The 144,179-nt window shown below is 48.7% G+C and overlaps 4 protein-coding genes across 4 annotated transcripts; 1 reads left to right on the top strand and 3 right to left on the bottom strand.

The window, feature by feature from the left end:
* Window positions 1-1,359: 1,359 nt before the first annotated feature.
* On the bottom strand, window positions 1,360-2,634 carry nkx2.9 (NK2 transcription factor related, locus 9 (Drosophila)). Its single transcript, XM_053844248.1, has 2 exons — window positions 2,435-2,634; window positions 1,360-2,360 (listed from the first exon to the last, which is right to left on the bottom strand). The coding sequence occupies exons 1-2, from the start codon at window positions 2,559-2,561 to the stop codon at window positions 1,810-1,812; spliced, it is 678 nt and encodes a 225-aa protein (XP_053700223.1). The 5' UTR covers window positions 2,562-2,634; the 3' UTR covers window positions 1,360-1,809.
* A 13,259-nt stretch (window positions 2,635-15,893) lies between these two features.
* pax9 (paired box 9) lies at window positions 15,894-22,021 on the top strand. The gene is made up of 3 exons (XM_053844869.1): window positions 15,894-16,043; window positions 16,278-16,892; window positions 21,693-22,021. Exons 1-3 carry the CDS (start codon window positions 16,040-16,042, stop codon window positions 21,866-21,868), a joined length of 795 nt encoding a protein of 264 aa, XP_053700844.1. The 5' UTR covers window positions 15,894-16,039; the 3' UTR covers window positions 21,869-22,021.
* A 3,663-nt stretch (window positions 22,022-25,684) lies between these two features.
* On the bottom strand, window positions 25,685-107,576 carry slc25a21 (solute carrier family 25 member 21). The gene is made up of 11 exons (XM_053844868.1): window positions 107,409-107,576; window positions 107,257-107,336; window positions 53,134-53,182; window positions 42,397-42,480; window positions 36,343-36,409; window positions 35,885-35,944; window positions 32,573-32,680; window positions 32,338-32,502; window positions 30,334-30,515; window positions 26,522-26,574; window positions 25,685-26,174 (listed from the first exon to the last, which is right to left on the bottom strand). The coding sequence occupies exons 2-11, from the start codon at window positions 107,324-107,326 to the stop codon at window positions 26,113-26,115; spliced, it is 900 nt and encodes a 299-aa protein (XP_053700843.1). The 5' UTR covers window positions 107,327-107,336; window positions 107,409-107,576; the 3' UTR covers window positions 25,685-26,112.
* Window positions 107,577-109,436: 1,860 nt separating this feature from the next.
* plekhh1 (pleckstrin homology domain containing, family H (with MyTH4 domain) member 1) lies at window positions 109,437-137,283 on the bottom strand. Its single transcript, XM_053845829.1, has 30 exons — window positions 137,038-137,283; window positions 130,013-130,187; window positions 123,484-123,546; window positions 123,226-123,375; window positions 123,080-123,163; window positions 122,897-122,978; window positions 122,615-122,797; window positions 121,886-122,550; window positions 121,445-121,523; window positions 120,237-120,328; window positions 120,020-120,167; window positions 119,262-119,398; window positions 119,046-119,156; window positions 118,893-118,979; window positions 117,785-117,943; window positions 116,089-116,169; window positions 115,715-115,894; window positions 115,546-115,657; window positions 114,793-114,905; window positions 114,141-114,317; window positions 113,987-114,084; window positions 113,736-113,913; window positions 113,500-113,658; window positions 113,338-113,435; window positions 112,912-113,053; window positions 112,670-112,812; window positions 111,442-111,571; window positions 111,303-111,371; window positions 111,065-111,211; window positions 109,437-110,144 (listed from the first exon to the last, which is right to left on the bottom strand). The coding sequence occupies exons 2-30, from the start codon at window positions 130,154-130,156 to the stop codon at window positions 109,992-109,994; spliced, it is 4,164 nt and encodes a 1,387-aa protein (XP_053701804.1). The 5' UTR covers window positions 130,157-130,187; window positions 137,038-137,283; the 3' UTR covers window positions 109,437-109,991.
* Between the last annotated feature and the right edge of the window lie 6,896 nt (window positions 137,284-144,179).

Genomic DNA, 144,179 nt, shown 5'->3' with positions numbered 1-144,179 from the left:
AACCTAAAACACCAATGGCAACCTCCGAAAGCCCCTCTTTGTCACCCTTAAACCCCGAGATGCTCTAAAAAACGCCATTGTGCAGTTAAACCTCATAAATTTGTCGCAGGCACTGATTAAACATCACGGGAATTGAAACACTAAAGATTTTGTCTCAGTCCCTTTGGGGCGGGGGACAATGGAGCATTCAGGGGGAGAGGCGCAGACAAAAAGGGTGTTTAAGGAGGGATGCGGCGAGCTGAGGGGTCCGGCCAGTCCCCTCCATATGTGATACAAGGTGGCCCCAGCAGAGGGGACAAAGGACCAGGTGACAGGGACGATGGGCTGCGGGGTCACAGGACGAGCAAACAACATTATTGGGGGCGTGAAAACAGAAGACCCCCCTCCACTGGGATGAAAAACTGACATGAGTTTAAAGACGGGGGCGATCCTCCGAGCCGGGCCGTGAAAGTGATTTACCTCTGCGAGGTCCGGTCGCCACATAGGGCTCAGAACCCCGGGAGCAGCCGAGGACAGACAGGCGAGTGAAAGTGGGAGAGCAGGCCCTGACAACAGGGGGCTGCCGGGAGAAAGAGGCCGCCGTGTTGACTCGGTATTCTCATGCTGAAGCAAATCCACTCCCTTTATCCAGCGTGTTTGCTCAGCTTTAAGGTGCATAATTAGTTTTTTACCATCTGAAAAGCTCCAGCGCTCAAACTATAACCAGCCATGAGTGAGAAATCTGCACATGTGCTGCCCAATACTACTGAGTCCAGACAGAGCCCCCATCAATACTTTTGTCCTCCACGTTGCTTAAAAACTTTCATTTAATACAGATGCTGTTGGTAATAACACATCAGCAGAAGGTCGTCACATGTCGCAGTTCCATCCTGATGTGGGTGTTTAAAGCGATAATAACCCAGTTATGATGAATTTTTATATGCCTTGAAAACGACACCGGTTCATGCAAGTATTTCACGACACAGAGTACTAGTTAAAATATAGATTTATTACACATTGAGATCAAAATGTACTCCATTTTGTCCAGTCGTAACACAGTCATTACAGAGCTCAAAACAACGAGTGTTTCATGACTTTCACTACGCCTCTCCATGACTGAAGGGTTTTCACGTGGAGGCCCTTTCCTGCCGCGTAAAGTCTCAAAATTAAGGGGAAATGCATCTTAAATTTGATCTAAACTTTGAAATAAAAAGTCAAAATTAGAAGATAGACATTTACTCTTTCAGATTATAGTGTAAAGTATGAAACTAATTCACTATTCGTGATAAAGAGATAAAGTTAAATAACTTTAAATGTAAGACACAAAAAAAAGTTTGAGAGAAAATGTAATTAAAAAGTCATAATGTTTCAGATTTAAACTTTAACAATTAACAAACTTAAAAAGTATAATTACTAACAAAAAAAGCCTCTAAAAATGACCTGTTTAAACTGAAATGCCAATGATTTATTACGCCCACATTGATGCTCTGTAAGGCGGAATTTGGGAGGAAAATACAAATCAGGAAAGTAAACATGTTAAAATGAGAGAATAAAGTCTAAATTATGCCATAGAAAATCCAAACGATTATTAATGAAGTGTAACATTTTACACGGCAGGAACGGTCTTCCGAAATTATCTACGTTACATGCATCCACAAAATATTCAAAACAAAGAGAGCCTTAAAAAAAAAATCACAGAATTGAACAAAAAAAATGTGCAAAATATTTCATCTTCGTGTTTAAGTTGCTTTTCAAAAAATAAGTATATTTTCAGAAAATAGAGTTCAAATTGAAGTGAGTTTGTGCGTTTGTTTTCCTCCAGGTTCTTCTTCATTTGAAGGCGCTGGCGTGGACCGGCTCGCTCCAAACGTCCGTCCAGGCCAGTCTGGAGGCCGCGGGGCTCTGAAAGTGCTGGTACCGGTGATGGAGCGACAGGTGGGGAGGATGTTGCAGAGCCGGGTAGACAAAGTGGATGGGAACCGGTGGGTGATGCGGTGTTTTCTCCGAGTCAAGGCTGTGGAAGGGCTTCCCATCTCGAACCAGGATCGGAACCACCACTCTGCGCAGCATCGGCGGAGGATGCTGCAGCTCCAAGTCCTGCAGCAGCGCGCCATCCGCCCGGCCTCGCTTCATTTTGTAGCGGTGGTTCTGGAACCAGATCTTGACTTGGGTCGGGGTGAGGCTGAGGATCCGAGCCAGCTGCTCTCTCTCCGGACCGGACAGGTACCGCTGCTGGCGGAAGCGCCGCTCCAGCTCCAGAGTTTGCGCTTTGGAGAAGAGAACCCGCCGCTTCTTGTTCTTCTTGTCTCCCTCCGAGTCCAGGGAGGACTCGTCCATCTTGGTGGAGTCCGGGGACGCTTCCAGGCTTCCTTCGTCAGACGCTGTGAGGGAACACCGAGGCTCAGTCCAACATCCAACGTCTGCGTACAGGTACATTCAAGCGCGTGACACTTACACAGGCAGGGGCTCCGCTCGCCGTCCATCCAGGGAGAGTAGGGCGAGCGCGTCGCCGCCTGCGCCTCCTGCTCCGGCAAATTGAGGATACTCCTGACGGAGAAGCTGAACTTGGAGGACGCGGCCATCTCGCTCCTGAAACGCGTCCACGGACGGATCCTTCGCGGTGTTGACGCAAACACACCGACGGCTCCTCCTCGCGCCTTATAAAGCCGCCCCCGCCCCCGAGCGCGTAACACCTGAATGAGCGGAGTGCTGTCATCCAATGGTGGCGGGACGTGGAGGAAGAGAGGAGGAAAAAGCGCGTCGACAATGCGGGAAGGAAGCACTCGTCACCATTACACATTCGTCTCGAACCGTCCCAGAGATAATGGGGATTGTTGGAGCTGAATCACGTCTTGGGTGGCAAGTGACAACAGAGTCCGTCCCATTATGACCGACCCCCCGCCCCCCCGCGCCGCTCTCACCAAACACCGCGTCCAATATTGACACGCAAAGTGAGCAATTAGCGAGGAGTTGCTTTAACTAATGCGCCAATTAAAGACGCGTTTGTCGCGGCAGGAGTGCACGGACAGCGTTGTCGCAGTCACGTGACGCCACGCAAAACGGGCTGGTTATGAATATATTGGACACATTAGACGCGCTGACTCGCAGCTTTGCAACCAGTTTATAGTTCAAGCTTCAAGCAACAAATGAATACAATGAACAACGCGGGTTGTCGCCATACATCAGATGCAACGCAAGCGCAAATAATAATAATTAAAAAAAACAACAACTCAAGACTATGCAACTTTACATGGACGCACATCGAAGCGTCGGGTCTCTATAGCACACGACTAAACACACAACAATGGAAGAGACTCGCTTCCATACATTCATGTTGCCGGCACACAAAACACGAGTACACACCACTAAAGGACACATTCTACACGGACACACACAACTTTGTTGTACCAATACTTCCATCCAAACACACGCACAAAGCCGTGTGAAGATATCGGGTAAACAAAAACACACACAAAGACCGCAGCTCTCGAGTCGCACAAACACACCGAGTGCAACATCAACAAAATCATCTGAGAACACAAGACGCGTTTTCACAGTGTTTAGTAACAATAGACTTGTTTAAACTGACAAACACACGAGAGGAAACGAATATAAACGCACTCCAGTCAAACCTATTTACGGCTAATGCGATTGATAAGGTCGTCTGCATCAGCTAAAAACTCTGGTTTGGTCACTTCCTAACGTTATACGAAGCTGTTTTTGAAATACAATAATAATAATAATGCATATAAATGAAATATTACTGGCAGGGAAGAATCTAAATGTATATATATTTAGAAATGTATAATATATAAATATATATACATTTAGATTCTGTGAAGCTATTACAAATATTATCTTTCGCTATATGATAAAAAGGATCAACAGGTGTTTGTTTGTATCAAACCATGTCACCATTAGCCACATCAGTGGAGACGACATGAGTCATGACTTGTACGTTTCTCCTCGTTATTCACGCACAGCCAGTCGCGAATAACGCGCCGAGACGATTCCCCTCTCACATTCCGATAACAAATATTGATGGAATCGGATCAAGAAGAGCCGTCCGACCGCGCGGCTTCTGTTTGTGCGTCTGGACGCGGAGGCGGCCGTCTGTGTGGGCCGCAGCCTCCAGCGCCGTCCCTGCGCCGCTCCAGTGCGGGAGCGCGGTGCGCGGGGCTCGTCCTGGGTGGTCGGACCAAGCGGAGCGGGGGGACAAAGAGGGAGATGTCGCCCCGCGCCCAGACCCGTTGGAAGCATTTGTTCCAGTCAAGATTTTGCATTTGTTCAGTGCCGCAATATAATGGCTGATTGACGCCGCGACACAATGCGCTTTAACTTCGCGGGATAAATCCGAGCTTGTTCCGTGTTGTCATGGTTCTGAATGGCGCTGGATGCAACGTGGGGCAGCCTGGATTGGTACCACTGAAATATCCCTTCGATGCTGTTTACATTCGCAGACATCGATCCCGACGACGATCCTCCCCACCCCCCCACCCCCATCTTCCTCCTCCTCCTCCTCCTCCTCCTGCTGCGGGTCTGAGATTAATCCGCCTCCAGAGGTGGACAAACACGGGATTACAGTACAGTTTACCGACACCACTCGAATCGAGAGGCAAAAACACACCGGCAGCAAAGAGAAGTCATGTCCACAGAGCGACGCCTCCGCGTCCACAATGGCCCTTTAATCTGTTTACTGGAGCCCGGAGAGGCTCCTCGGCAGCAGAGAGCCCTCCAGCGCCAAATATTTGCTCTGGTGTTGAGACCTCAGGCCGCAACACTCGAGAGCTTTGCCTCAGGAGAGCGGCGGAGGAAGAGCAGACCCTGGTTCAAACCCAAGTCCGACAGTTCAGTTCGGTGGACTTTTGACTTCTGCTCCAGAACCATGGCGAGCGATCAAACATCCAGCTGGAAATCGGCTTCAACAACATGTGCTCAGCCAACAGAACACAGTATACAACCAAAGAACACATTAGAAAAACTGGCCGACTCCAGCTGACCTGGGAATAACGGTGAGCATAGACGTTCCTAAAAGTAAAAATAATTAAAATAATAACGTGGCAGGACGCATCACTAGTGAGGAAAAAAATAAATATTTAGAATATTCTAAAATGTCTAGAATGAGCTGGCGTGGATTCAGCTGTTGGTGCTGCTTTATAGTCCTCACCAACATGCTCGGATTAAAGACGGCCCTGGAGAAGTTACATCTTTTACTAAAATACAACTTTGTTGTCAGTGGCTCGCTCTGAGAACAATTCATCGCAACATTACGATTAATCCAAATTCAATACAAAACAAGATTCAATATTTTAATCTCATTTAATTGCACACCAGAGATAAATTAATACCTTTTCCTTTGCTTTTTAAACGGGTTCTAAATGTCATTTAATGTGGTAGAAGTTTATTTCCATCCCTCATCGACACACGTCAAACATACAGCAATAACTGGATCTGAGGCAGCCGAGAGAATGAACGGTGAAAGTGCTGTGTCATGCTATTGTTGCTGAAGTGCATGATTTGAAACACATTTAAGTATTCAAAATATCTAAAAATATGTAAGTATGAAAGAAAATATAATTGTATAACTATAACTAGTGTAAAATAGCTGAAAGTATAAAAAATATTTTCATTGTTAAATCTGTGGGTCAAAACATGTTCATAAAAATAAGAATTTAAGAGTCGAATTTGCAATTATTCGTGAGTTAACGCTGCTTTAATGGGATTAGATAAGACAATATATGTATAGACACTGAATTAAAAAAATTTAATCCAGAAGCACCAGTAACGCTGAGACAGTGGCAGTGATGGAGGAATAAACCAGACCAAACCAGAGCTGTGTTTCACTTCTAAACATGAGAAAAGACACGGAGCGATTTCTGCCACAGAAGTTCAGAGTCTCCACGTTGAGTTTGGGCACAAACCCCAGAGAAAGTGGAGAATCAAAGCGAAGGATCGTGGAGCCCGAGTCAAACCAAACGTGTCCGGCCATTGTGAGCCTGATGTTGACCAGACTCATCACCTCGGCTGCAACAAAGAGGCTGTGTGGCGTCACGCGACTCGGCCTCGCCGGCTGCTGCACCTGTCGCAGAGACCCTGCGGCTCCCCTCCTGTACACAGCATTAGCATGTGAGAGGAGGCGGCAGCTTGACCCTCCTGCAGCTGCCGGGGGAAGTGGGAGCTCCAGTCTGTTTACTTGCTGCTTTAGGAGACAAAACCAGAGTGTGTGCCCAAGAGCTTTGGCCCAGAGAACGTTGGAGAACTCTGGAGGAAGTGAGGAAACCCCTCAGCATCGGCACATGAGCAGAGCAGAGAGCAGCGTAAGCAGCAGATGGAGGTCATGATGGGATCAAGGACGTGCTCAGGACTGTGTGAAGCTGGTGGACATCATTTAACCAGACACCAACATCTTCATGGTTAGTCTTGAATAAACATGAGGCCGGTGGGCTTCATAGCTGGACACACACCTGAGAAGTAGACAACTTTATATGCAGGTCAGCTCGTAAGTTGCCAATGTTTAGGACGGACGGACGGACGGACGGACGGACGGACGGACGGAGGTTGTCAGTCAGTCACAGGACATGGCCACAGTAGACTCAACCAGCTGAGTCATCAGTTTTAGGATCAAACCGGAGTGAGATTCTTCTCAGAATCAGCTTCATTGCCGTGGTCAGTGGAGATCCCACCAACTAGGAAAGTGCAGTCCTAAAATCAAATCAGATCAAAAAGCCTACAAGATGGCAGCCTCTGGAGAGCGCCACCTACTGAGGGCTGAAAATGAGGCGAGCCTCTCACTAGCGCTGACGTCCCTCCCAGACGTCCTGGGGCAGGATTCTCCAGCGCCGCACCTCACTTCAGGACAAGTTTGAAACCTGATCATAGCCACCACAGTATTGACCTTCAGGTTAAGAACTGGAGCTCCCCGGTCAGAAATAATGCCCAGAATTGATATGAATAGTTTTCTCACACTGAATTCTGTTTGACGTTAATATTATTGAAGTTATATCACATCTGGTACGGTACATCGGCCTCCTCCACTTAGAGAGTGAAAAGGAGCACAGTGAAGAACAGTGCTCACAATTTCATTGTTTTATATATATAGATATATTAGTGGTGGGACTCTAATGAGTGAATCATGATGAATTAATAGCAATTGACTCATTAAAATATTTTAATCGCATTTCATCGTTTTATTTGATTTTAATTTAAATGAACCGTGTGCTCTCCAGACAACAGGAACCTTTGTCAGTGCAGCAGTTCCTGCTCCACTGATGCAGCAGACACGTGGCAGCTAGGATGAGAACAACAACAACAACCATGGAGGAATCCTCCCTGAACCAAAGCAAACAAAAGCTTCTGTTGGCTTTGGTTCAGGGAGGTTTCTCACTCCACAATGACCAGGGTTTCCACCACTCTGGATGGACTTGACATTCTTATACAAATATTTTCAAGACATTAAAAGAGCTTTAGCTTAAAAGAGGTGATTTAAACACTTGAACAAAGACACTATGGTGGTTTATTGTGCTGTTGTCAAACTGATGCAAAATAAACAATGTTTTCTTGTTTAACGTGTGGCTCCATCATTTGATTCAGTCATGCACCAAATTCATTCACAGTGAAAGATGTGGCTTCTTGTGGCTAATATTATTATACAATTAAACTGTGATTAATTGAGATTAATTCATCACAAATTCTCTCATTAGATTTTTTTATTAAATCGAATGTGTGTGTGTGTGAGTGTGTGTGTGTGTGTGTGTGTGTGTGTGTGTGTGTGTGTGTGTGTGTGTGTGTGTGTTTTTAACCAACAGAGCGAGGGCATGTTTTGGTCGGTCCTCTCTTTGTGAAGCCTCATTCTGAGGGTTAAAACTACAAAACAGCTGGGTTGTTTTTAGGTTACTCTTGTTCAGAGTAGAGGTGCAGTTTAGCCATGTGTGTGTTTTTAGATGGGGAGGTTCAGGGGGAGAGGCGGGGAAAGGGTGACAATATATTGTGACCCACATTTCAGACGGAAAACGAATAAATGCAGCATCACATCGGTCTTAGAGGCTGAGACTTCTGGGATTCAACCATGGAATTATTATCGTATTTTGAACACGTCAGCACAAATCACGCGCTTCAGTGCTCGTGCTCAAGCACGAACAGCAGGAGACTCACTTAACACTCAGATTTGGACTAAGACTCGAGTGTCTGCACCTCGTGTTTGTACTTTGAAGCAACCGTTTAAACAGTGTATTCTGTGTGTGTGTTTCTTCTGTTGAGACAGAACCACCGTCTCCTCGCACTCGGCGGCTCAGCGGCTCGTGTCTCACCTGCGTCTGTCGCTGCATGTGTGGTAGTCTGCCGCCCCCTGCTGGATGCTCTTTGACACTGACAAAAAAACCCTAATTTAATTCACTCTTTGATAAACAAAAAAGAAGGTAGGTGTTTTGTCAGTGGAAGAATTATAGTCACCGTTTCTCACTGGACTTCTGCGCGGTATGATCCGACATTTGACGTCACGCCGGCCGCAGAACACACATGCAGTTTACACAACTCCCACCAGATGGCGCCGCAGCACATGTAACGACCAGCCTGTCTCCGGTCCAAGACTCGGTCCAGCTGCTCCAGTGATCCGGGACTGAGCAGCCAATTAACAGGCAACAAAACACAGCGCCAGAACCGAACTTCGATATTAAACCGCCATTGTTGGATGAGTCGCGCGCCCGCTGCTGCCAGATGCTTCAGCCCCGTGACGTCACCCGCTGCGCCATGACGCACTGACGGTTCGCTTCGCATCTTCACCTGCACGTCAGCGGGTCATTAAAGACTCGCGCGTCTTCACCGCCCCGCAGCCCACCTGTCTGCCCATGACGTCACTGAGCGGGACTCACGGATGGAGCGCGCGCGCGCCTGGAAGGGCTTTAATGGAGGAGGAAATGTGATGTCATTTGAAATCTCGGGTCCGGTCCAGGTATGAGTCACTGGCAGGGGATACCGCGCCGTGCACCCCATGTGCAGCTTTTTCAGCTGGAAGAACAGGCGCAGCAAAGGCGGCCTTTTCATCTTGGGGAGGACGAGGAAGGAGCGCAACATGAAATATGGAATCCCTGATGGGAGCCAGGTGCCCGGCGGACAGATGTCAGCGTGATGGACGCGCAGACGTGTCGTAAATATCGCGTCTCTGCTGAGACCGAGCCGCGGCCCCGCAACACGACTCGTTAAGCCGCGCTCGTCCTCATTAAGGAGCCACTAAAGCGCGCGAGAACGCGCCGCCTGCACCGAGAGTTCATGGTGTCACCGGCTCACGTCACCAGGCTGGGGACGGAGAATGAGGTCCCGCCGCCAAGAGAAACGAGCGCGGCCTTCCACGGCGCCTATAACGCTCGGAAACTGAAACTGCTTTGTTTTGTTGTGTATTAAAAAAAAAAAAAAAATTTATATATATATATATATATATATATATATATATATATATATATATATATATATATATATATATATATATATATATATATATATATATATATATATATATGTCAGAAGGGTCACATTTCAAATAGTCAACCAGACCAATGTTGAAGTTCCCCCACTAAACGGCACACGCATCTATGAAGCGTTCAGACCTTTCGATGAAACTTGCACATGTTTATATGCTGGTGCCATGTTCACTGCAGATGAAAGAACAATACGGACAAAGAAAGACGGTGATTCTAGGATGCTGACATATTTATCCATGTCACTTGACACCGCGTGTTTTCCTAGATGAGGAAAGCAAACATCGGCCACATCGACTGTGCGCTCGCTATTCATAACAGCCCCCGCGCGCGCGCGCGCGCGTGTTTGGAGGCGACAGGCCTGTAAATCACTGCACGCAGACGCGTCATGTTTCACTCTGGATCTGAGCGTAAATGTTCCACCAGTCACTGAAAGACCAGAGCGACACATTACTCCGCCATTCTGCAAACAATAATGGCGAGAATCACAGACTGAAAACAACAGTTCTATTTTGCGGAGTTCAACTTCCAAAGCGAATTGTGTTGCAGCCCAGTCCGGAGGAACTGACCGGTGACCAATCACACGGGCCTCTGCCATGAAAGCATCCTCACCATTAAACACACATCAGAGCATCACGTTTAACTGGTCGCTGTCCAACACACTGTTAGTTATGTAAAGCCGCATTTTTTCTTCAGGTTATTTCACTAAATTAATCGATAGAAAATTGAACGCCTGTCTTGAAATAAAATAACCTCAATCATAAATATGAGGTTTCCTGCGCAAAAACACAGCATGTACAAGAATGAACGCAGTTTGACGGGAAAGAAGGCGTTGGCTGAATATTTGATCATCTACTGATATTTACTGTCACCACATGAACAAACATGGGGCAGTAGAAAAAAACACGGTACCTACTGGATTTCCTTATTAGTACATTGAAGCATTAACAATGTATGTATTTACTTTTCGACGTCGCATGTTAAAATAAAAACAAACGTTATTTAAATTAGACCAAATAATGACGAAAACGATTGAATAATATAACATTTTGATGACATCGAAATTAACCAATCACTGAAAACTACGACTTTTAGATTGAATTATTTTCGCTCGAGCCATATAATTACACGTAAATTAAAATAAGAGTATTTCTGTCAAAAATATGAACGTGTTTATTAATGGGAGCCGGCTCCGTCGTTTGTCGTGACTGTAAACTACATTTACGCCAAAAGACAGCGTGGCGTTCATGTTCATATAGAATAACACAAACAAAACACTAATAATAAAATGTGTCTCATTTAGAAATGTGAACAAATACGAATGAATAAACTCACGCCGTTTTCGTTTCTGCAGCGTGATTATTTTTAAAAGAGGAAGAAAACCGCGATAAAACATCGTTGCGCGTTCTGGGCTCCCGGCGCGGACGGTGACCGAGTCGAGCTGACGGCACCTGCACACGCGTCAGAGCTGAGCCAACTGCCCGCCACCGAACACGCACGGCACCAACACAAACATCCAGCCGCCGCTCTCTGGCGGGTGGATGTAATTAAAGCAAACAGTGTGACAGGAGCGCGCGCGCGCGTGCGCGTGTTTGCTGAGATGAAGCCAGCGGAGTCAACAAACACCAGCGCTCGTGTAATTAGCGCGAGGCGGATTACACTGTTGTATGAAGACAAACATCATTTGGTTTAAATGTGCGGTGATGCGTCGCGTGTCCGCGGCATAATTGGACGCCCATAACTCTGACGAAGAAGGACGAAATAGCAGGAGCCGACTGAGGGCCTCCCGGACCACGAGTCCCGCCACGGCCTCCACGTTCCGACCACAGCGTGTCGCGCCTCTTCCTGCGGTACCGCCATGTGCTGAGACTCAGAGCGGCGTTTCAGCGCCAGCTCGTCGCCATGGCAACAGCTCCTCTGCTGACTGACTCATCACCAGTTTCAGCACAACTGCCCCAGTACTTCTTCATGTACTGGTGTCGCTGCAACTGCACTGCAGCCTGGCGTCATGACTGCCGTCAGATTTACCAGATGAAATGGACACCACTGGTGGCACCACTGCAGCCAGCAGTACTACTACTACTACTGCTACTACTACTGCTACTACTGCTACTACTGCTACTACTGCTACTACTACTGCTACTACTGCTACTACTGCTGCTGCTACTGCTCCTGAAATACTGCTGCAAACAAGATCAACCACTGCAATACCTTCAACATTAAGGACTCCAGATTCACTTCTCCCAGCGTGACTAAATGATCAACCATTGCAAAATAGAAAAAGATCCTTTGGTGAAAACCTTGGTATATTTGTACATATTTTTATTTTTCCTCACTTGCAATTTAATTCCTTCCTTTATAGTGAATACGCTTTCATCTTACTTTATCCAGCCACATTAAAAAGTGTTTATTTTGTGTCGTACAGTGTCAACTGTCAAAAATACATGTCATGCAATATTCATATTTCAGATCCGGTAAATGTGTCCCCCCCCCCCTCTCTTTAAATGTGCAGATGATGAGGCCAAGCCAGCAGATCCAATGACTATATAGATGTGAGCTACTTTGCCAAAGTACAGTTTTCATCAAGGAGACGCTGGCTGGTTTGACTACCTGGTTAGCTTCTCAGTGTTGGTGCTCGTGTTCCAGCTAAAGCTTTGTCCACCGTCTGTGTGAACTCGGTGTCTGAGGTGCAGTGTAGCAGTTCTATTAGCGGTTTGTGATCGCAGTAGTAGAGTTAACAAAGAGAGAGCAGCCACTGTAGTGGGTGGAATCACAGTAGAAGAATCTCTGGTTGTTGTAGAGGTAGCCGTAGACTAGATAACCAAGTGGTAGAGGTGGTACTGGCTGAAGATGTGTCATCAGTAGCAGGTGAGGTAAAAGTACCAATGGATTTTGTAGCAGAGACAATAGCAGTAAAAACTGTAGTGCAGTAGCAGTACTGGATGGTACATTTTAAGAGGTAGAAGTAGTACGTACTGTAGAAGCAGTAGCAATGGTTAGTAGTAATGGCAGTAGTAGATATACACGTTATAGTATATTATAGGTAGCAGTATTAGCAGAAGATGTAGTAGTGGTGGTGGTGGCAGTAGAGACTTCAGAGCAGTGTAGTACTATCGAGCAGTAGTTTTATCTGAGGTGATGAGGCTCATGAGACTGGAGGCGCTGCTTGGTGAAGCCTCCTCAGAAGCGGCCGGGAGTCGGACCGCAGCGTCGGCCAGAGCCTGCAGAGCCGCCAGCAGTTTGGCCCGTCCACTCACGAAGGACAAGCTGCTGGAGGAGGATGATGATGATGGAGATAAGACGACGAAGAGCCGCGGTGCAGGGCTCTGCCACCATAAACAAGGTGCTGGGGTTCTCTTCCCACTAGTCTCTCATTAGACGGCTTTTTTAATCCCGTGCGGTTCTCTCCTCTGCATATAATACCAGAGTGGTGCAGAAATGTCAACAGTGTCGGAGGCAACACGGGTCACAGGCTGTTTGGGTCGCCATAAATCAGCAGGAATATTGAACAGCACTCGCACCAAGGGCTCTGCGCCACTTCTCCAGACCCCTTTCATATCAAAACCAGAAGACATCTAAAACCTAATGTCATTTCCCCCAAATACTCCAAGTATGTGAGTCACTATTGTTTTCTCACGTCACTTTTGCTAATGAGAGGCAGTGTTTTGGCAGTTCTGAAACTTCATGGCAAATAACTGAGCGCCCTTTAAAGTGGTCTGACGGACGTGGACTTCAAACGGACGACCTTTCTTTCGCGGCAAAATCCCGCCGTGTTTCACCAGGTAAACGTCCACCTCAGAAGTCGGCCAGAGACTGATACTTCATGAGGACAAAGGACATGGTCAGAGCCTGTGAGCCTCATCACTATCATCCATCAAAACCTTTGTCTTGTCACGTGTTTTCCCAACACTTTAACTTCATCATCATCCACCGCAAAGATTTAGAATTCAATTTAACTCGGAACAAAACTATTAAGCTCCTCGTTCTAATGTATTTTTAAAGATGAAACTATATTATCAAAGTCAGAAATCCACCCTGCTGTACCAGTGTTTTAATCGAGTACAAGCAGCAAAGATACAGGTCACATACTCTTTATTTCATTATCTTTATGTATCTATATATATTTGTTATCTGAAGTAAACGCCAGATTTAATAGTGTTTCGCGTGTAATCCACACTGTTTTTGAGTGAACGTTTCACACAGCAGGGTTTTAAAATAACAACACTTTAGGCAGAGCTAATCTAAAATAATCTACTGTAATATTTGTGCACCATTTTTAAAAACTCGCCTCTCGGTTCATCGTGACCCAACTTTGTCAGATAAGTGAAGCGGCGCCTCGACAGGCGGTTCCTGCAGCTCAGTTGGACGCGCGTGTGACGCGCACGGACGCGCGTCTGACAGCCGTGGAAGGGCAGCAAACCACGCGTGGAAGCCGCGTTCACTCGAGGCCCCCCGAAACACGCGCGGAGGCGGCCCAACCGGGCTGCAGCGGCAATAACGCAACAATCATAAACAACCGCCGCTGAGCTCGCGCTAATGGGACAATTGAGCTGAAGTATGATTTGAAGAAGCAGAGACGCTCCACGAGTTTGTTGGAGAGCACGGACACGCGGGAGGCTCCGCAGGTGCGATGAACCAACCTGGCGACACGCGGCAACACGACCGCTGGGCGGGAAAGTCTCACACACACACTAATAATATATATATATATATATATATAATTAAGATGTGATTTCATGGAAAATATAAACATTAAAAACCTCTGCAGGTGAAGGTGCGTGTAAATATGTCAGACAGCTTTCTGCTATACACAATGAGATGACATTTATTTTAAAACGGCGAAATAGAAATAATAATAAAAATAAAAACAAGTATAAATAATAATAATAATAGACATTACACATACACATGAAATGGTCTGATGAAAATAAGCAAATATAAATAAAGCAAAATAAATGACGCAAAACAGTGAACATACTGAATTACCAACGACAACGATCTTTGTTTACCCGAGAGCTAAATATTTTGGCAGCCACCGGTTTCCAGCACTAAAATACCTAAATCAATAATTGTTTAGAGGCAAGAATGATCAACGCGATTGTGATTTCTAAAAACCAACCGTCTGACGCGAGCGACGACAGCGGAGCGCAGCAGAGGAAGAGGAGCGGTTCCTGCAGAAATGTCCTGGAACCAGGCGCTGCTCCTGCTGGGAGCCGAAACAGCCTTCACACCCGCGACGAGTCCGGCGTCAAGCCGCAGGTGCGGGTCCTGCGTGAGTTAGGCTCAGGAGCGCTCGGTGACCTCCGGAGCGCGCCGTGCATCCGATGAGTTAAAGTTAAAAACAAAAACAGACGAGCAGATGCGGGGGTCGGGGAGGGGAGAGTGCGCGGGTCCCGGGGTCATTACCGAGGCCATTATTCTGCGGAGCTGACACGCGCGTGCAGCCAGGGGGAAACTTAATATCGGAGATATTTCCTGGGGATTAAATAGCTAAACAGAGGGAACAGACACAGGCCTGGCGCGTTTGTTTTGACCCGCACGCTCGGCGCGCTGTCTCCCAACAATGTGCCTAATTGAGCGGCTGCGCAGTGGAGCCGTTTGATGTCGTGATCCCTCCGAGATGAAGGTCAGTCATGCACAAAGGCCTTTTCACAACACGACACGAGAGCACCCCGCGCACGTGTCGGCTGCAGGCAGGGGTGACGGTGAGGGTCCCGGGTCGGCGCGGACGGAGGCGCTTCTCCGGCCCAGGTCGATGTTTCACGCGCGGACCGCGATATTGAGCGGTGCGTGCGTCACTGGCGCAGGGTTCGATCAACCACGCGACTTCATTTGGCTAAAATATCTTCTCATATTGACAAAAAAAAGGTTTCAACATTTGATGCCTCCAGGAGCCGCGCGCGCGCTACATTTGAATGGTGCTGTTGCACTACATATCAGTCCTCAGCACTAGAAACCCTCACTGGGTTATACGGTGTGTCTCTATGTGTAAGGTAGATGTGCGTGTACATGACGTGATAAAGCATGCGATGGCTCTTTTACTCAGAGTTTTAAGGAGTTCAGGAGAAGAGTTTGGACCAAGGGGAAGGTGTCAGGTCGAGCCAACTTTGGCGCTCACACCATCCAGGCTTTTTCTTCACTCACGGTTAAAAAAGAAAAAAAAAACGATGGTAATGGTGATAAACGTATCTGAATCAGCGACACACACCTCCACAAGTGTGTGTGTCCGCGCTGGTGGGCGAGGGGAGGGAGGTCGGGGATGACATGGGGTGGGCTCTTTGAAAACTGTCATGTCAAAGTGCTCAGCCAATCCGCGCGCAGATCCGGACCCTCCATCACCGAGCCCCGCCAATCAGAGAGCAGGACGCGCGCGCAGGTCCGGCCTCCCGAGTCGGACAGATTGAAATGTAAGACTGTCTGCAGCAGCGTCAGGAAACAGACCGACAATTTTGGTCGCCTTGTTCCCCCTCGCAGGCACCGATTTCTCCACGGGAGGCGGCTTTTGGACGGCGGTCACGCTGGACGCGGAGCAGGACCCACGAAGGAGGCACGACCCGGACACCCTTCTCTTCTTCTGCGGCTTTAACGCGATGGGTGAGTGGAGTTTCTGGAGGTTCTGACGCGCGTTGAACGAGGTTTCTCCGCCGTGCTTGTTGTCGTTTCCTTCACATGGAGACTGGCTCATTTCACTGTTGCTTTGCTAGGAACGATCATAACAGTTGTCAATCAACTCGTCAGATATTTAAGCAAATGTGGGTCAGATCGCGTGGGCATCTGATTTCTCTGGCCTTCTATTGATGCGGCGCTTGTGTTTGTGTTTGGGCTCAGAACCAGCCTTCGGCGAGGTGAACCAGCTCGGTGGGGTTTTCGTCAACGGCAGGCCGCTCCCCAACGCCATCCGGCTCCGGATCGTGGAGCTGGCGCAGCTCGGAATCCGACCCTGCGACATCAGCCGACAGCTGCGAGTCTCTCACGGCTGCGTCAGTAAGATCCTGGCCCGCTACAACGAGACCGGCTCCATCCTCCCGGGAGCCATCGGAGGCAGCAAGCCGCGCGTCACGACGCCCACCGTGGTCAAACACATACGGACATACAAGCAGCGGGACCCCGGGATTTTTGCGTGGGAGATCCGGGACAGGCTACTCGCCGACGGGGTCTGCGACAAGTTCAACCTGCCCTCGGTCAGTTCCATCAGCAGGATCCTGCGCAACAAGATCGGGAACCTGTCGCAGCAGAGCCAGTACGAGTCCGGGAAGCAGGGCCCTCACCCGCCGCCGCAGCCCACCATACCATACAACCACTTGTACTCCTACCCGGGCTCCAAGGTGCCCACTCCCCCGGGCATGCCCACGCTACCTGGACACATGGCCATGCACAGGATATGGCCCTCCTCGCACTCCGTCACAGATATTCTGGGGATTCGATCCATCACAGAGCAACAAAGTAAGCACCGGGGCGCTTGTTCCTGACGGCTGAAGCCGCGGCTTTTATTGAATCTCGCACGCCAGACTGGAGCTGTGTGTAAAGGGCACAGCCTCCCTCTTTACTCACTATGTACGACGCACGCTCCTATTTCTCTAGTATTGCTGTCGCACACGGCTCAAACCTAGCGATATTTCCAAATGTATTACACAGTTGTTACAATGTAGTATACACATGCGTGAGTTTATTAGTATTTTACGCGGAAAACAGTTTTTTAAAAATCGTAAAATATATGTAGATTAAGATACATGATATGCATATTGAAACAAGTGGTTTTAAAAGGATTTACGAATGAATGTGATCATATTTCGAGGGCACGTATTTGCCACTTCAAACCCGGATCCAGCGGTTAAGGCCCACTGGTGTTGTTGGGTAAAACCTCCACCGCCGAAACACAACTCCAAACAACGGGATTCCATTAGCACGCAGAAGGTCCAGACAGGGTGTGTAACATTTGCAATGGCTGTTTTGAGTTTGCTCCACTTTTATCCAAATGATTCCGCCCCGCAAACGCGGTTCGACACCATCGATGTTGACGCGGCACACAGGGCAGTTGACGTTGGTTTTCTAGCGCCTTCACGCGCGAGGCTGGGTGGTTGACCTGGGAGTGAGGTTTTGTGTCCTGATGTCCAGAGAGCAGAGTGAGGCAGACGGCTCCAGAAAGTAACGACCGCAGTGCGCTGAAGGCCTCTGGAGAGCAGGAGCTTAAATGGCAGTTGACCTGCGCGCTCAGGCTGATTTCTTAGTGGAGAACCAGATGGCCCGGCTTCCACTCACAATTAAGAGGCGGATGTGGAATATTAGAGGTGAAGTGCATCAAAACGAGGTGTGCTAAATGCTGGCCGGACATACCTGAGCGGAAGACGGTGCCGTGCAGCGAGGGGCGCAGGTTGGGGCTCGGACCCGTGTGTGCGCGCTGCAGCTCACACACGCGAAACAGGATCCGGTATAAATCAGTGTTAATGGTCGGCTTTGTTGTTGCGAAAATGGGGCTTTTTACGGTGGACTCTTGGGGGGAAATAGCTGCTCGTCTTGCTGTCGACTCCATTCTAAAATTATACACATTTAAAAACGAGAAACCGAGACAGAAAAATAAATACGTGCGGATATTTGATGTATCACGCATTTCGTTAGAGACGATCGGAACTGTTCTACTTTAATTGTTCTGGCTATGTTTTGATTTGATGGGTCACAATGGCATATAGAAAGTAAAGTAAAATATGACAGGGGAAAAATGCGTTTAAGATCAGGTCGGATTTGATTTGATCTTGAAACGCTTCCAAGTGCAGTGTATCTTTTAAAGCAATCACCAAACATAATATGTCTGCTAAACTAAATATACACACAGAACTGAAAAAAAAACCCAAACGAAAATATACTTTCAAACCGTAGTGACTTCTCCAGGGCCTCTGGGTGTTCTCCGTCCCCTCTGACCTCCATTTCCTCTCCAGTGTGTCTTCTGCCCCAGTTAGTGACAGTCCATCATATTCCAGCGCCAAACTAGAGGAACGGAGCGCATTAAACAGGACTCCTGTCCCAGCAGCGAGCTCTCCGCTGGTCAGTGGCGTGGATAAAGCGCATTTAGAACCTGACGCAAAATTCACACAGGTAAACGTCGAACTCACCGGCGTGCGCTCATTTGGCACAGACAAATTCTAAATCATGCTGAAAACGGACGCCTTGCATTTTGGTATTTTTAAACGACATTTTGCGACAGTCCATTTGGTCAGAATACATCGCTCGCATCACTCGCGCAAACGGCTGGGACACGCGTGAGAAATGCATGGCCTGGTGCGCGCGCTTCAGCGCACGGAGAACTGGCGCTGGACACTGAAACAAACGGCGCCGCGCGTCTCGTAGAGCGGAGAAAACACGTGTCACGCGTAACGCCGTCCAAAAGCAGATATTTACTGCTCAAACTGACTTGAATTATTATGACTATTATTATAGCTAATTTAAGCAGACCTTGTGATAACAGCCAGCAATAGAAACACAACTTCTTTTACATCTACACATCAGCTAAAATAAAAACATTTCATTTCTAATTAATTTTTTTTCCACAAAGAACGACGTCCATACTTTGTATTTACTTAACAAATATCAGCAGTAAACGTCATGTTTAAATGCAATGTTTTTCTTCATGACAAATAAATTCGATGCATATATATATATATATATATATATATATATATATATATATATATATATATGAAGCACAAACACAAGAGCTGAACAGCAACAAGTCTGTAAATCGGGTTCGAGAACAAAGAATGCTCGAGAAGACGAACGTCTATCGGAAGCTATCGAGCACTTTCGCAGAGGTGCTGTTGCGGGTCAACGGCGGTGCCCTGGAAAATCATTGCTGCTTTTGTTCTCCACCTAAACTCTGCTAAATCACCTAAAACACGCACCGGAGGAACACAATTTGAAAAGTACATTTAAATCAAATTTGTGACGAAAGTGCGTGACTCAAAACAGCCAGATTCATTAATTGAACAGCGAAGAAGAAAGGGCCACTTTGCGGCCAGTCGGACAAATGACTTTGCCAAGACTGATAAAATGATTTAGAGCACCATAAAACTGCATGTACGACACACACACACACACACCGAGACGCTTACGCAGTTGTTCAAACGAGCGCGACACTCGCTGACCAAAATACCAAACTCATTCTTGAACTTAATTCTTTCCCGCAGCAGTGATGCGTTCACTTGTATTCTCTACTGCAGCGAGGTTTGACCGGTAACTGACAGCAAGGTTAAACATAAACACTGTTCTAAACGTCTAAAGTTTACACCCTGACGCGTGAACGACCACTACGATGCGCCGGTTTCGATCGGTGAGTGAAAGCGAACCTTACCGTTTGGTGTGTCGCTGGTCCGGCGGAGCTCCGTCCGTGCGGCCGGTGTGTGCAGGTACCCTCGCACTTCCGGTTCCCTCCCCAATATAGAAACGTTAATCGATCATTTCACGTAAATAGTTTCAAGAAATATATTCCGCTTAAAATCTCAATACCGTATGCTGTGTGTGAATGAATCTGATTTATAATTCCTTTATTGCTGAAACGTATCCAGTCAAGAGTAAAATAACCTGAAGAGTTAAAATAACTTTTTTTTTTTTTTTTTTAATTATTTTGTAAAATTAAACATTCAAGTACAAATATTCTGTGGCATCCAGTGATAAAACTAGAAAATAAAAACAAATGTGAGGTGATACATTTAAATCATGATACTAACTGAAATTGTATTTAAACATTAAAAATGTTTTCATGCAAATAAAGACAGGAATAAAAGTGTTTCAGCCATACACGTTTTTAAGTTGCATTTAAAAATACGGTATTCATATTTAACCCTTGGCGTTTGATTTAGTTGGAGCTCAAAATATACATGTGAATTTACCATTAAAAACAACTAGTAGCCGACAATTGAAAAGTAAGAAGAGGGTGAAAACAAAAAGATTCTCTGGACGAGCTAAAACTAAACCCGTGGCAGCCCATGGAACACACCACATACATTTCACATGACACACTTTAAAGTATTTCTCACGTTGGGGCTCCAGTTCAGGACTGTTGATTGCAAAATAGCAGAAGATGTTTGTGACTATTATGTATGTAAACACGTGTTCAACAGTGTGTGTGCTTTTGCTGTGATTGTCTGGACACAGTTGGTGTTGCTATGCAAAGTATGCTCCACACTTTGATGCAAAACACGTGTTGGACTTTTTAAGCTGCCATTTGTTTGGTTGGGCTGAAATAATGGAGGAAATTTGAATGAAGCCAAGTGAGCGTGAAGCCACGTCCCCCTGCTGCTGAAAACGCAGCGCATCGACGACGATCGATGACTTTATGAAAATGTGTGGCAACAAGTCAGCGGCACTGAGACGGAAGGCAGCGTCTCAGCGGGCTGCTGGGACCACCCAGCGACCAGAAACGCTCTGGTGAAAGTGGAGTCCTGTGGATGTGCCAGCAAACACGGGCCCAGTCATGCTCGTCTCTGTCGCGCGCGCTCACTCCCGGTCGCTGGTGACATCTGTTTTGTGGCCCCGCCGCCGCCGCCGCCGCCGTCCGGAGGGCTCCCCTCTCTCCCACACATGCTTCTCATACAGCTCTAATGCGCTCTAGGGCCATGACGACGCCTAATTGATCATTTAGATTTTCATCGAAGTCTTTCTTCATGTGGTGACTGCTGAGACGTCGCAGTTGAAGTGGCTGCTGTGTGATTCGTGAGACCTCAGCAGAATCGCAGGCTGCTGAAGCTCTGTTTACACGAGGGCCCCCACGTGTGGCGCGTCAGCAGGTGACTCAGCATCACAGTTGGGACGTGCCCTTGTGTCCATATTGGGGGAGCGCTCCTCTGGATTGGAGGAGCAGCTTGGCGTCTGTGTTGATGAATTTCTGGCTCCAAATGAATTGTTCTTCCTGGAACATTCTTCAGCGCGTAACTGGAGAACGGAATTTCAGCTGAAATTAAAATCAATTAGCAACAGATTTGGTCCGCTCTCCAAAAGCTGCGGCTGAATTTTCCATGAACGCAGAGGCAGGTATCGGTCGTACCTTGAAATATTCACGTTTTAAAGTGGTAAACACACATGAAACCATGTGTGTGACTGTAGCAAACGCGACGTCGCTTGGTGAGAATAAAGCCATGGGGTCAGCCAGGAAAACACATAAGAAAACAGAAAATAAGTAGTCGTGGGTGAAAGGCTTTAACACCATCATCATCATCACTGTTCAGCCTCTAACCTGCCGCCTCTGCTCCCCAGACGCCGAGTGGCTTGCCCACAGTGAGCAGCTCTGCCACAGCGCCCAGCATGCCTCGCTGCCCCCCTCCCACCCCAGTGTCACCCTACACGGCGTGCAGCGCCACCACGTCGGCCTGTGTGACCGGAGCCACATGGCCGCCGGCCAGTGGCAGTGCTCCATCTCCCCGCAGCTGTGACACCCGCCGGCCTTCAGGAGCATGACGGCCACCCGGGACTCCATTCGCTGCTGGCCTCGGCGCTGTGATCTGCCGAGCGAGCGGATGGAGGAGGAGGTTAGTGACAGACAGCGAGGACGGGAGACACCAAGTCTGTCTCCTGCTGCTTTTACTGTCGCACCTCTCGAGGCCTCAGAGCCGGAGACACGGACGTGTTGGGAATGAGTTCATGAAGCTGTATCTCCTGCTGCCTCATGTCCAGAGAAGCTGAGGTGTTGAGATGTTTATCCAGAGAAACAATGGTGATGCAGTTCGGCAAGAAAGTCATTGCACCAAAACCGTTGTCTCGATATTAACCTTTGACCTTCAAAAAGAAAAAAGAGGAAAGACGAATCCGTAGGTCTAAAGCTATGCACTTGTTCCAGGCCCTGTGAGCTTCATTAACAGGACGTGTCTCGTCAACACTGACATCAGACATTTTTCACCCAATAAAAGACACGTCTCCTGGCAAAGCTCATGTCACGCGCAGTGTGGAAACTCTCTCCTCACGCCCGAGCCAGCGCTGCGGCCGGGTGAGGCGATGGATATGGCCGACTGCTGTCGTCCCGCAGCGGAGAGAGGACGGCTCTCCTCGCTGCTCCTCAGGTTCAGATGTGCCAGTCGTGTCAGTGACAGGGGACGTGTTCTGATGCCGAGACGCAGGCCTGGTTCTGCTGTGTTGCAGGAACGGTGGTGCCACACATCCGCGTCTGTCCCAGAACCAGCACCTCCGTCTGGACACTTGTCTGACCTTGGTGGCCACTTGGATGTTGTTTCGACGGGTGTGGGTCCACTTGCCAACACATGAGCTGAATACACTGTTCCTTGGTGTCCAGGAAGGTGTATTACATTTACAGTATGAAGCCATAAAACTCCACGTTTTCCTATAGATTCTTAAAGATGATATTTTTTCATCTCAGATTACTCGAGTCAAATCCAACTCCATGTATTTATACACATTTTAAGCTGGTCTGTCGACGGTGTTCCTCCTTGTAAAGGTAACACTGACGCTTCCATCTCTCCTTTGTGCGAGGGAAAAACACCAGCCACAACTGAAGAGAGCTTAGATTTGGTGTCACCTTCTCAACAGAAAAACCTGTCTTTCTTTACCTTGGGAAGGTGGGGACAGCTGCTGTCGCCGTGAACCTTTGTTTCTGATATTTCACTCAACAATATCTACTGGAACTGTGCTGTCAAACAACCTCTCAAGTATTTGAAAAAACAATTGGCTGAATCAGAAAACTTCAACCAGATATTTATTTTAAAAGCTTCCAAAACTGCGTGAATGCTCAGTCGTGTTGTTAAGTTTTTTCCCATTGGGAATAAATTCACTCTAATAAAGAAATGTAAACAATAAAATAAAGCAAGAAAATTGTTTGGAATTTCCAGCAGTTGAGCGACATATGAATTCTTATTTTTAGGTTTTAGTTTTTTTACAGGACCAAAAACATTTTTTTTGCCTGAAAAAAAGCGTCTGAATGCAGACACCAGATACGATTGGCTGTGTGTCTGCTGGGGAAGTGACTGTTGTACGCCAGCAAACCTTCCACCTTCCTGCCGCTGGCCTGACTGAAAGTGCGGTCAAGCTTTGGTAACTTCTGGTCCTCGGTGGCGGGAGCCCCACCTGCTCTGCAGGGGCCCCTCATTTGCACGGCCGACGAGGACCCGGCTAATGGCTGGTGTAATGGAAACCAGCAGTGATGTTAGTGAGCAGCAGCTCGGTGAGACGCCTCACCTGCTGGTTTACATAGGCCAGCGACAACATCAACAGCCTGCCGGGGCCCGAGTGTCAACAGTCCTCCCACACGGCGCTGATTTGACTTGGAAAGTGCTCCTCCCGCATCCAGTGGTCACGGACCGTTGCTCAGGGATGCCAGTTTTGCTTTGACCGTACGTGAACCACATCACAGCGCCGTGATGGTCGCAGCCTGCCCTCGCCGCCGCCGCCTCCTCTCCGCCACGTACGCCAACCGGCAGCCAGCAACGGGCCGCCGTGGCAGACGGCGCCGTCTGCCGTGGCCGGAACACTTTCCTTAAACCTGGGAGTCCTCAGGCGTCCCACGCAGAAGACTGCTTCCCAGCTAGCACGGGTGCATCAGTGGTGGACCTGAACTCCAGCACAAAACTAGTCTCCTCAGTTGTCACGCATCAGACACACGAGCCAGATGGTCGTAATGTTACGGTACTTCACAGCGAGGAGTCGTTTTGTGATGTATGAAGCTAATACTTTAGCATAGTGTAGCGTCAACATGCAAATCCATCACGTCTGCCTTGTCCACCTCCAGCTAGTCATCACTCTCTCCAGTCACACGGGAGACAACACACACTTCTTCTGCGTTTGAAACTTTAACCATGATAATCCTCCACTTGCCTGGTCGAAGGCTGGAATTACTGACATTCCTCAGCTCTACTTTCCACCTGTGACGCTAACAGGATTTTCCTTGCAGATATTCATATTTTCATGACTCAGCGGCTCGAAGGAACGATGTTTGTTTCCTCAGTTTCACAGCAGTGACCAGTCCACGGCGCAGTGTTTGCTTGTCACCTTTGGATTTAATGCAGTTTGGATATATGGTTTAAGCATATGTTTCTTTCATTCTGATTTCAATAAGAAAAAATCTGGTCAGCAGGAAAAAGAAATCATTGGAACTTTTCAATTTGAAAACTGCATCATAATAATAATAATAATACAATTATATAATGAAAACAATTATAATATGAAAATGAACGTGATTTAATACCCAACAGGCAAAGGGCCACATTCTCCCCTGTGACTCATGCTAGGGGCCGTCAAGGCAAAAGACGAAGAAAAAAATCATCTTAAATGAAACTCAAATTTTGTGAGTGAAATAATTTGGCCCTGACATATGGTTAAAATGTGTTATTGGACAAAATCTTATTTTGTTTTACTTAAAGATTATCTGTCTTTTTATGTGGTGAATATTGGATAACAGAAAATAAGATTTTTAAAAAGGCATGTTATTACAGGCTTTTTTCTACAGTATTTTTATGTATTTATTTTTGAGAAATAAATTTGAGAAAAATACTGTGAAAATAAGCATTTGACATACAAGGAATCTAATTCAAACAAACTTCTGAAGAACCTATTTAGAGTTCAAACCGTAACTGTGTGTTTTAACCTTTGCCAGAGGAACACAATCAAAGGGCCACCAGTGGCCCCCATGCCGCAGCTTTGGTTTAATTATATGACAGAGGTGATGACATTGTCGTCATGCTGACAGTTTGTATGGATAGAAAGGCGTATGTAGAATGCAGCTAACAGTTGACAGACAGACGCCATCTTTGTTTTGCTGCACGAGCCAGACTTCTTCTGCAGCTGTAGAAGAGACTGTGCTCTCTACCACCACCCACAGGTGACATGCCACCCATCTTCCGACAGAATAGAAATGTCAGTGGCAACAGGAGGAGAGAAGACGAGAGGTGTGGAGAGTTTTACGAGCCTCGTCGTGTGTGGGGAATTCAGATGATGGCGAGTGGCGCGCGCCGCGACCTCGCCGCCGCCGCCGCCATCCATCCGCAGGCCGTCACCGTTAGTCCGTCAGCAAGCGCCTCCAGGAGGAGACGCCGCCTCTGCTCACTCCCACATGAGAGGATGAGCGCTTCAGCCGGGTCAAGATGAGTGGATGCAGCGCAGCCACTGCGCCTCAGGGCTGCACAACAGGTGTGTGTGTGTGTGTGTGTGTGTGTGCGTGTGTGTGAGGCTGCATACTTGTGGGGAACGCCCCTCTCCACCGACAGGTCTGGCAGAAGGGGGCAAGTCAAACATGCAGCGACGGATCCGTCTTCCACTTTCTTTTAATATTCACCACACACTTCTACATGTCTTTAAAAAACCAATACAAATGTGGAACCGTTAAAAGACTTCACAGTCGAGGATGAGCACTGGGACGTGGGCACCGGCATCAGCGGCGCACGGGATCAAGGTTCACGTCGCGCGGCGCAGACGACACCCTGCTGAGAGTGTGTGTGTGTGTGTGTGTGTGTGTGTGTGTGTGTGTGTGTGTGTGTGTGTGTGTGTGTGTGTGTGTGTGTGTGTGTGTGTGTGTGTGTGTCATGAGGACTTCATCCAGAGGCTCTTCTCCAGAAAACAACACATGGCTGACAGGAATGACTGAAGTCTGTTTACAGGATTAATACTGGGATTTATGAAGGCGTAGAAAGGTTTTCAAGGCACTGCACCGGCTCCACTCCACGGACCACTGCTCTTACCAGTTCTTCTGGAGCCACTTAGACACGTATTCATAGACCAGCAGCATCACGGCTCCTCCTAAAACCACAGACAGCAAAGTAAGTACAAGTGAAGTTGTAAAAAAAAGACATAAAAACAAAGGAAAAATAAAGGATAAATGAAAAGATTTGTTTGAAAGTCAGTGTTTGTGTGTCAAAGAACATGATCATTCTCATGTTTATTTTTAAATATTATCTTTCAAAATATTGTGTGAATAACAAAGGTGACATATACCTCTATTCGTATTTGAAAATTAAAAAACGTTTTAATGTTTTTTGTTTTATTTGTTTTGGCATTTGGGTTTTGAATTGATTATATTTGCAGCCTCTGTGTGGACATGTACACTGGATGATCACAGCAAGGTCAAAGGTCAGACGATCCATTACCTGGTCCAAGCCTCATGATTTTGGGGACCAGACCTTTGTACAGCGCCAGGTACCTGCAACAGTGGACGACAGAAGTCATGACCAGAGAAATCCTTCACCACATCAGAGCGTCTTGCAACTCAAGCTCTCACCGACGGAGCGCTTGGTTCCGTGTTCACGTGTTACTGATGCGTCTGTGTCTTTATGTGTGTTGTGAGTAAACATGTCAGGAGCGAGGCGCTGAAGCGTATACTTGTGTGTTTGTGTGTGGCTTCTCACCTCAGCCAGGGAGGTAGTTATGTTGGTGTGTTTGTTTGTCAACAGCATAGAAAATTGTATTGGTCATGTCCAGGATGGTGTTGTGGTTCTACCACGATGAACTGAGGAGCACCTGCAGCTGTGGCTGGAGCACGATAGAGATGGTGGACAAGCTCTCAGCGGCACAGCTGACCCCACGTGAGCACCGGCCCCCTGGTGTCACGTTTCGGTTTCCTCTTTGATTTTGTTATTTCCGGTGCCAGATGGTTACTTCCCTTCTGACTCTGCTCTCTCGTGCTCCAGAGCCTGACGTTCTTTCTGCCGCCTCCTTAGTTTGCACACCTCGCCTCGACTTCAGTTTCTCGTGATAATATCGTGTGTGAGTGTTTGTATAACTCACCTTTTGTTTTCTCCTGATAGATTTATTCCTCGTGTGTGTGTGTGTGTCTAATTCCACCACCGAGTGCTTTCTGTTATTTGGGCCAGGTGAGTTTATTTCCAATGTGTTTGTGTTGTCCCCCTTAGTCAGGCGTGAGTTTTGATTCACCTGGTTTCAGGTTTCACCCCTCTCCCTTCGTGTTTGTCTCCTTCGCTATGATGCCATGAAATCCTGACAGTGGGAAGGTGTTGAGGAGCAACCAAGGTGAGGAGATGATCCCATGGACTGGCTGCCACTCTACTCTCCACTCTACTGTAGAGCTCCAGTGTATTGATGCGCTGATCCCTCCCTCAGTCAAAGCAGCGCTGCTGTGGTATGCGTTGCTCCTGGCTCCTGGCCGTCAAACCTGCGCCTGCCACTGAGCCACTTGGCTGGTGGTCTGGACACTTGAATCCCACCTGGACACTTGAAACCTTGGACATTTGAAACCTCTCCGGCTGAAACATTGAACCAGGGACGGTGCTTCCAGAGGAGCTGCTTGGCGGAGGTCCGTCCTCTCCGGCTGAAACCTTGAACCAGGGACGGTGCTTCCAGAGGAGCTGCTTGGCGGAGGTCTGTCCTCTCCGGCTGAAACCTTGAACCAGGGACGGTGTTTCTACAGGAGCTGCTTGGCAGAGGTCCGTCCTCTCCGGCTGAAACCTTGAACCAGGGACGGTGCTTCTAGAGGAGCTGCTTGGCGGAGGTCCGTCCTCTCCGGCTGAAACCTTGAACCAGGGACGGTGCTTCTAGAGGAGCTGCTTGGCGGAGGTCCGTCCTCTCCGGCTGAAACCTTGAACCAGGGACGGTGCTTCTAGAGGAGCCGCTTGGCGGAGGTCCGTCCTCTCCGGCTGAAACCTTGAACCAGGGACGGTGCTTCCAGAGGAGCTGCTTGGCGGAGGTCCGTCCTCTCCGGCTGAAACCTTGAACCAGGGACGGTGCTTCCAGAGGAGCTGCTTGGCGGAGGTCCGTCCTCTCCGGCTGAAACCTTGAACCAGGGACGGTGCTTCCAGAGGAGCTGCTTGGCGGAGGTCCGTCCTCTCCGGCTGAAACCTTGAACCAGGGACGGTGCTTCTAGAGGAGCTGCTTGGCGGAGGTCCGTCCTCTCCGGCTGAAACCTTGAACCAGGGACGGTGCTTCCAGAGGAGCTGCTTGGCGGAGGTCCGTCCTCTTCAGCCGTGGTGCGAGCTGCTCTCCTCGCCGCCTGTGTGAACGTGACCCGGCGTCCAGCTAATGACCGGGCCCGGCGCTCCCGCCGCTGCTGAGAGCGTTAATAAGGCTGGAGCCACTTCCTCCGTGCCCCTCTGTCTGATTAGATTGACCCGAGGAGCGCCGCGCAGCTCGTTAGGGGCTGCTTAACGACGTCTCCCATGGGGACCACTAATTAGCCGGGACTGTGTTGTGTTAGAGCGGCTCTGGCGGCGGCCCCTGCCACGCCGCCGCCCGCGGGGCTCCAGCCTGCGCTAACTACAAACATGTCGGCTGGCGGAGCGGGAGGCCCCGGGGCCGGCGGCCGACGCGACGTCCATCTCGCCTCGCCGCCTCCACTTGGCCGCGTCGCTCTCTCTCACCATGAAAACATGTCGGCAGTCGCCGTGGCCCTGACAGACTGGGCTCACGCACGCGAGCCCAGCGCCGCGTCAGCGCTCCGTTTCCGTTCCTTGACTCATGACTGTGCAACAAGCTGTTCATCTGCAGTCAGAGGCGCCGCGTTGAGATCACGCTCCATGAAGCGCTGACGCAGCAGAGTGGCCGCGGCCGCCACTGACGCCGCTTGTCAGGGGTGAAAGTGAGCACGCACCTGAGTTTCAGCGGGCAGTTGAGTGCGAGGGAAGTTAGATAAATATGTTCCTGACTGTAGAGCACAAACAGGCGACGCTCTCACCGCCGCGTCCAGCGGCGCGCAAGACAGCCAACATTATCAGAGGAAAACTGCACCACTGGAGGAGGCTGCTCTCTCACTTCCTGCCAGACAGGAAGCAGCAGGATCACAGGGGCTCTGACACACCTCCCATCGAACCACGGTCCAGAAACAACCCCCAAACATGAGGTCAAGTGCTCAGTGTCACCATTGTTTCCAGCCCGTCACTACATCGTTTTTCGGGTGATGGGGAGCCATTCACGACGGAGGTGGGGACACCTGTCTGGTGTAGGTACCAAATGTGTCCGACCCGCCGCGGGACGATGACCTCACATCCGCCCTGTACGAGATCTTTTTTTAAATGTTTTAATGAGCCAGAGGAAATTGAAATAAAGGATTTCATGCCGCGTTCTACCACATGTGTAACATTTATTTCCACAGAATACAACGGTTGTCATCGGATTGTTTGCGAAGATCATGTCCGCTCTTCTCCACAGTCTGCGGAGCAAGGCGTCGTGTTTGGCTGACATGTACGCCGCTTTGTTTTTATTTGAGATCGCACAAAAACCACAGCAGATAATGATGTACATGTGAAGGTATTTTCAGTCGTCTGCCAGTCGAAAGGGAGCGAGAGTTTCACAGAACAGTCATATCATTGTCTAGATCTATACTGATGCATCACAGTAGATAGTTGCATGAGATATTTCATATTTGCATCTCATTTATGTTAATGCCCTGAGAAACGCAGCTGGCCACACCTTGAATTGAAATTCACTGCTGAAGAGCAGCCAACCGCGACGCCTTGTTCCGCAGACTGCGGAGATGAACTGACATAAACTTTGCAAACGATCCGACGACAAACATCGTATTTTGTGGAAATAAATGTCACGCACGTGGTAGAAAGCGCTATGAAGGCCTTTATTTCAATTCCCTCTGGCTCATTAAAACATTAAATTATACTGTATATATCGTGTATGCTGCATGTGACGTCATCATCCCGCGGCAGGAAGAACACATTTGGTACCCACACCGGCACACCACCAAGGCACCAGGAGAGAAAAACGACGGTGTGACGCGGCTGCGAGGAGAGTGTTGGAAACTGTGATCAGAGAGCCAGGATCCTACCGAACAGAAGATGTGCTCGTCACAATGGTGCCAGGCCACGCCCCATTCTTGGGCAGGGGAACACATGCTCCTGCCTGAGAAGCTAAAAGTTTGCTTCCTCAGATCAGAACTGCCAAGACAGAGTTTCACCCCGCGTGTCTGGTGTTGGACTCAGAAGAAGCCCATGGTACGCACCCTTCCTCCCGGTACACCAGTGCCATGGTCTGGAAGCAGGTGCGGTACTTGATCTCCCCGGGCACGGGCTGGGGTCCCTGGATTCGGCTCTTGGCCACGTCGAACGGGATGTTGACGCAGGAGGAGATGGTCCCGGACACCAGGCCGATGGTGAACTTTCTTAAAAACTCCAGAGTTGGATCCTGCCGGAGAGAGAGAGGGAGATAAGTGGGCGGTGCTACGTGTGCACGAGCTTGTGCCGATGGCTGCAAAGCCGGCATGAAAGCCGCCCTCATTTCATGGTAGCGGGGGGCAGATTAGTGCTTCCTGACTGTGGCGCAGCGCTGTGATTGGCTGAACAGAAGCACATGTTCTTCCCAGGATTCATAAGGAGGGTTGATGCAGGCAGACTGCGAGGCATATGGGGACAATTTAGTTAATTGGCCGGTGACTCGGCACAGGGCTCTTACTGTAGCAGAGCAGCCCAGACTCGCAGAGCTCGGACAGCTAATTGGCCAGGAGATTCTTACAAATGACAGCAGCCTCTTTGGTCCGGGACGCTCTCCGGCGGCCGGACACCCGGAGAGTCCGGCGAACTCAACGGCTAATCCCCCCACGCCTTCATTGAAGCGGGGGCCGGAGTCAAATACCTGTGCCACGCCCACTGGTCACAAGGTGGACTGACACGTGCCGTAAACCTCCAGCCGCTACTGACCCTCCGTGTCGGTCATCTAGACCGCTGATTCTCAACCACAGGGCCGGGGCCCATGACTGGCCGCGAGCCCCTCTAGAGGGCCGCCACACCTGTGGGCCGTGAGACGCTGAGTTTTAATACAGAAGCCACATATGATGGGTGCAGTGAGTGACTGGATTGACTTGACAACTGTAAATCTGTGATAGTTACCAACTATGGAGAAGTTCTTGAGAAGAAACAATGATAAAGTAAAAAAACTGTTCACCTGAGCATTTTTAAACATTTTATGGCGATACTTTAACTTACACTTTACTTATCTTCTTTAGAGTTTATTTACGAAAATATAACATATATAATAATGTATATATATATTATGATATTTAGAAGTTTTATGACATTTACATGATATATTTTATTATTATTATATATTATTCAGAGTTGTATTCATGACCTTTTCCAGTTTTCTCAACAGTTCTCAAGTGTATATATATTTTTTGTATTGTTGATTTGTATTGTCTCTGTATTGTCTGTTTACATTTGATGAACATGACTTGCATCTTTCATGTCATTTCACAAGGCTTTGGTTTGTTTACATGTGTGGTTATTGAGCACCAATAAAATCAGTAATTCTGTTTGTTTTGGAGAAGGTGGGCCCCGAGGTCAGAAAGGTGAAGAACCTCTGATCTAGTCAGTGAAAAAAGTGTGGTTCGAGGGCCACATCCGGACCGTTGCTTGTGGCAGTCCGGCCGCCATGAGGTCAACAAAAAATACGCTAACCTGTGGTCTTTTCAGTGAGAACGAGAGCGATGCAACATTTATTTTTCTTGGTAAATCGAAGCACGTAAAATAAACCTCAAAAGAGATATAAAAACTCCTGAACCTGTAAAACTCGTCCGACTATAAACATTCAATCGTAGCTCGCAAAATCTTTGATTGTTTGCCAAAGCAAATATGAGGTTGCTGGATCAACAAGGACTCAAACATCGCTACACAGAGCCAGAGAGAAGCTGTCCCAGTCATCCAGCCGCAGAGGACCCAACGCAGCAGCGGCAACTGTACCTCTGCCCCTCCAAACCTCGTGCCCTTGTCTGCTTCCAATTAGCTCATTGGCGTATGGTAACGTTTCTATTCAGCAGAATGAGCTTTTGTTTGGGCGTCAGGCCCTGGCGGATGTGCAACCTGAACCTTTGAGGATGTGAGGAAGAGCAAACAGGCGAGGTATTAGCTGAGCAGATGACAAGCTCTCCTCTGATTCGTGCTTTGCTTCGCTCCGCGGCGCCGACACGCACCGACCATCCTGTCAAACTCTCAGACAAACAGTGGGGTCTTACTGGGCTGCTGGGGATGGCGTCCTTCACGTTGAAGTAGAAGCCAAAGTAGATCATGTTGAAGACGCCGTGGCGCCCCAGCGTCGAGGTCAGTCCTTTGTTCAGGCCGCGCCGTCCGAACCCGTCTGTCTTGATGATGCGTCGGGCTTGAGCGAACGACGAGGGTTGCTGCGGAACCAAAGACGTCGGCACTTGAAATGGCTCGCTGTGTGAGGGGAGACTCACGTCTGCTTCAAACCTCTTTGAAGGAGTCCCTGTTGGCCTGCAGGCTGACTTTGACCACCTCGAAGGGATTGACCACCACGGCCTCGGTCAGGCCGGCGCCCAGTCCAGCCGCAGACAGAGCCTGGAGCAGACAAGGACGAGCGCCCATGAGAAGGTGAGGCCCCCAGCCCGGCCCTTCAACACGGAGCCTGAACACTGAAGGGAACAACACCAACCAGCATCCTGCACCAGCAGCTGGACTCCCCTTTCAGACTGGGCCCTGGTGGTGCACCAGCACCAGCATCTGTTCCCTTCTGTGCCCGGTTGTTTCCTCATTCTTGAGGAAAGAAAAACTACTTTCTCAATTCCACCCAAATCACACTGGTGGAAGAACTGGTTTGGTGTTGCAACATCATGGAAACACAAGGAAGTGGGTGGCATCATGACGACACCGTCTTACAGGCTCACGCTGCTACTCGGCGCTCGTGCTTCCTGGCCTGAAGAGCCTGACTCCGCCCCCTTCTTGTCTCCTATCTTCAACGACACACTTCCTTCCTACGGCTCCGAACCTAACCCTGTGACCTTCATAACTTTCCAACCATCAACCTCTTCAGTTCATGCCTCCGCCTCAGCGTGACGCAGCGCCACCTAGTGCCCGCAACCCATCGCTGTCGTTTCTGAAACGCCTTCTCCGAGCCCCGTCTTCTCCTGCCGACGCTTCATAAATCATCTTTTAATAATTGAAGCCAATAAATCCAGCATGTGAGGCATCAGCAGCCAATGGCATAACAGATCTATAAATCTGTGTTACAGACGGCGCTGCTCCAGGTGGAGGAGTGTGTGGGCTGGCGCTCGCACAGGAGCGTACTGGGGACATGTCAAGAACGTGTCGGTGGCTCATTACTCTTGCTGCGTCTTTATCCTGCTGTCAGCCTCGGGTCCATCCTCCCAGACATGCCTCGCCGTATTGACTCAGTCAGGCGGCCACATTCGACGTGTCTGTTTGTGTTACGAGCGAGTCGGTCCTCGCCGATCGGGCCGCGACGGCGAGAGGCCGAGCGCGGAGCGTGTGATGGATGGGCCCGAAGGATAAATGACAACCTCGGGTTGCAGGTGAGCCATCCATCACGGCCCACGCTGAATAGGTGGCGTGTGTGTGTGTGTGTGTGTGTGATGGCCACACCCCAGCGACGTCAGCCCGGCTTGCTCAACAGTCGCGGGAAGAGGTGAGCTACGATTAATGCAGCTGAACCTACCAGGGATTATACATCTGTTTGGAGAAGAGCTGCTGCGAGGAAGACCTCAGTGAACCTGGAGGCTCCTGAAGAAGACAGTCGGGTGTGTCTTGTTCAAATGGAGAGCATTGGAAAAGCTTTTCTACTATATAGGGGAAAATAAAAACAAAACATAGGGGCAGGTTTTTCGTGAAGGAAATCAAATTCCATGTGTGAGCACATTATATGAGCATTTTTTATATATCAAACAACATTATGGATGAAGAAAATAAAAATAGTGGACAAGTAAACCAATATTTTGAGGGAAATATTAATGGATATTTGAGTCGTAAAAAAAAATGTATGTGATGAACCAAGCTGGCCCAAAATAGTAAATAAATAAAACAACAAATAATAACATCCTATATTATGATGCCAAATCTAAATTTAAAATAAATGTAAAAAAGTTACTTGATATGCAAAAATAATTCAATGCAGTTACAAATGGTATTGAACCATAAGAATGATAATATATAGTTATGATAAACCAAAAATGATCAGTCTTAACAAATATTAGACGAGTTGTTGAATTTAACAGCACATACTTAAAAAATTAAGGAATATACTTTATCTTATAAAATCAGGAAAAAACTACTTAAGTTCTTATTACTTAAACAATTAAATAATAATAATGATAATTACAATTATAATTAATAATTCATTCTAATCTATAGACAGACAGACAGACAGACAGACAGACAGACAGACAGCTAGCAAGCCTATTGTCCAGTCTGAGGTCTGGGCTCAGGAGCTCTGGAAGCCGACGTCCCTGGCTGTGAATGAGCTCAGTGTTTCGGGGCAACAGCTTCAACATGGCAGCGTGAACCAACACTGAAGCTGGTGGACGTCTTCAGCAACTATTTAGCCATGCAGAATCTTCATTCTTCGCCAGCCTCGAGACTTTTGTTGGCACTTATAAAAAGGCAGGGAGCAGTAAAATTAAAACAAAATGATGCTCGCGAAACTATAAAAAAGGCTCCTGACAAGCTACTCTGGATTTATAGAGGAGCAGCAGGGAAAGGTCTGCCCACGTCTGCGCTCCGTGCTGCCGTGACTGAAGCTCATATAATGTGGTTTCACTCAGACGCGCACAGTCATTAGTGCCACAGTGATCAGCTGACGAACAGCTACGCAGCTATAAACATTGGGATTCCGACGACTCATTAGCCCAAAAGGCCAATTTTGACGTGTGCGTGCGTGTGTGTGTGTGTGTGTGTAATTCCAGATCGCATGCTGTTGTATTTATAGCAGTGGGGAAGATAGGGCCCATTTCTTGTGTCATTTCTTTCAGAGCTGAGGCCGACAGACGTGTTGAGGTTGAACCTTCTGGAGCTGAGGAGGAAACCTCGCTCCGCACTTAAAATCCGTCAGCTCACATGTCTCAGACATGTCTCAGGAGCAAGAGAACTCACCGGCTGACACCGATTAGCATTAGATAGAGAGTAGCGCAACTGAGGCGGTAGCTCCAGTCCCACTGCCTCATGTTCTCCTGGTTCCTCTGAGCGTAGAGGAAGAGCAATGGAGCAAGGAGCCGCTTCAGACTCTTCTACTGAGCTGTGGAGACAGTGATGGTGCTGAGTGATGCACTAGTTTCACTGCAGAGCTCCAGGATCAGGGAGTGATGGTTCAACGCTGTGATCATCACCGTCATGGGGCCATCACCATCCTCAACATGCTTCCTTCCAAAGGTTTTGGGATGAAACTTCTGAATGTCCATGTATCACAAGGATGATAGATGTGGAGTAACTAAAGTAGAGTCGCGCATTTCATCACCATCGTGACTCGACTAGCTTAGCAGCCATGCCAACGGTTGCTAACATGGAGCTCATGTCGTCTCCTTTAACCAAAAAATCACGTCTCCTTGTGAGAACGAAGGATCCAAAGCACCTGAGTGAAGGAAGGTGAAGACACATCTGCAGATCATGGTGGTGACCAGGTCCAAAACACAGCTGGTATCAGGTGAGTCATGTGACCACCAGAGACACGTTCTTTAACCAGTGGGCTTCTGTTTGTGCTCCAGGTCTCCAGGCGGTCATAAAGTTTGAATGACTCTGTAGCGTGTGCTCACTCACCAGTCCCGGGGACAGAGGTGTCAGGTTCAACAACTTCTTGTACTGCTCAAAGGTGAAAAACTGCAAGAGAAACAGAGACAGGAAGTTGAACTTGAGAGCGAGAGGAGGCTGCAGCGCCGTTCACCGCTCTGTCTATCAGGGCAAGAGGCGACATGCCAGAGCGGGCGGTTTAGTGGTGGCTTCCATTTGCTCTACTTCATGGCTCTAGACGCTGGTGTGAGCCATGACTCCATCTTCTCAGTGTGAACGCTTGTTTGTACAGCACAGTCCACACCACGTCTTGGTCTCCAGCATCTCGTTCCAGGGCAGCGAGCGCCGGAGCGCAGATCACAGGCAGGTTTGCTCGGCTGTCACACGCAGCTCACAAGTCAATATTTGTGCAACAAATAAGAGCGGAGAGCGTGGTGTCTAATCATGGTGGCGTGGTCAGCGCGAGGCTCCTGCTCCAAACTTCTCACCTTGACTGCTCTCTTTGGTGTCTCGGCCAGAATGGGAGGCAAAATTCCCTTGTAGAAGCCAAAGATCCTGAAAAACAAAACATGGCTCACTGTGTGGGAGCTGAGCATGAGGCATGCAGTCAGCACACAGTCAACCATCACACCACGCCAGCTCGATGCTAGCGAAAGAGCAAAGTGCCTTTTGGCTCAGCTCAGGCATCACATTTTTTATCAAATTTAGCTGAGGCTAGCTTCCATTAGCTTACGTTTAGCTTGACTGCTAGGGTGTCACGTGAACAGTGGAGTGGTGGTTTCTCAACTGAATGAGGTCTGTTGAACTCATCCCTGCGATCCACGTCCTCTTCATTTTGGAATGGAAAGTGCGACTGACATGCGTGAATGCGTGAGCCGCAGATGACGTAGCGACATGCCACGACTTTTGTGGAGGCACATGAGGTTTCACGTTAAAGTCAGCTCCTTGCTAGCTGTGCTAACCAACCTCTCCATGTTTATTTTTCCCGACGATGCCCAACACAATATGTCGCCACTCTACTTTTTCTAAAAACAAACTGGAATAGCAGAATAATTCCGCGTTGTTTTCCCCTCCAGAACAGCTGCGACGTGTATCGATGTCCCTGGTCTGAAAATATCTGTCAAACTAGAAGCAGGAAGCAGGGGATCCCTGACCAGGGAGCTGCAGCCATGGTCAGAAGTTCACCCACAACCTCTGCAGAACGTGCTCCGGAGGAGAGTGATTTAAGAGTCTGAGATGTTGCACCAGCTTGTAGCCGTGTAATTTAGGTCAATTTGGAGGTCTGGTTTCCCCCAAAACACAAGTCCAGCCAAGAGTTTAAGTACATGAATACTAAAAATAATGTAATGCATCACTTAAAAAAAAAATACATTTGTGTTCAGTGAGCAGGTAGTGTTGCGAAGCCAGGACAGAGGGACGGTGTGACATCACATCGGTGGGTTTTTTATGGAGCCACACAGTCATGGAAGGAGCGACGCAGTCAGCTGTTCAGGCCTTGGACGTCAAGAGGAAGTCATTTGGAGGGTTCTTGAGGAAGGAAACTGTAACAAAGCCTGACTCCCTGATGTTAGTGACTGATGCTACTTATTGCCACTTATTTTAAAAGGCAAGGTCAGACAGCAGTCCCCAAAGTCTTAAAAAGCCAACGCAAAAACAAAAGCAAAGAACTGCATCCATCCATCCGTCCAGAGCAGCAAAGGAATACGAAGGTTTCCCATACACCAACGTGAGACCTTCACCAAGGAGGAGTCCTGGAAGCGTCGGAAAAAGCTTCCCACACCAACTCAACTTGCTTGCCTTGAGGCAGAAGCGCTCTACAGCTCTACTTTGAGTCTCTCCCACATGGCTTAGCTCTCCAACAGAAAGCCCTGACACAGGCCACATCAAATGATGGTGGACCCAAGTCCATACGTTTGACCCTGGAAGAGAAACACAGGTCCGTGAACCACCACATCCGACCCTTGCTTTTGAGGTTTTGTCCTGAGGGTTTGTGCTCAGTTCCTGTCAGTTCAAACTTCACCCGACGTCAGTTGGTCAACGCTGGATCCGTCGCTCTCAGGCTCAGCTGTGCTCGCGTGCTTTCTCCCGCTGAGCTGTAGTGTAGCAGATCGGCCGTCATAAATTCAGGTAGCTGTCAGTCACCGACAGCGACACAGGTGCAGGACTGAATTTCAAATATTTATTCTAAACTGTCTCTACATGGAACCCCACCTAGGTACATGAAGATTCTGCCAATGCAAACACAGCGTGCGACTCACGCAGCTTGTCAGAAACAAGTGATTGATATTTCTGTGTTGAGAGCAAACTGTCACAGGAGGCAGCAGACCACATCTCTCTCTCTCTCACACACTCTCTCTCTCTCTCCGTTTGTCAGGCCAACACACTCAACTGCTCCAAGACAAAAGCAGCAACGTAACGGTGGAGACGCGCAGTGATTAATTACCCAGTAATACACTGCATATAATGTGTTTTTTCACGCACTTGGGATGCGAGTCCCTGCATGAGTTTGTTCAAACAATTTTAAGAAGGATCATGTTTTTCATTAAAAAAATAAATAAATAAATAAGGAGAACAACATGTACGCGGCTAACTGTCAGCACAACATGAAGTCAAATCTCATGTATTTGTCAATCTTTCCAGGAGGGCCTGTTGGAGTGCAGGGGCTTTGTTGTTCTTCTTCTGTCTCCATGGTAACAGGACTCAACGACCACCTGTTGATCTACTTGTTCTGCAGGACTGCAGGTTGAGTTGAGTAAAGTAATGTTGACACTACTTTACTGCAGCAATGCGTTTGGGGGGGGCTGGTGCTCAGGCCAGAGGAGAGGGAACCCTTCGCAAAAATATTATCTTCGTTGGGACGGATCGTAAACATTTCAAAATTAGAGGCAGTGAAACACAAAATGCCTTTTAATGTGTCTATTGTGAGACAAAGAAGCTTAATAATTCTATTTAACATCACTTCAGTGGAATTTCTGAGGTGGTTTTCTTGGAATTTAAACAGTGGCATGGGGGTCACAGCACATGCTAATAAACGTAGCAACACTGGGGTTTGAAAGAGTCTGAGTAAACTTTGTGTTGACCTGTCTGAGGAGCCGCTGGACCACTGCTCACATGGCTTGAGGAGAGGAGTGGGAGGGGCCACGGCAGTGCAGGTCGCGATACGGTTCTCACAAGAACTCAAATAAATGCCACGTCAAATACCAAAAATATATTTGGGTGGAACTTGAATAAGGGCTCCAGAAGGGGCACATGTGATCTCCACAGAGAGAGAGCTCGAGCACCACTAGGAGTCTATCTGTCCCTGTGACATGCATGATGTAAACGCCGATATTTGCCGATATTGAAGCTCAATTTAGAGTAAAATGACTTAAAATAGCGAAAACATTTTTAAAAATCCCAGAGCAAATCCCAGAGACATATTTTAGCGTCGTCACTAGGCGAAACAAAGTATGAATAAACATAGTAATGACATACAATAAAGTGCTTCATACTCGTCGAGGAGATCTAGTCCAGCAAGTGAACCGAGTCAGGTTCATCACGTACTGTCTTGCTTGTGCGTAGTACTACCGTCCCTCCTCCACTTTTCTATTGACTTCAGTTGTTTTAAAGTGATGGACCAATCCAGTGTCAGTCCCGGTGAAGTGATCACATGTGCGTCACCCTGACCTGTGAACTGTCAGCAGCGGCGGCGGCCGGAGCGAGTGTTGATATTGAACACAGGTCTGTGGACAAGAGGGACACGGTGGCGTGACCGAGTGCATCCTGCGAGCGGTGGCACCAGCTCTGTTGTCACAACAGTCGGCAGATGATCCTCGCTGATATGGAGTCCAGAGTTCTGCTGCCGGGAAGCTCGGCCCATTGCATCCAAAAATACCAGTGAACCGAAGCCTGCGATCAAAACACCTGTCAGCAGGTGACACGGCAACACCTGAAGTTGCCAAGTGGCTTTTCATGTTGCGAGGAAAGTCCTCACAAAATCAGTCCATTGTAACGTGTCGCAAGTTGGGCGGAAGCCCCCCCTCCCCGCCACCATGGCCTCTCTTTGCTCATGCAAATGTCCACCACAGACATCCGGGTGTGGTCAGGCCGGGGAGCCACCAGGTGATGATGGAGGGCTGGAATTTGTTACAGCATCTGCCGAGTCTCAGCATTTGAATCCCCATTTGCTTCCCGATGTAAAGTCTCTCCTAAACAAATGGCGTCCTGCGACTGGACCTCCTCTCCGCCAGTCAGCGTCTGTGCGCATCATTTGTCTGGTATTTTCATAGACATTTCCTTCTTTGACAGCCTGCATCGGACGCAGAGCAGAGCCCATCCACCAAGCCAGTGGTGTTGTTGACTCACAACATCCATGAGAACACGACCTGGACGGGGAGGTTTCCCAACAACAGACATGCTTCATCTGCTAATATTTGGACCTGATCAGTATCAGCGCTCACCTTGACATTGTCACGGCCTTCTATTGCTCCAGCGCCACCTAGCCTCAGCATCAACGCGTGTTGGGACAGACCCGAATGGACCTTGGTTCACCGAAACCCTGACTTGAATTAAGGTTAAAAACCAAACATTTTGGAGCTGAAAAACAACTTTTTTTCTCGGTAGCAACTGATGTTAGCAATTAGCATCCATCGTGTGTATTATTGTAATTGGAGGATTGTTTACATGAATGCAATCTTAATTTGGAGAAGGAAAGCAGGGCTCTTGTGCTGGAGTTCACCGTGTGGGTGGTCTGCGTCGCAGCCTCACCGTAGAGCACGGACCCTTTTGCTGGGTCTCGACCCGGGAGCTGAGGAACACGCGGCGCGGCAGGATCTTTGTGTTGTCGCCTGCAGACGGAAACACTTAGCGTGTGTAGCGGCGGCTGGAGACACAGCCGGGGAAAACAAAAAACACTTCTGTCTCAACAGCAGGAACATCTGAACTGCGCAATTCGTCGCTTCAGTCGTCCAGCGAGGGTCAGGTTTCCTCTGTCATGGGCTGAAAGAGCCGACGGGATCTGTTTATTTGGAATAATAATTCTACACCAGCTGCTCCAGTCTCTATTTGGATAAGTTCTAGCTAAAGGGTTTGACCTGGATGTAATTCATGATGTGCTACAGGGGAGCGATTACAGCCCCGGCTCGGACGCCTCGCTGACACCACTGCCAGGAGCCAGGCCTTAAATTTAATGTGCGTGTGGGCTGCAGAGGCGGCGGCGGCTGCTGCGTCACGATGCCCAGCGAGGATTTCCAACTGTCACCAGGCGACCTCGCTCCGGCCCTCGCTCGCACCTCGCAGCAGATCAGCTTTATATCCGCTGTAAAGCTGTCGTCTCGCCGTAAACAGAGCAAGTGGCAAGCACTTTCCCCGACGCCTGCGCTGCCTCACAGGCCTGTCACCAGGAGGAGGAGGAGGAGGAGGAGCCCTGCTGCCGAACACTGTCAGTCATCTTGAGTTTTCACACCGAGAAATGCATGGAAGAAACTCAAGTGAACACCAGATTTGGTCAGCAAGTAAAGTGTTCAGTACCACTGCACGCAGTTCTCTGTTAAAGCAGCTGGTGACAAAAACATCCCTTCACTTTTCATCCTTTACTGGCTCATTGTATTCATGTGGCCCACGTGAGTTCAGTGAGAAGTGATCATGTCCAAACGTGTCTGGACAACTACCTGGCATTTCAACAATTATTTCAAGTTAAAAATGACAAAAAAGAAATGTAAAAGGTATTTTTAAATAAAGTGCCCTCACATCTTACTTAGATTTAACTTTTTCTGTCATTCATATTTAAATAAAATGCAATTGAATATTTTTACATGATTTAAATATATAGAAATATTTGTACTATAATTTTAAAATGGTTACTTGAATAGACCGAGTCATAAGCAGCGCCGTAAGCTGTGGGAGGAAACTTGAGTGTCTAGAGGAGAAAACATTCTTTGATCTTCAGCCAAATACAGTTCATCTTTAATCCTACATAATTTGTCATTTGATGAAAGCAATGAGCTTATCATTAATAGGTTTGATCATTAATTGCAATTAATCTCATTTTAATATTTGACAGCAGAACGAGTTTTTTGTAAACACAAGCTTGAATATCAGGCGAGAGCGTTGCTTCATCGTCCGTCAGTGGACACTCTCCAGCTGCCTGGAAGTTTTATGACTGTAGAGCGCAGCATGATTCATTGAAGCAGATCTGTCTGTCAATAACATCAGGTGTTTATCAGCCCAATAAAGGCCAAAACACCTGAGTTATCAAACACACATCACCAGTCCTGGACCACTGCGCTGCGCTCCTGTTCCCCAGCACCAGTCTCCTGCAGTTGAGGCTGCTCAACTCAGTGTTCTGGGAGTTTGAGGCGTTGTTTTTGGACCATGTTGTGCGGCCAGACAGCCATCAGACCCTTTACTGCCCGGCATCTATCATGTTGGTGTGGAGTCGCACTGGACACCTAGAAGGAGAAACTCACCCCTGGAGGAGAGCGTCCCGAGACACGTTGCAGCTCTCCAGCCAGGATCAAGTCCGGCGCCAGAACCCGACTGGCTTGTGTTCAGCCACCACTCACCCCTCTCTGCGGAAGATGGTTCTGAAGCAGTCGGCCAGACTCTTGTAGCTGTTGGGGTCGCTGCTGCCCCTCTGGATCTGGAACCTGCAATTACAAGCCGATGATGAAAGCCTGTTCTGATATTAAACGTGGATCTAATTCTGCATCATTTCATCTAATGACTCCATGGTGCGGCTCCCATTATCGTCATCATTCAGAGAGAACAAGCAGATTGTGGTCATTAAACAGCTCATTTCCTCCCCTGTATCCCGTCTGTCCTGAGCCCAGATGAGAGAGCCCCAACTCCAACGTTTACTTAAGCCAACCCTTCCAAATACACGCCGCCTCCGCGTGACCAGCGTCCGGGGAGACAAGTGTCACAGCTCTTCAGTTACATTTCCAATAAGAAGGAGGCCGTGTCAGTTGCACAGCAAACATGGCGCTGCAGAGCGCTGGAACCAAGCCCACAGAGCCGGGTGTGAACCTCAGCCAGGTGTGGAAGAACAAACTAAAGGGGCCTGTTACAGATGAAAGGTTTGGACAGAACTTTCTCATAGTGGAGCACAGGGGCGTCCAGGTCCGGGTTTGAGGGACTCGTCCCAGTCAAGCATGAATACATCCAAACATACAGTCAATAAAAAGAAGAAGAAGAAGAAAAGTCCTAACTCAGTTACGTTCCTCATGAGACATCACGTCTTCTGAGCAGATTTTGAAAAAACACTTTTGCCTTTGTCTTGCAATGTTTACTCTCTCATTAGTGGCGGGACTTTAACAAGTAAATTACAATTAATTACAACAAAAAAACAGGTTAAAATATTAAATTAAATTAAATTTAATGGAACAGTGTGCTCTCCAGACAACAGTGAACCTTCGTCAGTGCAGGAGTTCCTGCTCCACTGATGCAGCAGACACATGGCAGCTAGGATGAGAACAACAACAACAAACATGGAGGAATCCTCCCTGAACCAAAGCAAACTAAAGTTTGCTTTGGTTCAGTGACCAGGGTTTCCACCACACTCTGAATGGACTTCGAATTCTTATAAAATTGAAATTATTATTCATATATATATATAGATATATATATATATATATATGTGTGTGTGTGTGTCAACAGTATCGAGGCTTCAGAGCACAGTTCTGTAAACAACTACAGTATGAAGTTGTTGTGTGTTTTGTGTCACCGAAGAGCGTGATGTCTGACGTGTCATGAATGGCTCAATAAACCAGTATTATTACGACGATGTCTCTCATCATGAATGGAGCACGCGAGCAACAAAAATATCAATATTTCTTGGTGAAAACTGACCGGTTATTTCCTGTAAATGAGCTGGAATGCGTTGCGATTGGGATGGCACCATTCCAACAGTCAAAAAGGAAACATTCCCCGACGGGAAGGTGAAGCTGAGACAGAAACATCATGTGTCGTCAACAGCCAGGTCGCAGGGTCAGCAGTAAGTCGTCCATGCGGGTGCCTGATGGGGCCATAAAGAGAGGCCGGGCCCCCCCCGGGGGGGGGACGGGGGAGTCCGGCAGCCTTTCATATAGCCAGCAGCTCAGCATCATGGAGGGGCGTCTCTCCCAGCCTCTCGCTGGACTCCCTGATAGCTTGTAACCCTTTCTGAAACCCAGTTAAAACAGCATAATAAATGGATGTCTGACACCGTATTAAAAGGAAGAAGAAAAGAGGGACGGGATGGTGGAGCGAGGGGCGCTGAGGGGACCAGGAGATTTAAGACTTCTGGGGCTTGTAAACAAATTCAAATCAGCCTTAATGAAAGGCACATGACGGTCAGGTCAGGTCCGGTCTGCTATCGGCCCCGGTCCTGAGAGAGCAGCTCTGCGGTCCGGCTCCAGTCCCATAACTGACCCCGGGGTCACCTCATTTCCTCACGGCCCTCTTGGACCCCGCCATAAACGGCAGGGACCGAGGGGTGAGGCGCAGGGAGCGGGAGATCATAGGGGAAGCAGAGGAGCTGGTGGCGCTGCCAGGCCCCGAGCGAGGAAGCGGCTAATGGCACCGCGCTGAAGAAGGCAGCAGCCTGGACGACGGCATGTTCACACCAGACCGGAAGTTTGAAAGGAGTGAAAAACACAGGAGGAGGAGGAGGAGGAGGCCGAGCGACGGGTCTCCTCTGACTGACAGACCATGACAACAGTCCCTCTGCTTTCCCACCATACCCCCATCACACTTTCCCTGTGTTTATGTTTTACAGGCCCCGAGCTGCCGAGGTGAGGGTGAGGAGGAGGGCAGGCCGGTGCTGCCGTCAGACCCGCTCCGTCCCACCTCCCACACCAGTAAAAGGCAATCTGAAGCCCGCCAGAGAGCTAAATGAGGGAGAGGTGCGAGGAAAAAGGCAGCCTTTTCTTTACCTTTTTATAGGAAAGCTTGGGGTAATGAGCCCCCTCCCCCCGGCACCCGCACAAAACGGTGGGCTGAAACATGTCACCTGAAGACGTGAGGCTTCAAACCACTGCGGTAGTCAGGGTTACATGGTTACAGGTTTTGAGGCCACAGCACCTCACATGAAGTGAGCCCCGAGTTGGTCCCAACACCAGGTACTGGAACAGATGGATCGGGTCGCAGCTACACCTGAACAGCTCGACAGCCAAGCCTGCTCGATCAGATCGGATCAAGCAACTGCCCTGCGAACCGTGGGGTCTCAGGTCACATGCTTGCCTGCAGTTCCAGCACCTCCACAGAGGACTCAGTGAAGTATGAGTAAGACTTCTTCATACATCTCGCAGCGCTTCCCAAGGCGAGAAAATACGCTGAGTAAGAGCAGTGCTTTGACTAAACAACAGGAACCTACATGTCTACAGGGGCCAGAAGTTCAACTCTCCTCATGGAAAGAAGTGGGTCTCATACTACTGTTTGGACTACAAACACTCAGCGCAGTATTCCGACTATCACGTGTGGGCGACTCTTTCTAAAGGGGGCACTATATACTGTGTATACTGGATCTATGGCGACGGCCATCACTGTCACCAGAGCAGCTCGTATGTGGAAATAATAATGTGAAAAGAGGACTGTTTGGAGAGGGAATAATAGAAGAAAAGTATCAAGAAAATGGCCTGTACATGACTGAATGAAGGGCATTGAAAGATGCTGAAATTCTGATTCTAAATACTTGGAAGAGAAAAGGTTTAAAATAATAAAAAATATCAAACAATTGAGAGTACTGTACAGAGGGCAATATAAAGAGTAATGATGTTGTTGTCAGAGCAGCTGAAAACACAAAACAATGGAAGACTTCTGCGTGATAGGTCACATGCCTTCCACGTCTGAGCACAGGTGAGAGCTGAACATCAAAAACACACCACAGTCTTGTGTTTGCTAACACGGTTAACACTCAGCCATGTTTGCTCCGGTCCCAGTCCGCCTCGGTCCTCATGTGAGCAGCGCTGCCAGCAGCTGGGTACTTTCAGTTCACTTCCAGAAGCGGAAGACGATGAAGCGTGTGATGGAGAGACAGAAAGTGAAAGCCCATCTCTGACATGTCCAAAGAGTCGATGCTTTGACGTGGCTGCTTCCCAAATGTGAAGTGGACCAGGCTCAGCAGCACCACAGCCAGAGTGGACCTGCGAGATGATCCCGGTCATGAGGGAGGCTGTGAAAGTGTCTCAAGGCAGCGACAACCTCGCAGCAATGGAGTCTGACGGAGAGAGATAAAACTGTGGGGATGCTGGGAGGAGTTCACCTCTCCAGATGTCTGCTCATATACCATGACCCCAGAGGAGGGAGAGAGGACGGGCACGAGACGGAGGAGCAGGAAGAGCCCAGGGTAAAACTGCAGCACAGACGGAGGGGGGCGTCTGAAGCGCACCTCACTCTACACACAAGGAGGGAGCGCTTTGATGAGAAAGGGACGTTCAAATGTAGCTTAAAACAAACCACAATGAAATATGAGGAAAAAGAGGATGATGATTGTCGGAATATTGGGGGGCCACCTTTGGAAAACTATACTCCTATATGTATAAATATATACATAGATACTAAACAAATTAACAAAAGTATGAGTCAAACAGTCAAAAATACTAAATATATTGTATATAATGTAGTGCTTATTCATTTGTTCATATATATATATGTATATATATATATATATATAATACATACATATATAAAATAAAAACTAAATAATATAAGCCCGAATGAGTAAGCCTGACATTAAAATAAAATAAATGTATTTATAATTTTTGGTTTTTATTTTAGAAAATAAAATACAATCAAAATAAAACTTTCATCAAAGTATCATCTACTGGAATGCTTTGTGGCGCTTGATGGAGCAAGTCTGTTATTGGGAAAGCAAATGTTTACAGAGTGTTTTGGAAGGGAGCAGTTGTGAGGAGGCGCAGCCAGTGTTCCAGCGAAATCAAAGCAAACAATGGCTGCGCTCTGTAATTAGCCGGCTGGAACACTGATAATGACGAAGCAGGGCGCGCACGCTGACGTGCGACGCTTCTGCACGTCCATCCCAGCCGGGATCGGAGCACTGTGAGATTCATTACTGACAGCTGCTGGCGCAACATCTGCGTCCGTGAGCTGCGCTTGTTTCCCTGGTGCTGCTCACCTGGCGTGAAGAGACTGTCGCAGGGAAGGAAGCCTCGGCGTCTTCACTCACGCTCAGGATCTCTGCCACAGCTTCGGCCTCTGGCCTCCTCCACGTCTCAGGTGAGCGGGTGGATGGTCAGCCAGGCCTCTGCTCGCCCACAAGCTTGGCGTCCACGTGGCAGGGACCCGTTTCTGAGCGTATTCCTCCTGTGATGTGGAGTCAAACACCGGCCTGCCAACAGTCCCGGGGAGGCACTGGTACAGTCCCACGTCAACACCTCTGTTTCCAGAAAGGTTTGAGAGGCTGCGGACCTTTGCTGGCTCCGAGGCAGCGTGAGGCTAAAGCTAACCGTGGTGGAGGTGGAGGCACTGGTTCACCGGTTAGTTCCTTCATATTATGGAGTCAAGGGAAAAGTTTTCCGAGCCACTCAGCTTCCTCCCAACACGCTGTGTCGCCCTCCTTCACTTAAGTGGTATAAGTTCTTCTGCTGTGACTCACACGGTCCAGCATTACTGCCTCTTTATGAGAGTCGTCTGAAACCGGCTTTCTCTTGAATTCATTATTCATACAGTTAACTTGATGTGTAAAGTATGAATGAAGAAAGTTATTGGCTTGGTCACCGAATTAGTTAAAGTCGCGGTAGCGCTGTGTTTGAAGTGAACGAGCTTGAACTACAGGGAGAACAAGGAAAGAAACTAATGGACTCCAATTTATTTTCATTGACTTGTTTTGGGGACGGGTCTGACATTGTTTAGCGCATATAATAACCCTGAAATACATTTTAAAAAAATTCAATACATGTTTTAAATAGGGAATTTGAAGTGGAAGTAAACAATACTTGACAACGCAACAACAACTCAATGAAAAGTGTGTTCGGCAAGTCAGAAAACATTTAGAAAAATCAGTCAGTATTAAAATTTGAAGGAAAAATGTGACATAAAATAATGAGAAGTGCAGCTATTCTAAATGAATTTGGCACAATAACTGATAAATAATAATAAAAGCTATTTTCTGACGCCGATGGACACGTGGTGTTGCTGCAGGCTGTGACGCAGGAGCGACGCTGCACACGCTGCGTGTGTCGTGTGAATGAAGTCCTGCCCCGCAGCCTCACAGCGCCGCGGGGGTCAGGGGCCAGCTTGACCTGCCGGCTCTTTACAAGCCGAGATCAGGTGTCAGGCTGCTCCTGCTTTGTGCCCTGCTGCGCACCGGGGTTCACCGAGCCGCCGGGGGCAAGCCGGGGTCCCACCGCCCGCAGGACATCCTTGGCCCTCAGCGAGGCAGGACGTCATCTGTCACAGGCCTCATCAAAGATCACGCCTGCTGAGAGTGAAGGGAGCTGAGGTTGCCATGGAAACCCCTGCACGCCAAAGGCCCGCGGACAGCTTTTTCCAATCAGACATGTGCAGGGACTCGGACGTGACGCGAGACTCAAATGAGTGCAGCCTCCAAAACACCCTCCGACTCGTGAGAAGTGTGACACCAGTATTTTGGAAACAAAGTTTTCATTCCTTTAAAAGGGTTTTTATGAATGTTGATATTTTTAAAAGAAGTATGAGATTAAAAAGAGACTTTTTTGGCCATTTTAATTCTCATTTTTAATTCTCATATTTCCCCCCTCACTTCTTCAATATCATTTTCACTGAATTTATTAGGTTATTAATAATAATAAGTGTTACTAATAACGTTGTTCTTAAGTTATTATCCATTATTAATTATTATTAATTAATGTATTATTTTGTAGTCATTTGTATTTTACTATAGACATTTTTCTATGAATATATTTAGTTATTGGTATTGAAATTTACTTTGTGTTTTTCACCCCTGAAAGTTTAATTCTTCGAATTACATTGAATTAATTTTACTGTAAGTTGTAGTTATAAAAATACATTTTGTTTCACAAAGGTATAATAATAATAATGTTCTTTCTATTATGATTAGCAGTAGTATTTTAAATAAAAGCCTTATTTTGCAATAATTCTTCTACATTGAATAATTAATTTGCCAGACAAGATTGAAGCACATTCATTTTATCTTAACTTGTCTTAACCATATTTTTCTGAGAAATGCATTCAATTGAAAATTTGAATGAGTCATACTTTTTCAGCCCTTTTTTTTCTTCCAAAGAGCAAATTTGCAATTTAATTGAATTTAATTTAGATATTATTTGGACCATTTCCATTGTACCAGCAGATGACGTTTTTTCCGACTTGTGTACGGTAAAAGAAACACGCATCTAAGCGGCTTGTTTTGGAGCCTGTGGCAGACAGAAGGCGTGGCTCCGGTTCTGGTTGAGGTTGTGTGCGGAAGCGTGACAGGAAGTTGCCTTCTCAGACGCGCGTGAGGGAGGAGCTCCATGTAACTGGATCTCAACATGAAGGGAAAGGCAGACTCTCTAATGAGAGGAGGAACCTGATGGGAGTCAGATGGGGCCCCGAGCGAGCGGCCCCCTGCAGACAGCGCCGCCCGACACCCTTTGTTACCTCCAAGTGAGCTGAGACCGGCCCATGAACCATGTAACTAGGTGGTTTCCAGGTTAATGAAAAGCTGTAACTTGGGTCTCACTGTCTCCCTCTGCTCCAATGACCACACCCCCCGAGACAGCAGCCAATGAGCAGCCAGGGAGTGGGTCCGCGCGAATTAGCTCTTCACTCTGTGTGAAGTGTGCCACATTGGTTTACTGTGTTTACTAGTGAAAGTGAGCGGATGCTGCTTCTGTTTGCTCTCGCCACCCTGTTTCCATCCATAAACTTGAAATCACCACATTGGAAACGTAAACACCCCTTCAAACACTAAGGCGTCTCTGAGACACCGGAGGAGGTGGGGTCTATCTTGGGGTCTTGTTCACGAGTCAGGGGCTGCCACCCAAAGAAAGAAGGGCGAGGACAGTGAGAGTGGAATCTTACGGCAAAGTTTTTTAAAGTGACGGGAACGCGACTTCTCTGAGTTGGACTTGGCTCCTCCCGCTGGGGTCACAGGTCTGGGGACGGACACGTCTCCTGTGCTTTGGAAGTTCTGGTGTCAAAACACAAGACGAGGTGGACAGAACAAGAGGCATTTTTAAAGAGCGATGAAAGCAGCAGTAAGTCAGATTGATAGATGGTCACCTCCGCAGGGGTCCTCAGATGTGAGACAGATGTATGCTGCTGGTGGAGGTGCGCACCGGCGCCACCTGCTGCTTAATTACAAGAGAAGGAAAACGGAGACGCCTATGTGTCTTTTCTGTTCTAGCTGGCTTTGAAAGCTTCATGAATGAAAACATGAAGAATGTGACCTGAATATTGATGCGTAGGAGAAGCTCCAAGCCCAGGCCCTGTTTGGAGCGGCGTCTCGTGATTTGTCTGACTCATCGCAGAGACACAGGGTCAAAGGAACATCCTCTAACGCGGGTGTTCCACTGGTTTGAGCCTGATCTTCGGCTTGAAGACCAGACCTTCGTCACTATCGACCACCTCACGCGCTCACGCTCCCAAGATGAAACATTTCGGAGGCTACTCTAGAGGACTTTTTTGTCTTGGGAGACGCAGGAGTGAGGCGACCCAGTCTCACTCCCATGGTGTGATATACTGAGGGGCGGAGCCTGAGCTGCGGGGGAGACGTTCAGATGTTGCTTCCATTACATAGCCTCTCATGTGGCTCTCCTCCTCACAGGAAGTCACCGTGAGTGAAACACAGGGTTGTTTGAGGGGCTCTCAATAGTCAGGTGATGCTGGAGCTGCCACTTCCAGAACATCTCCAACACTGGATACACAGGAAACAAAACACAACACCACGAGGTGCGACGTGAGTGACGCGTGAGGTCATGAAGCGCCGTCCCAGTCCTGAGTCACTGCTGACTTTACAGTGGAGGGCACTGAGAACCAAGTGGCAGAGTCGAGGGTGAGACATGGGACTGGGAGGGACTCGCACCCTGGACCGGAGCAGCAGCAGCGACGTTACAGAAGCCACCAAACGAAAAGCTCTCTTTGCTTAGACTCAGAATCCAGTAGGTTAAAATAAAGTGAAGCTCAGTGAAGACAGAGGACGTTCTCACCGCACACGGCCATGTGGCAGCGCGAGCCGAATCACACGCGGCTCGTGAGACATCATCAAACAAGGGCTTTCCTCCGGCCCTCCAACTTTGATGTCTCATCTGACGCCAGGCCCTGCTGTCGCTTTTTCAAATGGATACCTCATGTCAGAGAGACGTTGGCTGACGCTAATCAATCGAGCGGTGGGAAGGTAAACGCCACCTGAGAAGGCCCAGCTGCGCGACAGCTAACCACCGACCCGTCATTCCTGAGGATGAGCCGTTACTTATGTGAATTAATAAACCGTCAAGCAGCGGCGGCGTTTTCTGGACTCATTATCTCGGCTACCTGAGGTGCTCCCTCCACACCCGCCGCCGCCGCCAGTCGTAAATCTCAGGTCAGCGCGGGAGAGAGACAAACCCCGGCGTGGAGGTGCGGGTAAACAGCGGTTCCCAGCCGCATTTTCTCAGGTTGAAAGCTCCTTCCCTTTGGAAAATGAGCCTGTAACCAAAAGCCTTTGATTCTGAGCTGGTGGGGAAAAAAAGGGCAAATTTACTCCAGTTGTCGATCAATTTGGAGCAGTGGACATTAAAGCGAGAGCCGGTGCCTAATAAGAGCCATGCCTGAGAGAGAAGGAGCGCGAGCAGAGGTGTGTCTGAGTCGCGGCTCCAAACTTCCTGCTCATAGATTTCAGCTCCCTCACTCTCCCAATTAGCCGCAGTGTTCGCCGGCTTTATGAAGCAGCGCGCCGCGGACGTCTCCGCGCTTCCGTCGACGTGAGGCCGCGTTTCCCCGCACTGGAAACCTCGGGCCAGGAGATAAAAGTGTCGCCTTTAAGAGCAGCTTTTAGCAGCCTTTAAAGCGGGACGTTACCGAGAAAGCGGCGCGTGCACTCTTCACCCTGACCCAGTGTGAGGACAGGCCCGGCGCGAGACTTACCTGCAATAAACCCCTTTACCTTCCACGCCGTAAATCACAGCGTGGCCCTTCAAAGTATCACGTATCCACTCGTACGACGCTGCTCACTTTTATCTCCACATTTCCCTCTCAGTGTTCCCGAGGTGGCACGGCCTTCAAAGTGAGACCTGGCTTTTTTTTGGAGCTGCGGGTAATTTATTCAGCCAGAAAGTGCCGCAGTAAATGACAGAAAAAGCCGTGCAATTTACTGACAGGTAGTGAAAAGTGGGGCGGGGGGGCTGAGTCAGAGGTCTTGGCTCGGCCTGTGAGCGACTATAAAGGTTTAGTGGAAGCCCACGACCTGTTTATGGCCGGCTGGGACACTGCGGCGTGAGTAACCGAGACTGGCGCTCGCAGATGAAATGGCCAACACTTTGCTGCTCATGCACTTCCAAAACAGATGCTCTTGTACCGAGCCTGGGTTCAGCTGCCACGGTTCAGCGGCTGCAGTCAGACGGCCCAAACGTCTGCAGACAGGAGGCCAGAGAAACCTGATCAAAACCCCAGTCCAGGCGGGGGGGTCACCTGGCAACACAGCAGCGCGAGGTGTTCAGCCGAGTTCAGGCGTGCTCAGCTTGAATGGTGACCTGATCTGGACAGGGGTTTGGGATGGAGGGCGCCAGGGTGGGGACGCTCAGGCCGAGGCTTTCAACTGTGGATGGGGCAGCGACTCCCAGAGCAGGATCCTCCAGTGTTTGTGACTCGGTTTGCAGATGGGAACAGCCTGGTCCATGTGGCACCGCCCACATGTCGGACAAGATCCAGGACTATATGTGGGGAAGCACCGGCCTAGATGGTCAACACCAAGCTGGGCAGGTCACCACTTCAAAGGTCATCAACAGCAGTGGTGAACATCGCGCTGTTGATGTTAGTGAAGATCAAGACCAGTATCAGGGGCCCGTGAAGAAGAAATGACGTTCTCCTGGGGTGGAGAGGTCCCAGTGAGACCTGCCACTAGGGGTCGGTTTCCATGGAGAATTGGGGCTGAATGACATGCACCAGAGACTAGAGAAGGCTGAGCACTTCACGCCATGTAAACTCATCACCAGATCTGTGACCGTCACCTGTTCATCGTCTCTTCCTGGAAATGTATTTCAGCGTCCCACACATTTGGGGTTTCTGATGCATCTGAGCTCATGAACGTGTCCCACTCTGTTGGCCACTAAGAACAATTGTTGCTTTTTAATCCCTGCTATTCCCACAGGAGCTGAATTTAAATGGAACAAGCGTTGACCTACCTCGTCTTCACGACGTCGAGAGGATGCATCAGGCAGATTTCCACAAGACCTGCAGAGGACACAGAAAAAACCTTTCCATGAACAGAAAACATGCTCTCGACAGCCTCATCCGCCTGCTGTCAGCTGCTATGACTCGGTGCTGGTCGTGAGTCCCGCTCGAAGCCATGAGTGAAGTCTGAGCGGTACTGGGCTGCGGGGACTGTAGCGGCTCTAAGGACACGTTCCGCACCCGACTCCCATTGGAGCGTCACGTCTCCCACGTACGGTCATTCTCTCCGGCTTCAGCGACAGCAGCCAGCGACCGTAACAGCCACGCAGAGCCGAGATGGCATCCTCTGGACGGATGCAGCTGATCAGCGCGGCGCTCGCTAACCATGATCATGACCATGATCATCTGGGCCTTTCACTGATCATCGTCGTTCAGAATCCCAACTCGCTGGAACGCCCTGCGTGTGTGTGCACAGCTGCCCGCTCCAATTGAAACCTATTGTCTATAAAAGAGTGCGAGTCTTCTGGGGTTTTTCCAGGGAAGTAGTTAGCGTGTAACCCACCACAGAAAGTGGCCTTTCATACGGCCGCGCTCTCATTCACATGCGGCAGCACCAGGCTTCTGGAGGCTAACGCTCGGCTAATGGCTTTCATAACCTCGCCACAAAAATGACTCATTTGCGCTTAATGAGTCGGCGGTTCTGCCGTCTGATTGGACGCGGCGAGCGAGCCCAAACCGGCTCTTCTGGTCTGTGCAAACAAAACAGCGAGGAGGGTGACCAAAGTGAACAAAGTAACTGCTCACTGGAAGTGTGCATTGTGACTTGTCAGTCTGCGGGTCCAGCGACTCCTCGACATTCCTCCACATGTCAAAAATGTCCTCCTCAGGAAACAGGACTCTGATGTTTATCTGAACATGACTGTCTTGGCTCTCAGCTGAACTCATCGTGGCTTCGCTGCCGGCACCTTGTTATCAGTCGCCCTCCTGTCATTGAGCCTTCCACCGTTACAGTTATTATCAGCTGGTTTAATGAGGCATCCGAGCAGGTTTGACTCACAGACAGCCGTCACCTCAAATAACTCATGGAGCCTTGTGATAGGAAAAGCTGCAGCGTCGGTTCTGGAAGGATTCTGCGCGAGCAGAGCTTCGACCGTGGAGTTACGAGCCCAGTCGTTCCAACTGTCCACTCCACCTGCTTTAATTTTAAATGAAGGATTCATTCTACCACACGCAAGACGTTTGATCGTTCACCGAGCACATGTCCAACGATGTCCAGCACATCGTGACTGGCTGACGTACAGGCTTGACGTCCAACCAGGAAGTAGCCGCTGGCTCATTCCCTCAGGGCGAAAAGTTAATTCATTGGCGCACTTTTTTGTTGCTACAAATGAGAATAAAAAGTATTTTTCTTGGTGCGTAATTGTCAATTAAGAAGTTCATTTGGAAAACCCGTGCGTGCCAGCCAATCACGACGGGTGTGTTGTATCAGACCAGGAAGTACAACGCATGCTTGGCAAACAAGCTGCCTGACAGATGCCATAAATAATTTAGAAAGAGCCACTGAATGAAGTGAAAAGTTTCGACGTCACCGCTGGAACACGTACGATGAGTGGACATTTTCGACCGACATCGTCCAACAGACGCTGGAATACTAGCTACCTGATGGGCACACGGCAGTGAGAGCTGACCAGAGCTGAGAGAGTTGAAATAACTTTGATACACTGTATCGGCATTTGACTCATTTAAAATCATGAATACCGGCGCAGATAATCGGCCATGCCGATAATTGTTTGGCCACTAATAATCTGGAGCCATAGTCAGCGAGGCAGAGCACGGGTTGGAAACAGTCCGGACCCTGATCCTAAAACATCCATTTTTTTGTTGGTTAAAAAGTCACATGGGCAACAGAGGAGACGTGACAGTTGGCAGGCAACAGATTAGGAGAGGTGTGATGTGGTGACTGTCGTGAAGCCAATGTCATCGGGAAGGAACTGAGAACAAGAAACAATGGCATCAAGAGAAAACATGGTGCCAGGGTGAGGACGCTCAGGCCGAGGCTTTCAACTGTGGATGGGGCAGCGACTCCCAGAGCAGGATCCTCCAGTGTTTGTGACTCGGTTTGCAGATGGGTACAGCCTGGTCCATACGTGAGCGGACATGAAGCCGCCAGCGCGTTGTAGCCGTGTTAAGCAGGGAGTGGTTTGGGGCGTGGCTTCAGCCAGGACTTCATTATGGATGGACAGAAAGAAGAAAAGCCCTCTTCCAGCCAGGAGTGATGAAATCCATCTGCGTCCTTCACTTCAACCATAGGGGCCTCATCGTAAAAGAGGGATCACAGGAAGGCTCAGGAGCGCAGCCTTCCAAAATGCTTCATTAACTTTGAAAGTCGCCATTCGTTAACACTCTTTATTAATGAGGCTGATTCGCAGATTGGCGCAGCCTGCTGCGGTGTCACGCCGCCCGCCCGCCTGCTCTGCAGAGGACGGCAGTTGCAGAGGGATTAGCCGATGACAAGGCTGAATGCAAAAGTAAATTTCTGTTTATTTTAGCGGCGTCTAACGCCCATGTTGACGAGACACCTTAGAAACAGCTGATGGCAGATGAGAGAACAGGCTTCAGGCTTCGCCAGAAAAAATAAACAAGTGAAAGTGCAGGAGCCTAATCCTGCGCTGACCTCCGCGTGACATGCCGCGCGCAGATCGCCGTCCAAAAAAAGCTTAGCAGGAGTGACAGCCCATTGAAATCGATGAAGGCCTCGATTATAAAACTAAAGTGTGAGGATTTGGGCAGGAATCCGGGACGAAAAGAAGAGATGAGAAACAAGAGTGCTGTGTCATGACATTCGGAAATAAATAAGAGGCGGGAGAGGGTGTTGTCTTCTCAGGAGCGATGACAGAAGCACAATAGCTGTCCTCTGTCACGAAACTCTTCAGTTTGCTTCACCTATTCTCCTCCAAGAAAATAAAACCAAGGTTGCACCAGCACAGTGGGATGTGACTGCAACAAGAGTGAGTGCAAAAGTGCCCTCAGTACCATGTTTCTGGAGCCAGCAAACATGTGCACTGCACGTATCGATGACCTGCTATTCACATTTACACTCTGCTCGTAAAAAAACTCTGACATTCAGACAACCATAGCTACGTGTTTGTTTTAATGAGGAGACTAGTAAATAACTCGATTCAAATTGAGGTTGAAGTTATTAAAAATAATGATGTGGATTAGCAGCTGATATTCAAACGCAATAGAAATGAATTGAAAAGAGTCTTCTCCGCAGGGTGTCGGGACTCTCTCTCAGATACTGGAAGAGAAGCTCCATCATCCGATAGAGACTGGTGGAGGGAAACTGTGGGGTGTAACAAATCCAGTCTGAATAGCAGTGATGGGTTTATGAGGCTTCATGAAACAGTCTCCTCATTTTCAGAGCCCCGTAGGTGGCGCTCTCTTCTCTAAAATCCTTGGATTATTTGTATCGTTTCTCTGAAACCTCACATTGTTCTTTGACCAACAGCGCCACCCACTGAGCTCTGAAAATGAGAAGCCTCACCAGCACATCGCTGCTGCCCCCACGACCCCTGACCTCAAGTTAGTAGAAGAAAATGGGATGGATGGGCTGAAAATGAAAACATGAAACCACCCCAACTATGTTCGAGGCATTTATATTGTATGGTGTTATCAACATAGAAATGACTATAAATATGTCCCAAATAATGAATCTGAACAGAGCATCATGCCAATGTTCAATTTTCCAACAGGTGTGATGTGCATCTCTGTGCTTAGTTCAAATGCAACTGCTAATAATTAAATGCAAAAGAGAATCTTTGTGAAGCTCTGTTGCTGAAGGATCTACCGAGGCAAAATAAACCATTACATGCGCCGCGACTCACCACAACTAGTCGCTTGTGTGGAGCGTAGTTTCAGGGGAGGCCGGCTTCGCCTCACCACTGAAGAACAAGGCCCCGCTGACATCTTGTTGAGTGACGCATGGACACATTCCATTCTGCGCAGGTGCTTTTGTGCCCAGTAATGGTGACAGGGCCCGTCAGTCAGCGGCTCGCTGACACACTCACACATGCTAATGACAAAGGAGTGCCTGGCCCGCCGCCATCCACACACTCCACATGCCGCGCTCACATCACTGGAGCTCAACTGTCCTGTCATGTGTTTCAGCTGATGAAGGTCTGAAAAGTCAGGACAGCGTCTCCAGCGAATACACTGTGGAGTGGATGATGGAGGCCACTGTCTCTTGATTTTCTGCTTCAGTTCTCTTCTCACATCTTTATAAACAACCCACTTTCGTGTCCTATACTGATGCCAAAGGTGTTTCAATGTGTAGTGCTTCAGACGGGGAGCACCACCTACTGACCGACAGGCACGGCTTTAAATAACAACTGTTTCATGGCGAAAGCAGCCTGTGACTTTAGGCGCTGCAGGATACGCCGTGCTTCAGGTGAAAGGCTTTCAGGTCAACATGCGACGCTGAAGGTGCCAGTACAGGGCGCCAAAGTCCACGTTCCCAAGGTCAATATATGACAGGAGTGAGGACGAGTCGGTGTGGAGGAGGTGGTGAAGAGGAGCACCACTGCAGTCACTCTGAACTATGGTCAGTCAGAGAGACAAACACCTTCACGGCTCTCCTCGTTCAGCCATATCACTTCATGATCGTCGAGCCACACTTCCCTGTGACAGCTGTTATCAATCCAGTCGTTTTCCCTGTTATGCTGTGTGTCTTGGCACCACGCTCAAGGTCAAACTCTCCCTCCTTGCCAATTCATTTTCTTGGTAGAGACGTACAAATACGGCCTTTAAATCCTGGAGTCATAGACGAAGCCTACAGGGAGCCCAAGTCTCCGCCCCTTCCTGGTCGCTCCGTGGGACCTAAAATGAATGGACGTGCATGGGGAGATCAACGTTATTTTCTGGTCCACGTTGCCTCGTGCCCTGGATCACACACATGCAGTACCTCGATTGAAATGACATTGTGTAAGTTGTGACTTATTGGCTTGTGGAATCAGATCAAACGTTGCACATATGACGTCACAGCAGAGTCCGACAGCTCTGACGCTAAGGCAGATGCTAACTAAACTACCAAAGGTAGAAGCTAGCAAGCATTCGGTGTCATAGTTAAACACGAACTGTGACCCTGTAGACCGGGGGTCACCATCATTTTAGGGACTGTGAGCGACTCCGAGGTCACTGTGCGACCCAATGGGCTGCCATGGGTCCAGTACACACTTCTGAAATCACGATGATGAAATGATATTCCTCTCAAATACTTGTCTCATTGCTGAGTTTCCACAATAATTCCCAATGGTGGAAGAGAATCAAACGTAATAAGATGGTTATTACATGAAAATGGTTTTTCTTTTTTTTTCCTTTGCCGTCTGCGGGCGCCATGTCGGTGACCCCTGTGTAGTTTGCTACCACGTACAGATCACACAAAACCTAAAGCAGCTCCTGATGCCGGTGGAAACGCAGCGCTCCCACGGCATTAGTTTGTTTCAGTCACACACATCACAAGTGAGATCTATGGCATATGTCAAGCTTGATCAGAGGATAACTTTTATCTGTTCTTATTTCTGAGGAGAAAGTTGATTGGCTTTTCCTCCTCATGGACAGAAGAGGTCCTTTCATATGTGAAACTTCTGCAGTGAAGCATTGATGACAAAGCCCCAGATCGGAGAGTGCGTGAGAGCGCCGTGCTTAATGAAGGACAGCAGAGATACGGTGAGATGATGTCAGATAAAGAATCGCAGAGGAATTTGCTTCAGTTCAACAGGTCACATGAAGCCATCCAGTGGCTGCAAAAATCATTGGTGAAGCGCTGAATCTGCCACCAGTCCGGGTTATCTGATGACTTGTCGGAATCATCATCGTACATCACGCAGATGAGATGCTTATCGGAGTTGCTTTTGGCTGGGGAATGCACAGGCTTGGCTCCCACGCAGACGTGAGAGACAACGGCAACAATAGTGCAGCGGGGGAGTGATTGCTCAACGAGTGCAGGTGTCATCCATCAGGCGCAGACACACACTGTAGTTCCCAGCAGCCACTGGGAGGGAAGCCCGCTCCCGAGTGACAGGCCTGACTCCTGAAGAGTCAGTTCACGCCAGCCGGAGGACGCACACGGCTTCCAGTGAAGAGGCAATTACGACATGGCAGAACCATCCACTGGAAGCAATAAATAACCCCCCGACAACAACACCGTGTCGCAGCACTCCGGGATGAAGAGGTGCGCTGCCGTCAGTTGAGTTCACTGGGGCAGAAAATGACAAGCGGTGCTGTGAAAGTGTGGGAAACTCCGCCACCAGCTCGTCCTGACTGAACCTGCAGGTTCTACCTTGCGCCTTCTCGTCCTCCATTAATACTTTTCAAAACACATCGGGACAGGAATGCTAAACAAACCCGTGTGAGCCGCTGCTCGCCCTCAATTTGTCAACTGACAAAACCGCGGCGATATCCATCAGCGGATGGGCCTCAGCGTGAAGGAGAGAAGGCTGAGCGAAGGAGATCGGCGCAGTGATGAATGCCACCGCGCGTCAGCCGAGATTAGCAACGCAACTCCAGTTCAGTGTTGGCGGAGTCCAAATAGGCAGGGATGGGAAGCGCCGCTCGAGCAGGAACACCAGCATCCAGGCACTGGACTAGGAAGGTCAACAAGGTTCACTGAGGGCGTGTTGATCTATTATGAAACACAATAGGCTCGTGAGCCGCGACAGACACCTCAACTGCCTCACTGGTTTTCCATCACAGTGCAAGCTTCGGACACTGCTATTACGCATGGAGAAGAAAGTCGATGAAATCATCTTACCACTGCTGACCGGCTGAAATACGACGGTGGAGCCTGGATTGTTATCAGAGCAAACAGACGCCTCATCACTTCCAGTGTAATCACATTAAAAACGAAAAGGGTTATAAAACACTTTCACGACGACGACGTACCAACATTAAATCTCCACCAGGCGCAGGAGACGTATAGAGGCAGCGGGTGATCAGTCGATCTGTGGCTGGAAAAGCCCATTTATCGCCGACGCTTGAACGCCAGCCGTTTATTCGCCGCGAACGAAAGCAAATTCCAAATAAGCGAGACTCAATGTGACAGTCTACAGAGTGGAAATTGAGATATTCTTCAAGCCGACTTTGTGGTGGCTGGGAACATCTGGAAAAGGAAGCAGCCGGCGGGGCAAGATCAGGCGGGAGAGAGCCATTAATCACGAATACCACCAATAAGACTTCCTGTCCCGGGAGTGCACTCGTGTCCAGCCTCAATCCCCCCGGCTCTAATTCCGCACTTGAAAACGCTCAGAGGTGCTTAGACAAACAATCGGGGGCCATCTCCAGTGACAGACAGAGACTTGTAAACCGATGCTCCCCACATACGGAGTCATTAAGACGACATACCGCCGCGCTACCGCCGCTCTTCGCACCTCCGAGGCCTCTTTGCTCACAGCCACATGCGCCACCGTTTAGCTGTCAGGCTAACGTTTCTCTTCAGAAACGGTAGCGTGGAACGTGCCGTTCAAAATGTCAAGAACAGAATGAAAAAACCTTGCAACCTATCGATCAAAACACCCGGCAAAAGCTCTTCATGGGAAATCAGAGTTGAAGTAAATGACTTTTCTTCTTCTTCTGTGTTTTTTTTTTAAATGCAGTCAGCGTGAAAATAGAAAACAAAACATACCAAGCATTTCTCCGAAAGCTGTTTGGCATATTTGTACACGCTGAACATGGCCGCATGTTTCCAGTGAAGACACACCCAAAGTCACTCACGGTGTGAGAAATTAAATATTTACTCTTTGCTTGCTTTGGAAGAAGATGCTAAACCGCCACAAACATAATCCTCCTGTTTGACTGCCAACGTCCAACTCAGAGTGAATGTGATCATACATGACGTGCAACACTCCTTGTGGCTACATTGCTATGCTAGCAACAAGCGCGAGGCTCTTTAATGGAGTATATATACATTACAATATTTACAGCCGGACTCTGTCAGAGACGGTCGTGTGAGGCGCCACTTGTACACAAGATTAAATGAGACCTAGCTAGCAACAGAACCTAGCATGAGCATAACCTCACTTGGCACAAAACTCTGCAGGACAAAGATCAAACTGAGATCTAAAGCTCCGCAGTCGGAGAGATTTTGCACGTGTGACAAACGTAGCTGCAACAGTGCTGGGTCTGTCACACGCCAACACGCTGAGGCTAACTGACGGCTACATGACTGTGGGCGGGAGTGTATTCACAAGTCACTCCATCCTCCCCTGTAATAGCTGTGGTCAAAGCTCGACAGTTTAACAGCTAGTGCTTGTTTGTCACAGCGGATTGGAGAGCTTCCTGTATTCATATCACCTGCTGTCAAATGATGAATGAGCTTTCCAGTTGAGTGCGTTCATAGCTATGGATCTTGTGTTCCAACTGTCGCTGCTGGCTATTAGAGGCAGCTGGCGCAAGTCGCTGTCTGTCAACCTGCTGATGAACTCATTTGCAGAAGAGACGTGTGAGTGCGTGTGTGGCCAGGTCGGACGACGGGTTGGCGAGTGATTGACAGCGAGACCGTGCCGACGGTGAAGCCCTCCATCACTGTCACCGACTTCTTCACACCTGTGGTCGTGTTTCTTCTCCTCTACGCCACAGTCGGATGCAAATAGCCGCCGCGGCCGCGCGGAAGTGGGCAACAGCCGGAGAAGAAAAGGGGACAAAAGTGATGCAAAACCTGGTGTAACTGATGTTTGAGAGGAAGTGCTGCGTGTCGGCTGCAGCCCTTTCTTTCACAGCAATGGCTCTTTAAACAAATGCCTTCCAACCCCTGCAGGACACCTGTCACGGTCTGAGCAAACTGCGGTGGACCCTGTAACAAAAGCGGACGGATGGAAAGTATCAGAGGGAGTTGTAGCTATCAAAGCGCTGAGAGCCAAGTTCCGCTCGAATACGAGAACATTACAGGAAGTGGAAGCTAAGCTACAAAAATACAGTGAAAGGAGGGCAACATTGTAACAAGGAGATAATTCTGTCTTTCCAATAGCAATAATAAAGTATTACCACAGAGTGAGTTCATTTATGTCTCATATTTACATTTAAGCTACATATCAATTAAGCAGCTCTAAACTTTAAATTACTGCTAAAGTAAATCTGTGAAATTATTCTGAAAATAAAGGCCTGGCGGCGGGTGAAAAGAAAGCGTGAAACACCAGTCAGAGTGGCAGTGATCTGTAACATCTATAGAAGCCATGTTGCAGGTTCTGACCCTGTTTCCAGCACGACTGAGACGTATGCAGTCAGTCCTGTTTTCATCTCGCTATAGTCACTTTAATCCACAGCAGAGCTTAGGTAACAATGGAGGAATGAGGTGAAGAAACCTGCACCGTTCTACGTGTTTAAAAACAAGTTTGTTGTGTGTTGGTTAAAATCACTTTCATCAACTGTGGAATGCATCAGCAAATATGAGAGTCGAATGTCAATATTCCTGCTCAACCTGGCGTTACTCAGCAGAACACGACAAACGTTACCAGCCTCATGCATGTTACAAGAGCAGGTGTCTCGCCTCGTCGCAGCAGCTCCTCTGCTCCCTCCCGACTCACACCTCCTTTATCACATCCGTGAGTCTCACAGCTCCACTTCCTCTCCTGCATGTGCTCGACACTTCCATTTCCAGGATGCTTCTCTCCTCTCCAAACACCTCCAGACTATCCGAGTCTGGCCATGGTCGCCAGTGAGGACCTGAGCATCTGCCACACCACTGCTGACTCAGCTTCTTGTCTTGGTGTCAGAGCTCCCGTCTCAGCATCCCATTCTTCTGGCCACCACTCTTCCTCCACAGATAACCCCCCGGACAATCGTCCCTTCCCACCTGCCTGCTAGTGATGGGCTGATGAGGCTTCATGAAACAGTGTCCTCATTTCCGCAGCTCAGTCAGTATAAAAAAAGACTTGAAGTTTCATTGAAATGGTGGTTGAAAGCACAGTATTTTAGTCTCTGATAAGGAAGACACCGTGTCATGAAGCTTCATGAAGCCTCATGACCACTGCCTTCACTCTTCACCTCAGTTACTCTCTGTCCATATCTCTGTATGAAGCTCTATCCTCCTGCTCATCCCTCTGCCTGGTCATTATGCTCACCACAGGTCACTATGTCATCAGCAAACATCATGGTCCCTGGCGACGCCTCTCTTACTGCCTCTGCCAGTCAAACTGAATGGACCGAGCGCTGACCCCTGGTGGAATGTCCTGCAGAGGCCTCACAAACTTCACTGCATCTCTCCTCATACAGAACCCGACTCTCCAGGAACTCAGCCACTGGCTTTTCTCTCCATCCTTCCTTCCTTCAACATCCACTGAGCAAGCATCAGGCACGTGCTGCGCTCTCTCTCGGCATGACACCACAGTGCTGCACCTTCCTCACTCCATCACGGTGCGACTCAACTTGAGCCCTACCATCTTGAGCACCTCCTGTGTCCTGACAACGTTAGCACCTTTTCTCCCGCTAGCTTCCATTATCGCCTTGCACTGTCAGGTCAGCGAGTCGCCTGCTGGAGCTACAGACCACTCGGCTGAGACGCCGCTGGGGCCGTGTGGAAGCCACATAGTGAAGTCTAAACTGCCAGAGAAAAACGTGTGTACAATAGGAGAAAAGCTGAACTGTAAAGGTGCTTCTGGATGACACGCCTCACAGGTCTGAACCTGTGTTGCAGGCTGAACTCCAAGTCGGGAATATTAGCACCTTTCATATAGGGGCAGAACACGACGAAATGAGAATTACAGAAGTGACATATTAACCCGGAATTATGACACATTTGTCAGGCATCCCTTTATGTTTATGTGTATTGACTTCCCATTTCTGGGTATGTGCCTTTTAATGTACCGGTATTTCCTCCTTCACATTGTTATTTATTTCCTGATCTATTCATGTATTTGCATCAAAAGCTCCCATCAAAAGTTCACCCAGCGCCAAACAGGGGGAGGAGAGCAGAGCGGGACGGTCCGACAGCGTCAGCAGCGCACGCTGCAGCGCTGAGGGCGCCTCTCTGCCAACAGAGCTGCACCTGTCGTCACATGTCATTACTGTCACCTAGTGGACAGACACTCGCAGGTGATGGAGAGCACACGCATGAGACGCACTGAGAGGAGGAGCGGCTGCCGGTGAGCGAGGATCTTCTCCACTGCTGCACGCGCCTCACCTGAGGCCATAAAAGCTGAGGATAGAGCCAGTCATGGGGAGAGCGTGGCGGCAATGATGCGCTTTTAGTGAGGCAATAAATGCTTTCACGACTTGTTAACACCCGGTGTCTGTGAGGACAGGGTGAAGCTCCGCCACACACAGAAAAGCTCGGACCACTGGTCGGAAGGAACGTGACTCCACCACTGGTTTGTGAGCGGGACTCATGAGAGGAGAAACCCGGGAGGAAGAAGGAAGAACCCTCCTGTGATGTTGACTCATCGGACGCCGCCGAGATGAAGAGTTGAGTTTCACCCTTCCAACTGGGGGTTTGACGGTGTGGACGCTGGGAGCTGCCAACGGTATCTGTGAGTCAGTGTGAGTCAGTGAGGTTAGGAAAGTGGACCAGGCTCCGGTCTGGTGCTGCCTGTTTCAACTTGGTCGGGAGAGAAACCTGCACCACCCCGGCTCCTTGGGGGCCAAGCTGAACACCCCTGCACAAGGAGAAAATAGCCTAGACTAGACTAAACTAGACTAGCGTATATTATACTAGACTCAACTAAACTAAACTAGACTAGAGTACATTATACTAGACTCAACTAACCTAAACTAGATTGGACAAAATTATATTATACTAGACTAGATTATAAATGGACCAGACTAGACTAGACTTGACTAAACTAGACTAGATTAGACTAGACTATATCATACTATACTAGACAACACTAAACCAGACTAGATTAGACTAGACTATATTATACTAGACTTGACTAAACTAAACCAGACTAGATTGGACTAGACTATATTATACTAGACTTGACTAAACCAGACTAGATTAGACTAGACTATATTATACGAGACTGGACTAAACTAAACCAGACTAGATTGGACTAGACTAGATTATACTAGACTTGACTAGATTAGACTGGACTAGACTTTATGCCATGAGGTGTTGTTATTCACTATTTTCCCACGTGCACTACATTACGATCCAAGCAGCCGAGTCTGTACTTCCAAGTCGCGCCACCACACTGTGACATGAAGCCCCACTCAGATCAGTGTTCCATGGCGGACGACCACAATCCTCCCAGAACTAGGGCAAATCAAGCAGGGTAAGCATTTGATCCCGGAGCAGAAATGCAGTTTCTTGCTAGATAAATGCCAAATGGTGCAGGCAACAATAAACAGCAGACATTCCTGAGAGGTGATTGTATCTGTGCGTCCACGAATGGTCCACGGTTGGAGGAGAAAGTGACTCATCTTTGAGGGTGGTCCGTCGTGAGCGGGAGACACTGGGCTTGGAGCAGCAGTAGCAGAGAGGAAGTGCCCACATGCCACTTGTCCCACAAGCCCAGAGAGTTAAAGACAGGAAGCCATTACCAAAGTGTAAATGCACTCAGCCATCACTGCTTAAACACGGTCCAAATATGTTCCAGTGCTTAAGAAAGTCAAGGGGCGGGGCTTAGTGCCGCACAGAAAGGCCCCTTTGTGTCCCATGGAGGCTGAAATAAAAGATCCAGGGACCAGTTGAGCCGGGCGGATTCACACGTAATGCCGGCCGCCTCTCTCTCTAAACATTGCATAACCCGGCTCCAGATGCAGATGCCGGCGGTCGGAGCCTGATGAGCGCGGATGATTGCGCCGTTACACATGGCCGCGGTTTGATGCCGCAATTAGGAAATCAGCCGCGCGGCTTGCTGTTTTGTCTACGACGTATCGCCGTGATTCGGATTGGGCTTGTTAATAGTCGCGGGCCGGCGAGGACGGCACGGAGCGGCGTGGCATCGCTGCCAGCTGTGTCTTGGTAGATGCCGCGATGCCGCCGGCACAGTGAGGGCGGCGCTCCTCAGGGCCCCGCCCGTCCTGATGGACAGGTGTGCAGATAATACCGGGGCCTGTGTGTTTAAACAAGACTGTAACACAGCAGCGAGGGAACTGCCGCACAAACAACCGCTAAACTTTCACTTTCACACAAGAGCTCAGGATTTTGCTCAGGAGCAAAGTACAAAGACAAAAACAAATTCATTCATAAATCAATTTACAGGCAACAGAGCAGTGAAATACTTCATGTTGTACTCGCCTATATCGAGTAAATAAGGGACTATTCTTCAAACACAAGAGGCGCATTCATGGAAGCCAATAAATGTTCAATATTGTTATGAAAACCAAAATAAATAAATGGTGTACGATGTTTTAAGAGTGTACAGCTGCTGGAGTTTAACATTAAAACATTTTCACTCAGTTTTAGTTATTTGAGCAGCAGTGAACACGTTGAATAAATTTAAAAAAAAACTGTATTTGCATTTAACAGTATAGAGGACATTACTCTGTTTTAAAGCCCTGAGGAGCAGAGATCCTCAACTCAATCAAAGAAGTATCAGAAATAAATGTTTACTGGCTGAATACAAATTAAATTAAATATAAACTACTTTATCCAAGTCCTGTTGCTTGAAGGTTTAACATTTGAAGGAGAAGCTGGAGCCAAATGATGTACTTCAGTGTAACCAAAATACTCATTTCCATTCTTAGTAAGAGCATCTGGGCTTGACTCCATCCCAGCTACAAAGGGCGAGAGGTGACAGAGACACGACGTCCACAGACACCTGCACAGGGCGAGGCACACCGTACAAACTCAACAAATCCAAACCAAATCCACAGCTGCTCCAAGCTGGATTTTAACCAGCAACATTTTGCTGAGAGCCTCCGGAGTGAACCTCCATACTGGTGTCACAGAAGCTCACCAGTGAAAATATATCTGCGGACACCGTCCCGCTAAGATGTCGTGTGACCTGACATCACCGAGGAGTCCGACCGTGGAGCTCCAGCCTCAGCGTCCGAGTCGCCATTGAAGAAGGTTGAGTAAACAGTCTTTGTGTTCGAGAGTCTCCAGTTCATTGTCAGTGGAGCAGATCGGTGTTTTGTCTTTGACGGGAGTCAGATTATCGGTTTGGCTCTCAGGTTACCGGTGACGGAGGAGCAGGAGCGAGGTTCAGATACTGGGGGCCCTGGAGTTCACAGGACATGTTTGAGTTGTGTTCAGAAACACACAACAAAACAGTTCCGTCGTCCCGTGATGGAGGGGTTGAGCTCCCCCTCGCCGGTCGGTTCCGAATGAGCCGAGTTCTGGTGGCAGCCATTTGTCAGCTGAAGTTAGAAGAGGGAAGGTTGGGGGGATGAAATCGCACAGCGATGTTCAAACTGTAGAATAGATTTGGCGACTGTTATACCAGGCAAAGACCCAGGTTAAATTCAGCCTGTATTTTCTTTCAGCCATATAAAGGTCCATAAAAAGAGCACCTTGGCTTGGACTCGCTCACTGTGTGGGGCGCTTGAGGAGCAGCCGGCTGGTTCTCGGGGCGAATCCCGACATGTCCTGAAAGGATCAGTCAGTTTGCTTATGTTCAGCCACGGCCGAGAAAAAAGCGTCCCGTCTGCATGTGGCGCAGGAATGAGTCGGCGCTTTGCTATGACAGATGCGGAGGGTGAACTCTTGACACTGGCTTGACCAGTTTATGCTCAACATGTGGGTCTGTGTTACTGTCTCTGGACGCACGGCCTCCTCTGTGTGTGTGTGTGTGTGTGTGTGAGGGAGTCGTGCGGAGCAGCATCTGAAACTATCTGGGAGGTTCGGCCGTAACGACACACTGGGGACAGATTAGGTTCTTGTCCATCAGGAAGCCTCTGATTTACAGCCATGTTGACCAGCCAGTTTGCCCTCCACCCAAAACAAACACTGACACACACATCCAAAACACTGCTGCTTCTGTCTGGCGGCTATTAATGCTACATTTCTCACTCAAACAAACCACAACTCAAACGCGTCATTGCAGCTCCATTTCAATGACAACGGCGGCGGCCATATTGCTAGCTAGCATGCTAACCGTCTCAACGATGGTTGACTCGGTGCCTCACGCTCTGCCACCACAAGCATGAGCACGTGTCGGGACAGATTTGTTTGGATCGCAGCGGAGTGGTCTTCAGAAAATACAAGCTTCTCAGAATGTCGTCACGCTCCAGCAAGTCTTCAGTACAGCTGAAGGAGCAACAGGCCTGGACCCAGCAGAACAAAAGGAGCAAACGTGGTCAGCACAGAAGAATGTACTTCCAAGGAGAAAAGAGTGACATCAAAGTCAGAGGTCTCACTCCCCCAAAAACAATATTCCAGCCCAAATAATAAGGATGTACAGTACCAAGTCACACTTTCTAAGCAAATATTGACATGAAAACCAGCGCCATCTTGACCCATTCAGGGCCATAAGTGATGTGGCGAGGCGGCCGTGGTTTCCTCCCACCTCCCCTGAGCAGCAGAGGGGAGATGGACAGATCCATTAAACAGTGTGTCACCCCCAAACACAACAATGATTAATCACACGCTGCAAATTATAAGCACCTGTAGGAGCCAGCGACGGACTCTCACCCCCCACGCCCCCACCCCGCGCGCGCGGCCCCTTTCACTCGCACGGGGAGGAAGTCAGCCTGAGAAAAGTCCCTCACGCCGAGTTACATTTTTGACACGAGTCTTATGATAAAGGGCTGCAACCCTCCTTCACAAGTGGGGAGTCAGTGCTGAGGAGCGTATGTCATTTCTTGAAACAAAACAAGTGTTTTTGATGCATAAGAACACAGGAAACCACCGCTACAAGACCAGCATTGACATGCTTTTTTTCCCCTCCACAATATGCATGAGGTTAGCATTTTGCTGGAGCCTTCCTGCACGCTGAATTCCTGTGACGTCATGCTGTGCTGGGGTGGGTGTTAGCTTGGTGGCTAATGCTACCAACAGAATCCTGAGATCTGACTCCTGCGACATCGTAATCTTCACCGTTCTCGTTTCGATCTGAATGTTTCCTTTGACAATTCCTTCAAAGTGTTTCAGGAACGCAGCTGTTTCTGATGTGCTGAGCTGAGCTGTAAAACGCAGCATTAATAACAAGGGAAGGTTTTCAATTCAGTTCCGTTCATGAAAAAGCTGCCATTAGACTGTGGCACGAACGCACTTGAGGGTCGGCAGCGTGACGTGAGGAAATGTGACTTGGATTTATGTCGACAAAATTGAGCTGCTGGGAGCGAAGGCGTCGCCTGCCGTCAGACTCGGCTGCAGAAAACTTCACAGGAACACCAGGGGAGCCGTGGCTGGACTGAATCTCGCTGCTGCAACACAGATCCCAGCGCCCGGATCCTCTCACGGAAACAACCCGGCCGAACCTGAGCCCCTCAGGCCGTCCTGGCCCACGACCGTCTACAAGTTAGTCCCAGAAATGGAGTGAGGAGGGTGAACTGGAGGACGGGGGGGAGGCGGGGAGGAGGTGGGGGTGGGGGGGCTAAGCCCTCAGGTACCTGCGTGTACAGTCCCTCTCTCCAAATGTTTACTTTGGACCAGACTGGCGGCCAACTGGTTGCAATTGACCCTGTACCAGGACGAGTTAGAGAGCGAACATGAGACGTTCCTCTCTGAGGGGGAAGATGAAGGCAAGCCACACACGCACAGCCTCTGCCGCGCTGCACACGTTCAAATGCTCGTGAGTGGATCAAAAGTAAACAGGAAGGACAGGAAGAATGGAGAAAGAAAAGAAGAAATATCTGCCGTCCTTGAGAAGGAGAACACACCTGAGGGAGTACTAGATGAAGTGGGGGCAGGGGGAGAGGAGAGGAGATGAGATGAGATGTGAGATGTGAGATATGAGATATGAGATATGAGATGAGAGACGAGAGATGAGATGAGATGAGATGACATGTGAGAGAGGCGAGGTGAGTAGAGGCGACAAGGGGAGAGGAGAGGAGATGAGATGAGATGTGAGATGTGAGATGTGAGATATGAGATATGAGATATGAGATGAGAGACGAGAGATGAGATGAGATGAGATGACATGTGAGAGAGGCGAGGTGAGTAGAGGCGACAAGGGGAGAGGAGAGGAGATGAGATGTGAGATGTGAGATATGAGATATGAGAGATGAGATGAGAGACGAGAGATGAGATGAGTGATGAGATGACATGTGAGAGGCGAGGTGAGTAGAGGCGACAAGGGGAGAGGAGATATGAGATGAGATGAGATGTGAGAGATGACATGTGAGAGAGGCGAGGCAAGGAGAGGCGAGGAGAGGCGAGGAGAGGAGAGGCGAGGAGGGGAGAGGAGATATGAGATGAGATGAGATGAGATGAGATAAGATGAGATGAGAGAGATGACGTGAGAGAGGCGAGGCGGGGAGAGGAGATATGAGATCAGATGAGATAAGATGTAAGCAATATGAGAGATGTGAGAGATGTGAGAGATGAGAGAGATGAGAGACGAGAGGAGACGAGAGGAGACGAGATGAGACGAGACGAGATGAGAGATGTGAGGGATGAGATGAGATGAGGTGTGAGAGATGAGATGAGATACGAGAGATGAGAGACGAGAGATGAAATGAGAAAGATGAGAGACGAGACGAGACGAGATGAGAGATGTGAGGGATGAGATGTGAGAGATGAGATGAGAGATATGAGGGATGAGATGTGAGGGATGAGATGAGATGGCTAACAAACTAATAAACATTATGACCACCCCCACTTTCAATGCCAAACCTGCACATTAATATAGGCAGTGGTCAGTAGCAGTCAAGTGTGTGTCATGTGACCCAGTCACCTCCAGCTGCCTGAACATGCATGAGCACGTCAACACAACCGCCTGGTGTCAAAACACTGCTCCCCCAGTCGACCTGATTCATCCCAAATGAACGCTCAAAGCCCTTTTCAACATGAATGACAGACTCCACCTGTGGTGAAAAATGTGTCCGGAAAATGTAAATGAGGAGGCTGAATGCCATGATTGAGGGGGGGAGCGCGGCGGGCGCGGGGAGACACGGCGTGGATGAAGGGATCGGGAGGGAAAGACAAACAAACAGCGGGAGCGACCCGCCACCCACGGGCCGGCGCTGATGGCACCATCGTTCAGGGGCCATTCCATCCATCAGTTCATGCTAAACAAACACGCGAGAAATCATCTAAACACCTGAGCGGTGTGTTCCTGCAGGCAGGAAGCACGAGGGGGGCGTGTTAGCGGTTCACTCTCGGCCGGTCATTTGTCACAATTGTCACAATATGCACAAACACAAATTACTGAATTATAACTGCGGATGTGTGCGTCCTGCCTTGGCTGCGTCAAGTCGGAGCTGGGAGCTGTCATGACAGGGTCTGGACCACGGGGGGAGGAGGGGGGCCAGGTCAGTCTGGGGGCGTGGCGACCCGAGCACATGACGGCGTCATCGCGACACGACTGCGGTCAGAAGAGCCAATAAACCTGATGAAAATATGAGCGCAGTCGAGCAGAGCGCGAGCCACACAGGTACCAGGCGCAGGAAGCCTGTTAACATGGACCGGCGTTGACTTTCCTGACCGCACCGTGTCCCGCTGGGACGCCGACAAGGAGTCCAGGCCTGCAGCTGCTGGCACGCGCTCGCTGACGCGCACGCCTCCACCAGCACAGCAGCCAAGTCTGCGGCTCACACCGACGCAAACAGATAAACACGGCTGAGAAATAACACACTTTCCTTTAATGCCATCTCAACAGTAAACTGTAGGTGCGAAGATGAAGCCGGGCTTTATTTGGCTCCGGGAGCCCACACCTGTCCATTAACACCTTCATAAAGCAGCTCCAGGCGCCGTCTGCCAGGAGAGGTCAGCGGCCCGCGCCTCAATTTCATGGCCCATGTACGGAGGGCAGCAGGGGGGAGCGCGATGACAGAGCAGCGCCACGGCTTCACGCTCGCATCACTCGCTGGTGCAGAGGAAACACGCTTGCAGAGTCATGAGTGACACCCTGGACAGGCCTGCTGTCGCCTCCTGGAGTCAGAGTCCAGGTCTGAGTCACCCTCGCAAGCAGGGACCCCAACTCACCGCGACAGTTGGGTCTGTGAGTTCTGTTGAGCTTGTCACACAAAACCTGTGCTGCAGCAGGGGCACGATGAATTCTGCATCACGGTTCTTTGTTTGAAATATAAATAATAAGAATAGTAATAATTATAATAATAATGTGTTCAAGAAATTATTCCTTCATAAATATTACAAATCCAGCAGCAACACTGTGTTTGTAATAGAGAATTTAATACAGTATTCTATTATAAATACCATTATAAATACTCTGAATAATAGCGACATTTTAAATTAGGTCAAAATTAAATAGTTAAAAATAAAGTATAAAAATAAGTGTACTGATAAGAGGTGAGAAAATAATGTGTTGTCATAGTGAACGTGCTTCTGAGGCTTTTTGGGGGGAGAAATGGCTTGAAATGAACCACAACATTTATGGAAACATTAGGGATTGAAAACGGAAAACAAACAAACACAGGTGTCACACCATGATGTCTACTTTAGACGGTAAATTGAAAAAAAAACAGTGACTTCCAGCAGTAACCGAGGCAGTAATGAATGGCCCTGGAGGTTTGTGTCGGCGAGTGACTTGAATATGAATGATTCGGCTTCGGTTCACCCTCCCACACACACACTCACCGACTCGGGAGCCGGGGCTCTTCCGTGGCTGGGAGGCTGTAATTTGTAACAGGCGGTGCAGAGCTCTGCCTCTTATCTGGACGGGGAATGGTACCATCAGAGGGAGGCGTGTTTCAATATCGCTGTAATTGCTGCAATCATTTCTGTCCGTCCGTCCGTCTGTCTGTCTGCCTCCAGCCTGCTCTCTCTAAAACCCCTTTCCCCGGCCGCCGCCCCTCTTTCCCCCCCGGGCCGCCCTCTTCCCCAGCGCTGCTTCCTCCTCCAGTCCCCAGTTAATCCCGGCTCAGGGCCTGACAGTTGCATGACAAGCGGTGTTTCCCTCTCGGAGAGTCCACTTCCTCCTGGCGCAATTGAAACGTTTCCTATTGAGCTCAATCAGGGGGGCAATTACCTCATTATTCGCTTATGCTGGGCCCGGCCCGCTGAGGGATGTGGAGCCAGAGAGAGGCCGAGACGCCGGGCCACAGGAATCCAGCAGGAGGAAGAGCACAGTCCTAACAGACCTGTTCTTTTAAAGGATGATAGCATCGCTGCTGCGCCACTGTCGGAGCAGCGGGAGCACTGACTCAAAAACACAGGGAGTCTCAGCTCATAATAACTATATATCTATATATATAATTTACCATCATTTTTTAAATGATGGTAAATTAAAAGAACGAAAAATACAAACCATAAAATATTATTTATTTATTTATTTACTATTTATTTATTTTTAAAGCTGTGATGTTTGAATTATTATTATCATCACTTTTTGTTCATTCTTTTTCATTAATTTTCATTTTTTACATATTTGTCATCCAATTCTGAAAGACAACAACTTTAGCGTCTCAGAAACTTTATAATAAATTCCATATTTCTTTCCTCAGTGTTCATGTTTGACATTAACATTTCACAGTTTAAAAAAGGAAAAAAGAAACAGAATAAAATGAAATGAAGAAATAAAGAAAAATCAATATAAATTAAAGGGAAAAAAAACAAAAAACAGGAAAAAGTATGAAGGCCTTTAAAAACTCATATTAGAATTCATACTTATGAGCAAAAACATTACGACCAGCCCCTGGTAGAGAGTCCTCCCCACTTTCAGAGTCAAACCTGCACATTAATGTACGCAGTGGTCAGTAGCAGTCCAGTGAGCGTCATGTGACCCAGGCACCTCCAGCTGCCTGAACATCAACACAACCCGCCTCGTGTCAAAACACAGCTCCTGCAATAAATGTGATTCATGCCAAATAACCACATCCCCGTTTCAGCAAGAGAAGTCGCAATTTTTCTAAGCACACAAGGGAAGATGGAGGTGGCCAGAGAGAGCGTCTGGTTTTATGAGCTCATAAGGAAAAGTTTTATCAAAGAGAGGAGCGAAGGGGGCGGTGAGGGGGACGAGAGGGAGGCATCAAAGAGGCTGGAACGTTTCGTCCCGGCCTCCGACTCTTCAGTAATGAGACAGCTGATAAGAGAGGGCGGCGCACGCAGCCACTGTATCCAGTGTTGGAGATGTTTCGGAAGGTCCAGCTCCAGCTGCAACATCTAGCATCTGCGCTGATCATCTGACTTGGTTTGCTGAACCAAAAATGAAATGTTGTGGCACACGGTCGACTCCTCAGGTCACCGACGTGTGACACCAGGAGGAAGTCAACAGACGTCACTAAAGTCTCCCTGTTGTTTATCAGTGGTGTAACTCACCTCACACGTCGGTGTCCTGGGAATCTACCGCACTTGGGTTCAAGTTGGCCCCGGAGCCTGGGTTTGAAGGGAGCGACTCACTCCTCCGTGCAAAATGTAACTATAAGTCATAACAAACTTGTTTTCATACACATGATGTTGTACTGCATTATCTGATTTTCCCCTTAAAATGATGGCTCTTGTTACAACATATTGCTGAATTTACACTATCACAATATACTGCATTGTATGGCATCACCTCACCTGTATCGGGCTACGCGCCGTATCGCAAGATACCTGCCGACACACATCCCTAATTCTGAGACCATTTCAGACCAGGGTGAGCTCCACCCTCAGGCCACTGCAGGAACCATCCTCAGTGAGCCGCCTCTGCGTGAGACCCCTCCTCGCTCCACCCTCAGTGCCACCTTGATGGCTTGCGCCCCTCAGCCCTGCTATCGCGCCACCTGCGGCCCGGACAAGTGCCGTCCGCCCTCTCAACCAATCCTGGGCCAGATGGAGGAGTCGGCGCCGGGGTCAGGGCGCACATGCCGCACATGAATTCACCCCAGCAAATGAGCTGAGCAGCTGACATGTGGGCCACGCTTGTCTAAACACGAGGCAGCCATAGAGGAGGCTCCTGGCTGGAGGTCATGGAAAGCAGCTCCAACACATCCAGACAAACTCATGAATCGATGTGAGCGCGGCGGCCTGAGCTCATGGAAATCACTCATAATGCCGCCTTTCACCACTCACATGTGGATGGAGCGGTCCCCTCAGGGGCCCGCCGCCACCACATGGGTCCTGGGGAATTAGCCGACAAGATCCTCCCGGTGTCGGTGAGACTGTCACGTCAGGTCTGCAGAGTGGAGGCCACAAACCCAAACAGGCCAGAGACGTGAGGGGAGCGAGCGAGCGTGCGCAGGAGCAGCCGCCATCTTGGGAGGCGCCGCCCTGACAGCTGTGAAATTGGGTTGGTCTCGCTGTAATGTGGAACATAACCCCCAGTCGACAAAGTTATCATCTGATGAGTTACGATGAGCGAGTCACGATGGTTGAAAATGAAATGTCAGACTGAAGAATTAACGTTATTATTAAGGACTGAAATCAAAATAAATCAAAAAGGCACTTTCAATGTAAATGTTTTCTCAAAAGTCCAAATTAAATGACTGTTGAAATAATGTTATTCTAATGATTCATTCTTTACAAATGATTATATTTTACTACTGATAAAAGTGAATGTCATAATATTTATTTTACTCCACATGAAGGCATGAACAGCAGCAGACGTCTGCAGGCGACTCTCAGGAAGACACTCTCTCAACCATAAATGGTTTTTTTCTTCCATCATGTCATCGTTGTAAAATGGGCTAACTTGTAAAGACTTGGTTGCCAATATCAAGTCACTTGTAACACAGACATTTTGAAGAATTATGCCACAAGGTTAAAGATTGTTGCTGATATTAATACTTTTTATATTAATTCATTGCATTACAGTAAATATGGCGATCAGATAAGGAAATCCTTTTTTAGTGCTCATGGTGCATTATATATATGTAATATATACAGAGTATATATTACATACATAACGCCGATCAACACTAATTTACAAAAATCCTTTAAATAATAACTACATTTGTTCATTCACTGGCCAAAAATAAATAAATAAATAATAATAAGTAATTTAAATATTTAAACACTAACAATTACTTTAACTTATTTGGCGGCCAAATGTAACGAAGCACTCACAAGTATCTTTGGCAGAGGAAAACTGGCTTCTAGAGTCATATTTAACGGCCCATGATCCAGGTTCAGAACGATGATAGGGTAAAGCCAGGGAGCAGACAGGGACTTGATCTGTGCGATTCACTCGGAGGTGAAGAGACGAAGCCGTGCGCGACCGAGGTCCACGTGCTCTCTGGCTGGAACACATGAGGATGTGGGATATGCTCGCACACAAACACACTGACCCCTGGGGTCCGCGGAGAGAAGAAAAATGGAGGCCGGCTCTCTCACAGGCTGGGTGGGCTGCTCAGCTGGGAACGCTGCTGAAATGCTTCCGCACGCACACAAACACCATTAGGCCGATAATTCATATCAGCCAGAGACGGCAGCGCAGCGAGCGCTGGGACAATGGAAGCTGGAAGCCAGAATTAGTGTGAGGTGGAGCAGAGCCGGAGCCGGGGAAGAAGAGGAGCCGGGAGTGGGTGGTGCAGGTGGTCCCGACCCGACGCCGCGCAAACGGCGGCCGCATGCCATGGCCTCCCACTCATTTTTTTTTTTTTTTTGTGTGTGTCGGAGAAGGATGGGATGGGAGAGGGAGGCGAGCGTTCACATCCAGGACTGGTTTTTACATGCAGCGACGGCGCTGAAGTCAGCCGGGGTCAGGGGCAGAGCCGTCACAGCCGGATGATTGATGGCTGGCTCTGAAGGCTTAAGTCAACAGAGCCGGAGCACGTCTCGGCAGCCCGGCCGAGGAAATCCACTCAGCACCTATTTAAGGGGTCAGGTGCTGGAGAGCGCGCTCACGGCGCAGCTTCTGCTATTATCTCGTGAGAGCTGCCACGCAGGGGCTGACAGCCTGCCCTCCTGACTGCACAGAACATGATCCACCTGCAGCACACCGCGTGGACAGGAGCCTCAAAAGAGGGCTTTGTTCGCACCGCTCCATTTGTTTCAGCAGATCATGAGCTTTCAATCATTCTTCTTGCTGAGATTACACTGGTGTCACTACATTGGCAACACACTGAGGAACACAAAAATGAGTCAGGATTTCAACGGGAAGATTAAGAACAGTTGGCAAGGATTTAAATGACGCAATCGGAAGGTTTAAATTTAGCTTTTCTACATAACGTCTTTTAAGTGTAAGAAAAAAAACCTTTTCTGAACCATGAAGAGGAAACACAGCACGCTGCAGCACAGACCTGACAGATATTCAGAGGCAGGCTGCAGCACAAATGTGTGCGTGTGTGTTGACGTGCCCAAGTACGATCCATTTCCCAAGAGGCACCATCTCGAGTGGGAACCTGCCCGCCATGACTCGCAATACCATTACTATTAAGTGTTTAGCTGGCTGTCAGAACAAGGTGGAGCCACCCAAAGTCCCGTCGTGGATGTGAAACCTCTCACATGACGGACTGCAGTTCCCATGAACAGCCAGTGGATTTTATTTTCACGCAGCATCATACAGTTGTGAGGGTGACAAGAGGAGCGAAGGGTGAACATCCTGATGGGATGTTTTCTCATTCCTCGCATTCCTCAATACACCCGGCTGAGTGGCGCTTGAAGCTGCTGTTTGCTGTTGTTGTTGTTGTTGTTGTTAATATATATATATATATATATATATATATATATATATATATGGCAAAAACCGATGACAATATTTTTTCAATATCCTTTGATCTCAAATATTCTTGGTTTTCTTTTTACAAGATTGTTTTCAAAATGGCAGTTTTTGAAGCATCTGTAATGAGAACAGCTGAAACACAACGTAACAAAGCGCATAAAAACAATCTCCACCCAAACGAGTGGGAAGTGACGTCATGCCGCTCAGTTAGCTTGGTGGCTAATGCTGCTAATGGACTCCTCCATTATGATGAACTGAGGTCAATATATGGCGCAGCCCTAAACTAACACTGAGGCTATGTTTTTAAAGTCTTTCTCCCGTCGTAATACAACAGAGTTAAAAGCATCAGTGGCGCTGGTTATTGAGATTTACTGCCGGTTACAGGAGGGAAACCACCTCGGAGGCGTCGTCTCAGAGGCGGCAGCAGCGGTGACCAGACTCAGACATACGCCTTAAGCACCAGGTGGTAAAAAACATCTCCATGGACAAGCCACCGTGAACAGAGCTCAGCTTCAGAGTGGAGCGACATGGCTCCAGACTGCATGAGCAGGAAATGCTGCGTGTGTTCAGAACGTGTGAGGAGGGATCTGGAGGGTTCCGGGTCACTTGCTCCCGGGTCCTGGTGTCCACCCTGATGATCTGTGGTTGGTTCCACCTCAACACCATCCAACATCGCCACCCACCAGACGCTTGCTTTAGTGATCCGCCTCCAGTGGACTTGACTCATTCAGCCCCGGCAGGAGAGACAAGGTCTTCTCCTGGATGCACCAGATCATCGGAGCCTTTCTTCAGACTCAAAACAGCAGGTCAGCCTCGCGCCTAGCTGGTGATCATGTGACCTTAGTCAGAGTCACTGCACGGTTTTAGATCTTCCTGGTTTGGACGAGGAGGTGCCTGAAACTCAAGCCAAACTGAAAAGCATTTGTCTCAACAGCGACTTCCACAGGTCCATTTTCACACGTCAGTCAGTGTCGACTTTATCCACTTCACCATCACGAGATGTCCAGGAGCAAGAACCAAGCCAGGCCACGAACCTCTCACATAATGTTCACTCTGTGAGGAATTGTCACTGTTGCAGTGCATGATGGGATTCGTGAGCATGGGGAATCTTCAGCTAACATCATGAGCAGAGTTCATGAAACCACGTTAAAAGCCATTCACACAAAGGTTGGAGGCACGGATGTAAAACAAATCGGTTTGGAAAGTTCCCTCCAGACTGGAGTCCTGATCCGCAGCCCTGGTCCTCCCGCTGGTCCAACCAAATCAAAGCCAGATGGACTTCAAATGCGTCGGCCGCCGACAGAACTGGTGCAGCACCGGAGTGTTTAAACAAAGTGAAATTCAATTGTGGAGATGCAGCTCCAGTCTGAAATCGGCTCCATGTGCCGTGAGAAACCGACCTTTCCAAGCGCATGCACGGGCCGCCGCGCGCCGCTCAATGGCGTCTGTGTTTGTGAGCAGGAGCAAGATTCAGTGGCTCCAGTGGAGGCGCTGCGATCACGGTGCAGATTCCACTCAAATATACCACGCACAACCTCCAAAACACAGGGGGACAGATCCTTTTAAAAGTGAATTGTCTGCCATGAACTGGGACTCTGTCCGGGGTGTCCCAGACCTCCTGCCCAGTAGCTCCCGTCACTCAGCATCAGCCAGCAAGTGCATGTGTTTCACTGCATCTTACACTCAGAAATGGAAATAAAAAACTTCATCACAAATACAGATAAAATGTGAGTGTAAGTTAGAGGTTATGAAGAAACGTGTGTGTCCTTGTAAAGCCATACATGCGGGGACCAATACCCAGAAACACACCACCTCAAAACCTCAAATTTCTGGGGACCTTGTGCTGGTCCCCACAAGACTGAGCCTGAATTTGAGATTTAAATTCTAACAGGGTTCCAGTTTGGCTCAGACTCCTGGTCCAGGTTGGCCATGTGTTTGGGATGGTTCGGTTCAGGGGGCGAGGCTGGGGAAAGGGTGATGGTCGTGAGTGGTCCCCACAAAACACGAGTGAGTGAGTGTGTCTATGTTAGTTAAGGTGTGTGCTGCAGCTGTGACAGGACCTACATCACAACACAAACAGTCAGCAGGGGCCTCAGAGGCGCCGACCATCGAGTCACACACACACACGCACGCACGCACGCACGCACGCACAGAGTTCCGCCCACTGATTGGCTCCCTGCTGGAGACGGATGAGGATGGTTCAACTGAGACAGCGACTCATCTTCCTGGTCATCAGTGTCCACACGCTTATCCTCTCCCCCTCCCTCTGAAACCCCCCCCTGCACCCCCTCTTCCTCTCCCCCCCCCTCACCCCGGTGGGCCCGGTGATTGCCTCTGATTTGGGTTAAGTGATTATTACCCTGCTGTGGTCGCAGACAGAGAGAGAGAGCGAGAGAGAGAGAGGGAGGGAGGGAGGGAGGGAGGGAGGGATGGAACAAGCTTCTCCTTCGACTCACGCGACACAACCGACCACCACTGCTCTCCACACGCTCCAACCTGGGCCCATCCTGGTGCATTCAAGGTCTCTTTCTGCGTTATTCCACTCTTAACCTCTCTTAACCTTGATGATCTCGGGGCCCAACTTTCCCAGACCTGGGGCCCATTCAAGTAACAGAACCGATTCATGACTCTCGATTTCTGTTGTGATCAACGACCATATTTAATCTACTGGCACAAGTAACCAAACCAAACCCTGACATGAAACCATGTGATATTTGTCATCGAAAAGTCCAACCAGCAGCAGAGCCAGGTGCAAGTCATCAATGTACTAAAGAAAAAAAAATACACTTGATGCAAACCGTTGAGAAAACTGGAAAAACTGAATAAAATAAATAAAATAAAAAATAATAACACACTTTATTGCACCTCTAAAGAAGATATAAGTTAAGTGTAAATGAAAATATCACCATAAAATGTATGAATTAATTTCCCAAACTGCTTCAACAGGTGCTTTCATGAGCAGTGTTTACTGTAGGGGGCGCCATCATTGTTTCTTTCCAAGAACTTCTCCATAGTTGGTCACTATCACAGATGTGCAGCAGTCAAGTCAATCCACTGACTCACTACAGTCGCCATATGTGGCTCATGGATTCAAACTCAGCGTCTCAGGGCCCAGAGGTGGGAAACAAAAAAGCTTCTAGCGGCCCTCTAGGGGGCGCTTGCCCGGCCCTGTGGTTAAGAGTCACTGATCTAGCTAACATGGAAGAAAAAAAACGGCGACCCCGAAGTTCTGTCTGAGGACAAAGTCCCCACCAGGTTCAGGGGAAGACCTGCTGTGGAAAGAACAGGAGTTGCCACCCAAATCTCTAGTGAGAGGCCGCTTTATTCATATATTTATTCATGACATTTTTACTGAGGCAGAAACGAGGCGGAGGCATCTTTGGAGGGGAAACACAGGGCTTCTTTAACTGGGCTGCTGCCCCCATGATGTGAGAAATGATTCCACCTCACTGCACACAGTTTGGATCTGGGACTTTGAGGCGTCACTCTGCAGCTGAAACTGTTGACGTCTGCAGCAGCATCACTTGGACGGGTTTTTTTCCTGCGGTGCTCTGCCTGCATCAATCACCGGCGCCGGCCCTGACACCAGCGTGTGTGAAAACATCAACAGCAACACTCCTCCGTATCACGGCGGAGAGAAGGAAAGAAAGAGCGCGCCAAACACTTATTTATGAGCCGGAGTTACACTGTCTCTCGCTCTGTAATTCTCAGAGCCTTTTACTGGCGGCTGGGGCCGAGCGAAGTGCACTCTGTTATTCCGCCGTCCATCTCCTCTTACATCCGCCCGTCAGATTTAAAGCTGAGGTTTCTCTGCCTCCACAGCAGAGTCCCGGGGCCTTCGCTCGAGGAGGAACACCCTGAAACCTGGGCCGCGTTCCACATCGCTTTCTGCTATTTATAGGCTCCAGTTTTCTGGCAGCCGAGGCTCCCGGACAAATGATGGGTCGGGGTTGGTTCCAGGATGCTGCTTCCCGACAAATGTATTCACTGAGGAATGACTTTGTGGGTTCCATCAACGATAAAGTCGTAAACTAGGGCTACAACTCCAAGTTACGCGGCGATGCACGATAATTTAGTAACGGCTCTTGGAATCCACTGGCTGGATGTTCAGTTCACGCATGAAGAAACCTGCCCACAGCCCTGCACTTATATCGCCCCGGGTAGCTGGGACAGGATGAAGAGGTGAAGTTGTGTTGCAGCTACCACACTGACTGGGGGCTGGGGGTGAACTCCTTCCTCAATCCTCAGCCTCATTCCTCAAAACCAAGAGTTGAGAACAAGATTTGGTTCCTCAGAAATGGGACGCTCCTTCAATGCAGGTTCAGGTACATGCATATGGGCGGCCACCTCGACATCTCCGCTGAGAAAAATGACCATTTTGTAGTGCTAAATAACTTCAACGATAGCGACATCGCTCGTCCACAGCAGCCGCTTTTTACAAAACATTGTAAAATCTAAATAAATATCATGCCAATGATGAGATAAAGATCCATAAAATGGGCACAAACTGAGACAATACAGTGTTTTTCATAATTTTATATCACCATTAACAATGTAGCTCAGGCGCTTTGTTTTCGACGCCATCTTTGATACTACACAAAGGATTCTGGGTATTCCTCCATACCGAGGGAGGTCGCGGAGCTCCTCAAGATTGAGGAGCATACGTTCTTCAATCTTGCTTCTCAGCTTAACCTCTGAAGAATTGGGACGGTCCGTGCTCCTCGCGAGAAGGAGCTTTTTTGAGGGTTGAGGTTGAGGATTAAGGAAGGAAGTGCTCCCTGAATCCCGCCCTGCATGTGTTCCGATCCACGAGACCCTGGACGAGGCCTCAGAGAGAACCACTTCAAGCGGCTCACATCTGATCCGCCTGTCATTAGCCGGGATCCCGCGCTCATGTAGAGCCATCAGCTGCGGTGCAGCTCGGCCCCGTCCACGTGGTTTCACATGAGAGCAGCGATGGCCATGAATTTGAAATGAAGACACGCTGCACATACACGAGCGCAGGTCGAGAGGGAGCCAAGAATCACAGCGTAATCGCAAACATCCCAATTAAATCACGGTGGGAACCGTGCAAAAGCGCCTGCACACCTGCTGGCCTGGGCCTCTCCACGTGGGAGGAACAGCCTGCTCCGCATTTTAAAACATGTAGCCACAGTGCACGGGGCCAAGAAAGAGTTTAGTCTATGGCAACAGTGGAGTAACCAAAGTTTGATTTAAAGCAGCTGCGACGCAGAGCAGATGGAGATATTCCCCACTAAATATAGCAGCAGGTGACACCGTCTGCTTCCTCAGACACATATTAGAAAAACGCTCAAATATTCGGAGAGAACATTTCACCTTTTGGTGGCAGACGAAAATAAATAAATAAGACGCTTTGAGACTTCAGTTTAGCTTCAGAATCATGTGGTCATCAGGTTCCAACCTGCAACTAAATACGTGGAATTATAAAGTGCTTCTTATTATTTGTAATAATGTATGCGTCATTTTATTACCTATTTAACTTTATTTTATGTTTCTATTTTTATTATAATTGAATAAAATAAAATACAGATATTATAGTAGAAATAAACTTAAATATCAGCTGAAGACACTATAAAATACAATAACATTAACAAAATAATGAATGAAATATGAACATAAACACCTCTTGTTAGCAATACAACCCATGGGGAACATAGGTTACAACCTCACGAGATTTGATTTACATTTTGCTAAATACAAAAAATGCTGTGGGAAAAACGCTATATTATATATGGTTTAAACCCATGTAATTACAGGATAAGAAGTGACATATTTTCACAAGAAGCCAACTGAGACCACCAGCTCCTCTCTGATACTTGGACTGCATGAATTAAAAAAACACTCATTTGAATTTGTGCGAGTCTGTGGTGATGGCAGCTGCGAGCGAACCCCAAATCCCGTCACACACAGTTAAAGCTACAACATTTGTTCAGCTAATTGGAATACAGCAATAACAGCTTCGGTGGAAACGTTTCCACAGGAAACAGCCATTGTTGCTTCTCAAAACCTCGTCATCCGGCTTCGCCGGCGTCACACAAGCGCTAACAACCTAGCTGCTAATGAGCGGGAGGGAGGTGGATCACATGGCCGCGGCGCACAGGCAAATCCCAAGGCTCAGTTACGGCCGCGGAGAAACACGGCGCGAGGGTTCGGAGGAGCAAATGGCTCTGTTTTTAATTATGTCAGACATGAATGCTGGAATGCAGAGTGCGAATCGGTTCAACTCATTTCAGATGTTGACCACGCATGAGCTGCGCTTGAATTTCACCCAGGAAACGGGACTTCTCCGGGAATCAAGCGGAAGAAAGCGAGCCACTCAGAGAACGGTCTCCATCACAGAGACGAGCAGCGAGGCATTCTGGGACGTCGCAGCACACTGAGGGCAGAGGAGAGAAAACATCAATTAGGAAGGTGGGGGGCCATAGACCACCAGGGTTAGCCTCCCTGCCTATATTTGTTTAAACTTTCATGGTTTGGCTCAGGTCCTACGGGGCCATCCTTGTTTTTTCCCCTTCACACGAGGAAAAAACAACATGTAGTGTGTAAGTTTCCTTTAGCAGCTGTCTGTGTTGAGACGGCCAACACAAAGGAATGTAACGTGGACGTAACTTCTGAACCTTCAGTCGGGTCCAGGAACAAATGCTGTCTTCAGGGGCCACACAAGGGCGAGATGCGGACTTGAGAGTGCTTAACCTGCTACTACTGTTGCTGACAGACCAAGGTAGGGTTCCACGGCTGGAGGACGCAGAGGGACCTAAACAGGAAGCAACACTAAAGAACAGCCCATCCTCACGCCCCTGGCTAAACACTGGGACAGTGCGTGTTCGCGTCCCACGGTGACGCACAAGTCACCGTGACTGAGACATCTGAGAAGCTTCATGCACCATGGAATGGATTATCACCTCGAGTGAAAGCAGCGCCATCCCATGGCCAACACTCTTGGCGTCAGAATGTGCCACAGAAGGAGAGACCTCTTCTACTAAGGTACCTGCCGCCTGTGACTGTTGAGCTTCCACATGAGTGGCTTCCTGGGACACACCTCCTGAATCAACAGTGTCATTCATCCTTTAAAGGACTTCTGAACATTCCGTAACACCTCACCCACCAGTCCAGTTGATCAACTATCCACCGCACAACAAAGGTGTTGCGCATTGTTTCTCCACTCAGAACAAAGGCTCCACTTGGAGATCTCCACCATCTGAAGGCGGAAGAAGACCCAGAGATGAAAAGAGAAGAACCCATGCTTGTTGTTCTTCTCTCCCAGGAGATTCCACCCGACTGCCAATCACCCAACCAAAGATGACGGGAAAATATTCCCGTCATGACATCACCTTGCCGACCGCCGTTCCGAACGCTGTGTTTAGTGGTGTGGCCGCTCTTCGGTCCGTGTCTGAGCAGGACCTCCTCGACAGCGCGTCTTCATGGGCTCATCTTCGCTGGCCCGACATCACCGTTTATTCCATGACGGTTGAAAATTATGGGCAGTTTTCTGGCCAACGTTCCCTGTCCTCTTGTTAAACGCAGGCCGGCCGTGTTCCAGAGACGGCGCATCACGGGCCGCGCAGCCAATCCAAACAACCCAGCCTGTGGAGGAGACACCAGGCAAACAAGCGGGAGCTGGAAATACCTCCAGACATCATCCTTTCCCCTCGCTCGGACCCCCAGTTCCCAGGGGTTTCCAGTGGCAATCCGTCCTGGCGATCTCCCAGCCGCTCCCCGGGCACTTTGTTTGGGCGCGTCCCAAAAGCCAGTCAGGCTCGGCGGGGGCTGCACGTGGGTGGGTCGCCGGGCACAGATTTGTAATTCCACATTATGAAAGCAAAGCTGCCAGGCTGCTCCGCCGTCGGCCTAATTGTGACTGTCAAAGGCCTTATTGAATTAAGCCCTGAACCGGGGGGATGATGAGAGAGCAGGAAAGTGGCTGTCCTGTGAGGTCCTGTCGGAGGAGGCCTGATGAAGACATGCATTGTGAGTGGGATTCACACGCCAGCTCGCATTAGAGCACAACAAGGGCTGAGGGGAGGCAGGCGTGCTGCAGGAAAGGGCCTCTCCTCCTGCGCACATCACACACACTAACCACAGCCACTTGCTCAGCTAGATCAAAAGCAAGTGATGGGAAGGTCCAACGCTGCAGGAAGTATGATCTTCTTGTGGAGCAACGCTGGAGCGGTGCTGGAGCCCTGGTGCGCCGCAGATGAGGTTCCTTGCATGAGCTGCTTTCGTCTGTTTGTTGCAGGAAGCCTCTGGCTGGTGTGTGAGTGGCTGGCCACCTGTCCAGGGTGTCCCCGGGTCGCTGGCCGTGACCCTCCCAGGCTCAACAGGAAGGAGGGAGACTGTAGATGAATGAAGGTCTGCAGTAGTTGGACGTGAGATGGATGGATGGACGGGTGGGCAGCTCCACTCTGATCTATTTCTTTCATGACTGAAGGGAATAATGGGTTCTGATTGGCTGGATTTGGAACGCAACCCGTCACAGAACAAATTATATGTTTTTTAACTGAATTATTTTTTTAAAAAGGCTCATATTACTGACTTGTTGTACTTTCAGGACTATAAAGCCTGTGGTCTGAACCCTGTGGTGCAGCAAATATCTGGGTTTTCACAGGCTTAAGAGCTTCACGCTGCCAGAATATTGAGCCTGGTCACATCAAACCCATGACATCACAGGCGTGTCATTGACCTTAAAGCTTCCAAATGTTTGCACCTGTGTGTCTGTGGCTCCGCCCACAGAAGCAGCAGCTGAGACCTGCTGTGGTGTCAGAACTTGGGACAGATTTGGAGCAGTTTAATGTCAATAAAAGATGTGAGGAGTTGGTGATTCCAGTTCAGAACATTGTCCAGTCTGTTTCATGAGTCAGTCTCCAGGCTGGAGCCTGTTTTCCAAAGTAAGTTTACAAGTGATCCTCATGCATTTATAAGCCTTTCTACGGTGCAGACAGCACCACTGCACCTGCGGCTTATGGATGAACAAGGTCTGTTCTTTTTGAATTTACAGTAAACTCTGCTCTTTTTCTGGTGGCACCCGGGGCCTTTAGCAGTGGGCGGGGCCAAAAAAAGGAAGGCAGTTTGATAACAATTAAACGGCAATCCGGTCTGCACAGCCTCTGGGCAGGAACCCAGCGCAGCCAAGTGCTCGACGTCAATCAAACCACGGGGGGAAAAAAGTGGAAACAATTACAATCAAGGCAAATCAGGCGAGATTAAAAATTGCAAAGCTCCATATTGATCCCATTAAAACGATGCTTTTTAATTGAGCTCAGCGCAGCTGCTGGGCGGGCTGCTCCGGGTCCGGGAGAGGTGCGCGCTAGGTGGCTTCCACGGGTCCAGCCTTCCAGGCAGCGTGACTCATGCAGTTGGACGGCCCCTGATCCAGTTGGCCAGGCATGACAGGAACCTGCTGGCAGTCTCCGGCTCCGCCTGCGGTGAGGACGTCCAACACAGTCCCGGGGATTTATCTGACGTGAGGATCAGACCCACAGCAGGAAAACCCAAACACGGCTTCCCTCCTTTCCTGCGACTCTGATGACATCCAGCGGAAACTTCACAGCTCGACATTGATCCGAGGAAGAGGGAACCTTCTCCGTCCAGCCTCCCCCTTCAGCCGGACTCCTCCTCATCCTCCCTCTCTGGCTCCGTCGCTCGAGGAGATCCTATCGTTCCTCCCGCAGACTAGATTTCTTGGGTGACTTCAAAGCTCACTCGCTAAGTGTTTAGAAGAATGCAATGGAAACAGGAAAATAATGTTCTGATTTCTGTAAACTCCATCACATCTGCTTCTGCTTAGTGCTGGTGCGGTGTGAAGCCGGGGCTCCAGCCTGACTTGAGCTTTTCCCACAGTTTAAGGCCGCATCTCACACACTGGCCGAGGAAGGGGACGGTAGAAAGAAACAGAGGAGCGCTCTGATCCTTTATCTACTGCCGCGACTCAAGTCACTCTCACGTTTCTATTTTCTCTCAGCTGCCACTCTGTCATTCCATTTTCTGTCACTGTTATTCAGTAGTTTTTTCTTCCCTCGGAGCAAGAGGCAGTGGACACCAGCTCCATCACGGAGCACTGTGGCGCGTCTAATATCTGGGTTTTCACAGGCTTAAGAGCCTCACGCTGCCCGAATATTGAGCCTGGTCACATCAAACCCATGACATCACAGGACCTTAAAGCTTCCAAATGTTTTCACCCGCGTGTTCGTGGCTCCGTCCACAGAGCCGATCTCCTGGAGGAGCAGAGACGAGAAGCAGCAGCTGAGACCAGCTGTGGTGTCAGAACTTGGGACACATTTGGAGCGCTTTAATGTCAATAAAAGATGTGAGGAGTTGATGATTCCAGTTCAGACCATTGGCTGTTTCATGAGTCAGTCTCCAGTCTGGGGGCTGTTTTCCAAACCAGTGATCCTCATGCATTTTTAAGTCTTTCTACGGCGCAGACAGCACCACTGCACCCGCACCCTGCAGTCACGTTTCACCTTCCGGTCCATGCGACGCTTCCGACAGGCAGCTGAAGACGACTCCGGCTAGAAAGCTAATAGCTGACCCCACTGGCAGCTCATTTCCACGACTGTTTGTGTAACCTTCATCTCTGTAATGAGTACATTTCCACGGCGAAGGAAGGGAACCAGGCGAAGTGTCCCAAAAGGCTGGTGAGTAATGTTGCTGGCACGGCGCAGGCCTACACACAGACTAATGCTGGCTGCTTGTGTATACACAACATGACAAGCCGCGGCCAGATAACTCCATCACAGCCTCCCCGGCTCACAGGGCAGCGTGACAGCCGCGCCGTCTACACACACACTCAGCATCCCACTGGCAGCCTCGGGGCTTCTGTCTCCTTCGCCTTAACTCAATCACGCTCAGGTTTCACTCTCGCCCATCCGAGGCTAACTCACTTCCTCTCTCCGACCTCCACGCTCCCCGAAACCCCGTCCCAGATCCCACCCACACGGTGCCACATGATGCAGGCAAAGCTGGACAAGAAGCGCTTCAGGTTTGTGTGTTTCATCTCCTGTGAAAATCCTGAACGCTTTTAGGAACCGAGGCTCATTGTTCTGGTCCTGCTTCTGCTGGATGGGAAACAAGTCCAATTCAAGCACGTGCTGTCCCTGCCATGTTGCACACCATGAAGCTATTTACCCAGAGGTGCGTCCAACACTTGGCACCCGTTTAAACACACCATCTCGCTGACTCGCACACAAGTCGCACCCCAGCGGGGAGCCTGGTTAAGCAGCGCCCACGAGACCATCATGTCCAGCTACCCGCAGAGGACATGATGAAGAAAGTGATGCCACCTCCACAAGAGGAAAAACTGTTCATGAAAGCCACTGTGGAAGCAGTTTTTAGAATTAATTCGAAAATGTTATGGTGATACTTTTATTAAGACTTTTCTGATATCTTATCTAGAGTTTATTTTGAAAATAAAAAATCTGGTAAATTTGATGAACATGACTTGCACCTGGTTCTGCTGCTGGTTGGACCTTTGCGATGACAAATAAATATCTTTGGAAACATGGTCTCATGTCATTTCACAAGGCTTGGGTTTGTTTACGTGTCAGTAGATCAAATATGGTTCACTTGAATGGCCCCGTCCCATTTGTCCTGGGAAAGGTCGACCCCCAGATCGACAAGATTAAGAACCCATGGACTAGAGAGGTTGCAGTCCCAGTGTGTTTTGATATCCAGACCACCAGTCTCCTTCTTCTCTCTCCCTCCCTGATCAGCCATGAGTAACGGTTCCAGTGAGCCAAGAGTGGCTGCGCTCCCGACCCAACTGTGCGTAAACACAGCGAAAGGAAAATCCCTCCCTCCCAAATGCACCTTGCACTTCTCTGTATCTCCGTCTGATTGTTACCAAGTGATCTTCCAACACGCACGCACGCACGCACGCACACATGGGGCCACGTTTTTCCATCCCGCCTGCGAGTGGTTGGCGAGTGTGGGAGGAAAAATGATTTGAAACTTTAAAAGTCAAGCTCCTAGGAGAAAATCCAAGGCTTTACTTGGAAGCTCTGGGTCTTAAATAATGACACGTGTCATAAAAAACCATATCAATCAGAGACGAGGAGATTATTTCTTAGCTGACGTGAACCTCAATCGACCAAGAAGCATTAAATCCACAGAGTATGGGGAACACACAGACGGCGCAGGACGAAGAGAGCCGGCTCTGTGATGGACAGGCCTCTTCTTCACTGCCTTTCCTTGGTGTGTTTGGTTCACGCAGGCCCTGCCGGTCTGAACATCATCCATGAGATGACCGCTACCTTACAGACACAGGAGCCAAGGGACCTCACTCTGTCTCCTACTGAGATACAGCACCTTGGCTGCTGGGTGGCGCCATTTCAAAAGAAGGTTATCACTGCATTAGCAACACATCCTCCCTCCCATGGCCTCACAAACTGACGGAGGGAGCGTTGCCATGTGTGTCCTACCCTGACGACAAAGGTAGCCTTCAGCGTCGCATGTTGACGGATGGGCAGCGCGACACGTGAAACAAACAGACAGAGCTTGGGTTACGTAAGCCACGTGGTGGTGCTCCATTCACTCTACATTTAATGTCAAACTGCTGCTTAAAGCCCATGAAACGCTGGTGTGTTTTACCACCAAGGAGGAGAGCCACTTAAGGAGTTATAAAGAGCGACTGACATCCAATACAATTCAGTAAAGAGAGCTGCTGAAACTGGTCTTTATATTGACTCGATCGCCCCACACACTGAACCGTCGTACTGGGCAATATACCCACTTCCTCACCTTCCTCCACCCAAAGCTCAAGAGCCAGTTCAGGCCGCTGCCTTTTGGCGTCACCCAACACAGACCCTCACAGCCTAGGCACAGGACAGCGCATCCTCCCATCTCACACAAGGGCAACATTCCTGACCTAAGAAACGGGAGCTCCTCAGTTCTGGGCCGAATATTTGCTTACGAAAGTCATCTGGACCCAAACTGTGCTGTATTCCTCACAACTAAACCACCAGTTCAGCGTAAAAACAAATGCTTCTGTTCAGCTGACGTTCCCATCCAGTCCAGAGACATTCCACGTGGGTGAACCTGAGAAATTGAGCGTGAATAAACCAGTGCGTTACGCTGCACAAACACTTCGTTGAGCCCAGTCAGGACTGAATGTGGCGGATGGGAATATTTATCCCCAAGTTTCCAAGGTTTTGGGAACATTTTAACACTCGGGCTAACTGGGTCTGAACTGGGGCTGGGCGAGGGAGGAGGAAGACTCCTTGTCAAGCCTTGGAGCCTGCGTGAGGCTAAGCATACGTGGGGTCCACCCGGCTCTGGTCTCTGTTAGACCCTCTCTTCACACGGTTACATGTCGACGCGGTGACAGTGTCGCACTGTTTACACCATCGTTGCGCTTCGCAGGTTAATGATTCGCAGATGCATGTCAGGCTTGTTTTCGAGGGGCTGAGCAACTAACCGGAGGAGAGGGTTAAACACGGGACGAGATGTGGGGGTCAAGTGCGTCATTCCGCTCGCCGTATGTTGCCAGATGCAGCCGACCAAGAATCGCTCATTTCTATTGGTGGCTTTCACGCCAACAACGTGATAGAATGTTACGGAGAAAGACTTGTGAGGTCTAACTGAGAAAACTGAAAGTGGTCAAGACCAGAGGGGGCGCCGTGTCTCGGGACAAGCCTGTTTTCTTAGCTACGGCCAGGGAGGAGACCTCCGATGGAACCCAAGCCTCGATGGGACGAGAGTTTGGAAACGCTTCACCAAGCTATGGCAGCCTCCGAGTCAAGACAAGCAAAACTAATGTCAAGACGGCGGGTATCTTCGTTCCACCTGTGGGAGAAAGCGGCGGCAGCAAACCGCTGTCTTCATGGAGAAACCTTCTCCCGCCGGACTCGCTGATCTGTGGGCCGCAGTGATGGATGGGCTCAAGCTCCACTCGATTACGGCCAGAGTGCGCAGAGGCAGGAACAATGGGACGTGGCCTGGGCAGCGCGGCGCAGACCCCTCGGCATTCTTTACAACAATTTGCTCCAATTAGCATCAGCGGCTTCCCCATCCATCATACTGCTCCAGAAACACAAACAAAGTGTCAGCTTTAGCGTAACAAACCCATCGCCCGGCTACTTAGCAGGAATTACTCGTACATGAGCCGCAGCTTCTCAGGCCAGGCCCCTCCCCTCCCAGGGCTAATGAAATTGAAGGCATATGTTCTGGTCAAGTTCAAGTCTCCAGAGGGCCACGGCCCACTGCGTGACAGCTTCCTCTGGATTCTGGAGAGCCTGTCTGAGGAGCAGGGTCGGCGTGGACCTCAGTCGCTCGCCACCGTGACCCCAGCCCATCGCTTGTTCACGTCACACATGGCAGTTCAAATGTCACACCATACTCCCGCCCAAATTATTCAGATGTTCAGAGCAGTTTTCCATTTATTTTGTTTGACACACTTGACTGTTATTAACCCGAATATAAGCTCAACGATGAGATGCTCCCTGGTGCTTTGGTCTGCAGTCTTCAGTTACCATGGAAACACTTGAAAGAGCAAAATTATAAAATTAAATCATGTTGCAGTAATAAACTATATCACTACAACAAACGTGCCTCAAGTTATAGCTCTTTTGTTCAACTATTGCCTCAAATAAACACTAATAACGGATGACTTTCACTTTCCATGGCTGCTTTCCTTCACTCCTCATGTCCTATATAAAGAGAGAGATTCACAGTCCGTCCTCCAGAGCACACTCCAGTACTTCTACTGACTTACAGTTCCTCCATTTTTAGGATGAAAAGAATGACATTTTTAAAAGTTAAGTGTGAAGACAAGTCTCCTTCGCAGTTTGTCTGTCTCCCTCTTCCAGTCACAAACACACATTAGACCTCAGTACGGTCCAGTGAAGCTTGTCCTCATCTTCACCACACAAACGTGACCAACAATAGTCACATGTCAGAGCTCAACTCATCCTCCTCTGAATACACACATGTATGGCACCATCTTAGATGTATTTGATGAACAGTCTACTATGTTTTAACCAGGAACACGAACCCAAACAGAACTCAACACCTTCAACACACAGCTTGACTCATGTTACATAAGTCTGTCAAAATGGAAGCTGTTTCCAGAGCGCAAGTTGCACCTCGAAGTGGGGTCGTCACATGTCACAGGGCCAAACATCGAGGGACAGTACCATTTCAAATCATCATTAACCTCTCTACATGTTAGGACTGGAGGAAACCCACTCAAGAACCAGGAGCACAAACAAGCTAGAGTCATTGTTTAAACCAGGACCGTCTCGTGACACTGAAAGCCGACTGACTTCTGCGTCCCACAAGGCCCTCCCACTCGGCCTCACACGCCGGCAGTCTAAAGGCCCATTTATGAAACGTACCAAGTCGGACCCGTACACACTGAAGCAAGGACAGTGCTTCACATGCTAATTGTTATCAGCGACCCATTCCTACCCAGCTCAGATCACATCTCAGACGTTCAATTCTCAAGATACAAGCCGAGTTCCGAGCGAGCGGAACCGATCGTTGACAGTTTGGTTACGGTTTGGGCTCCAGTTTGTTTAAGAGTGACCAAGTGCTGAACTGGAGAGCCGCTAACTCCTTCCTCCCCAAGAAACATGCTTCATTTTCAACTTGCCACTTCCTTTCTGATGTTGTGCAGAGTGTGAAATGCTTGACCAACCATCTCGGCCGGCCAGGATTGTTGTTGCCAGAGAGCCGATGGCAAGACTCACTCATCTCCGCCGGCAGAGTCACGTCCGAAACATTCAACACCGGCGCTGGTTTTTCCTTCCCTCCTTGTTAAGATGAAACACACGGCCGTGTCGGGGAAAAACCCGGGGAAGCGGAGGAAAGAGCCTTGACAGGCGGCCTGCAGAGGAGGCGGCGGCCAAGGTGAGACTACAGGCTCATTCCAATCAAGCTAATTCCACCAAGCCTCCGCATGACATCAGCCTGCGTTTGCTCATTAGGGAGTCTTGTCAGGCGGCCAGCCTTCATTCAGGGGGGGAAGCAAAAACCCTGCATCCACTGGACTGGAGCGGTAGAGCTGAGCGACTCATGGGTTTGGCGAGAGACACGGCTGCCACTCACTCTTCAGAGTCAGGGCTAGCATTGCTTCCCGCCTCAGCCGGATCTCTCCCAGCCACTGTGACAGGAGCAGAGACAGAGTCTCGCTGCTCAGCGATGTGCAGGGACCAGGTCCATGTGATCCGCTCTGTGGACGGGTCCTGTGCGTTGTTCCCTCCAATGTGTCTGACAGTCAAACTCTCTGAGCCTCTCTCACCAGGACCACTGGGAGCTGTGGTGACTGCTGTAGTAGTTTACCAGAGTTTTTAAAAATAAAAAAATTAAAAAAGTACAATTTGCATAATTCACATAGAGGAATGGGACGTGTGAAATTTAGAAATAAAAGCCTAAAGTTCACTAGCTCTGAGAGAATATTGCCTGGTCGCGGGGGCAGCAGCTTCAGAACGTCGAGCCAAACGCGCTTCTCCTGGGCAACAACCACCAGCTCCGACTGGGGAATCCTGAGACGCTCCCAGGCCAGTGAAGAGCTCTCATCCCTCCACCTGGTCCTGGGTCGAGCCCTGGGTCTCCTCCAAAGGGAGGGTCCAGGGGGGCGTCCTCATGAGATGCCCCAACCACCTCAACAGACTCTCTCCCGAGTCACAGAGCTCCTCACCCTACCTCTAAGGGAGACTCCCGTCACAGAAGACTCATTTCAGCCGCTTGAATCTGGGATCTAGTTCTTTCAGTTATGAGCCACAGCTCATGAGCATCGGTGAGGGTAAACGTAATGGAGAGCTTTGCCTTTTGGCTCAGCTCTCTCTGACAGCAGGACAGCGACTGCAACACTGCCCCCTGCTGCACTCTTATTCCCTTACACCCGTATTTTCCTCCATTCTTCAGAAAACCAATGATCTGACGGGGCCTGTATTTGAGTTCTCGTGCCACCCGCAAGCCCCTCCCCCTCGGCATCAGGCCGCACAGGCTCCCTCGACCCACAGCATCCATGTGGTGCAACCCCCTTGTTGGTGAGGTTTCTTCAACATCTTAAGAGATGTTGAAGAGACGAATAGAGAAATTCTTTTTGTGACAATAGACACGTTCAAGTTGATTTTAAAATTAAAGTGGGTCACGGTTTTAAATTGGCTCCCAAACAGAACCTCCGACCTCCCTACAGTGAAGTAACTTGGTTACAAAGCAAGCTAGATCTGGATCTGGGGGTCTGTGCAGCGTCCCTCGTCCACAGCAGCAAGTGTTGGTACGGTTGAGAATGGTGGACCTGCGTTTCAGCAGTCATGATCACTTCATGATCGGAGCTACTGTTCCATCGCTCTGAACAGACAGGTCCACAGAGATCAGACCCTTCAGGACAACAGTGCAGAAGCAGTGAGCGTCCAGCCGGGCCGGGTGCGGGGAGCGAGGCAGCGCCTCCGCTGACGGCGCCGGCTGCCTGTTCAGGTGCTGCTCATCTGGCCGGGGTTTGGCCGGCTGCCTGGGGAGAAAGAAAACAAATGCTGGTCTGCTTCCCCGAGCGCGGCTCCCCACCAGGCGGCCCTCGCAGCAGGATGTTTGGGTTAGAAAATGACTGGGCTGCTCCCTCGGCCCCACTCTCTAATTGCCCCGAGGGTCATTACCTTGTCTCCTTTCCTCTGCTGAAGAAACACGCAGCAGAAGTGTTATTTTACCCAGCCAGAAATCCACTGCCATAACCACTGGTAAGGCTGAACAATAAATAGACGTGAAGTGATGGCAATGTGTCGGGCGGACGTGCACCCTCTTGTTGATGCAGCCCGCGAAACCAGACAATTAAAAATTCATAAAGAATTTACAGAGACAATATTAACTTAAGTAATCACAATAGAAACATGGGGAAACCACAGAGGCCTGCGCTCCGTCACGTTTCCGCTCCTGCGTCCACTCAAGCCCTGAGCAGGCCCTCAGCGGAGGGGGAGGCGGAGCAGAGGAGGGCCCCGGGCTGGGGACGCGCGCTCCCACGGGGCCAATACATCAACGCTCCCAGCGTCATTACGGAACACACCCAGGAGTGCAGCAACTCAGGAAGCCCAGGAGCACCAGCCACGCTCTCACAGGGCTTCGTCTTGTGCGGTACAGCCACGGAGGGAAGCGTGCGACCGCCAACCGTGGCGTCGCATGTGAGAGGAAGGCGACGCAGAATCAGGGAGGGGACATCAGAAATCTCTGCATCCAGCTGGGTTGGTGCTGAGGCCGGCACGTTTCAAGCTGGTCCGCCTCATTGACGGCAGCTTTCATTAGAGTCACAGCCGCAGGACCCTTGTTTGCATGACCCTCGCTCGGAGCCTTGGAAGTGAGGCCCTCCAGTCTCAGTCTCTCTTCAGGTTCTGACGACGACTCTGCCAGCTCAGACCCGCGAGCGCTTCTTCCAGATGAAAAGTGAGCCCAAACCAGCAGGTCAACTGCTGATGCTGAGCTGCCACAGGGGGGCGACTGTGGGACCAATCGTTCTGAACACAGACAGGCTGATGACACACAGCTCCATGTTTCTTGGTCTCCTGAAGACCTCAGTCAACTCCAGAATCTTTTTATATCTGTCATGAAAACATGGATGCAGGGAACTTTCTTCGCATCAATCCAAGCCAGAATGGAGCTTTTATGCATCCTACCCACTTTTCAAACCATGAAACTGCATCTTGTTTCATACTCAAAACAATGTCTTTCCACTCAGCTTGGGATCATCCAAGTAAAGCCGTCTCCATCCCATCAAAGTCCAGCTTTGGGTCTGGACCGGTCTTGAGCTTTGGTCTCACATAAGCCGACTTGATGACAGCGTGGGCTCCCCTGTTCCCGCACGACTTGATATGACTCCGGGGAGACCCGCTCTGGTCCTCACAGAAGCAGCAGTTATTCTTGGACTTCACGTCCGCCGACGTCGAGGCGGAAACAGACGGCGTCTTGTGTGTTCCACTGCATCATGAGGGGGGAATCTGATGGACAAAGCATCTGTCTGAGCGTGCGATGACGGAGGCCCGCGCCGCTCATGACTCAGGATCCCCCCTGCTGGACTAGTGTGGGCTGGCATCCTAGCGTGAGCTGTGTTCTGGAACACACAGCCCAGTCCTGATGTGGATGTTGGAGTGAAACAACATCAGAGCGCTGGAGCCTTTTCAGAGCCGGCGAGCGCAGCGTAAGTCATTCCTACCGATACCTGTGGCAAACTGGACACAGATGTTGAGGGATCAGCTCGTATTTTCTGAGCCGTCCCGTCCGCTCTGACTGAGCCGGTGCGGTGAGGGAGCCGCCGGTCATTCATCTCGGTCACGCATTCAAATCCGCAGACCTTTGTTTTACGGCTGTGAACCCAACTCACGTCTGAGGCGGGTGGACAAATAACAACACGGCTCTCTCCTGCCCTCTAGTCGCTCGGAATGACTTGGCTCAGGCAGATTCAAACCAGACATGACGGCAGGACAATTTAATCCCCATCGAACAGCGGCGCAGTAAATTAATGTAAAAATTAGATTAGCCTTCCACTTGTGTTCTTGCCTTTTCCCCCCAGAAAAACTCATATCCACAGATGTTGCGCTGTGTGAGCTTTCATCAGAAATTAAATTCAAAATAGACGACAGAGGTTTTCGGGCCTTGCATCGGCGGATGACTTGAAATCACGTGGCGGCCGTGAAACCCTTCAGCGGACCCGGCGCACATGTGGCTGACGGCGCTGCGATGCGACGGAGTGATAGAGAAATGGCAAATTCCAAACATGACCTTTCTGTCAGCAGAGTTTCCCATGAGCATCTTTTTCCTCGCCGCCTGCCCGTGTCCTTCTGCCTCCCGCTCCCCGCCATGTTTTGGCCCGGGCCACCCTGCACGGGAGGGACGGCAAATTGGCCCGCGAGCACAACAAATTACCGCTCTTCATCTGGACGGAGTGATCCGCCTTGAGCCAGCCCGACTCAGGACTGAAAGGAGGGGCAGCAGTGCAGTTTTTGGCGGGGATTACGGTAAGGACCTGTGTTGTAGGCTTCCAGCTCATCCAGACAATCGCACACATCCGCTCGCACACCAGCGCCGAGAGAAAGCCATGTAATTCAGCGGTTAGCCTTTGTTTCTTTGGCAGTGCTTATTATGTTTATTTATATGTCGCTGCTTCAAGAAAGAAGCCATGATTTCTGTATGTGACTTTTTGGGGCGCAATTGGAGGGAAAAAAAAAGCAGGGCTTTCTGAGGCTCAAGAAAATTACAAAACAGTGAGAGAGTGAGTCGGAGAAAATGTACATGTCTGTGTTGTTTACATTGAACTGCGGCTACTTGCTCAGCAAAAACATGTCATTGATGTCGGAGGAAACAAACGTCACATTTGCTGCTTGGTTTTAATTGGGTAAATGTGCTGATGTCGCCGCTGTATAGCCACAGAAGCTACGTAGCGCTACGTATTGAAAAAGACACAAAACAACTTTGTTAAAATGTAAAGTAAAACAAAATAATCATGGTTAAAGAATGTTGCTGCTGTATGCTAGCGTGACGTTTGTACAATCACATCAACTGATCAGGTGTAGTTTTAGGACATTGTTTCATTGACTGAGTGTTTGTTTTGGCTCCTTCATCTGTCCAGCGTCTGCTGCTCGTCTGTTTAAGGTTCTTCCTGATTTAACTAGGATCAGCCTTGGCGCAGCAACATTAAAAAATAGTTTGATTGGTGTCAGAGGAAACAAAGGCTTGGTGTTAACCGAGTAAATGTGCTGATGTCGCCGCCGCATTGCTGCAATAGCCTCAGTAGCATCTAACGCTAACTCTGACATAGCTTCTAGAACAGACTAGTAAATTCATATCATGTAATAGGTGGCTTAGAAAGTAGCGATACACAGAGACCACGTGAGCATCAACCAAAGCAAAGCACAGTTTTTGTATTTTAACTGTCGCTGTTAGTTAGTTAATGTGAACGTGTTATCGCATCTGAAATAGCGCAAATTTAAATGTAGTGACTGTTGTATGACATTGAAAGTAGCTCGGACATGAGTAGTGTGAACAATAAAAGTAGTCATGAGGATGCTCACAAGTGCTAAAACAGAATAACTCCAACAGCGTGGCACAGATTAGCAGCACACGGGGGATCAAAGATATCAAAATATATATTTATAAAAATGCTAAATAAATGTCAAATATGCATGCAAGAAAAAAAAATATATATAAAATCTGCTGGCCGTCTGTAACTAGGACGTTGTGACGTCACAGCCTGTTCTTCACACGCGTCAACTACCAAAACAAATATGGCGGAGATGGAGATCCGACCAGCTGCGTCTTCACTGGAGACTATAGTTTGGACTGTAGTTTCAATACGTGTTTAACCAAATCCCCGGAAACACTGCGCCGTACAACACAAATGCAACACTCTGATCAAGCACTTGGACAACAAATGCGCCGCTTCGTGTCGCGAGACACACGGCGCCCAGCAGAAGTTCTTCACTGAGCTAGCTGCGCCGCAGCTTTAGCGAGCGGCTGAAAGAACGGTTGCCAGTAGAGGCACTTTTCATCCGGATGTTTGTTGTTGAACTGATCTGTTTTTGTTAGTAAGTTTTTGTTTTTGTCGATTCAGCAGTGTGTAATATTGTTTTTATGGTTTAAGCAAAAATAATGTTTCCAGCCTCTCTGTATGTAATTCTGTCTTGCAACACAGGTGGGAGCGGATCATGACCAGACGTCGTGGATGAAGTGGTTTTGAATTAAATACTAATAATAAAAAAAGACATTTTGAATCGAATTCTGGCCCCAAAAATGGCACTGGCCCCTGACTGGTTACGTAACAAAGTGAAAGCGGACTGTCCCTAACGCACCTGGATTGTCTTTCCCGGCCAAATTGTAGGTTATTGTAAGACGGCGAGGCGTCGTAATTGGGACCGGGAGTGTTTACGTGCTCGGCAGCTCGCCGGCCCACACGTCTGACCTGCTACCAACTGCGGCTACAAGCTGCAGGCCACAAGGTTAAATGCCCCATTCAGGACTTTTCAACACAGGTGTCAGCGTCCATGAGGAAGAAGGTGGAGGAGGATAAACAGAAGTGGCTCCTCTCAGCCTGGTATTATTCATAAGCGCCCGCCGCATGGCAGCGTGAGACGGACGTCGCTCTGCTGCGGCCAAAGCAAATATAGAGCCAGGGAACAAACAAGAATGAGAGGAGCTGGGCGCCGCGTCTCTGTTCCCGGCAGCCATTTAGCACTTGAATGCGCTTGCATGCAGAAGTAAACAAACAAACAGGGCTCATTTTGTGGCAGCAGAGCGCAGCACGGTCGCGGACGCCTGCTCCACACGGACACACAGGCCAGACGTGTAGAGGAGCACACGCCACTCCAGGGGCAGCAGAGCGGCGCGCGCTCAGAGGCCCAGCGACACCAGGACAGCAGCAGCACAGCTGTCAGCAGTCGGACATGAGAGCGCAGGAAAACACCCCGGCTGTAGTGTCATCTACTGGAAAACAACACGGAAAATATCTTGCCTGCGCATATATACAATATAATAACTAATGCTTTTTTTATTTTATTTTTTGGTTTTTTTGAAGTGCTGAGAGTGTCATCTATTGGAAATTGACACGTAAAATATCTTGCCTACACATATTACAATATAATAAGTAATGCTTTTTTATTTTATTTTATTTTATTTATTTTTTTTAAACCTGACGTGTTGCAACAAATGAAAATTATATTCCAGTGAAAATGCCGATATAGTTGGGTGAAACAACTCTAGCGCTCAACAGTCACGCAGGAAAACAGCTTGATACAAGTGTTTTACAATGGAAAAGCCTCAAAAACAGCTTGAATATTATTGTTCAAATATAAAGTGAAACAAGAAAAAAGCTGTTGTGACTACATGCTAACATCTAATGAGTGTGTGTGTGTGTGTGTACTTGTATATGTGGGGACCAATTTCTGACAAAACACTATGTTTGTGGTGACCTTTTGTCGGTCCCCACAGGTCCACGTCTCAATTTGAGGATGAAGACTTCAAAATAACTGGGTTCCAGTCTGGCTCAGAGTCCTGGCCCAGGTTTTGGAGGGAGAGGCTGGGGAAAGGGTGACGGCCAGGAGAAGCGTGTGTGTGTGTGTGAGTTAATCCTGAAGGCCCCACACACGGAAAAAGTCGCACAACTTTCGCTCTCTTCGCAGGTCAGCTCTCTGTTTGCCCCTCGACTACTTAGTCTAAGTGCTCCATTATGCTTGGCTGGAGCAGCCGCCGCCGCCGCGGTGTGCTGCACCAGCAACACCACGGTTCCTCAGCCACTGAGCTCGCTCGACAGCGAAACACACCCCAGACTGCCTCTCCACACAACAAGGCAAGAGCGTTTCAGCGCGCGTTTGTGGCGCGACGCTACACAACACAGCAGCTCTGGCGTGAACCAGGCCGCGTCCTGCTTTGAATGATGGTTTCCCTGAACAAGAGTCCGCACAAAGCTTTCGCTATCAGCCGATGGTGAGCGTCCTCACACTCCAACTGCATAAATATTGTTCCAACACTGGGAGGCAGCTCTGACGTGAGATCACTGCCAGTAACTCACCGACAACTTCGACCACCGCTCCGCTGATGGGTAGCACACGTGCACTTTACAGCTGTGGCAGATGACATGAACGTCACCGTTAAAAATAGTGAATAAAAACTAGACTTCAGAAAGGGGATCGTGTTCTGGCTGTGGTCACCTGATCAACAAGCAGCGCCTCTGACGGCACGGTTTGGAGTCTGTGGTCAGAAAAAGCCGCTTTGCCTCGTGATGCGTGTTGAGCTCCATGACATTGTCCTGTTTTTTTAACAAGCGTGTCTTCTACAGCGCTCGGCTCACACTGTACCATCAGGACAGCGTCCTTCCTTCAAACCAAACCAGAGGCAGACAGTTTGGTTACTCAGGTGCGGCAGGACAGTAGCTGAAACTCTGCAGTACACCATGTTACGGCGGAGAAAGTGCCACGATGCTAATGTGCTAAACAAACGCCACAGTAGCAACTATGGATCCAGAGCTCTTCAAGAGCTAATGTGTGAGTCACAGTGTGACAATAGCTTGACTGCGACAGTAGTACCGGCGCTACGATAGCGTGAGTGCTACAGTTGAATTTGGGATCTGGGTAAGTTGTAACAGCCTCAACATTCTGTGTCATAGTGGTCAAACAAGGCGGAAGCAATGACATCATATAAGTTGTTTTTTATGTTTTTAGTCATATTTACGTTTCTGTATTCTTTCTTTTTAGTATTATTTTTATTTTATTGTTCCATTAATTGTATGTATTTATTACATTTATATTATATATAATTATACTATTTACTTTTTCTTTATTTCACACTTTTATTTCATTTATTTATATCATTTCCTATCAACACTATTGTCGCTAATTCAACAGTTCATGAGAAACATTGAGAATTTACTCGCAATATCGTTTTGTCAACGCAGGAGTTGCTTTGGTTCCGATGACTCAACTGTCGGACAAATATCATTAGTTTCCATTCCATTCAAGTGGTTTGATTTGGAAGTCAGTCAGGCTTCACAAGACACCGACAAGTCACTGACACGCGTGACAGGCGCGCGAAGACGCCGTTGATTTGGGTGACGTGTGTCGCCTGTCTGGAGCGGGACCTGCGCGAGTCACGGTGGTGTTGTGTCGCGTGTGGTGTTATTGTGTTTGAACCGTGAGCTTCGCTCCACTGAGGCTCGTGAGCGCAGCCGTAATTCAGCGTCACGCGCGTGACTCACGGACCAGAACACGAGGATTTGTTTTTACCGCGCATTAATATTTCTGTATGAAAAAGACCTACTGTTGTTTCTAAAGTCACTTTATTAGAAAATAATGGCGGTTCCACCAGGATTCAATTCAACCAGTGCTGTGAGACGCTTCCACTTTCCGCCGTTATCTGACCGTGCGTGAAGAGCCGCGCTGACCGTCTGTGCGCGTCACCGCTGCCGCGCCACCGTCAGGCCTCGAGGCTTATTATTATTATTAATAATAATAATAATAATCTGACGGAAACCATTTCAGCATTTTGGATTTATAAATAAAAAGTCTGAAATTAATGAATTCGTGACAAACTTGTTGTGAAAGTTGTGATCCATCATCATGAATCATAACGCTTTTACTTCACGCATTTATTAAGAAAAAAAAAGATTATTAATTGCCCTTTCATTTTTACAGCCTCACAGTTTTTTATTTAATTGAATTATTATTATTACATTTTATTTTTGGGTGCATTAAAAATAATATTTAGTATTGAGATTTTTTTTTTACATTTTAACATTAAATTATTCAATAACTTTATTAATTTTATTTTATTGATCCAGGTACGTTTTTATTACGGAATTACTATTTTTCGTATAAAATGTTACATATAAAACAAACTAATAAATTGTTAATTTTCACACAAAGAAGTACATTTGAAATAATTCTAATCATGATAATCATGATAATAATAATCATGATAATAATAATAATAATAATTTGTACGTATCTTGCAGTGTGTAATAGATTTGAAAGGACATTAATTCATCACAAACACGTTTTATTTGATCTCAGCGGCTCGTTTCGTGTCCAGATGAAACGAAAGCGATAACGGGCTCACACGTAAAAGCAAAAGCAGTGATTTATGGCATCGTGTTTGAACGTTACAGCTACAGCCTTGAAGCGTGAAGTGCAGGAGAGACAGATGTGTTCGTCCTTCAGCGCCATGGAGGCTCGTTTCGCCCGGACGGCTGTCCGTCAAGGATGGAGCACAGATCCGACCGAACCCCTCCGCGCCACAGAAGAGGTGGAAGCAGAGAGTCCTCCTGGCCCCCGGACAGACAGACAGACAGACAGACAGACAGACGGGGGATGGAAAAGGCCCGGGAGGAGCTGGATCCAGAGCCCACTTCAAGCATGAGGTCAGCCAAACATCTGCCTCCAACATGTCCACCGGGAGCTCCATCAAAGCTGCTCTAGATCCCGCGCCGCTCTCTCTGGAGCGGGGTCCGGAGGCCGCTGTGTGTCGGGGAACCCCTGCAGGGACCCCCCCCCCCCCCCCCCAACTTCCCCCCTTCATTTAGCTAAGTGGCTGTATTTGCTCTTCAGCGGCTGATTTCTGGTTCCGAACCAATGGAATCCGGGCCGCGAGGTCCTGACAGCGTCTGGGGAGCGGAGCGCGGTGATCACAGGCCTAGTGGCGTCACGCTCCATTTGGCGCGGAGGGATCGATTTACCGCGCCAGTTTAGTGAGGAAATCACGGCGGGGTCCGAGAAAACATCACGGCACCGGATCCAGTTACACTCCCATTAAAGCGCTTCAAGGACTGAGACTGCAGAGCTGCGTCCAGGAGAAACAACAGTGACTCCGATGCTCGGCACACACCAGTCAGGAGTGGGAAGTGGGAAACGGACCTCACCGCCACAGGAAGTGGGGAGCGGAAGCTTAGCATCTGCTGCCCCCGCGTGGAGGAACGGTGCAGGTGCAGCAACCGTTTGTTGCACCGGGACACTGACGCTCAAGCGGAGCTCAAGACAACTGACTCTCTGGTCCCTAAACTGTGGCCCGGGGGCCTTTTATGACCCGGCTCACTTCTCATTTCTGATCTTCTCCTTCACAGCCAAGAGCAACCTCAGGTCTCCAAAGCATAGTGGCGACAGAAGGTCACTCCCGTCGTTTCCAACCCTCTCATTTTGAGAGCCTCAGCTGTTGCAGTGCAATATGGGACTTATAGCACCAGTGGCTGGACTGTCCTGACTCTGACGTTATGAGGCGAGTGACAAGTGTGACGCACCCGCTGCTCACCATTTACCAAGCGTCAGTTTCACTGCCAGACAGTGAGCTGGACAACATGTCTTAAAATGCTTGACACAATGTGCGATAGTGTTTTACCAAAAACCGCTATGGTGAACGACATCAGACGCTAATATATAAGTATATAAGTAATAAGCAATATATAAGTAAACGAAGGAGGAGGCAAAATAAAAATCCATAAACTGTTACTATGACTGCTAAAAAGTTACTATTGACACAGCAAATGAATAAATATGGACGAATTAATAAATTTCAACTGGATATGTCAGATTACTTTTTGCTTTGAAATTCGCTTCAAAACAACGGTGAAACAACAGCAACGACGATTAAAACAAACAAACCCAAAACGGTCGTTGGCGCTGCTGATGCCATCCAGCAACGCAACCACGCCGCCATCTAGTGGTGAGAGCTGCGACCTGCCGCTGCAGTTCAAAACACCGTTTACAGTAGTCCAGTATATCAGTGTTCAGCGCTTCGAAAGGATCAAACACGGAACATGAGACACGTAAATGATAATATGACAATAAAAACAATGAGCATTTATGGCCAGTAGATAAAAGTGGAGGTCAGTGTCAGGTGACAGAGGCCTCACAGGCTTCTCACGTCTGCAAAGTCTTCATGCTGATCCATGGAAGGATGTGCAACCGCACAGCCGCTACAGCAGCTGCTCACTGACGGCTTCACCGGTGACACACGCTGTGCCCACTGCTGGAGACATATTCACTCAGCAGCATGTTCAGCTGTTTGAGAATGAAGTGAGAGTCACTCCGCCTGTTGACACATGGAGCTGAGGTTCCCTCGCTGCAGCAGAGAGGCAGAACTATCCTGTCAGCCCTTCTGTATCAGGACAGCAGGGGAAGCCAGGCAGGAAACTGAGGTCCAGGCACGGGAGATGGGAACATGATGACGCTGGTGATTCACACAGCGAGCTGCTGCGATTGCAAGGCTCTACAGGGAGAAATCACATGACGCCGCTGCAGAGGCGTGAAGTCGACATCTGGACTCCATAAGCTTCCTCCAGCATATGCTGAGCTTCTCCGATTCTAGCTAAACAAACAGAGTTATGTAAGGCAGAGACACCCAGGAGAGGCAGGTGAGGAGGACGAGAGCTTCTCACCGCACGCCACTGAAAACCCCTCACAAGCACATGCCAGTCCAAAGGACACTGACGGGAGGTCAAACATGGGCCTTTCTCACTGTTGGACTCTTCTGAACCAGGAGGAAGTTATGGCAAAAATAACTCATGGTTTTCGCTGTATTTTTGAGACTAGTTTCCGCTCAGTGCAAACAAACCACTTCTGTGCGTGGAACAGTCTTAAAAGCAGGAAAAAAAGCACACGACGTGCAAAGAGCACAAAGAAAACCAAAGGTAAACAACAACACTGCGCTCTGGCAGCAGTAAAGATGGCTTCCGTTCATAAAACATCAGTGTTTGCTTTTCAGCAAAGGATCGGATGAAAATGCAAACTGGACTGTTCTGTCCAACTGCGCTTCACTGTCCAACAAAGACACATTTGAGGCTCAGAAACATTCCAACTATGTGGTCTCCACACGTCCGGCCAAAAGGGTCTCTGGGACTTTTCTTCCCTCTGCTGCTGCTGCTGCTGCTGCTGCTGCTCCCTCTGCTTTTTGAGTTACGCAATCGCAAGACTTTGGGAGGAAACAGATGCTTTTTTATGCGACGGAGGGGAGTTGAGCCAGTGAGGGAGCGAGAGCCTTCCCTGCCGCTCCCTTCCTGTGCAGTCTTCACCTGGTGTCTCAGCGAGACACGGACGGACTTGACTGCATGGTGGAACAAGCGGTTTCAAATGAACTGCACTGACCACACGCTCTCTGTTTGACCTTGAACTCTTGGCTCCGCCCACATGGTGACGACGCCAGAGTCAACATCCAAGCGGAACATACCGTCCACTGACTGGAGGAGGAGTCAGAGTCACCAACCATTCAAGGGACGGGGCCGAAAAACGGAGCCCTTTCAAGCGTCAATGCTCCGAATACAGGTCAAGGTTTTGTTGGACGAGTTGCAGCTGCCAAATATTTGTTGAGTGTAGTTTGGAAAATTAATTTCTAACAACAAGCATTCAAGCAAACTCAATAACGTATTCATTATTCCAGCCATTTTTTAGTTTCACAGGACGTTGAGTCATCATCAGCAGCAATAAAGATAAGCAAAACCTCAATTCGGAAGAAAATGATTAGCAGTTGTTTAACATGAAATGTTTGCAGAGCAGTGTTACTACTTGATACATGAATATGATGCGAATGACCTGACATTTGGGACAATCATTCATAAATAAACATTACGGAAGGATCAATGCTGCAGCCTCAACTATAAAATGGTTGGAAAGTGTGTTCCAGAACGCATAGTTGTAAACATAAAATTCGCCCTGAGCAACTTTAAACACAGACTAACGACAGCCGTTGTTTCGCGGCGTAAACATCAAACCACCGACGCAGATGTGCGGCCGTTTGGGTTCAGCTTGGCGCATGCGCAGCGAGTCCCGGACGGTCCCGACACCGCATGCGGAAGTCCATGTGAGAGGGAGGACTACTATCTCGCGCGTGCTCTCTGGCTTCGGAACCCAGACCTGGTGAATTGTGAAAACAGCGCCAGGTCGCAGACGCCGTCAGAGTTCGAGCCGCGCTTCGCGTCCGAGTCCCGAACGACTCGGACGCGAAGCGCGGCGGCTCCACGCGGCTTCGGCCGTCGCGCGGCGTGGAGTCAGCGTGTCGCTCAGGGAAAGTTGTGGCTCCTACCTGCGGATCCTCCCGCGATGATCTGGTGAGACGCTTCCCGGACCATGCTCCGCGGCTGCTGCGCTGCCATTGTGGCGAGGCTGTGGACGCAAACACATCAAAGTCAGCGCCTGACGTGTCGCTCGCGAAGCGTGTCACGCCGCCAAAACAACCTGGTTGATGAGTGAGAGATCGGCGGGTCCGGGTCGGAGTGGAGGTGCTGACACGGTGAAGAAGAAGAAGAGGAGGAGGAGGAAGAGGAGGGGGCGAGGCAGCAGCGGTATCAGTCCGACTGGACTCCACCAGTGTGGAATCAATTACCGAGCGGCTGTTGGCTCCAGTTGAACCTCGTGTTGCGTCACACTGCCTCTCACTCACGCACGCACGCGCGCGCGTTCCAACGTTGCAAAAAGCGTGTCAACCGAGACCCTGGCGAACAAATCAGTACACAAACGTTGTGCAGACTGACCCCATCAAACATGCTTCAAACAGCGGTGAAGGTTGTCCTTCACTCTTTCATGCACGTGACCCCCCTGACCTCCGCACCACCATCTCAGAATCACTGTTCAAGTCAATTCCAATGGTTCCACTGAAGAGTGGAGGTTGTACAGTGCTGTGCTGCACGGTCAACATTAATCCACAGGCTGTTGTCAGATGATCCGCCACATGAAGGACTCACCTTCACCCAGTCTTTTGAGTGACTCTCCTGTCAGGAGAAACTGTGGTTCACTCATCTCTCAACGAAAACAGCCACCTCTGACATCCAAACGCTCGAAAACCCCTGATGCAGGACGGTGTGACATCATCAGCAGGCGACAGCACGAGTGTGACATCATCAGCAGGCGACAGAGCGAGTGTGACATCATCAGCAGGCCACAGAGCGAGTGTGACATCATCAGCAGGCCACAGCGCAAGTGTGAGTCGCAAATCATTGATGTAGACGTCTCCTCGCTGTAGCTGAAGCTTCATTTTATCAGGGAAAATTCCCCACGTGCAACAGCATAGTACTACGCCCCGTGCTGCTGGACCCCTGAGCCTGAAGTTTGACACCGTATGGACAGGATGGTTCTGTCTATGTTCTTTGCACACATGAACAATAGTGATGGGCTGATGAGGCTTCATGAAACAGTGGCCTCATTGTCCGAGGCCAGTAGGTGACACAATGATGGGAGATTTCATTGTGTCAAGGATTTGAGTGCCATCTAGAGGACAGTGTTTCATGACGCCTCATAACCCCGTCACTAAGGAACAAAGCACCCAGATAGCAAAACCTTGAACTTTCTCGACCTGAAGTCCTCATGACTTCAGAGCTCTGTTTAAAAAGGTTGACCTCTGACCTGGAGGTCATGACCCTCTCTGTACCCAGCCATGTCCTGAATCAGGAAAGACACACCGTCCATTCTGGCTAGTGATGAGGCTTCATGAAGCAGTGGCCTCATTTCCAGGGCTCAGTAGGTGGCGCTCTTGGTTTAAAAATGATGAGGAGTTTCATTGAAATGATTATTAAGCTACTGAGCTCTGAAAGCGAGGTCACTGTTTTTCACTCTCCAGTAGATTGAGAACTTTGTTTCAACAACCATTTGATCAGGTATGTTTCGATGGAGCTGCGACACAGGCAGATCCTCTGTCCAACTTCTGTAACTGTAGAAGCCCCTCACAAGCTCCGCCCCCACAGCGGCCGATGGGGCCCGACGTAAACACATACGAGCCTCTAACACGAACCAGATGGTCGAGCCACATTATGCAATGGGCAGCTCCAGTTTACGGAGTGTGTGAGCCACATGAGCGACCTCCCGCTCCTGGTGGAGTCATGTGACCCAGAAGACAAAGACGTGGAGACGTTGTTGTGTTCTCCCGGTCACGACTGGATCTGCTGACGCCTCAGACTGACTCAAAACTCTGTGCAGAAAGTGTCTTTTCCTTTTGATAGAAAGATGAAATTGTTCTCATGTCATACAATAGTCCACTATTGAGCGGGAAACTATGGCGCAATAGAGGGTCAACCAGCAGTTACTATGGCAACTAAGACCCCATAAGTTTGAGATGTTTATTGATGAATTTATGGTTTTAGATCATCCAATATCAGACGTGTTCTGTCATGCTTCACACTCAACTCCGCTTTAGACTTGAACAAAACGTCACGCTCCCTCGACTCAGCACCTAGTTCTACAGCCACGAGCCGCTGAAGCCGAAAACACTCTTAGAAAATGCACCGTTTATTTCACCAGCACACGGGGACATACAGAAACATGGCACAACATGAGAAACACTTAAATTACTCTGCTACAGCTCCGTCAGTGTCAGCGATGGCAGTGAAATAAATAGGCAGTGGTTTGATCCAGAACTATTCAAGTCATCGACTCTTCTCAAACCGCCGAGCAAAAGTCTAAACCCCTGAACCGAGTCCAGGTCAAAGTACCTTCTGAAGTGGTATTTGTTTACTACCTACCTACGTTAGTTGAGTCTATGCCGACGCTCACTCCCCTCCGTATCTCGGCTGACGGACAAACTAAGGCTCTGCGGGGCAGTAAATGCTCATAAATGTGGATAAAACTATCAAGAAATAAACATGACTTTAAACCAGGAAACGGTTCCAAATACGGAGAAACATTTTTCTTCCTCTCAGCAAAATCGCTGAAGTGAATTCATTCTGAGTAAGTCCAAGTTTTTATTTCTGAATATAAAGATGATGTTTTTTGGAAGTGGAGAGTGGAGAGCAGTGAAGTGAATGAAGGGCTCGGTGCAGCCCAGCTCTCTCACAGCAGCGTGGGGCCTTTAGTGGTGTAGCTCATGGCCGGGAAGTGTCTGCTGTCCAGGTCCCAGTGGCCGTGCGGCGGCGGGGTCACGCCCGGGAGGCCGTGGCTCCAGTGGTTGATGTAGCTGGCCATGAGCAAAGTCAGCTCCAGCATCTGAGCAGCAGAGGTCAAAGGTCAGAGAGCAGCGTGGCGCGTGCAGCCACAGTCGGAGACGGTGGAAGTAGAAATACATGTCAGGAGCAAAGAGGCAGGAGGCGCTGAGCCTTGACTATTGAGAGAAAACACATTTATTACGCTGATATAAGAGAGAAATGCATGTGATACATAGGTTTCTCATAGTTTTAAGTTATAGAATCAGCGTAAAACACAGTCAAATGCCTCATATTAATTCAATTCAAAAGATGACATAAAAGACAAAGATATGAGATATAAATATATAAATAGTATGAAATGTCAGTTTTATTGTCTAATATTATTCACGAAAAAAGCACTCATGATAGGTTTTTAAATGTAATGTACAGAGCAGAAATTTGTGGTAAATCAACGTCAAAATTTCAGCATCATTCCTACATATGGCAATGATAAAGTATCAATAACCGCAGCAACGGAATGGAGCCAAGTATAAATACCATCTAAAGGGGAATAGATAGGAATATATTGAGATTACCAGACTAAAACAATAATAATAATTTAAATATATACAATCCAAGAAAAGACAAAAAAAAATACTGAAATACTTTGAAAAGACACAATGAAATATCAATCATATATTTCAATAATGTTTTCTAACCTCTGTATTATATCATCTAACATCATGAAGTAATGAGAGCAAAGTAGTTAGCATCGTGTTTAAAGATATAATAATAATAATTATTATTATTATTATGGAGTTAAACACCAGGTTAAATTGGGCAGGACAAATGGCAAATAAATACAGTAATATGAGGGGAAAAAAACAGGATTTCATATGCATAAGCAACTCACAGATATCAGCGTAGAAACATGGTAAAAACCCACTCAATGAAGCCAAGTGGCCGCTGGTTTGGTGCCGGCCCGCAGGTCAGCTGACTCACCTTGGGTTTGGCCATGGCGAACAGCATCTTCTCCACGCTCTTCTTGGCGGCGCCTGGCTCCCTCTGCTGACTGGTCACCACCATGAAATCATCGCAGCAGCCTCCGAACGTCACCACGGACTGGTAGGAGTAGGTGGCCAGGGTGTGCTGGGAGACACCCAGGGTTCAGGAAACCAACCAAGCAAGGAAGCGTGCGACAGGAACTGTGCGAGTCCAAAGCTCAGCGTCTGCTGCTCACCATGGAGGGATCCAGCACACACACGCCGTCCTCGTTCACAGCCAGCCAGCCGGGGCCGGGCTCCGCAGCCTGTCAGACAGCAGCCGGTTCACTGAAGCTCGTGACACACTCCACTCGCCGTCGCTGCGAGCCAACAAACCTTGACGCTGAAGAGCTTGGCCCCAAACAGGGGCCACTTGCGAGCCACAGTGAGGTAGATTCTCACGCACTCGGCCGCGCTGCGCCCGCGCAGCATCAGCCACTTGCTGGACAGACGCTCTGTGAGCTCTCTGGAGAGGACACCAGACGGTCACACGGTCAGACAAAGTGACCCTCAGGTACGGGAGGAGCACCTGGAAAACAACTCTGGAGCCTAATATTACAGTAACCGTTGCTGGCGGAAGCAAAGATGAGATGTTTCCCGGCCCATGCTGAAGCTCGGCTGCTTCTAGCTTCTGAGGGGCTGTTCACTCTGTGGAGTCGCCCCCTGCTGGGCAGCCTCGACCTCTGCGCCTCAGACAGAGTCCCTTATTTTCTTCCCAGCTGGGGGCGCTCTGCACAAAACAGCTGGCTTGTGATGAAGCAGGTCTGAAGGAAGCAACACTAGGGTCGTGACCCCTGACCTATTCACCACCGTTGCCTTTGTCACTGCTTGATCAGAAATTCTGGAGCTGGAACTGGAAATTGCGCAGGTTTTAGCAACTGGTTACCTGCTTATATCGTGCCAAGGTGATGTACAAGGTGTAAAATAGTTTCTTTATAGAGTTAGAAATTGTAGTCTAGATTTAGAAATTGTATGTTTTATCTGATAGTCTATTTTTTCAGATCCAGCATTATTGAATCAATAACATAAAAACAAGCTCCTCTAATACATTTGACCTGTGCAATGTATTGTATTGTCATTATTGTATGGAAACATTTCTCCTTACATGAGTTTCACACAGATTGAACAGGAGCAGGAGTGAGCACTTCTGCTCCTGAGCCGGGTTTATGACGACCGTGGTGCAGTGCTTGGGTCAGTTTACCTTGTTGGATTAAAAAACAAACACACTACAATATCAGATAAAACATACAATCTCTAAATCTAGACTATTTTAAGTAAAAACAAACTATTGTCATTCGTAAAAAAACGTCATCACCTTTGCGTGATATAACCATGGACGCATGCGCTCACCAGTAAACGTCAGTGGGTAAAACATGCGCAATTTCTGGTTCCAGCACCAGAATTTCCGGCCGGACCACACCAGGCAGTGACGACCTTGTCGTCCTCATTTCTCTGTCACTCCTCAGAACTGAACTGATGACGGAGCCCCGCCAGCGTTTGAACTGAACGTCAGCCAGGGCCCGGCTGGCTCTGAGCCGAACCTGGGCCGCAGCCCCCGAGTTACCTGAGCTGCTCCGGGCTGCAGCTCTGCCTGTAGCGTTTGGGGTAGAAGCGCTCCAGCGCCTGCAGCAGGACCAGCTGAGACTTGGGCTGAGGGGAGCCGCTGGTCGCTGACGCAGCGGGTCGCTCCAGATCCCCGTGTTCCACCTGCCGAAACAAGTGGAGGAGATAATAAATAAAGAGCAATAAGAGCAAACCTGTAAAACGTGGAAATTTGAAGGTGCTTCACTGTGTGAACAGACGGACCTGCGCCATGAGGGCAGCCACTTCCAGAGCCAGCTCTTTATTCACAGGAAAGTTGCCCTTCTGAACCTCGTCGTTCACCTGGTAGGCCAGCAGGAGGCGCTCTCGCTCCGTCTCCCCCTTCACCTGCGAGCGGAAGCAGAGCCTGGACCCCAACAGAGACGGAGGAGATTTGCGATGTGATCACAACAGACAATTCAATGCACTTCATTTTTGCACTTCAGTTGGACTATTTTTTCGTTTCACAAAAAGAAATTGAATATCATGTAAACTGGAAACTCTGCGGGAAAGTAAATTCTCTAAACCTCTTCACAACTTCTGAATGTTGACCGATAATAAAGTTAATTTAAATGTGAATATTTTCGATCTAGACTGGAATTTTTGGAGACCTCTGTAGACTCACTTCACTTCATGAGCGTTGGAGCTCACCTGTTCTTGTAGGTCAGCCGCACGATCCTGGTGCCCTCGTTCTTCCCAGGATGCAACTCTTTCAGCGCCTGCTCCCACTTGGAAATCACGTCGCAGATCTGCCAACACACTGTGGTCAGCATGAGCGGCCATCGACGCTGGCGGCGGCGGCGGCGGACGCACCTTGGCGCTGGGCTGCAGGCAGTGCTCCAGGTCTCTGCCCGACACCGGGTCGTCGGTGAACAGAGCAAAGCCGCTGAGCTGAGGCCTCCTCATGCAGATCTTCTGGTTCAGCGTGTGGAGGAACTCCTCCACTGTGGTGGAGCCGTCGAAACCCACCACCTGGAGGGAGACGAGGGGAGGAGGATGAGGTGAAGTGAGGTCAGCAGCGGACGAAGCGCCGGCTCGTGTGACGGCACCTGGTAGGCGTGGTTCATGAAGTGGACCGGGATGCTGAAGGGCAGCGAGTGGTGGTAGGGGTTCCTCAGCAGGATGGAGACGATCTCCATGCGTGAAGGTCTGGCCTCGCGCTCGCCGTTCTGCAGCGTCCGCTCCAGCGAGCGCTGACAGTAGACGGCGTACTTCCCCACGTCGCTCCTGGAAGGCAGCACATGAGCTGAGGCGTGCAGCGAGAGGCACGCATGGGCGGCGCCCGTGGATCGGACCTGACCTGGGGTCAGCGTTGCGCTGCAGGTACTGCCTCAGGTACCACAGGAAGTGCTGCTGCGGGAGGAAGACGGCCACGCACAGAGACAGCAGCTGCCAGCACTGCAGGGAGACGGCGGTTACAGCAGGCCCACGCCGGGTCAGAGGTCACCACGCACCTGAGTGAGCGAGTAGTTGTGCGGCGTCCTCTGATTGGTCTGCTTGATCAACTGACAGTACATCTCGTTCTGCAGCTCCGAGTGGTTGAGGCAGACTTGCAAAGCATTCTGGGCCAGAGAGGTGTGGTAGTCGACGGACGGAGACTCCACCAGTACGTTGATGAACAGCTGGCACGACTGAGAACATGAAATACCAGCGGGCTGTCAGCAGGGGGAGCTGCCGCTTCAGTTCCCGTCCGGTCAGATTCATTAGCGCTTGAAAGGTGTGGAGTGGAGCGTGGACGGGACAGGAGCGCCCCCCATCCTGCGCTCTGAGGGAGCGTCCAGGTCCATCCAGTGGAGGAGGCTTCCTCCACTGAAGCCCCTGTTTGCCCTCCCAGATCTATGGCTGCCACTCTGAAGGCCCTGACCTCCCAGGTCTCCTGTTTAAAGGGGGACCTTTTACAACCAGGGGAACAGCTGACTGTATCAGAGCGCATAATTCGGGCCATTATATCTCCCAAACGCTGAATGAGGACGAGGCCCCACGTCCTCCTGCCTTTGATGCGAGGCCGGCGGACACGTCCGGGACGGGCTGGCGCTGGGAACGGTGCGTGTGAAGGACACCAGGAGATAAAAGAGCGATGACGCAGCGACGTGAGGCGGGACCCACCTTGAAGAGCTTGAGAGCTTCGGTCTGCAGGGCCTCCGAGGGGAGAGTGGTGAGGGGCCAGCGCAGACCCTCTTTGCAGAAGCTCAAGGTCTCGCTCCTCCACACGGCCGACTCTGTGGAAGAGAATGTTCAGAGCTGAAGCAGACGGTCGTAAACACCGTCGGCCTGCTGGATTAGCACCTCCAGAGCCAAGTAGCTGCAGAGAGTGGAAGCGAGCGCGTTTAAGGTCCAACTAATGGATCTGCTGATTGTCGCCACCAGGAGATGTCTCTGGAGTGAGCTGTGGTTTTAATGTAGAAGCATCTGCTTTAGCATTTAGCAGATCTGATGCTTCCCTTTCACTAAGACAGTGCTTGTCAGTTCAAATGTGTTGTCACTGAATCAACAGTATAGCACACACACCTCTCGCCCCATCAACCTAAACTGAAGGTCATGACCCTTGTTCCAAAGCAGACAGCCTGCCACTGAGCTGCACAATAACAACAAAGCCTTATTTATAAAGCACATGTCAGAACGCTGTTGACAAAGTGCTTTGCTACTCTTCGGCCGCTAACTCCTTATCGTTGCACCACTTCGGGTCTACGGTGAGCTCTGGTTACAGGGAGCTAGTTCCCGTCACAGACTCCACGTGTCAGACGCTTCTCTACAGAGACGTCGCTGGCGATTGAGAAGTGTCTCCTTGCGTAGAGGGATGGAAGACTATTAATACGCCAGGCTGTAGACAGACGCAGACTAAACAAGCTCTGGTGTCACCTTGGTCTCCTTCTGAGTCCAGGAGGGTTCCGATCAGCTGCTCGGACTCCGTGCCCACTTTGAGATTTGCTCCGCTGCCGGCCGCCACGCAGAGATGATACAACCACGTATCCTGTGACCACACACGTGTTACATAAATATTTCCACATGATGGTGTGGGGTTCACTACCTTCTCCTGCTTGGTCCCAATGAGGAGGTATGTTGGACTCTGGTCAGCAGGTTGGACCACCAAAGTGCAGTGAGATGAGAGGAAACCTCGACCTCCCACCTCGTAGTCCTCATCCGAGTCACATGACCGGTCCACTTCCTGCACGGACGCCTCGCGCATCTGCAGCTGACCCAGAGGGAACTGGGACACAGGAGAGGATGAGATACAAGTTCATCATGAGAGTTGAGCAGGACGCAGAGGAGCAAACACATGGAGAAGGTAAAGTACAGCGATGTTAACAACGTTAAACTACAGACGTGTGGAGGCCAAAAGGATGGAGTGAGCCAGTCTAAGCAGTGAAAGTGAGTCCATGAGTTGCAGCTCATCGTATCTACCTTATCTTCTTGGTTGCGGAAGTAGTAGAGGGTCTTTCCCACCAGAGAGCACCACACCAGCTTGGAGCGTCCATGTTTGACCTGGATCAGAGTCAACATGAGCAAACTTCTGTCTTCGACCAAACCTCTTTAACAGGACCCGATCGGAACTTGACAGCTCCAGGTCAGAACTAGGGTGACGAGTCGACTATAATCAACTATGAAGTTAGTTGCTGAAGAGTTCATTCCTAGTCGTGACATCACCATTCTCTTAGCCTCAGTAAGAGAATCGGCTGACTCCATATGACCGTCGCAACATCCCAAACCATCCAAAGTGTGGGGACAAAGGACACATGAAAGGACACACCATTCACACCACATTTTGAGACATCAACATTCAAATTGAAAGATCCAAAGATGTACAAGTGTTTCCATCCATTTCTACTGACTACAATCATAACATATGCAGCTCTAGTCAGAAACGTACGGGTCTTCCACGGAGGTGTGTCAGTACAAAGTGCAATATGCCTTGGGAGCACCATGAGTTCTGAGTGAGTTCACTATTGAACTAGTACTATTTCTACTGCGAGCCAAAGAAGTAGAAGAGGAGTCATTTCAACTTCAGTAACTAGCTGTGCAGCTATAGTAACTATTATATACAAGTCGCTGACTGTAGTTGTACAAACAACAATCATAACCATTTTCCCTCTAGTAAAGTCAAAGTAGCTAAAGTCACTTCAGCAACAGCAAGGTGTGATAGGAAGGATAATCAGTGGCTCATCTCCACCCATACTGTCATCTTTTTCAATCCGACATCATCGTTCTACATACATCCATCTGTATTATTGGTGTTGAAAATACTGCGAGCGTGATGACGTCAGTCGGACAGCAGGAGGCAGTAGAGTTTGGAAGCTTCTGTGGCTCACAAGGAAGAAGAGGCCGGAGCAGGACAGGATGAAGCCCTTCAAGACGCCGCAGAACCCACATTATGTCATGGAGCTCACATGGAAGTGGATCTAGTTCAAGTCTTCCGGCTGAACTCACAGCCAAACGAAGACAGTGCTGCTCCATGAATGTCAGAATGAATAATACGACTTAAGCATTTAGGTGGAAAGGCTTCCCCGAGCCACAGGAGCAGTGGAGAAGAATCTCCTTCAAGTCATGACACGGTTGTTAGCGTTGGATCAGCTGGAATGCTGCGGCTGCTCTCCGCCTGGGCTCAGACCTCATCTGTCAGAGCCGTCCAGCCACTGACAAGATGTGACGGCTGTGACTGAGTGACGGCTCCATTACAGATAAAACGGAGAGCCTGCAGCTCAGATGACCACATCCCTCTCGCCCTCCCGCCTCCACCCTCCCGCGCCTTCCTTCCACAGGTCTTTTGATGTGCCGGTCCTGACATGAACGGAGTTGGGACCACGCTGCTGCACGGTCGGCCCTGATGACCTTTTGCTGCGAAGCACAGCTGGACTGGTGTGGAAGACGTTTACCAGGGACAGCCATGTGTTTCGAAATTCCAAATGTCCTCACACAGGTCTCAGATAGAAGACAAACACGAGGCAAAGGTAAACATAAATCACTCAATCTGGAATTTTACTCAACAGCTTAAAAGCCACTGCTTTTTTGAACGAGAAGAAACAAAGTAAAGACTCTATTTTTGTTAAAGGAGCAGCTCTTTCATGGCAAATGCGCTCCATTTTCCAGACGATTTCCTGACCTTAGTGAGCCAGCCTCGCACAGCAGGCTTGGCCGACGTCTCCACGGTGACGCTGCTGCTGGTCTGGACCTTCAGGATGTTCTGCAGCACTCGGATCCACTCCTCCAGGATGTTGGGCGAGTCAGCGGTCAGGTAGAAGGTCCTCTTCTCCGTAATCAGCTGCTCAGAAGTGAGAGTGAAGACATGAGAAAAATGCTCAGCCAGCTGGAGCAGATAACATCATCACGTCGGGAGAGATCAGAATCAGCTTCCGAGGAGCTCGCAAAACATTCCGAGCCAGCGCTAAACCTGATGTCATCTTAAGCCGCTGCTCTGGAATGCAGCAGTAAAGCTTCACTGTGGAGCAGGAATAACAGCCGACTCCAGGCTTCAGGAGCCCGTCTCCCATCTGAGGAGCTCACGCTGCGTTTATCCTGGGAATATCATCCTACTTGAATTGGAATAATAATAATAATAATAATACAATCATTTAAGTTGTTTACAGGTGCTGCACACATATAGTGGCTACATCAAAAGCAACAAATGAAGTGAATGAATGAAACATTGAAAGACTAAAAAACACGTAGAGAGAGTGAGGAGATGAATTAGACCTGATTTAATTAAAAAAAATAGAATTTAAAGTCCAAAAGAAAAAAACTATTGTTTTACTTTTGTCCAGCAAAAATACAGAATCAAATTACCACTTAAATAAAGCACTATTTTTGCAATAGTTTGTTATCAACAAATACTCTTTGTAGTGATGTGGACATAAAAAAAATCATAAAAACAATAAATAAATGTCAGATATTGTATGTGAGAATAAAGAAAGGATAAAAAAATCTGTTCTTTTATAGCCATAAAAAATTGTGATTTCCCTGGTTTTAAGCTGTATCTGCAAGGTAAAGATGAAAGGACAGTTTCTAATGATGAGCAAATTGAAGATAAATCTTTGCTCTCTGGATGAATATATCCTGGTGTAAGACTCATGTGAGCATGTGGAGGGGTTTGGAGCCAGATGGCTCGGACATGTGGAGAGGAAAGGCAATGTTGGACCAAGAATGTCAGAGACGGATGGAGAGGAAGACAACCAATAAGGTTCATGGTGAACGAATTTTTGAAAATTCATTACTTGAAATGTCTGCGCTCCCTCTCCACGCACAATCCGGCACGATGAGTTCAGCTCAATTTGACCCTGAGGTTTCCGGATGACATCACTCTGGAAACAAAAGAGCAACGTGAGGAAAACTCTCAGCACGCTGAGGACAGAACCAAACCTACTGACAGGAGACTTGTAGTAGAGAATCTCTCCATTCCGCAGGATGAACCAGCGACGTTTCCAGGCTTTCACCTGGTTCCCCATCTTCAGAAGATACCCAGACTTCTCCAGCATCTCCTGCAAAACAAGACTTCTGCTTAACATAAACAGCTGTGACGCCTCAGTCGTGGTTACGGAGATGAGCAGGACGTTCTCTCAGCCCGGGAGCTGGAGTTCACTCACAGGCCCGGTGCTCTCACAAGAGTAGGACGAGGTCCGCTGGACTTTGTGTTCTGGTTCAGAATAATCGCTGTCCATGGAGTAGGCGTCAGGAGGGATGGCATAGTCGCTCTCTGAGCTGACGGACGACATGGACACACCTTCGCAGCAGAAGAGGAAAGACAATAACAGACATGAACAATAACATCTGTAAATCTGTTACACTATAATTATTTAAATAACTGCAATTATCATGACATACACAAGTCCCCTATTATTGCGCATATCAGAAATAATACAACAATCTAAAGAAAGAAAACCAAAAAATCATAAATCATATTTTTTTAATTAATTAAAAACAATAAAATCTACATAAATCCAAAAAGTAAAAACTGTCATATAAATAAAGAAAAACGGCAAATAAACGTTATATATTTTCATGAATTAATGAAACTAAACAATAATAAAAAAAACAAAAATATATAGATTAAGTCATTCATGGATGAAATTAAATAAAAACACAGAATAAAACAGAAGAAAAAAAGTCACAAAAATATGTTCTACACAAAGTTAAGCCAAAAACAGTCTACAAAACAGCAGTGCAAAATGGCTTACAAAAAAAAACTGTGAAAATATTGACAACTATTAAGATTAAAGCTGAATGAAATATAAAATGTCTGAGAAAGTGTCAATTGAAGAAAATACTGATGCAGCACTTAAGTGAACCAAAAACTCGCTGTCCCTGAAGGCATGGTCACATGTTTGGTTTTTCGAGACGCCACCTCTCTTGACGGCGCGTGGGCTTCCCGGGACGCTGCCCTTCTTGTCTGGACTCAGGGTGGACGTCCGTAAACTGGCCAGCGAGCCGCTGTCGTCCTCCGAGCCCGAGTCATCGTCCGGCAGAGGGATGCTGCTGATCTGGGTGGCTTTCTGAGGCACAGATATACAGCGTTGGACGACAGCTCTGAATCACTGGCCGACAGAACCATCTCCACTCACCCCTTTCAGTGTCGTGTAGACCGGCACGTTGATATTCTTGTAGATCAGCTGGCCTGCAGGAGCAGCAGCTGGAGACTGAGCCGCACCGGAGGCTGTACAACATATAAACGTCACCAGTCCATTAAACCTAACACTATCACATGTTGCAACTTGCTCTGGGAGAAAAAAAACATTTCAGCAACATAAAAACCTTCAAAATGAATGACAAACAAATGACGCAGAGCTACGCAAAGGCATGGCGCCCTGGCTCGCGACATCTTTCTGGAACGTCCATAAACACTCCGAACTGTAACGTAAGTCAGACAGTTGGAGTCAAACTCCTGAGGCAAGAAAGAAAAAATGGCTTCACGCTGCCAGAGCTTTCTGAACAGAGAAGCACGAGACAAAAAAAGATGGCAAGCAAGCCGCGACGCAACCCGCTATATGCGCTTGGGGACATGTCAAACCTCCTCCTGGCAGAGAGAAGATGTTGTGGTGGAGGCAGTAATTACCCCCAAAACCACCTTCTTTCATCGCACATGATTAAAAAGCAAGCAGCCCTTTTATTACTGCGAGACGTCGCACCCTCAACTCCTCACAGGACTTGAGAGTGAACCTGAGGAGTGAAAAGAAAAGGCCACACCTGCCCAGGTGTGCGGCGCCTCAGGCCACAGGAAGTGGAGTCAAAGGCAACAATGATAGATTTGGAGTGAGGAGCCGGCGGCCACTCAAGTATCAGCTGACAGATGTGTCTCTTCACCCGTGAGGCCCATCTCGCCTGCTTTTAGCTCCGCTTCTCCCTCGGAACAAGCTTCCTACCCTTGACAACCCCCAGTCTTCCGGTCTGAAACTCGACTGAACCCAGTCTCCCTGAGAGCCATGACAGCCTCGTCTAGTTCAGGTCCAGGCTATTGCCAGGAGACCTTTGCATCTGACACCAACACCTATCACCCATCCTACCCGGAACATAACCAGGTCCAGTCTACATCCAGGACCGCTACAAACCTGGTTACATGAGGTTTTGAGCACCTGGCAGCATAAACAAACTGTTCACCGGTCCCAGGCTAAAAACCCATATGGGTCCCCATAAATTGACTTGGTGGCCCATATGTGGCCCCCAGACCTTGTGTTTGACACGTGCTAAGTAGAGGGAAAAGTTCAACACCATGTCAGGCACAACAAAGAATCAGCAAAACCTTCAGATGTGAGGCATGTGGTGAGGAACTCACCTCGGACTGGACATCTGGCTCCAGTAGGCGCTTCGGATACTCTCATTCCAGATTTTGCTACGGCATAGATCCGACTCTCCTGCGGAAAAAGATGTCAGCTTCAAGAGTCTGACTATCGGTTTGATCAAAGTGGAGCTAGTTCTTTATCTCTGAGTCCACCCTGGAGCCCATCTATGTCAAAAACATTCCAGTTGCTATGGAGATCTGGATCAAGAGTACAGAAAACCATGGCATATACCGTCATTTCCAGACTATATTTAGAGAGGGGACAGTCTGGAAAGGCCTCCAGCCCATCACAGGCCACACAGACGGCCGGAGAAATTGGAGTCTCCGATTGAATGTCTTTGCTTGGGAGGAAACCAGAGTGGACAGAGGAAACTAACTGAACTGAAGAACTAAACTTTCCAACTCAGCAAATGGAACCAAAAAGATCCTTCGTACCCAGGAAGGCAGGCGATGCAGAGGCGGCGTAGGTGGCTTCAGACTCTCCGGCTCTAAGCGCTCCAGCTCCTCCGCGAGGCCGACAAACGACACCCCGTCGTTGGCAGGCTCTTCTGAGGCGGAGCCTTCCACCACGCCGTCCATGCCATCGGACAGCCCGTCATCAATGTCCGTTTCTTCCACGACCTGAGAGAAGGGGGAGCTGCTCTTGAGGGTGGAGGAGGTGGACGACGGCGTCATGATGTCGATGCTGACGTTGAGGTGGTGCAGCCTGTCCAGGCCCGGCTGAGGCTGACTGTAGTGCTTCTTGACCAGCTGGATGCTGTCCCGGGGGGTCAACGGGGTGCGGACCTTGGGGAGGGTCATGCTCGTGCCTGACTGCGGGAAGGGGTTGTTGGTGGAAGGGGAGCGGGATAAAAGAGGGGGGTCCTGTTGGCTCGGCCCATGAGCCGCCTCGTACGCCGACGATGAAGAGGAGGAGGAAGACGAGGAATAAAGGCACTGGGAGCGGAACTTGCAGTTGAGCTCATCAGAGGAGGTGTCCCTCTCCATGCATCCTGACTCAGGCGCCGACACTGGGCCTCCTGGTTCCTCCACATTATTGTGACCATCATGCGCTGCCAGGTCAGAAGCTTTGGTGACGTGGTCCGGAGGTCGCTTCACATCTGGTGAGAGATCACACGTGACCACTACTGAAGAGGAACCTGAAGGTCACTGGGCAGAACTGACCTGTCGGTGGCGTCCGGAGAGAAGCCGCCGCTCCGCGAGTGTTGGTCTGCCTCCAGGTGTCGTCCTGTGCCGGTGGTGTGCCGGGGCAGCTGGGGGGAAACAGCGGACTGTTGGGCACCAGGTGGGTGTCGGTCAGGGGGGAGGCGGCGGGAGAAGACGGGCAGGTGGGTTTGTCCAGCAGTGCTGAGAGACACAAACAGCTTCACTGAGCGTCCATAACTCATATTTACAACCTGCACGCTCATGTTTTGGAGAACGGAAAGCTGCCGATGTTTTATTCACCGTGGAGTCTCTCCTGCAGCGACGCGATCTGCTCCGTCTGCTTCACGTTAGACATTTTTAGGTGCTGGTTCTCCTGCTCCATCTGCCAAAGTGCAAACAATTCCGTATGAAATGACCATTTACATGGCTCTCATGACTGTCATGAACGTCAGCAGCCTCATGGAGCATGGACTTCTGACCCACCTCTCTCAGCTTCACTGTGACCCAGTCTTTAATCTTGGCAGCCTTCTCCTCGATGATCTTCGCCTCCTGGGCTCGGACTAAGATCTGGAGCCACAGAGAGCATTGATTTACTGAGCGACTGGCTCCGCCCACACTCGCCTCCGTACCTGTTTCTCCAGCTGAACTTCCAGTCTCTTAATAGCAGCGTCCTTCTCCTGCACCTCGCCGCTCAGGTCTTGGTACTTCCTGTACAAGGAGCTCTCCGACTCACTGGTTTGCACGTTCGCACTCTTCAGCTTCTCTTCCATGACTTGGATCTGAGAAAGGTGCACAGTCAGCGATATTCATGGATGCATCATATATATAAAAAAAGGTCTTACTGCACACGTGTGGGTGATAAATACTGTCTGATCTCCAACTCTTACCTGCTTCTCGGCGCTCTCGGCGCGCTGGTCGGCTTCGATCACTCTCTGCTCCAGCTCCTGCATCTGCAACACACCGTGGCTCTTTATATATGTTCATGAGCCGTAAAAGTATATTTCCACATGAATGCATTCCTTGTTGGAAACAAAGATTATTACACTATTTGACACTGTGGGTTTGGCCATTCACAGCTGTTGTTGTCATTGGTTTGGACAAGCAGACGTGGCTCAGAGGAGGATGATCATATTCACACAAGAATGTGAGCTAGCGCCACCTTTTGTCCCAGCATGAATGCGCTTGCTTTGAAAGGCAAACACTGTCCATCCTGAAAGTATGCACATTCATCTGCAAGTGAACAATCAGAGGCTGGCAAACACACACATTCACCGCTGGCCTGAGTTCACTGACCCTGCAGAAAGGAGAACAAACAGGCTAATGGATTCACTCTGCCTGAGAGATGCATATGAATTCCTCCTGTCATCCAGCTGCCCTTTACTTTTGTCCTTCTTGCTGCCTCTCATCACCTCTGCACCTCTCCAAGTCCTCTTTCCCAGAACCCACCACTCATGACACCTGAGTCCAATTTCAAGACTGTGTGGAAAAAAATGTAAGACTACACTTAATCTCAAACACTTTTTTCACCTATTTTAACAATAATCAGGAAAAAAATTGCAAAATATTAAATTAATGCAAAAAAGTGAATATATTTGTAATTAATATTTTATAAATAATTAACCATATATTTTACTCAAGTAAATAAAGGGCATTTACATGGGTAAAAATCACAACAAATATATAAAAGACAAATTAAAAATATTATATTATATATATTTATAACATATAAAAACAAATCAGTAACTCAAGAGGATGAGGCACAAGGTAAAAATATAAAGTGATAAATTCATACACATACATGTCACATGTGGCCTCTCATGCACAACATCAGGTCTGAGCTCCCAAAATATCGAACGTTAGTAAAATACCAGCCAGTTTGAAGGACCTCACTCGCGGTCATTGTTAAGCAGTCAGACCCAACTCTGTGAAACACGACCTCTCAGTCCATTTTCAGTGTCTCCCAGGAGCGGTGCTGCTCCGAGGCCCGACAGATGCAGGATGGCAGACATAGTTGTTTCCTGCCGTCTCAGCGACTCAACAGTTGTCAGGCGCAGAGACATATGGGCTGACAGCAGCTCAACAGTGTGAAGGTCGCAGTAGACCCAGTGTTAGCACCTATTTGAAGATCGGAAAGAGTCCGGCGCCTATGGATGTGTTTGATTTCAAACCAGTCCAGAAGTGTCAAGTGTTTGTCGCCAAACATTTAAATTTAGAGCTGGGTTCTTAAACATTCACGTCATGGTGGTCGGTGTTCATGTCCATCTTATGGAGTCAAGGAGACTAAGAAAAGACCAGGATGGGTCCATGACATCTACACCATCTTTGGCTCAGGCCACTTACAGTAAGATCTGTGTTGTGACGCAGGGCAGCCATGAAAACACTTAGAAACTTTAAAAGTGACGAGTGATTCAAGGCTTTTGATGAACATCTTGAAGGTGGAGACGGGTTCTTTACTCTTGTGTCTTTGAGGCAAAAGAAAAGAAGTGAACGTGTCACCGGGCCTGAAGTCCCAGCTCCCTCATCGATGGTGCAGCTGAAAACAGCTGACAATGAGAATTGGTTGTGTTGAATGTGAGCAGTTTAAGGGTTGAGATTCTTTTGGCACAACCTTCAGCTCTGCTGTGGAATCCCTCCACCCTGATAGTATCACCGGCTTGCAGATAAGACAGTAGAGGACCATCCATTTCCCTGACAGCTCACTGATCTGTCACAGCTGAGTGCTTTACTGTTACCGCCACACGGCCACAGAGATGGCAGGACTGATAGTCCCATATGACATGTCATTGCACGCCTCAGCTTTCAACATCATGTGACCAAATAACAATCACCCAACATCAGACAAAAGTAACAGAGGAGTGGGTGGTTGGTGCTGATGCAAGACGTTGCTCGTGGTTCGATGGATGGACCAGATAATTTGAGTAAATGATGAAAAGGGTCTCTGATGGAGGGTTGGATGGATGCTTCGGGAGGGGATTTGACACGTGGATGAATGGACAGACAGACAGACAGACAAATGGATAGGCAGATGGATGAGAGATGGACCGATAGACAGAAGGCATTGACACATGTATGGACAAACAGGCCGACGGATGGATGGATGGATGGATGCACAGATGGACGGAAGGCTTTGGTGAGGATGGATGGATGTACAGATGGACGGAAGGCTTTGGAGAGGATGGATGGATGGATGTACAGACGGACAGAAGGCTTTGGAGAGGATGGATGGATGGATGTACAGACGGACGGAAGGCTTTGGAGAGGATGGATGGATGGATGGATGGATGTACAGACGGACGGAAGGCTTTAGAGAGGATGGATGGATGGATGTACAGACGGAGGGAAGGCTTTAGAGAGGATGGATGGATGGATGGATGCAGAGATGGACGGAAGCCTTTGGAGAGGATGGATGAATGGATGTACAGATGGACGGAAGGCTTTGGAGAGGATGGATGGATGGATGTACAGACGGACAGAAGGCTTTGGAGAGGATGGATGGATGGATGTACAGACGGACGGAAGGCTTTGGAGAGGATGGATGGATGGATGGATGGATGTACAGACGGACAGAAGGCTTTAGAGAGGATGGATGGATGGATGTACAGACGGAGGGAAGGCTTTGGAGAGGATGGATGGATGGATGGATGTACAGACGGACGGAAGGCTTTAGAGAGGATGGATGGATGGATGGATGCACAGATGGACGGAAGGCTTTGGAGAGGATGGATGAATGGATGTACAGATGGACGGAAGCCTTTGGAGAGGATGGATGAATGGATGGATGTACAGATGGACGGAAGCCTTTGGAGAGGATGGATGAATGGATGTACAGATGGACGGAAGGCTTTGGAGAGGATGGATGGATGGATGGATGGATGTACAGACGGACAGAAGGCTTTGGAGAGGATGGATGGATGGATGTACAGACGGACGGAAGGCTTTGGAGAGGATGGATGGATGGATGGATGTACAGACGGACGGAAGGCTTTGGAGCGGATCTGACACATGGAAGGATGGATGGATGTACAGGCAGACAGATGAACAGGCAGATGGACAGATGGTTCTGGCGGAGGATTCGACGCAGCGCTGGGTGAATGGGCTGGTGATGAGCAGGCGGGTGAATGGACGGCGCACTAGTAAACAGCAGCTCACTCAACAGCGGTAACCCAAAGTGACATGAACTGGGCTGAGTCAGGCAACACAGTTCTCTCTTTTCCACACCAAAGTGGGTCAGTGTGAGAAACTCTGCTACTTGGCAGCGACGCAGATGAGAAGCATGAAGCCGCTTCAGCTTACTGCAATAACATGATGGAATAGTACTCACTCAGCACTTCCCCTCCCCCAGTTCACCTCTCCAAAAGCCAAAATAACACAGTCAGCGGGCCGCCTCCTGGAGCAATTAGCCTGTTATCCTTTATCTGGGCCACATGGCCAAATGTAATCATTAACAGAACCAAATCAGAGTTTGGAAGTGCTTCGCTTCTGAGAAGCTTCTGCTGACAGGCAGTTATTTCCATCGGAGCGCAGTCGACGACTTCAACACATTGCGACTCGCGGCTGCAGGTCAACATCAGCAGCAGTGAAAGTGACTGGGGTGCGTAGGTTGCCAGATACTACTGTTGGACGACCCGAGTCCTGGCTGCACTCCCATCTGAAAGGCTTCAGCCAGGCATCTAAAGACAGACGTCAACGTCAAGGCCCTCGTTTTATCATTTATGAGTTCCAGACCTGAGAGTCGGAGTAAGAAGAGTCAGACAGGGAGACACCGAGGTTGTTGGCGTAACTAGAACAGACCAGATCAGAAGTGAGTAAATCAGGTGCAGAAGTTTGACGTGAGGGAGACAAGATGGTTTGAACACATGGAGAGGAGAGACAGGGTTGAACCAAGGATGTTGGAGATGAAGAAGAGGACATCCACCACTGAGGGTCATGAAGAGGGAGGACATCAGGAAGACTTGCTCTGAGGACAAGCTGATGGGAAACGCAGGCAGAAGATGCATTCAATGCGCCTTCCGATCTAAAGACTTTCATGACTCCACCCGTTGTCAATCAAAAGGATGGAATGAACTGAATGTTTCGGGCCTTTCAATCCAGCACTTTTTTTTCAAACAGTAGCAGGTGAAGGTTTGGTGGTTTTGTGTCCATCTGTCTATGAAACTACAGCTGGGCGGGACCTGAACCACACCGCTGAACTCTGCGACATGTGAGAGCTTGGAGGAGAGAAAGACGAGTCCAAACACCAACATCAACACAGTCGCGACAGCGACAGCCCAACAACCCATTTCCTGTTAAACATTGCTCTTCATTACTCAATAACAGAGTGGCCTCAGGTAGAATCCAGGCCCTTGGGTGACTGGGTTTGCATTAGCAGTTGAACAGTAGTGTCATACCTTGTTCATGCTTCCACCACAGGGGAACCTTTCTCATCCTGGTAGCGCTAAAGAGATTTTTTAATGTTTATAAATAATGTGTGTTGGGGTGGAAGCACAGTTAAGGGTGCGGGTGAATCCATGATATCAGTTTTTCTCCTGCTATTTTCTCCTCTCAGGAGTGGAAATCGAGGCTGTGGCGCAGAGCTGAGCTGACTAGATGCTTGCTGTATGTTAGCTTCAGTCGTTGGTCATGTGCACCCTCAGTCCAGTTCACCTGGCTGTGACATACACAAACGCTTGTGTACTTATGGCAGCCCCGAGACTGAAGCAGTCGTAGCTTCAAAACACTGGTGCTGTGGCCGCGCATATGAGGACCAGGTGTTTCCCTCAAAGAGAGCCAGACTTGAAGAACTGAAGAAGAATGTTCAACTCTGACATTCCTTCTGTCGTATCAATTAAATGCAGTCGACCTGTTGTATAAAACGCTTTCCATACTTTGAAATCAAACGACCAAAATCACAGTCGCAGCATCGATAAAAGCTCAAAGCAAACCTCCAGGAAGCTGAATAGAAAACCTTTTTTTGAAACTCAAGCTTCTTCACAAGCAGACAGATTTCTGAATGATCTTATTTTTATTGTTTGTGACCAACTCTTGGTCACGTTGAGGATATGAACCATGTTTTTGAGTGAGCGGAGGCGAAACGTGGCAGAGGATGAGTAACTCGTGTTGACGCAGGATGAGCGGAGCACATGTTGACTGAATCAGATGAGTAATCTCCCCTTCCTTGCACACTCATATCAACAAACAGCTACTGACTCATGCGGTTTAATGGGGCCCTTCAGCCACGGTGCTCATTACGACCACCGCACTGCGAGTGTCCCACATTCAGCTGCTGTCACAGCAGCGCAGAGATCTGATCTCACCGTTTACACCCGACCACTCTCACCTGCAGAACACACCTCCAAATATCCTCTGAAGTCACAGCACGACAAAACAAATCTGTCACACTCACTGTGTATTAGCTAGCTGTTAGCTATTAGCTTGTTCGCTAAATGACTCCAAAGTAAACAAAACTCTCAAACAAAACTAGTGGAAGTGATGACAGCAACTCTTTTTGTCTACAGAACTTCTGTTTGGACCACACTGCCGTTTTTGTGGTTTAAAAACAAACAAACTTTGGAGTAAACATTAGGATTGTGCAGATGTTTTTCTCTGCATGGCATCCTGAGAGACATTTGACGGGTGGTGACTGCTTTTATTATGGAAATTTGGACTGAAACTCAAAGTGGGCCCAGTAAAAATCATCACCACAGGTTCAAAACTTATCTTATTGAAGTATAAACGTCTTAAAAACATCTTAAAAATGAACTACAGGTGTGAAAAAAGGTTGATTCAGGAATATAAGACAAATACTTAAACCCCCGATATCACATCTCTTAAAGATTCATTGTTAGTTGAGGCGGAAGCAAAAACATTTCCGTGCAGTCAGTAAATAAAAGCATATCGCACCTCAGTTTTCAAACACAGTGTGAGCTGCACTGTAAGCGCGAATGGTCCTCACAAACTTGTGTTCGCGACTGGCTCCGCTGTAGTGTCGAGTGTGTGGAGAAGCAGAAAGGCAAATATGGCAGATATCGATATCTGTTAACTGAAACCCAGATCATCTGATTCCTCAGAAACACGAAGGAGTGCACGGCTGGCTCACTCTGATCTGGAGACAGTGAGAAAGAAGTCTGTGTTTTTACGCTCTTCTGGATCGCTGCCTTTCGGCTATATTTAGAACCAGCAGTCACATTCACTCATAGTAGAAACTGAAAATAATGTATAATTATAGCATTTAGACGTTTAAAGAATATCAGCTCTTGTAATTGAATTAGCAATAAAATCCATTTCCCGTCTGGTTTGGCCCGTTTTCCAATCTTCCATTTGACTGTGTGTTTAAGTAAAAGTGACTTAAATAGTTTTCCAGTGCGCCACATCAGACGTTGCTCTGCTTCTGCTCGCTGCGTTACCCAAGTACCATGCGTCTCTCTCTCTCTCTCTTACCTTCTCCGCCAGCAGTTCCCGGATCTTCCCGGCCTGCAGACGGAATCTCAACAGTTGCATCTCCAGAGCCATGCAGCGCTTCTGCCAGTCCACAGAGGCGACTCCGACACCTCCCGCGCCGCTGCTCTCCAGCACGTCAGCCATGACCAGGACTCCGACCTCTGGACTCGCTGGGCTGAGAAACAGGCAGAGACACACCAGATAAGCACCTGTGAAATGACTTGGAGGATTCAGCGTCGCAGACTGAAGGATTCTCCGGTGACCTTGAGTGTATCACTTTCCAACATGTAGCCACTGATGTAGAGGATTCAGCTGATGACAACTACAAATGGATCTTCCAGACAGGACCCTCCACCAGGAGGACAAGTGTGAAGCCACTCATTCCCTATGTCATCTAGTCAGGCTCCCCTCTCAAGTGAACCCCGACTTCATGTGTGGATTAAAAGTACGTCGGTTCCAAGCTGAATTCGGACGAACCCTTCTGTTTTCAATAGAGACGCTTGGGGAGTTGTTCAAGCCGCTTGTCTCCAAAATAGTACTCTGGAGTCATGACGGGAAGTAAACAACCACAAGTGGGGTTTTACAAATCAGCTCACACTCCATTATCTCCTCACTCAAGACGTCTTGCTGAGACAGCGATGGGGGAACATTCCATCTGTTGTCTGCTGAAATCCAGCTTTTCCTGGCAAGCCGGGCTCAAACACAATAACTGGAGCAGGTTTTAGACATCAAAGTGCCTTATTTGAAGTGCTGTGGCACCAACCAATGAACACCATGCCGTTAAATATCACTTTGAGAGCAGCAATGACATCAGCCTTTCAGGGCACTGAACCAACAAATTCTCACTCTTAAGGCGTCACATATATCAGGTGGACTTTTGCATCCAATGTTGAAGACTCAAGACCCCACATGATTGAAAGAAACGCAATCGTTCGACAGGTGTCACAATACAAGTGGGTGCAGTGGAGCGGTACTTTTACTCAACTGGTAGAGTTGACGTACACTGTCTGCGCAGCATCTAAACACCAACAGTGAAGACATTTAGCAGAATAAACACAAGTTCTGAGTATATCCAACAACGTCACGCTGCGATACGTATCACGATGCAGTGCTCACAAAGTGTATTGTGATACATGTGTATCCTGATATTTCACCATACTATCGATATACTGTTTAAAGTTAGTTTTATTGTGCTGAATATTCCTGGAAAAAGTGCACTGCACTTCAAGAAGCAACTTTCAGAGACGCTCCTGGAAAGTTTAGGAATGAATGCGCTATATCAATTCTGACCCCTCCGTATCGCCTCATACATTGTAAAGAAGCCCGCAACAACATATCCTATATGTTGAACACACCCCAGATAACACGTAGAAATAATTGTAGTCCTATTTAAGGGAGATTATGTTGCGGTGCCCACAAACACGTAGCCGAATCCAAATACTAAAACCTTTACTATGGCCACAGGGGCACTTGAACTTTGTTACCCTCTGGTTTATATGTAGGTAGGACGGACCATCACTACTGTGAGACTTTGGTTTCAGGTCCAGTCAAGATGATACATCCATAGAAATAGACGTCTAAAGTCTCTTCTGGCTCATTCTCCAAGTCTGCAAGAGAATGGAGGGAAAATCAGCTTGAAGAGCTGTGACGAATACAGAAGTCAGGCAAAACAGAATATCAGCCAGCAGAATACTGGAAAGGTAAATGAGTTCCACATGAATTTTCACAATCATCATCGAGCAAGTGCTTTCATTACGCCCCTAAAGGAAAGAGCAGAGCTCCGGAGTCTGTTTTCAATCACAATGCATCATGGGGAAACAGAGAGGATCTGACCTCTGGTCTGCTCCTCCCTGACCACAACTCACATGTGTCACTCTGCAAAAGTCAGTCCAACATACTCCGATGATGAATCCACCACCGTCACATTCATCTGAAGCGCTCTCTCCGACTCCAAACACCTCACACACCTCAGAAGGAAGCCAGGACCCTCTCTCCGCATGCCCACACACACTGAACAACACCTCCGCAGGGAGGCTGTGTGTCAGTGGGGGAGTGTGGCCGTCCAGCAACAAAGCAGGTCAGGCCCTGCCCACCACCACCCCAAAACCTTCACCCTCAACTCCCTGGCTTTGCAATCCTTTCTTAATTACAAGACGGAATGAAACGGGATCCTGCACCGCACAATGGTGTCTTTCTGCGTGACAGTCCCATCGCAGCGAGGGAGGGGGGGGGGGGTCGGGAGGGGGGGCGTCAGCCTGACTCGGCAAAGAAAAGGAGCAAAGAATGTGTTAGAATGAATGGAGCGAGTCCTGAATGTGGGAAAGTGGGGCAGTCAAGTTATTTTCACCTGACGAGCGGATATTTTCCTCTGGTGGGATTTTCATTCACAAAGGTTAGGGCCCCAGTAAGAGCTCCATAAACGTCCGATTACTCAGGGTTAAGAGGAACTGTCTGGTGAGAGTGAAAGCTCGGTGTGGTCCAGCACATTCAGCTGTGCCGCAGCGCTAACTGTCATCTTTTCAGCCTCTAAACAATGCCCGAAGTGGTCATTGACATCGTCCACCTTTAACACATCCAGGCTCCCGCGCTGCATATGGAGATATCCTGGCGTATCGGCCCTAAAATAATTTCATAAGACACAGTATTGATATCTGTAAAAAGCACTCAATACATGTCACCCATTATAAAACTCAAATCAATGAGCATCCCTGACTGAATATTCAGTGTTAGAATAGTCACTTCATCTTGATCCTGTTGGGCCACAAGGTTATTTTGTTTTGGCCCGTGGACAAGTGTGATATATCTGTTACAGGCTGTATTACTGTTGGACACAGACAGAGAGAGAAAGAGAGAACCTACCAAGCTGCCACCCTGGAACTCTTGGGTGGCAGCTTGGTAGGTTGCCAGTCCTGTCTCAGCTTCCTCTCCCTGCTGGATCTTCAGTGGGTTGAGTTCACGTGAGAGAGACTTCAGTCACTTCAGTCTTCAGCCTGAACTGACTGACATCTATCGCTTGCTTCTGGGTCGACTCAACACAGCAGCACTGATCACCGCCTCCTTGTGCCCCACTAAGATGGATCGGACTTTGTACCGCATCCAAAATAATCGCTTTTTGTTCAAACGTTCAAAGTTCAAAAACATGTTTATAGATTCACCAAGTTCAAAGTTAATTCACTGTGCGCATGTAACTACAGGTTACACATTGGCAGTAAGCGGCAGAGGGTTTGTTGGCCTCAGGAAATATTCGGTGCAAATGTTCATTAAACACCAGTCACCTCTGTGTTTGGTGGGCAGTTTCTGGGTCCTACTGTAACCTCTCAGGTCCTGTAAACACTCTTGAGTCATGAGCAGCGAGAGCCTCATCTAAAATGGACTCGTCGATGCAACACAGAGACCGTCATCTCCTCAGGCTCCTGATAAAATCAAAACAAGTTGTTATTGAAATTTGGTGGAAAGGCTGTAGTTAGTCTGGTAACTGACAGTCTGTGGCCAAACAGCGTCAGCAGAACTGCAGACATTCAAAGTGCACCAACTATAACTCCACCATAGCGCTCCCTACAATTAGCATGCTCATAAATACAGGCCTTGCAAACAAATTACAGAAGTCCTGCTTGGGGAGGCTGTGCCAGCCGGAGGTTTCCTTCTCTGACTGACCAGCGACGAGCCAACAACTGCGGTACAGACTGGCTGGTTGGTGCAGTCAGGCTGAGTCTTCCCCGCAGAGCGACAGCGGGACGGTGTAGAACTCCTCCTTCTTCTTCTCCTCCAGCAGCTGGAACAGCTGGCTGAGCACAAGCCATTTGCTGGATTAACACTTCCAACACCGTCATGCTAATTCACCCGACAACGCTCTGAGCCTTCGCAGGTTGTTGTTAAGCCACTCGGGCCAACATCACCAGCAGGGTGTGGATGAAGGCAAAGCAACTTCTCCGCTCAATGCACCAGGGATCAGATGAAGCCCACAATTCTGTCCTGTCAAGAATGAGGTCACATAAAACCATGTGTAGGAGGAGGTGGACTCCAATATCCTGATGGAAGTTTTAGCCATGAATCCTCCTCTGTACGGAGAAACAGCCACATCACTGACATTGTTTACATTATTTTTAGTCTCCTTTGTTTCTGTACTGGACAGAAAAGCCGACAAATCAGCAACAGTTTGAACTGGGCAGCCATTGTCTTCTGCTCAGTAGGTTGTGGGGCCCTTGACGGTCCTCTCCCCAGACAGCTTTCAGTTCCAGGAGTAAAACAAATGATTCCCAGGACAGCACCTTCCCGATCCTGAGCCATACAAAACATGCTGTCCATAGCCTGGAGGACTTTTGTGTCCAAGGTTGAGCCTGCTGAACTGCATATAGCAGGGCTGAGTAATGGCAAGTATCTTCCAATATGACACTAGACTTACACTTAAATTTCCCAAACCAGAGGAACAACAAGCAACCCTTACAAGTTGCTGGTGGGAGGCCACATCTCCACTGTGGTTTGCAAAGGTTGAGGGGAAAACAATCCTTTCACAGAGGCATTCGGCAGCAGACACTCGCCGAAGCTTGAGGAGTTCATGTTGGGAAAATGATCTAGACTATCATCTTGGTGCACAAGCTTGAGACCGAGCCGTGAAACCCCATCCACTCCAGGTGAGCCTCCGCCATTTCCCCACTCGTGTGAATACGTGCTCTGTGACCCCAGACATGATGGAAACGTCGGCGACAACAAAACGCACCCACAAATCCAGCTCTTCTGTTGTCGAGACTCTCCACAGTCGCAGAGCCAGAGGTGACTCTTGTGATTGACACGCACGCAGACTTGTGCAGGGACCAACACGACACAGTGCTGAGCTTGCAGCTGTGGTGATGTAAGTGATTCGTTGGTAAAGTGATATCATCCCCACGAGACGTTTCCAGTCCCGGCTCTTGTTGTCTCCGTGGAAATCCAACTTGGCTTCCCCCGCGATTTTGGCATCCAACCCCACAAAGCTTTCATGAAAAATGACTCCCATCAGACATCAGTGAGGCGTTGGTGTGAATCTGGGTCACTGGCTGCAACGTCAGGTCAGGCCTCTGTGTGTGCAAGAGCCAGTCCAGACAAATAATCTGAGGACGGCCCCGACAAATATTGCTTCCTCTTCAGTTCAGAGGCCTCCCACGTTTGACAAAGGGGGACCTCTGTCCACTTCTATCCGGCGGAACCCTCTGCACACTTGTGTTTGAGTTAGCGCCTCTGCTCATGGCTCCCCTTCAACAGCACTGTTCCAATAAAGCAGATCCTTCTTTTAAACTGAAACCACTTTCCTGAGAAAAAGTCAACGTGTGGGAAAATGATTGAGACAAGATGAAGACGGCTTCGGGCTTCTATTCCTCTGCAGAACTTCACATATGGACGCAGTGAATCAAGTGCAGCGGCTGAAATGTTGTTGCCAGGTCATTTAACGCACATCACACAGCAGCTGAAACTATAGACCCATTGATGTGAGCACGCATCTTGCACTTGGAAGTGGCTCCTCGCTCCATCTACGCTGACGTGTCAATGAATGATTGTACGTAGAATAAAGGTTTTTTCACCACATTTGTCTTGCTGTTTCTCAGATCCAGTGTTTCAAGCGTGACCTGGAGCTCCATGAGAACACAGCTGCACAGGTCTGCTGCGCTCTTTCATAGCTAGATTCATTCGTCCTCCCTGTTCACGAAAGCTGAACAGGTCAATAGATACACTGCACACGTGCCCCTCCAAGAAGGGTCGGGCAATTCACAGTATCTACTGTGACTGTTGTGAGGAGTCACCAAGGCAAAACAATGGACAAAAAAAGTCCTGATTTTCACTTGATTCTTTAGAGATTAATAAGGAGAAATATTTGTCGTGAATGCTCCTGGTTTTAACCCATATTTTTATTTTATTTCTTTGACTTGGTACCTGCTTTTATGGAGAACTCCATTTCATTTCCACGTACACGGTTCCTGAGAAATGACAAATAATTGAGACAAATATTTATGCCACATTAGAAGCTTATTTGATAATATACTGATTTATTTTATATACTTTTTACTTGAAGATTGTCAATTAAAATCAGTAATATTACTGAATATCTTGGTAATACACTATGGAAAAAAACAACTATAAGACAAGAAGGCACTATTATTGTACGTTTAATACCTTTTCAATATGTCTTTTCTAGTTTTGCTCCGACCTCATAAGGATCTCTGGACTGGAGGATAGTCAGGATAGGAACCCTGAGGAGTGGAGAAGAAACTTGGCACCAATTTCCATCCTCCAGAAGTCAGCTTTATGTCTTTATAAGACTTTTTAAAGTGAATTACTTTGACATGTTTCATGATTTGAGCATTGACAAAAGGTGTCAACAACAACAGAGTAACGACCCACAAACAAAGATGCTCTTTAAAAAAAAAAGAGACCACATCTCTGAGGACTTGAGTTAGCCGTCTGTCATCCGCCCTTCCCCCGGCCTCCTGCTCATCCCTGGACCTCCTTCTTCTTCTACCTCTGCATGCACCGCTCTGGCGCTTCAGGTTAATGACAGGCCTCAGCAAACTGACCACCACTCCTCCTCAGTGGCGGGCTCAACTACAGACCTGGACATTCCTCTGTGCTGAGGTGCAAACACTGCCACCTCATGAGACAGACGGAAGACAAATGACAGAATCCACCCAGGTTGGAGTATCAGCATGGTTGGAAGTCCAGCTGCCACAGGTGCTGGGAATATTCAAGCAACCCTGCAGCTCAGCGGACTGATTCAGGACAGAGCCAATAAGAGCGTCAGTCTGGCTTGACTCTGCGGTGAACCGTGGCCAGTGTTTTGTCCAAAAAAGGCCACGGGGAGCAGGTGTGCCGAAGACTGGGGAAGACCATCGAACCAAACTCCCGACGGAACAGCGTCACTTTCACTTGTGGAGCCAAAACAAACGCTTCACGGAACCAACGCACGTTCATTCACAGTTGGGCGAAGAAACTAGTTACTTGCTACACTTCGGCTCGGATATCGGAGCCAGTTGGCGCATGAAAGGTTGGCACTTTACCTCCGCTGCTTCAGCGCTCCGGCTCTCGGGCTGCTTCCTCGGCTCACCGCGGCCGACCTTCAGACACAAGCCGGCTCATGCTTGTCCGCTCCTCGCTCATTCATTGCCCTCGCCGCTCCTCTGCTCTCCTCGTCCTGGTCCTCGGAGCCGTTCTGAATTCCCCGGCAGCCACTCTCGACTCCATTCAGCAGACTCATCCCATATTCCTTTAAAGGAGCAGCGCCAGGATCAGGTTACCGAGCTCCGCCCCCCCGTCCCTCCGCGTGGGAGCCGCTCAGGACGTGACGCTGGGACTCGCACTCTGACTCGGATGGCTGGGACCGCTGGATGTCAGCAGTGGTTTCTTTACAAGCTGAGGAGCAAACGTGTCTGAGGCCGTTTGAAACACTCGCGACCACCAAGAGACGAGGTGACATACGTCGAAACAAGACGTTTCACCAGCACACGCTTTAACTTCTCACTTGCTGGCAGAACAGACAGACGGACAGACAGACAGATACAGACAGACGGAGAGACAGACAGACAGACGGACAGGCGGACAGATACAGACAGACGGACAGACAGACAGACAAACGGACGGACGGACGGACAGACAGATGGACAGGTAGACAGACAGACAGGCGGACAGATACAGACAGACAGACGGACAGACAGACAGACGGACGGACGGACAGACAGATGGACAGGTAGACAGACAGACGGACAGACGGACAGACAGATACAGACAGACGGACGGACAGGTAGACAGACGGACAGACAGACAGACAGACAGACAGACAGACGGACAGACAGATACAGACAGATGGACGGACAGGTAAACAGACAGACGGACGGACGGACAGGTAGACAGACAGACAGATACAGACGGACGGACAGACAGACAGACGGACGGACAGATACAGACAGACAGGCGGACAGGTAGACAGACAGACAGACAGACAGATAGATACAGACAGACAGACGGACAGATAGATACAGGCGGACAGATAGATGCGGACAAATAGACAGGTAGACAGACAGATACAGACGGACAGACAGATACAGACAGACAGGCGGACAGGTAGACAGACAGACAGATAGATACAGACAGACAGACGGACAGATAGATACAGGCGGACAGATAGATGCGGACAAATAGACAGGTAGACAGACAGATACAGACGGACAGACAGATACAGACAGACAGGCGGACAGGTAGATACAGGCGGACAGATAGATGCGGACAAATAGACAGGTAGACAGACAGATACAGACGGACAGACAGATACAGGTAGACAGACAGACAGACAGACAGATAGATACAGACAGATAGACGGACAGATAGATACAGACAGACAGGCGGACAGATAGACAGGTAGACAGACGGACAGACAGATAGACAGCAATATTATTAAGCTAGAATTGTACTTATTTGTTGCACGTGATTCAGTACGACTGGACCACCATGAGCGCAGTGTTGATGTCCAACGTTTAGTTCTTGAGTGGCCTAATCACAGTAGGTTTGTTTATTGGGCAGGTTTTCAGGCCCAGCTTCACTGGAAGGAACAGTTGTTAAACCTCCATGTGAATGAATGATCTGGCCGGTCAAAGCACTGCACAGGGCTCCTTTGAGACGTGCCACTCTTCCTCCGGACTCCCTCAGACCTCACTCATCGCTGTGCGTGGAGGGGCTCCAGTCAAAATGGTGCTGGAGAGATCAGCCTCCTCGCGTCGCACATTTGCATCTGCAGCTCTGTGAAACATCTGTCTGAAGATCTCAACCCTGGCAGACGCCATGCACGTTCTCTTTATGGGTTGCCGTGCATTTACAGACCCAGATGCTCAACCATAAACAAAACACGTGCAAAGGCGCAGTAACTGGAAGGAAGGAAAATAAAAGAGGGTTTTGAAATGGAATTACGTCCCGATTTGTTTTTTAGGTTTGTGTGCTAATGTGGCAGGCATGCAGTGGTGCGACACGCCCTGCGGAGAAGAAACTGCCCCGACAGGAATAAGCACAAGCGTGGTCCTCACATGGGCTGAGGGGACAGCAATGGCGGAGGGACAGAGATCATTGTGGACAGCGCTGAGTTAACTCGCCGGCCTGTTCTTCCTCATGAGCCGAGCCTGAACATGCAAATATCTCATCACGGTGACGTCAATAAAACAGCTGCTTTTGAGAGGAGGCAGAAGAGAAGTGTCCTTCTGAGGATGGAAGAGTTGCAGCTCCGTACCAGACACTGATGGAGTGCTGGTCTGATGCAGAGGACGTGCTTGGTTGTCAGCTGATGGTAGCATTCTCAGTGAAGGCATCATGACTTCCACCTTCGACACCAGATAAATGGTGCTGATGGCAAGGTTCATTCGTTGTTTTCAGTATTATAGAAAATTCCGACACACATGAAGGCATCATCTGCAGGCATCCGAGACACGTAGATCAGTGCTTCACCTGAGAAAGGTATGAAGAAAGGCAGTGAAAGCAAACCTTCGATATGACGTGCATCCTGCGGCTCAACACGTATCAAAGGAAATGTTTCTTTTATAATCTACTCAGACAAGTAGCGCAGGTAGCTTGATCTACTGTGGCCTGAAGTGGACAAAAAGTAAAGAGCGATTCATGAGAAAGGATAAATAAAATAAGTAATAAAAGTGATACTTCATGTAAAACATGTAAAAATATGATGGATAAAACAAAATAAAATCATTTTATTGATTGGTTATTGGGTCAGTTTAGAAGCTCTTATCTGAAAAACAAGAATGCAAACTACACTTTTGGCTGAAAAAGCAGTTTAAAAATGGCACTGATAAACATGAGGGAGTTTCTTTGTGAAATACAGAAATGACGACAAAACTAACGTGAAGTACAAACGCTGAATCCATGTTTCGGTTCCAACAGTTTACTGGCTTCATCCAGACACATGAACCTCATCAGGGTGTGGAAGAAAACAGCTCATGTGGGCGTCTAGCTCAGCCTCTGCAATCCATCCTGCAGAAGCAAAACAGCCTCAGTGTTCGCCAGAGTGTCGGCTCAGCATCGTGTTGCACAATCAGTCAGTGCCTCAGTGCTCTCAGTCAAAACAAGCGGTGGAGTCGACATGGTTGACATGCCAGTCCAGACGGGGGCGACAAGAGGGAGCAGAGGAGGCGCGAGGTCAGTACCCTCAAGTGTTGGCCGATTACTGGGAGCTGGAGCGGCACAGCTGGACAGAGGCCGACAACTGCACGGCAACTGGTGGAGCATGTGAGTGAGCGCGACGGTCTCAAGCTGCACACGGGAGGGAAGGACGTCGACAACATCAGCTGAAACGTCTCATTGTTCAAGGGAGCTCGTGTTGCTCATGTCCACCACGGGCTTCTGAGTTTACCTTCAACATATCGGGAGTGAAACCTCAAACAACGTAGATGCATTTATTAATATATATTTAATAAATAGCTACATTTATTTAGTCGGTCGTGATGACCTTTTTCCAGCAGGGCATATAGAAGAGTTGGTATAGTGAAAAACTGCAGTGTACAAATATAAAATGAAAACGTAAATTATTGTATTATATAAATATCATTATATACTATATATTTAATAAAACAATGAAAAAACAAAGGCACATAATAGCAATACTATAATGACTACTACCACTAATAATAATAATAATTCAACAATATATTTTGTTTCAAAAACTGGCAGCATATTTTCTAATAAAAGCCTAATTCAAAATGAGAAATGGAAATCAGTGTCTTCTGGTACATACAGAAAGTTTTTTTTTTAATCATTTGAAGCACATTTTCTACTTAGAAAAGCAATTAAATAAATAAATGTAAGTATAAGACTGTTTGGATGATATTAACCTGAAACTAGGGAAAACAAAGCAGAGCCATTAACGGGGTCAAACAAAGATGTGTTCTTCATCAGGAAGCGCTCAGATCACATGGTCCCGGGCCGCTGCTGTGACGTCCTCTCTGTGTCTTACTGCCCCTGGTCAGGCTGGGCAGGCTGGAGAGTTGGTCGGACGCTCCACTGCAAGTGACGGCGGCAGCGTTTGCGTGTGTCGGGGGCAGCATGGCTGGGACTCTGCAGCGAGGCGTGGCCTCTCATGGCGTCAGGTGTCACCAGCCACGACGCCTCACTTCAGGCGACGGCCACAGCATGTGAGCCTCTATTCAGCGTCTGGAGTGATGAAACCTGGGGAGCAGAGATCTGCCGAAGACGCCGGCGTGAACACCCTGGTGAGGCTTCATCACAGGCCTGGTTTACTGAAGGTGATCCAGCCGGGTGTTTACAATGAGCTGCCAAGCCACAAACCGCCAGACCACAGTGGCACAGTATAGTTTTCCACAGGGAGCGGAGCTGTGAAGCCAGCCAGGTTCACATCAGCAGCTCAGGGAGAGCTGCCAGAACACTGAGCTCAACTTCCTGTGTCACCTGTGTCAGACCCACACGTCCATGAGGGAGTGGCGTGGAGAGAGTCAGTGTCTGTAGTTGGCAATGGAATTTGTAAATAAATCAGCCCAAACTCAGCAGTGGCCCACATGAGCTTGGAATAAAATAATCGACACATTCTCACTATTTTTGTCAAAGACGTTACAAAATAAACAAGATAAACAAATCTTAGGTTAAAATGTTTCTTTTTTGTCAACAAACATGCAGACATGTTTAAGACGTTTAAAAATCTGGGCTCATTTCTCATTTCATTTCAACAGGACAATGGCTCCAGTAATCATTTGTTTTGGTTTTACTTTGGAGTTTAACTTCCTGTCTTCTCCCGAGTGGGCAACTGCACACTTTGTGTGTTTTGTATCCCTTTTGACTTTGACCTTGTGTGCATCTCTCCCGGCTTGTCTTTGTTCGTTTGTTTAGTTTGGTGGCTGAGAGGCGAGAAAACCCCCCACAAAATGTTTCACACAGAACACACTTTCACAAAACAAAACACACAATCGATGAAACAAAACACACAATCGCAAAAGTAAAACACAATCAAAAACAAAACACACAATCGATGAAACAAAACGCAGAATTGCAACACAATCGATGAAACAAAACACACAATCGATGAAACAAAACAAAACACACAATCACTAAAAAAAAACATAATTGATGAAACAAAACACAAAATAACAACACTAAACACAATTACTAAAACAAAACATACAATCGATGAAACAAAACACACAATCAAAAACAAAACCCAAAATCTCAAAACTAAAAACAGAATTGCTAAAGCAAAACACACAATCAGAAACAAAAGATACAATCACAAAACAAAACACAATCGCTAAAACAAAACGCACAATCACGGAACAAAACACAAAGAGACTACAAGTGTGAGCCGGAGGTGGTTGTGTGAGCATTGGGAAAGCTTCAAAACATCAAAAAAGAAATCCTGACTTGACAAAGTCTGTCTCAGTTTCTGGCTCCAGCCTTCGACTTCAGCCCGACAGCGGCTCTGTTTGAAAACCTCACCATGATTTAGAGTATGAATAAGCTGTTGGGACGAGAGCCAAGACACCATCCTGGTTGGCACAGCAGCACCGCAGAAGAGCTGCCACTGATGGAGATGCCTGACTCTTTTCTCAATTTTCAGGTTGGCGGTGGAAATGTGAGGCCAGGAAATGCAAAGCTGCAATATTGCCTTACCAATCGCTTTAGCTGAGAAGAGCAACGTTGACTTTAGATCGCACCGCATGACCCTTGGCGAACTGATTCTGTTGTGTATTTGACACGTGTATCAGCGCAACATTAACGTCAGAGTCAGCTGACCTGAGTCATGTGACGCGACTGGACAGCTGCAAACAAACAAGCAGCAACAAAAATGATGTCCACGACCACAGTGAGCCAATGATTTCAGGCGCCTGGAAAAGACTCTAAAAGAGGGTGGAGGCAGATATTGGAAGGATGAGGCAATGTCACATGATCCTTCAGACGCTGGAGGACGAGGGATGAGAGCAACACGAGCTGTCAGCTGGACTCCTCAGAGAGAGTCCAGTGATAAGATCAAGATGTTGTGTTTGAGCAGCGAAGATACCAGCGAAACCTGGAGCGAGAACCTCCCTTTCACAGCTCCGCTTTGAAAGCAGTCACCAGAGCAGGATGCACTTTATCTCAGGTCCCATGACAGAGCGGAGGCAGTGGCTCCACCCCAGGTCTCTGGCAGATGATGCCTCTTGCCTGAATGGTTTGTCTATGGTGGCTATTCAGCCAGTCATGGGGTCTCCACTTCCTGTCTCTCACACAGTGCTTCCACCATCTGGTGAGTCTCTCTTCTGAACTCAGTGTGAAGCCCTCCCAGAGGGATGTGCAGCAACACATCCTTGCTGAGGTGAGAACCAAAACAAGGGTCTGACATGAAGATCACAGAGAGCTCATTGTCACGACCTGCCCGTCAGACTGACCCCTGGAAGAGAAACCGCTCCGTAAGGTCCCAGCCAACTTTATGTCGCCGTAAATCCGGGGTCAGTCGGAGCTGAGAGGTGTTTGTTTTTCTGTCAGCGCAGCTCTGGAGGGGAGACAGGGAGTGTAAACACATACAAAAGAAGCACAGCGGAGGGAGCAGGCAGCTTCAGACTCGTAAACACCACCTTGAGCTCCGAGCCTTCAGCAAGGAACGTTGGAGGTCAACAACTGTAATGGCAGTCGCACTCTTCGATACACGAGATGTTGAAATTCAGATGAGCTCAGTGCCAAATATCACACAGCTAGGAAAAGATGGCGCAACCAAGGCGCGGCCTGGGGGCCACATTTGACCCCCTATTTGTCCGACCCTCGTGAGGTCAGACTGCAGACACGCTCCATTGATCAGACAGTTTCAAGCTTCAGGTCTAATAAGCCTTATTTCAGTCTGTTATATACAGTAGCCCCCTTTTAACACACCTCTCTGACTTGGTATGTTTATTTTTTTAATGTGACATCTTGTGTCGTGATCAGCATTTCTGCCTCTTGGAATTTTGTTTTTCATTATGAGATTTACGTCTTCATTTACGTACAAACAATCGAATGAATATTATGTCCAGAATATACATTGATGAGTGATTTATTTACGATTAAACAATAATTTACAAATTCCATTTTGTTGATACTTTTGTCAGATATGACTTTCTTCTTTTACGGAAAATCTATTGAGAATATAAACATTTATTTTTTAAATCTCTTGAAGACTAAATGAGACCACAGT

The sequence above is a fragment of the Synchiropus splendidus genome, chromosome 16 (genome assembly GCF_027744825.2).
Source record: "Synchiropus splendidus isolate RoL2022-P1 chromosome 16, RoL_Sspl_1.0, whole genome shotgun sequence".
Lineage (NCBI taxonomy): Eukaryota > Metazoa > Chordata > Actinopteri > Syngnathiformes > Callionymidae > Synchiropus > Synchiropus splendidus.
Note: the sequence above shows the minus strand (reverse complement) of the source record. Positions and strands in the feature narration are given on the sequence as shown.

What these genes read in the sequence shown, in the direction of transcription:
- plekhh1 (XM_053845829.1), bottom strand. Translation starts at nt 130,156, where the DNA reads ATGGCTGACGTGCTGGAGAGCAGCGGCGCGGGAGGTGTCGGAGTCGCC. An exon ending in AAGCTCTCAAGCTCTTCAAG is followed by an intron (nt 114,318 to 114,792) that starts GTGGGTCCCGCC and finishes TCATGTTCTCAG; the next exon opens with TCGTGCCAGCTGTTCATCAA. An exon ending in CAGCGCAACGCTGACCCCAG is followed by an intron (nt 113,914 to 113,986) that starts GTCAGGTCCGAT and finishes GCTGCCTTCCAG; the next exon opens with GAGCGACGTGGGGAAGTACG.
- pax9 (XM_053844869.1), top strand. An exon ending in ATCCATCACAGAGCAACAAA is followed by an intron (nt 16,893 to 21,692) that starts GTAAGCACCGGG and finishes TCTGCTCCCCAG; the next exon opens with ACGCCGAGTGGCTTGCCCAC.
- slc25a21 (XM_053844868.1), bottom strand. Translation starts at nt 107,326, where the DNA reads ATGGCAGCGCAGCAGCCGCGGAGCATGGTCCGGGAAGCGTCTCACCAG. An exon ending in ACCATCTTCCGCAGAGAGGG is followed by an intron (nt 36,410 to 42,396) that starts GTGAGTGGTGGC and finishes TTTGTTTTTCAG; the next exon opens with GATCTTTGGCTTCTACAAGG. An exon ending in CACCAAAGAGAGCAGTCAAG is followed by an intron (nt 35,945 to 36,342) that starts GTGAGAAGTTTG and finishes TTTCTCTTGCAG; the next exon opens with TTTTTCACCTTTGAGCAGTA.
- nkx2.9 (XM_053844248.1), bottom strand. Translation starts at nt 2,561, where the DNA reads ATGGCCGCGTCCTCCAAGTTCAGCTTCTCCGTCAGGAGTATCCTCAAT. An exon ending in CGAGCGGAGCCCCTGCCTGT is followed by an intron (nt 2,361 to 2,434) that starts GTAAGTGTCACG and finishes GTTCCCTCACAG; the next exon opens with CGTCTGACGAAGGAAGCCTG.